The sequence below is a fragment of the Thalassophryne amazonica genome, chromosome 12 (genome assembly GCF_902500255.1).
Source record: "Thalassophryne amazonica chromosome 12, fThaAma1.1, whole genome shotgun sequence".
In the NCBI taxonomy this organism is placed as follows: Eukaryota; Metazoa; Chordata; class Actinopteri; order Batrachoidiformes; family Batrachoididae; genus Thalassophryne; species Thalassophryne amazonica.
In genome coordinates, this window is record NC_047114.1 from 29,328,009 (window position 1) to 29,472,187 (window position 144,179).

General features: G+C 41.1%; 2 protein-coding genes across 2 annotated transcripts in view; both read right to left on the bottom strand.

Moving 5' to 3' along the window:
* Window positions 1-5,351: 5,351 nt before the first annotated feature.
* ccdc18 (coiled-coil domain containing 18) lies at window positions 5,352-84,042 on the bottom strand. The gene is given in 27 exon segments (XM_034182538.1): window positions 5,352-6,029; window positions 6,106-6,513; window positions 11,028-11,165; window positions 13,798-13,938; window positions 15,504-15,617; window positions 15,726-15,825; window positions 30,571-30,784; window positions 36,933-37,096; window positions 41,606-41,748; window positions 46,620-46,787; window positions 47,784-47,900; window positions 48,059-48,136; window positions 55,889-55,989; window positions 55,992-56,022; window positions 56,212-56,267; window positions 56,270-56,342; window positions 58,312-58,461; window positions 62,044-62,258; window positions 65,897-65,972; window positions 69,536-69,824; window positions 71,657-71,778; window positions 73,210-73,306; window positions 73,404-73,532; window positions 78,150-78,256; window positions 80,842-80,979; window positions 83,837-83,896; window positions 84,004-84,042. Coding segments are annotated over 27 exon segments (4,113 nt in total). The 3' UTR covers window positions 5,352-5,384.
* Window positions 84,043-102,238: 18,196 nt separating this feature from the next.
* The window catches only part of mtf2 (metal response element binding transcription factor 2), a 63,793-nt gene continuing 21,852 nt past the window's right edge, over window positions 102,239-144,179 (bottom strand). Inside the window, 15 exon segments of the mRNA XM_034183643.1 lie at window positions 102,239-102,815; window positions 102,908-103,009; window positions 104,551-104,597; window positions 104,786-104,897; window positions 108,565-108,735; window positions 108,881-108,951; window position 109,601; window positions 109,648-109,769; window positions 110,791-110,863; window positions 113,461-113,540; window positions 113,542-113,557; window positions 113,682-113,854; window positions 125,377-125,477; window positions 134,731-134,844; window positions 143,669-143,750. Of these exon segments, the coding sequence (XP_034039534.1) occupies window positions 102,440-102,815; window positions 102,908-103,009; window positions 104,551-104,597; window positions 104,786-104,897; window positions 108,565-108,735; window positions 108,881-108,951; window position 109,601; window positions 109,648-109,769; window positions 110,791-110,863; window positions 113,461-113,540; window positions 113,542-113,557; window positions 113,682-113,854; window positions 125,377-125,477; window positions 134,731-134,844; window positions 143,669-143,750 (1,641 nt within the window). The 3' untranslated portion in view covers window positions 102,239-102,439.

Consider the following 144,179-nt stretch of genomic DNA (forward strand, 5'->3'; position numbering starts at 1 on the left):
GTTCTACTCGACAGACGGCTGAGCTTCCAGCTGTCAATTCAAAGTGTTACAGAACAATAATAAATAAAACGGATTTACTATGCAAGTTTCTTACGTCAGAGTGTAATGTTACGATATTACAGTGTAGCACAGAAATCAAAGCAGATGGATACTGTGATTCTGGGACTCTATTATAATTATTAAATCTGTAAGAGTTATGTAGTATTACAGATGGATGGAACAAAACCTGTTTGCAGATCACTATGGCTATTTTAGAAGAAGAGGTTTTATGATTAATTGTTGGCAGCTGTCAGATTATTTTTTTTGTTTGTTTGTTTTTGTTTTTTTTGGCCCTCAAACATTATGTGTCAACGTGGCAATGCTTTTGTTGCCATCTGTTACCGTGTGAGTCACTGCACTCATGAGTCAAAATGAAATATGTTGGAGAGGCAGACCGTCGGGTCAAGAAGAGACAGTTAATGTAGGTGCGGATCCATATCAAGGTGTAGATCCTGGCTGTGGCTCATTGATTGATACTTCATTAATCCCAAAGTGAAAACATGGACTTTGCACAAACATTTTTTTACATAGATATTACTCTGTTAATTCAGCTATTGGGAAATACAGACTCGATGTAGACCCCCTTTGAACATTTTGTCAGCTCTCGGGGGAATCATTGTTCAACTTTTCTTTGATTGCACTTTTTGTTATATCTTTTGGAATGATATTTTTCTTTTTTTAAACAGGAATCTGGACATTCATCTTCAATTTCAAATGGAATTTGTGTTATTCAGATACTTTAATGAAACATCTGCTACAAAAACATATCTGATCAACCTTGTCATTATTTTAGCCAAATTTCAAATACACACCAGCAAATGTATTAATCAAAAAGCCAATTTTGTTGTTTTTCTTACTTATTTTAAATCTTATTTGGAGACCTTAAAACGTTGCACAAAAAAGCTGTAAAAACCAAAAGATTATTAAGAGAATTTAACTACCTAAGTGTCGTTATGTATCCCTGTTATGTAAGATCTTTATTTTAATGCCTCTCTTTGTTATGTATGTACAGTAGTGGTCAGAATAATAATAGTGCTATGTGACTAAAAAGATTAATCCAGGTTTTGAGTATATTTCTTATTGTTACATGGGAAACAAGGTATCAGTAGATTCAGTAGATTTTCACAAATCCAACAAGACCAAGCATTCATGATATGCACACTCTTAAGGCTATGAAATTGGGCTATTATTAAAAAAAGTAGAAAAGGGGGTGTTCACAATAATAGTAGCATCTGCTGTTGACGATACAAACTCAAAACTATTATGTTCAAACTGCATTTTTAGCAATCCTGTGAATTACTAAACTAGTATTTAGTTGTATAACCACAGTCTTTCATCATTTCTTCACATCTACGAGGCATTCATTTTGTCAGTTTGGGACAAAGATTTTGCTCATTACTAGTGTGCTTGGGGTCATTGTCTTGTTGAAACACCCATTTCAAGGGCATGTCCTCTTCAGCATAAGGCAACATGACCTCTTCAAGTATTTTGACATATCCAAACTGATCCATGATACCTGGTATGTGATATATAGGCCCAACACCATAGTAGGAGAAACATGTCCATATCATGATGCTTGCACCACCATGTTTCACTGTCTTCACTGTGAACTGTGGCTTGAATTCAGAATTTGGTGGTCGTCTCACAAACTGTCTGCAGCCCTTGGACCCAAAAATATCAATTTTACTCTCATCCTCCATTTCTCTTTAGGCCAGTTGATGTGTTCTTTGGCAAATTGTAACCTCTTCTGCACGTCTTTTATTTAACAGAGGGACTTTGCGGGGGATTCTTGCAAATAAATTAGCTTCACACAGGCGTCTTCTGTCACAGCACTTACAGGTAACTCCAGACTGTCTTTGATCATCATGGAGCTGATCACTGGGTGAGCCTTTGCCATTCTGGTTATTCTTCTATCCATTTTGATGGTTGTTTTCCATTTTCTTCCACGCGTCTCTGGTTTTTTTGTCCATTTTAAAGCACTGGCGATCATTGTAGATGAACAGCCTATAATTTTTTGCACCTGCGTATAAGTTTTCCCCTCTCCAATCAACTTTTTAATCAAACTACTCTGTTCTTCTGAACAATGTCTTGAACGTCCAATTTTCCTCAGGCTTTCAAAGAGAAAAGTATGTTCAACAGGTGCTGGCTTCATCCTTAAATAGGGGACACCTGATTCACACCTGTTTGTTCCACAAAATTGACAAACTCACTGACTGTATGCCACACTACTATTATTGTGAACACCCCCTTTTCTACTTTTTTTTTTACTAATAGCCCAATTTCATAGCCTTAAGAGTGTGCATATCATGAATGCTTGGTCTTGTTGGTTTGTGAGAATCTACTGGTACCTTGTTTCCCATGTAACAATAAGAAATATACTCAAAACCTGGATTAATATTTTTATTCACATAGCACTACTATTATTCTGAACACTACTGTACACTTCAAGCTATTGTTCTGTTTAACCTGTATTGTTCATATTTCTGTAAATAAGTAAATAATAATAATAATAATAAACTAATAATCCCAAAGTGAAATTACTGTGTTGTAGCAGCAAAGTATGAGAATCAGCATATGTTCATCACAAACAGAATAATAATAAAAATAGAATATGTGACTGGATGTGCAAATTAAAGTAAAAGTAGAATGTAGATTGTATTGCACACTGCCGCCGAGTCTTCCCTCACTAGTCTCCTTGTTGTACAATCAGTTTTTGAGAACTGCGTATTGCACAAAGATCTACATACTGTATTTGGCCAAGGATAGGGAAGTGTGGGATGAGCTACTAGGTCTAATGCCACTGTGACCCATGCCCGGATAAGTGGCAGAAAATGAATGAATGAATGAATGAAGATCATACTGTTTCTAATTCTTAATGATTTACATAAACTAAGTCTGAGACATATTCAGTGAAGTGGAAAATTCATGTATCCAACACCTGACTTGTTCAAATGAAATGGGCTGTAAAAGTGATCATTTGTATTCAAAATAATCCTTATATTTAGTATGAAATGGACCCTGACAATGGAGGGGCTTTCTGTAAAAATGGCTGTAGTTCAGTCCAGCTAACAATTAGCATTTTGTTTGTTTTTATCAAATATTGCTGTAACATAATCTCTTATAATGATTAACAAGCTCTCCCTCTTCTCCTGCCCAAATGTACCGTGTCGTGTATTTTACATTGCCATGTGATGCTTTCTGTACATCATGTGACCTGTAATAACGGAGTGTTTCCAGTCCACTTTTTGTAAAGTTTATGTTAATTATGTTTTTTCAAATTTACTGAAATACCTCAGTGTTAAAAACTCTTTTGCAATGTTTTTTTTATTTTTTCAAAATACACGTTTACATTAAGCATATTTTCAATTTGCTACTTCAGTTTGTGCAATTTGGAAGTTAATGGAAACCTACTTGATGTCCAAATTCATATTTCACATATTCACAACACTCCATAATGACACATGAAAAAAGTTTTGAAATTTTTGCAAATTGATTAAAAATAAAAAACTAAAAAATCACATGTAATCACATGTTCCGTCTGTCCACTCTACCATACAGGCCTGATTGGTGGATTGCTGCAGAGATGATTGTCCTTCTGGAAGGTTCTCCTCTTTCCACAGAGGAATGCTGAGCTCTGACAGAGTGACCATCAAGTTCTTGCTCATCTCCCTGACTAAGGCCCTTCTCCCCGATTGCTCAGTTTAGATGGGCAGCTCTAGGAAGAGTCCTGGTGGATCAGAACTTTTCCATTTCCAGATGATGGAGGCCACTGTGCCTATTGGTACCTTCCAAGCAGCAGAAATGTTTCTGTACCCTTCCCCAGGTTTGTGCGTCGAGACAAACCTGTCTCAGAGGTCTACAGACAATTTCTTTGGCTTCATGCTTGGTTTGTGCTCTGACAGGTGTGTGTCTTTCCAAATCATGTCCAATCAACTGAATTTACCCCAGGTGGACTCCAATTAAGCTGTAGAAACATCTCAAGGATGATCAACAGAGCTTCATGGCAAAGACTGTGGATACTTATGTATATAAATTTGCAAAAATCTCAAAAGAAAAATTAATTTCATCCATTTTGGGATACTTTCCTGATGCACTTTACATATTGGTAGCCCAAACTCAAAACACCACTGAGGCACCTCTAGTGTATACACACAATGGGGGGAGAGGGAACATCCCTTTTTGAGTGTAACATTTTTTTTTAGCATGAAATGTCATCAAACCATGAGAAAAATACATTTTATGATTCACTGAATCTTTGCTGCAGAATCATCAATGTTGGATTGGAGCAGCACGCTGAATGGAAAGTGGGTCAAAATAAAAGTGGGGAGTGCCAATATTTTATAAAAAACATCAGATGTGGTACACTGGACCAGCACAGCTCATCAGCACGCGATGCTGCACCACACAAACCACATCCTTGAAACACATCCTATGTCAACATAACAGCTCACTATAAAAATACAGAAAATCAAGAAGTGAAAAGTAGAGATGGTTCGATACTCTGTGGGTATGACGTGCATTAGAACGTGTGGTCACCTCGTGCAGTTTTTATTTTGGACCCATCTGACGTTAGCGGTGATGCGTCTCTGTGTCAACATTCACCATCAGTCATAACCGTTCTGTGGCACAAACAGAGCATGGTATCACCATGGAAACCTACAGCGAGAAGTCAGCCTGCTGAGGGCGTGCACGCTAACCCAAACAAACGAGCAAAGAGTTCCTACACAGACACACAAGGTTATCAGGGTTAACAGCCTGAAACTATCCATAAAACATTCAAAACTTTACCAAATCTGAACCTGTATCGGCACGAACTAAACCAAAGAAGCCTGGTCCCAGAGGCAAAGACTTCGAGCCTGCATGGGAAACTATGAGTTGTCATGGTAACAGCAAACCACATCCCAACAGTTGTTGTGAAAGCAGGCGTCAGACTTCACTGCACGGACACACAAGTCTAAATACTTCTGTAAACCACTTTTTATTGATTGGAGTTTTTAAATAAAGTAGAAATACATAAGTACGGGGTCAGAGATCCTGGAACATACAAATACTACAGTGACATGAAACACCACAGTCTCATTAGAGACTGGAAAACAGTGCATGTCTGACCTAAAGTCTACTTTTTCCTGACGACAATATTAGTGCAGCTTTGTGGGCTTTTACAACACACACACACACAAAACCATGCAAACAGCCTCTATTCTCCACAGCGTCATGGCAACACAGCTGCGTCCTCAACTTCCCTCTAGAAGAGAAACAGGAACAAAGGAGACTTTTTTAAGGATCACAATCTGAAGTCTGACATTTAGGACGGCTGTTCTGGACTTTTTGTGGTCATTACCCAGTCATGTTGTGGTGCTGTGCGTGGACTCTGAACAGCTCCATAATGAAGGATCATCCTGCATGGCTAACGTCTGCTTAACGAACCTCAGCATTCCTGTCAGGGAACCCATATCTACCTCCCCCTCGTGTTTCTCCTGCCTCGAGGTGGCCTCCATGCCAGGGTGTGCATGTTCGTGTCCTTCCTGACTGTCTAGTTTCTCTGCCATGTAGGTGAGGGGGTTGAAGGACATGTCAGAGGCTGTTGTGGACTCCATCACGCTCAGGCCCTGCCAGTCATGGTCTCCTTCTGGGAAGGAGGACATCATGGGGATGGCCAGCTCCCGCGGCTGCTGCTGCAGCGCTTCCCTCAGTGTGGCCTTCAGGCTCGGTGGAAGGTCCAGAGAGGAGTCCGTGCTGCTGTTCTGCAGCCAGTCACTGGGTTTTTGGTTCTCACTTTGAACAGACGAATGAGAGACCGAGCAGCAATGAAAGGATGTAGGAGTTGGAGGTGATAATGGAGTGACGCCGCGCGTTGGAGAGCAGAGGTGAGACGTGTCAGTGCCTGAAGGGGAGAGGACAGTTGTTTCAGGGGACCGAGTGTGAACCCAGAACTCAGCAGCTGGATCCAGACTGGAGACCCTGGATTGGCCAGGAGCTGATCCAACATCCTGCAGGAAGACAAGAAGAGAAGCTGAGTAAGACTCAATAAAGTTAGTGGTGAGCCGGAGTCAGACTAAGACTTACACAGAGGGCTGGTTTAAGGAGCAGGCTGTCACTGAAGCTCTGCTCCTCAGAGGCATGCAGCAGAGTCTGCAGCGGCGCGTTCTGACTGGCAGCCCGTTTCAGCTGGTCGCTGAGCTGCTCCAGCTGGACGTGAAGGCGACTGTTCTGGATCCTGGCCTGCTCATACAGAACCCTGCTCTGCTGCAGCTGGGCTTCAGATTGCAGGAGCTGAGTCTGACTTTGGTCAAACTGTATCTGAAGGTGACCGGCTTGGCTTCTGGCCTGATCCAGTTCAGTCTTGGTTTGGTCCAGCTGGGCCTGGCTCTGCTTGAGTTTTGTACTAAGCTGCTCCTGTGAGGAGCGCATTGTAGAGGAGATCTGCTCTGAGACTTTGAGGAGCTGACCGCGCGTTTTCTGCAGAGACTCCAGCTGTGGAGGGGAAAAAAAAGACAGCTGCTGTTCACTGCGTTCAGATGGTGGGCTGCTGGTTCTGGATCTGATCTTCAATATCATTTTTTTATTGCAGCCTGGTAAATTTTACAGCAGCATAAGGACCAAAGGATGTATGTGATACATCCATCATGTATGTCATCACACCATGAGGATGCTAGACTACCAAATTGCAGACTCTGGTTCAATTCCCCGTACATGCTTCAACTGCATTGTCCCTGTTGGATAATCTGAGGTTTTTCTCAGAATATTACTCCCTCCCCCACCACCATTTTTAACCTACTAATATGGACCGAAAGCACTGTTATACAAAACACAAAACCAAACACACACAAACAAACAGACAAAAGCCTCCACAAACATGCAAAGGCTTGTCACTGCTTTTGAACACATTTTCAAAAAGTCTTGAGCCTCAAACGGAAAGCGCAAGATATTTGGATTCATAATGTTTTATTTTTCAACATAGTCCCCTTCCAACTCCATACACTTGTTCCATCTAGTTTGCCAGTCATTGATACCCGATCGGTAGAACTCAACAGTTTCCTCCGCAGGGTGGCTGGGCGCTCCCTTAGAGATAGGGTGAGGAGCTCGGTCACTCGGGAGGAGCTCGGAGTCGAGCCGCTGCTCCTCCACGTCGAAAGGAATCAGTTGAGGTGGCTCGGGCATCTTTTCCGGATGCCCCCTGGACGCCTTGCTGGAGAGGTGTTCCGGGCACGTCCCACTGGGAGGAGGCCCCGGGGAAGACCCAGGACACGCTGGAGGGACTACATCTCTCGGCTGGCTTGGGAACGCCTTGGGGTTCCCCTGGAGGAGCTGGGGGAGGTGTGGACTGGTGCGTTGTCCTAGTGAAGCAGAATGCCATGACTGAATTGAAGGGTATGTCTCTTCCACACAGTGTTATGACACAACAACTGAAGTGAGCAATATGATCCTACATGAAATAAGTAGCTAAGTCGCTGATGTAGATCAGGTGTGATGTACTGTAATATCCGACTGGGAAAAATGTGCGAGGCTCAAAACTTTTTAACACCCCCTTGTATGCTTTCCACAGGTGTAAGTCTAGTTCAATAAAAAAAAAAAACTGCTGATACAGAATGGTGACAAATTAAACAAGAGCAATCAGAGATTTCTGACGTCCACCAATCCAGATCCGGATCACCTCCAAAAATTCAGTGGAGTCTTCTGTGCCCTAATATCTATCAGTGGTGCAAAAGCCGGTGTCCTGACGAGATGTCATTCCTGTCGAGAGGCCAGCAACTGCGCATGTCTCTCTGCCTAGACTTTCACACCACCCCCCGTTGGGTTGATGTGCCTCTCTTTACCGCGCAACTGTGCATGCGAATTTTGTTCTGTGACAGACTTAAAGACTGATTTTTGCAGCTGCACAGCTATAAATCTGTGTCATGCAATGACGTGCGTGACAGTTTTAAAGTTCTCCGTCGCTGCAAAATTGCGGACTTTTCTGATCCATTTGTAATCAGCATGCGCACTGCAAAAACTATTACAATATGATGGCAGCCAAAGGAGTGAAAGCAGAATATGGGCCAATATCAAATGAACTTTAATTATAATAATTGCTCTGTCCAATAAAGTCCAAAAGACATTGAGGCGCAAATAAGTGAGGATTATTGTGATAAACGATTATCGTAATAATGAAAAAAAAAATAGTCTCCAGGTTAAGAATACTTGTCTTTTACTAGCGAGTATGTTTTACACATTACTGTGTTCGGATGAGCAATTTACACATTTATTTGCCCGTCAATAAAAGCTAACATGGTCAAGAATCATTCAGTGAATGAAAGTGAAAGTGAAGCGCGACAGGGCGCACAACTCGGCGGGGTTAGGTCATCCCGACCCAGGGAACTGTCGCTTTATGTTACGAGACACAAAATTCAACAAGACCGCACGTCAGCGGTACCATCAGTAAAGTGAGTGATCACAGACAGGGACTACGTCTATGACGGGCCACTAAGGTGAGGGACATATGCAACAGACTGAAACAATGCTGTGCACTTGCCCCTAATCTGTTAGAATGTTTTTCCTACTGTTTTCCTCAAACAGGCATTTGAATAATCAAATGAAGGATAAAGGCAAAAACAGACATATCAAAAGTCAGACTTTCCATTCAAACGCCAACACTACAGTTTACGCACATGATGAATACAGCCTAAAAAAAAAAAAAAAAGATGGAAGCCAGAGTGCCTGCACGCCCTGGAAATCCAGGGCGTGCAGGCACTCTGGCTTCATCATCAGCATCACATAGACAAATATCATGGACCAAACAGTCCTGCTGGCATTAGAATAGACTCTTATGAACTTGAGAACACGAGGAAGTCCCTTCAGCTTCTCCCTTGTTTTCACTAGAGGTTGCCACAGATTTGTCTCAGGTTTTATGCTGGATGCCCTTCCCGACACAACTGGAGAATGGCCAGGGACAGGGTTTGAACCAGGAACCTTCTGCACTGGAAACAAGTGCACTTGACCACTTGGCCATCACCCCTGTCCACGAACTTGAGACCACTGAATATCCTTATCTCAGCTTCGTGTTTTCTGATTCAAAGTCTCTACAGACAGAACTCAACAGTAGGATAGCGACATACAACAAATCATAAACTGACAGTGCAAAGCATAGTGCTGGTAATAGAACTTGTTTGTGTTGATGTATCATTTAGCCGGTTCTGTATTTGGGGACAAGTCAGTCTCTGTGCCTATTATCACAGAACCCATCTCCTTCAAAGTAAATATTCCTCCTGTCTGACAGTAAGATTTAATGATAAGCTGCATGCTACATTTAACAACCTACAAAATTCTAAAAATCTCATTAGGTGCTACAGAGCTCCTCTGGCCAAAGGTTCTTTTAAAAAAATCTTTTATACCAAATGCCGTCACCATGATGAACTCAAAAAAGTGACCACTCCACAAATAAAACCTGAACTGCTTTACTTCTGTTTTATTTGATTTTATTAGATCTTATTTTACATTTTATTTATTTTACTAGGTCTTATTCTACTTCTTCCTTTACTTCTATGTATTTTATGTATCTTATCTGTTTTATTTGTGTGTTTGTATGACTATGTTTGTATTTTAGTGTTGTCTTTTTTGTGCTGGTGAGCCGAAGACAATTTGCCACATCGGTGGACAATAAAGAATTATTCTATTCTATTCTATTAGCATTTTGTATACCTTTGTACACCTTTGTTCTATGAGCATACCAATTTGTTCTTCAACTACACTGTAAGGGCTAGGGAATAGTTATTGCCCCAGGTGGAGGAGTTTAAGTTTCTCCGGTTCTTGTTCACATGTGAGGTAAGTTGCACTGTGATACATATGTAGGTGGGAATAGCTGGCCGTCCTGTTAGCTCTGTGAGGAACTGTTGATATGCACTATATCCTCACTGCACACCGCCTCTGCCAGATGTATTCTGTAATTGGTTCCAGGGCCTCCAACAACCTCTAAGGGGGGGAGGCAGGGATGGATGGATGGATGGATGGATGGATGGATGGATGGATGGACGGACAGACAGACGATGTGTTAGACATAAGGATGGGTACTGATAAAATCTGATCAATATCGATGCCATTATTGATTCCTTATCTTTCTGTCTGTCTATGTCAACAACATTTTATTGAGTCTTAAAGTAAATAAATATGAAATTGGTCACTGGATCCTAGATGTACATGGTGGATCCTTGATCTCTGGACATAAACAGAAATAAACTAAATCTGTAGGTTTTGTCAAAAGCATTTCCTTTCAGATATTAATGAGACAAATTTAACTCTGTGGCTTCTGAGCTGAGCTCAGCCAGCTGCACGTCAACATCAATGCAATTCATAAACAACAGAGGACGCCTCATTTTGGGAGAAAAAAAAACACGGTTTTGGTCAGCTGTAGTTTGTTGTCTGTATTACTATGTTTGGAAAGAGGTGTCATTTGATTTAAAACGGCGATTCGCTTTGAAGTTATTAATTCTGACCGAAATCGTTTGGAGCTGTGCACTTAGTCTCACAAAACAGGAATGGAGGACAATTCTTGTTTCTTGCCCGCAACAAAACAAGAGTCCCAGTTCGTGACTTTAATCCACATAAAGGTGACTCACAATTGACATGTTTAAATGGCTTTGAGAGGGGTCAATGAAGAAATTGCACACCTGCCGCTTTTGAAAAGCAGCAAAGCAGAGAACCAACGAAGCAGCGGGTTGCAGCGCTGCTTTGTTGGTTCAGGCTTCAAGCAGAGCCACTGCAGAAGCAGCAGGTCTCCAATCAATGTAGAGAAACATCATTTTCCCGATAAACACCCTCAAAAACAACGGCCTCTCCAGCGGAATGTAAACTGAAGGACCGATAAGGGAACTGTCCAAAAAAAAAAAAAAAAGGCTATTGATGTTGGTGGATTGAAAAATATATTATTGATTCTTAAAAGGAACCGGTATTCGATACCCATCCCTAGTTAGACAGCACAGTGAAGCTAGTCGTATCCTCAGTAGTGGCTGTACCTCACTGCCGTGCTGCTCCCTTTCCAGGTCCAGCTGCCTCTGTAAAGTTGCAACTGAATTCTGCAGCTGGGTCTTAGTCTGCTGCCAGTCCGATTCCTTCAGGGCCAGGTCCTTCTCCACACAACACAGCTGAACCTCCTGCAAACACAACCAAACTAAATCAGAACAAACATCACCCCAAGTCATTTTACACAGCAAGGACTAAATCCTACCCACCACACGAGTTAGCAAATTGGTGACAACCATATAGGAAGAAAGCTCAAGCAGACCAGACTCGCTGGGACAGTGGACAGTTTTTTAGTTAATATGGCCACATCACCAAAATACAACAAAACAAAAACAATGATAGAAATGCTGCAGCTGAGCAACCATATACTGTATAGCCCAGAGTTCACAAAGACAGATAGCCTGAAAGGACAAGCTGGAGATAAAGACCAAAGTCCCAGCTACACCAGTCGATTCGTACATATGAACAGAAAATATAAAACAGAATACAATGCTGGAGGGACACAAACACAATGAAGCAGGGTTCACCAACCTCCTGCTCACAGCATCTTCACTGATGAAAATAAACAAATTAAAGCACAAGCCCCACAACACAGACAGACACTTGGCTGACTGTGAGCCTGCAACTCTGACTCCAATTACAGAGAATTTCCTGACACAATGCAAGCACAAATCCATCACTGTGGAAGAATGATTTCATATCAAATATTGTGCATAGTTTTCCATTCAAAGTCCCTTTTGGCTTCTCCCTTTTTTCCCCATCGGTGTCCCCACAGCAGTTCCAAGATTTACCTGCATCTCGATTTGGCACACGTTTTACATCAGATGCCCTTCCTGATGAAACTCTACATTATATGAAGAATGGGCAGGGGTGGTTTTGAACCAGGAACCTTCTGCTCTGGTAACAAGCGCACTAATCTCTCGTCTACTACTAGTGGTGGGCACAGTTCCGCTAATGTGCTAATTGCTAATTAGTGAAGCTAACTTTTTTGTTAGTGAATCAGCTTTTCAGCTAACTTCAAAAACCTTCAGCGGACCAATTAGCTTCTGCTAAATTCAGTTCTGCTAACTTTTAGTCTGCTAACATCTTTTGCTGGCATAGTTAGAAAGGTAAACGGTCAAAAATGTTTGTAAACCCTAAAATCATACATGTTAGTTCCTGTCTGTTACGTGTTTTACAGCAGTCAGGCAGCTGTGAGGAGCTGAGCTCAACCCTACCTGAGCAGAAAGGGCCTGGCTGCCAGGCTGTTACAAAAAATATATATATATTTTAATTTACATTCAACATACAGTGCCCCAGATGTGTGGACGAAGACATAAATAGCAAAACAGTTTTGACTTATGGTTTGATTTACAAGCCAAACTAATTCCGGACAGTTTATCGACATTAACGTCAACGCTGTCATTTTTACAAAGTGCAAATATCACACATATCTTTTACTTTTAAAGTAATGCACTAATTCTGAAGGTTTGAGCATTAACACACACAGACGCCAAAAGGCATTATGGGAAAATGAGCCTCCTAGAACACTGATTAAAAATGCATGATTTTTTGTAAAGCATCTCACTGATATTTGCACATACAGTACTTTTCTAAAGGGAAAGGTTTACAGACCTTGACTTGACGGATGATGCTGTAATCTTTGCGGAGTCAATGGATGCTCTAATATCAGCACTTGAGAAGCTGAGTGAGGAATCGATGTCTGAGTTTGCGATTCTCCTGGATCAAGATTAAGATCAGAGCCCTGCTAGCTGGCATTGGTAGTTGTTGTGGCTGGACCATGTCTGTCCTTCCTGTGCATTTTATTACAAATATCTGTTAAAAAAAAAGAAAGAATCTGACTTGCTGCACAGTTAACTGTCCTAGTCTATCATCTAACATATCTGTGCTCCAGCACTTCCACAGAGCATAATTTTTGCCTTATTTCATTCATATGTTAGTCAGATTAGCACTAATTGCAGCCAGTCTGCTCTGTGTAAGCCTGAACCCATCACATCTCACAAGCGAAGCAGAGTGGGCTCTGGTTAGTACTTGGATGGGAGACCTCTTTAGAAGACCAGGGTCTGTGTGTGTTTCTCCAGGTGAAACTGGAGACGTGTTGTTAAGAGCGGCCAGTGTAAAACTTGTGCCAAATCCCAATATGGATCTGTGCTGGATCCACTGTGGCAGCCCTGAATAAAAAGGAAGCAGCCAAACGGAAACTACAACACTGAGATTAGCACTGGTTAGCACTTTTAGCAGCTATCGGTAGCTTGATGACTTTACATCCAGTTAATCCACAATTACTGAGGAAATGAGATGGTTATAACTTTTTAATATCTACACCCAAGCACAGTTATGAAAACCACTACACAGTTCTAAAAAATATGCTTTAATAAAAACACTTGAACCAAGAGATTAGTCCATGAGCAGTAAGTTCTGTAATGGTAAGTCTAAGACAGGGGTGCGTTCTGGCTTCACCCAGGCCATGCAGGGTATCACCAACACTCTTCTTTACCCAATTGTTCGTTACTCTGGACATGGTGGGCATTCCACTGAATGTAATATTGACCATCGACTTGTGCATCTGTTGAGTCCAACATTGTGCAACATGCAAGCAACTGACAAAACATAACTAAACAAGGATCAGAACCAAGCACCAAAAACATAACCATCCATCCAGGGTCAACTCCAATATGTCATAAAAAACATCTCAAATCAAGAAAACCCCCCTTAATGTTCAAATACGAGACGTGTACCGTGAAGAGAAGAGTTTGACTTCACCTTCTCCTTTGTGTGGGTCTTGCAGTCGTCCAGCTCTCGGCTCAGATCCCCACAGCAAGAACGAGTTTGTTCAAGCTCCTCCAGCACACTCTGAAATTTTTCCTGACACAAACACAACTGCTGGCTGAGCTGTTGGACCTCCTAAAACACACACGCGCACACACAGTGATGGTCTTGAGCACAGCATGTTATTTCAAGTAAGCATTTTAATAGCAACATGATATACGGTAGATGTGACTGTAAAACAGCAAACACACTGTGCCCCAAAAGCTTAGATAGATAGGATAGATAGATAGATAGGATAGATAAGATAGATAAGATAGATAAGATAGATAAGATAGATAAGATAGATAAGATAGATAAGATAGATAAGATAGATAAGATAGATAAGATAGATAAGATAGATTAGATAGATTAGATAGATAGATAGATAGATAGATAGATAGATAGATAGATAGATAGATAGATAGATAGATAGATAGATAGATAGATAGATAGATAGATAGATAGATAGATAGATAGATAGATAGATAGATAGATAGATAGATAGATAGATAGATAGATAGATAGATAGATAGATAGATAGATAGATAGATAGATAGATAGATAGATAGATAGATAGATAGATAGATAGATAGATAGATAGATAGATAGATAGATAGATAGATAGATAGATAGATAGATAGATAGATAGATAGATAGATAGATAGATAGATAGATAGATAGATAGATAGATAGATAGATAGATAGATAGATAGATAGATAGATAGATAGATAGATAGATAGATAGATAGATAGATAGATAGATAGATAGATAGATAGATAGATAGATAGATAGATAGATAGATAGATAGATAGATAGATAGATAGATAGATAGATAGATAGATAGATAGATAGATAGATAGATAGATAGATAGATAGATAGATAGATAGATAGATAGATAGATAGATAGATAGATAGATAGATAGATAGATAGATAGATAGATAGATAGATAGATAGATAGATAGATAGATAGATAGATAGATAGATAGATAGATAGATAGATAGATAGATAGATAGATAGATAGATAGATAGATAGATAGATAGATAGATAGATAGATAGATAGATAGATAGATAGATAGATAGATAGATAGATAGATAGATAGATAGATAGATAGATAGATAGATAGATAGATAGATAGATAGATAGATAGATAGATAGATAGATAGATAGATAGATAGATAGATAGATAGATAGATAGATAGATAGATAGATAGATAGATAGATAGATAGATAGATAGATAGATAGATAGATAGATAGATAGATAGATAGATAGATAGATAGATAGATAGATAGATAGATAGATAGATAGATAGATAGATAGATAGATATGGCCGAGGGTATTTTAGTAATGTGTTATATTTATGATGAGTGAACCTCCCTGTCCTGTAGGTGGAGCAGCAGCTTTCTGAAAAAAATCACTACAGTCACACATTCACGGCAACTCTGGAGCGTAAGAATTTCAAACTGTTTAAATCCAGCATTCATGTTGTCGTGTGTCAGTGCATCTCTTTTGCTTCACACGCTTCCCTCTTCTCCAAATCATCTCTCACATGTGGCTGTGGTTTTTGCTCTCAACTCTCAGTCAGAAGATGGACCTGAGAAGAACAAAGTGGGTTCCAGCTTGAGGATAGTTCCCCTGACATTCCTGCTCCTTCACCTTCTTTGTCTCTCTCAGCTCAGTCTCCTTGGCTTCCAGACTCTCCTGCAGAGAGCCCACCTTCCTCCCCATCTCCTGCTTGTGCTCCCTGATGGCCACCTCCAGCTGGCCCAGCTGAGGAAGAGGAGGGAGAAGATGAAAACAAGCAGAATGCCTCAGTCCTCAAGGGGGAAATGCATTCAGGACAATCAGTAATTATATGTTCAGTGTTTGTTGTTGTACCAGGTTTGTTCTCTGCTGGAGCTCCCCCTGTCTGTCCTTCAGTGCACTGTCCATGTTGATGACCTCCTGATTTCTCTCCTCAACCTGCCTCTGGCTCTCACTACAAAAGCACAAACACACGACAGGATATTGAAACTCTGATCAGATGTTTGAATTATATGTAAGAGGCAAAGATAATGAGTTATGTATTTAAAGCCTTCAAAGTTTTAGTAGGAGCTCATTTTTGTAAATTTATGATTGATCCCCAAGTCAATATGGACATGAATTAATTTCAGCTCCTCTGCTGTGGGTAAAGGGGATTGTACTGTCATGACAGCAGTTTTTAGAGCAGTTCTGAGACCATGTCTTCACAACATTCCACTGTAATCTATCCAACATTTTTTTTTTCAGTTATAGTCTGTAGGTCACACAATTTAAGGTCAGCTTATTTAAATGATCAACTTATTTAAATTAATACATTATTTAAAAGTCACATTCATTATGTTGATTCAACATTCCCAATCAACTGAATGGGAAAGTCTGTTCAATAAGTTTGATTGGTAGTGCATGTAATAATTAATGTTGAGGGTACAAGTAACTGTGATTATTACAGAAAAACTGACTTCCAATTTCAGCTTATATTTGGCCACAGCAGCTCGACCTGCAGATGGTCGTTGAGTCTGGGATCTGATTGTATGAATACATACACACGTGTTCATCAGAACTCGCAGCATTCCAGTCTCATATTCATATTCCATATGCTGGCTTATGGATTTTTTTAACTAATAGATCTCAACGGGTTAGAGTCAATGACGTTTTATCTGATGCTCTGATTTCTTCCACTGGTTCACCACAGGGTTGTGTCCTTTCACCTCTTTTATTTGTTCTATATACTAACAGGTGTCAAAGTCAACATCAAGGATGACTTATTGTTAAATTTGCTGATGATTCTGCCATTGTGTCTCTTTTAAATTCAGATGATCAAGACCATGGCCCTGTGGTGTCAGATTTTATCAGCTGGTGTAAATCGTCCTTTTTAGATATCAACGTGAACAAAACTAAAGTGATGTTAATTGACTTTAGGAAAAAGCAGGATGACATTTCTCCTGTAGTTATTAATAGACTGGCTGTGGAAGTTGTACAGAACTATAAATACCTTGGAACCTTTATTGACAGTTAACCTCTGAGCACCAGATTGACCAGGTATGTAACAAAGCTCACCAGCGCATGCATTTTTACCATAAACTCAGGCATTTTAATGTGGACAGTACTTTTATGAAGATGTTTTATTCCTGTTTTATTGAATCTGTTCTTACTTTTTCTTTTATCCGCTGGTATGTTTTTTTAAATTTGAAAAACAAAAACCATCTGGATCATATTGTAAATGATTGCAACAAGATTGCTGGCGTTTCCTTAAACGACCTGCCATCTATATATAAAAACAGATTAATTAAGAAGGCGAGGTTGATCTTGGACGATTCCAGTCACCCCCTGTACTCTGAGTTCACAATGCTTCCATCTGGTCGTAGATTTATGTCTAAGAAATGTAAGACCAGTAGGTACAAGAACTCTTTTATTCCCACTGTTATTAGATTTTTAAACACTAGCACATGAGTGGTTTTTAACTAGGTTTTCTTATTATTGAGTTATTATGTTTACTGTGAGGTGAGTTTTCATGGTGAGTTTTTATGCCATATTTAAGATCATGTTATGTTTATGTATGTCCGAATGTGTTCTACTGCTGGCTGCACAACAAATTGCCCCTGGGGGGCTAATAAAGTCTACTTGATGCATATTCATCGTCAGGATATCTAGTGATGAAGATGGCTTAACCCTGACCTGAACGTTTTTATCACTCCTAACCCAAACCAAAGCCTTTGATGCCTCCTGTTACCTTTTCATGTTTGGAGTCAACACACTTTGCACACACCCCTCAACTTCACACTGTACCTCTGAATATAAGAGGAGAACTTACTAGTATGTTGAGTCTGCAAATTGGGGGGCGGGGGGGGGGGGGTGGCACTTTATGCTGAGTTGATTTATCACAACCTTTTCCTCATGGACTAACTGCAGGCTAAAAAATAAAAACGTCCTACGTGGAACAAGTCATTTCTTTGCTAGTTTTATGGTTTTGCCCGACTGACACAATTTATGTGGGTCACACCTTTTGGTGGATTACTAAATGTTAGAAAGATTATTCCACAGGAAATCCTGTGCACCACTATGTACTTTTGTAAAAATGCCATAAAATTTGTCACTTAGTCTTTTCTGAACCTACATAACCTGCAAACTTCATTAAACATAAAATCCCAAATCAGAAGAAGTTGGGACAATATGGAAAATACAAACAAAAAAATGATTTGTCTTCTATTTCACTGCAGACAGTGAGCCCGTTTACATGCACACTAAAAACCTGACCACTATCTGATTACTGGATTTATCGGATTATTCATGTGGTCATGTAAACAGCAAAAAGCAATATGCTTTATCGGTTAACAACTGTTTATGGATTATGAGAAATCAGATTAACACACCTGGATTTCTCCCCAATAGTCTGATTTCTTGAGTACATGTATACCATTAATCTGATTTATTTCATTCTTTTACATCTGTGCATGTGTAAAAGCAATTGCCACTTGCATTTCCAGAAGTACAGCGGATGCACTGTTTTGCCAGGGCTCATAACATCCTTCATCAGATCACAAAGTTCCAAGAGTCCGTTGTGCATCGATAGCATTTGCCAGGATGCACAAGGGTGCTTCAGTGTTCTTTTGTGTTGTTTCAGAGTTGTAAAGAGTAAATTTCTTGGTGAGCTATGCAGTTTGTAGACATATATGCTGGATCTGCGCAGAGTTTGCTTTGGTCTAAAAGCAGAACATCATATTTCCTCACTGTTCATGTGCCAGGACCTCCTCACAGAGAGAGAATGAGAGAGATGTGTTTTTCTTCAAGATGTTGCTCCATCGGTCTTTTCTCCACTTTGAAAGAAAACCGACTAGTAAGTCCCTTTGGCTGCTCCCTTGTTTTGCACCCTGGATCGCCACAGCAAATCCAGGGTGGATCTGTACGTTGATTTGGCACAAGTTTTACGCCGGATGCCCTTCCTGACGCAACTCCAAATTACATGGAGAAATGTGTTGTATGGCTGGGGGGCCTGGCTGCCTTTTTGTTTCTGTCTTTTGTTTTTCCTTCCAGGTGGCTTGCATTTGGGACTGAGTGGCTGTGTTGCTGAGGTTATCAGGACCTCACCCTGATCACCTGCGGCTCGTCAGGACTCACAGCTGAGGTGCATCTATATGGATTGGAACATGGTGGCATTTAAGACTGGAGTATACAGTGTGTATTTGCCAGAGACTCGACCTTGTGACCAGACGGGTGAGATCGTCGTCTCGGGAGCCATCTCATCATCAGTGGATGCAGAGAACGTCCAGGGTTTGATGCACGGTCTGTGAAAGAGGAGGGGGTGAGGTCTCACGCTCGTCAGCACACTTCCTGAGGTACGTTAGATTTTGTGACTAACATTTATACAGTCAGTAAATGTGGTGTCCCTCACACCTTTTTATATTGAGCTGTATGTTAGTCATGTATCGGCTTCCACTGCAGTGGAGTTTTGTGAACTGGATGTTCCATGCTTGCAGGTTGGGAAGCTGATTAGTAATCAAGCCAGGAAGTGTTTGCTGTTTGTACACCTTTAAGTGTTCTCTCTGTGTGTAGAGTGTGGACTCACATAATGGTTCCTTCTTTCACAGACTCGGTTTGTTGCGGCCACCTGGGGGGTGTCGGTGGGGTCCTTGGGTCCGAACAGCTTCTGGCTCCGGACCGTTAGCGCTGCTGGGAGCGCACCACGCCAGACCGCACTTTCTTTTGTATTTTTTGTATCACTGTTATGTATTAAATTCAGTTAGCCTTTGTACCGTGCTCTGCTTATTTCATACTGGGTCCTTCAAACGCTGGTCGGTTCTCCGAGCTGCGTCCGACACATAACAGTAGTCTCTGGCCAAACATCACGGACCCAGCGGTAGCAGAGACGGTAACGCGCCGGGAAGGCGGCAGCAGACGTTCAGTAGTTATCCGGATCAGTTGCGGGTGCTCTCCGCCCGGATGGTGCGTGTTTGAGACCCATTGCTGAATACTGATTTGTGCTCTCTTGCAGCCGTGTTCCTGTGTTTGTGCCTTATCCGTGGGTCGTGGTGGAGTGTGACTGGCGACGGCTTCGCGTCACGCTCCGACCGGATAAGAGGTTTAAACGGGAGCTGCAAGAGTGTGTCTGTAATGGGTGCACGCGCACGGCGGAGCTCTGTGGCACGGGTCGCTGAGCTTCCGGTGTTACAGTTGTAGCCCCATTTCCCCGGATAAAGATAACTACTGCGTCTGTTGTATCAGCTCCGGCGTTATTTAGTTGAGCACATTTTGGTTGTGTGTTGCACACAGCTGCGCACGGAAAGGCAGCATGAGTTTTTCTCAGTTACCAAAGGGGGTTTTTCATTTCTAGCACTTTGGCTCCCTCTTTTGGTGACTGAGTCACATTACCGTCAAGCTCCTAAGTTGGAACAGGTGTGTTCCATTTGTTGGAGCTTGACGGTATAAATCACTTATTTGTTTTGTGTTAGTTCATTTTGTGTGGGTGTTTTTTGAGTTGGTTTTTGTGTGGGATTTTATTTTTTGTTTTTCACTATTTAGTGTCTGGGGTCGTGACCCTGCAGTTCTGCCAAAAAAAAAAAAAAAAAAAAAAAACAGGACCCGAGCAACCTTATGTCAGTCTGTTAGTCTTTCTTTTTATTTATTTATTTTTTTTCAGTTTCACCTCCCAGGGTTTGATGGGACAGTCCCCTGGGGGGTCATGGGGGGGTATTTGGTTTTTTTTGCACCAATACCTGACATGCAGGTACTAATGCATATTAACAAATGAGATGAAGTTGAGCACACAAAATGTGAAATATCTTGGGTTCACACTGTCTATAATGAAACAGAAGTCAAAGTAAATATTAGAATCACTGCAAGAATAATAATAATAAAAAATAAAAAAATCAGTATTTTACTAATGTTTTATGGTTTTGGGTTGTATCAATTAATCCTACAGTTCCTTCAATTTTGGAGACCATAAGTAATTGGACAAGCCATCGCAAAATATAATGACTACTGTTAACACTTGGATAAAAATCCTTTGCCGTCACTGACTGCTTAAGACGGGAACCCACAGACATCTGCAAATACTGACTTTCCACTGAGTTTCCTCCCTTGAGATGCTTTGTCAGATCTTTACTGCGGCCTCCTTCAGTTGCTGCTTGTTTGTGGGTCTTGCTGCCTTCAGTATGTGGAAAAACATGTCCCACTGCATTGAGGTCAGGGTTGTTTTTGCAATATGTTTTAAGTCAATATCCATCTGCAGTGTGGAGCTCCAGCCTGTCAGTTTGGCAGCATTTCACTGAATCTAATCAAACTGTATCACTCTATGCACATCAGAATTAATATACTACTTCCACCAGCAGTGACATCATCAGTAATCACCAGTTCTACTGGCAGCCACACTTGCCTGCTGTGGTATACTTTGAATCCTAAGCTGTTTCTTTCCTTTTCCATACGCTTGTCTTTCCTTCATTATGGTACAAGTTAGTGCTGATTTCATCTACCCAAAGAATCCTGTCCCAGAAGTGGACAGGCTTATCTTCTTTCAGACCTTTCTAGCAAACCCCTGGTTATACTGAATGAGTCGAAGGCTCTGGTGAAATCACTGCAGTCTGCCTCCTCTGTGTGCAACTGTTTTATGTGAGCAAATTCTAATGTTGTTAAGTTTATTATTTTTAATGTAACCATGCTGCTGCCCTCTTGCCCAGGTCTTCCTTGTAAAAGAGATCTTAATCTCAATGGGACTAACCTGGTTAAATAAAGGTTAAATAAAAATGAATACAGTATAATCTGGCCTTCTTGTTAATGAGTGTTAGTGGTGGTTTAGGACTTCTCATAAAAACTCTATTTACATTCATGAAGGCATGTCTTGACTATAGACTTTGATAATGATATATTCACCTCCTCCAGAATGTTCTGGAGTTAGCTAGATGTCGTGAAGGAATTTTTCCTTCATGAAAGAAATCATCCACTTCAGCTGTCCTCTGTAGTCTTTCAAGCCTTATGGTGTTGCTCAGCCCAGCAGTGCATTCCTTCTTTTTAAGGATGATATGGCCACTCTTAAACTTTCTACCATTTTCAATTCAATTCAGTTTCAATTTTCATTTATATAGCATGAAATCACAACAAGGTTTCCTCAAAGCACTTCACACAAGTAAGGTCTAACCTTACCAACCCCCAGAGCAAGCACACAGGCGACAGTGGTAAGGAAAAACTCCCTGTGATGATTTGAGGTAGAAACCTTAAGCAGACCAGACTCAAAGGGGTGACCCTCTGCTTGGGCCATACTACCGTCACAATTTACAAAACAATTCACAAAATGAATATACAGGAAATTTTTCCGGTGCACAGGACGGGAGGGTTTCAGAGACAGACACCATACCCATCTCTGGATGGAGCCACACCTCAAACAGAGAGACAAAAGACAGAATCGGGCATCAGAAAGACAACAAATACAGTATAATTTGTCAGCATTAAGCAACAAGAAAAACAGATTCCTTAGTGATCACCGGCCACTAGCCCTAAGCTCCACTAAAAAACCCAGAATTTAGATAAAGTTGAGGCTGCGGCCCGCTCCGTTTACAAAGAAAATGAATTTAAAAGGGTAGAAAGCATAGTAACATACTATGCCAGTATGCTCACCATACGAAAGGTAAAATAAGTGCGTCTTAAGTCTGAACTTGAAAGTCTGTACAGAATCTGACTGTTTTATTGATGCAGGGAGATCATTCCACAGAACAGGGTCACGATAACAGAAAGCTCTGCGACCAACAGACTTTTTAATTCACCCTAGGGGCACAAAGTAGTCCTGCACCCTGACAACGCAGAGCCGGGGCCGGTAAGTAGGGTTTAATTAGGTCAGCTAAGTAGGGAGGTACCAGTCTGTGAACAGTTTTACAGGCTAGTAGCAGAACCTTAAAATCTGATCTCACACGGACAGGAAGCCAGTGAAGAGATGCCAAAATGGGTGTAATGTGGTCAAATACCATCTGTCTGATAGGTGTGTGTTTATTTGTTTGTTTGTTTTCTACCCCAATTTTGCCCTCCTTCAGTTGCAAGATACTTTGAGCCTCATACTGAGACTTCCAATGAACAGTTCTCCAATGCAAATTCTATTCTCAGAATCAACTCCGCACCTTATCTGCTGAATTTTCCACTTAATAATGAGAGAACAGGCCACGCCTGGCCATGAAACTGCTTGTCAATCAGCTGTCCAATTACTTATGGCCTTTTAAAATGTTAGGCCGTGTATAAAAATGGCTGTAATTCACAAATGGTTTATGTGAACTGGTTGCTAAACACCTTGAATTAAAAGTGAAAATCTACATGACCAACACATCTTGATTGTTTTATTTCATGTCGACTGTGGTGTGCAGAGGCCAACTTACTAAAACTGTCACTGTGCAAAAACATGTATATTTTCAGGGACAAGGATATCATTCGGGAGATATTTAAACTTATAATATTAACATTTCATTAATGTTTGTGTCTTGCAAGTTGTCAATGATAAAAAAAATCAGCTTTGCTCACACTTGGTCATGGTTCCTGTCTATTTTCAGTGACTGACCCAGTATGAGTAAAGACCCTGTAGCCAGGAAATTGTGTTTGCACAAGGAAAAAGAATCTGTTCTTTAAAAACTGTGTGTCCTATGCCAGGAGACAAACTAAGAGATCAAAATTCCAGGATGGATTCTTACCCAAAACCACTTGATGTTGTGGAACAAAAGAGAGCCTTCACAACAGAGAATATGTTACCACCCAGAAGCGCCTCAATGAACATGCAAAGAATGAATATTTTAAGGCAGCCATTTTGAAAACCTAAAATGGATGTATAAGCACAGAGAGTACATCCCTTTGGCTGCTCCCTTGTTTTCACTCGGGGTTACCACAGCAAATCCAGGGTGGACCTGCATGTTATTTGCCACAAGTTTTACAACAGAATGCCCGTCCTGAGGCAACTCCACATTACATGGAGACATGTGGCAAGGGTGGGGTTAGACCCTTCAACACTGAAACCAACTGCACTAACTGGAGAGCATATCTCACCCATATTGGCCTCTCTTCATTGGCTTCCTGTTAATTCTAGAATAGAATTTAAAATTCTTCTTCTTACTTATAAGGTTTTGATTAATCAGGTCCCATCTTATCTTAGGGACCTCGTAGTACCATATCACCCCAGTGGAGCGCTTCGCTCTCAGACTGCAGGCTTACTTGTAGTTCCTAGGGTTTGTAAGAGTAGAATGGGAGGCAGAGCCTTCAGCTTTCAGGCTCCTCTCCTGTGGAACCAGCTCCCAATTCAGATCAGGGAGACAGACACCCTCTCTACTTTTAAGATTAGGCTTAAATCTTTCCTTTTTGCTAAAGCTTATAGTTAGGGCTGGATCAGGTGACCCTGAACCATCCCTTAGTTATGCTGCTATAGACGTAGACTGCTGGGGGGTTCCCATGATGCACTGTTTCTTTCTCTTTTTGCTCTGTATGCACCACTCTGCATTTAATCATTAGTGATCGATCTCTGCTCCCCTCCACAGCATGTCTTTTTCCTGGTTCTCTCCCTCAGCCCCAACCAGTCCCAGCAGAAGACTGCCCCTCCCTGAGCCTGGTTCTGCTGGAGGTTTCTTCCTGTTAAAAGGGAGTTTTTCCTTCCCACTGTAGCCAAGTGCTTGCTCACAGGGGGTCGTTTTGACCGTTGGGGTTTTACATAATTATTGTATGGCCTTGCCTTACAATATAAAGCGCCTTGGGGCAACTGTTTGTTGTGATTTGGCGCTATATAAAAAAATTGATTGATTGATTGATTGACTAACCACTTGTCCACCACAAAGCAGCAAAGCAGAGATTCACAGTCACATGACCTCCCACAAGCAGCATCCCACAATGAAGCGGTAATCTTTGAGGGGCTCAGATGAAGCCCAGTTGGAAAAAGAATAAGTTGCAGTTCCTTGACTGACTGTTTGAGGCTGGCTCCAAGAGCAAGCAGGTTCCAGTTCAAGTCCATGTTAAATTATTCAATTTTAGACCAGAAATAAACATGTTTACAGCCTGGAACAAACAATGGTTTTGGTCTCTCAAGATAGTGTCCCCCTCCCCAACAACTGTATGAGGGGTGAATATTTTTCTAGCGTCTTTAAGGGTTTTAAACCATAAAAGGTGCCAAATTTGTTTATAACTATCTCACTTCTGAAGCACTTATAATTCATACTGATATTTATTTACTGCGGTAATTTTATTTATTTATTTATTTGTTGTTGCATGTAATATTGCTGCTCTAGGCGTCTGAATTGCCTCTTGGGGACAAATAAAGTTTTTTGAATTTGAATAAAATGCATAATTAGGGCGTGGTCATTCTGAGTGACAGCTGCTGAGCCAAGTGCCTCGGACTCTCAAAGCGTCATTCACTCAGAGGCCGCTCGATGTGGCCGCTAGCTGTTACGGAGAGCTGTTTTGATGACAATTACATAAAATTTCAGCTGAATAAAACAGCTGAGAAAATATATCCAAAAATATAGTCCTGTAGTTTGCTTGGAGCTCAGGTGTGCAGGTTAGGAATGTGTGGATGGGCAGCAGGTAATAGCATGAGAATGCATAAGTAGTTTAACGTTCTCTCCAGCCTACACAGCTCTTGGTCTACTTGTAGGCTCTAAGGTACATTGGTGCCGGTGTTTATGTCCAGACTCCATAGCGTCAAACGGATGAGAATCTATGACTCCGCTGGACAGGTCACCAGTCTGACACAGGTTACTTCCCCAGCCGAGCCTGGTACCCATTTACAGCTGGGTGGACAAAGACAGTGTAGATTAAATGTCTTATCCAAGGGCACATACAGATAGCACAAGTGCAATTCAAACCCAGTGCTACATATTGGCAGGCCAGCTCCTTGTTACAACCATACCCAGGACTACAACATTTTCTTCAAGTTAGATGATTCCTCAAGGCATAGCATTTGCCTTGGTGGCTTGAATTACTCAGGTAAAATGATGAATAATTTTATCCCTCTACAATATGGTGCAATTTATCAATTCAATCAATCAATTTTTTTTTTTATATAGCGCCAAATCACAACAAACAGTTGCCCCAAGGCGCTTTATATTGTAAGGCAAGGCCATACAATAATGATGTAAAACCCCAACGGTCAAAACGACCCCCTGTGAGCAAGCACTTGGCTACAGTGGGAAGGAAAAACTCCCTTTTAACAGGAAGAAACCTCCAGCAGAACCAGGCTCAGGGAGGGGCAGTCTTCTGCTGGGACTGGTTGGGGCTGAGGGAGAGAACCAGGAAAAAGACATGCTGTGGAGGGGAGCAGAGATCGATCACTAATGATTAAATGCAGAGTGGTGCATACAGAGCAAAAAGAGAAAGAAACAGTGCATCATGGGAACCCCCCAGCAGTCTACGTCTATAGCAGCATAACTAAGGGATGGTTCAGGGTCACCTGATCCAGCCCTAACTATAAGCTTTAGCAAAAAGGAAAGTTTTAAGCCTAATCTTAAAGTAGAGAGGGTGTCTGTCTCCCTGATCTGAATTGGGAGCTGGTTCCACAGGAGAGGAGCCTGAAAGCTGAAGGCTCTGCCTCCCATTCTACTCTTACAAACCCTAGGAACTACAAGTAAGCCTGCAGTCTGAGAGCGAAGCGCTCTATTGGGGGTGATATGGTACTACGAGGTCCCTAAGATAAGATGGGACCTGATTATTCAAAACCTTATAAGTAAGAAGAAGAATTTTAAATTCTATTCTAGAATTAACAGGAAGCCAATGAAGAGAGGCCAATATGGGTGAGATATGCTCTCTCCTTCTAGTCCCCGTCAGCACTCTAGCTGCAGCATTTTGAATTAACTGAAGGCTTTTTAGGGAACTTTTAGGACAACCTGATAATAATGAATTACAATAGTCCAGCCTAGAGGAAATAAATGCATGAATTAGTTTTTCAGCATCACTCTGAGACAAGACCTTTCTGATTTTAGAGATATTGCGTAAATGCAAAAAAGCAGTCCTACATATTTGTTTAATATGCGCTTTGAATGACATATCCTGATCAAAAATGACTCCAAGATTTCTCACAGTATTACTAGAGGTCAGGGTAATGCCATCCAGAGTAAGGATCTGGTTAGACACCATGTTTCTAAGATTTGTGGGGCCAAGTACAATAACTTCAGTTTTATCTGAGTTTAAAAGCAGGAAATTAGAGGTCATCCATGTCTTTATGTCTGTAAGACAATCCTGCAGTTTAGCTAATTGGTGTGTGTCCTCTGGCTTCATGGATAGATAAAGCTGGGTATCATCTGCGTAACAATGAAAATTTAAGCAATACCGTCTAATAATACTGCCTAAGGGAAGCATATATAAAGTGAATAAAATTGGTCCTAGCACAGAACCTTGTGGAACTCCATAATTAACTTTAGTCTGTGAAGAAGATTCCCCATTTACATGAACAAATTGTAATCTATTAGACAAATATGATTCAAACCACCACAGCGCAGTGCCTTTAATACCTATGGCATGCTCTAATCTCTGTAATAAAATTTTATGGTCAACAGTATCAAAAGCAGCACTGAGGTCTAACAGAACAAGCACAGAGATGAGTCCACTGTCCGAGGCCATAAGAAGATCATTTGTAACCTTCACTAATGCTGTTTCTGTACTATGATGAATTCTAAAACCTGACTGAAACTCTTCAAATAGACCATTCCTCTGCAGATGATCAGTTAGCTGTTTTACAACTACCCTTTCAAGAATTTTTGAGAGAAAAGGAAGGTTGGAGATTGGCCTATAATTAGCTAAGATAGCTGGGTCAAGTGATGGCTTTTTAAGTAATGGTTTAATTACTGCCACCTTAAAAGCCTGTGGTACATAGCCAACTAACAAAGATAGATTGATCATATTTAAGATCGAAGCATTAAATAATGGTAGGGCTTCCTTGAGCAGCCTGGTAGGAATGGGGTCTAATAAACATGTTGATGGTTTGGATGAAGTAACTAATGAAAATAACTCAGACAGAACAATCGGAGAGAAAGAGTCTAACCAAATACCGGCATCACTGAAAGCAGCCAAAGATAACGATACGTCTTTGGATGGTTATGAGTAATTTTTCTCTAATAGTTAAAATTTTGTTAGCAAAGAAAGTCATGAACTCATTACTAGTTAAAGATAATGGAATACTCAGCTCAATAGAGCTCTGACTCTTTGTCAGCCTGGCTACAGTGCTGAAAAGAAACCTGGGGTTGTTCTTATTTTCTTCAATTAGTGATGAGTAGAAAGATGTCCTAGCTTTACGGAGGGCTTTTTTATAGAGCAACAGACTCTTTTTCCAGGCTAAGTGAAGATCTTCTAAATTAGTGAGACGCCATTTCCTCTCCAACTTACGGGTTATCTGCTTTAAGCTACGAGTTTGAGAGTTATACCATGGAGTCAGACACTTCTGATTTAAAGCTCTCTTTTTCAGAGGAGCTACAGCATCCAAAGTTGTCTTCAATGAGGATGTAAAACTATTGACGAGATACTCTATCTCCCTTACAGAGTTTAGGTAGCTACTCTGCACTGTGTTGTTATATGGCATTAGAGAACATAAAGAAGGAATCATATCCTTAAACCTAGTTACAGCGCTTTCTGAAAGACTTCTAGTGTAATGAAACTTATTCCCTACTGCTGGGTAGTCCATCAGAGTAAATGTAAATATTATTAAAAAATGATCAGACAGAAGGGAGTTTTCAGGGAATACTGTTAAGTCTTCTATTTCCATACCATAAGTCAGAACAAGATCTAAGATATGATTAAAGTGGTGGGTGGACTCATTTACTTTTTGAGCAAAGCCAATAGAGTCTAATAATAGATTAAATGCAGTGTTGAGGCTGTCATTCTCAGCATCTGTGTGGATGTTAAAATCGCCCACTATAATTATCTTATCTGAGCTAAGCACTAAGTCAGACAAAAGGTCTGAAAATTCACAGAGAAACTCACAGTAACGACCAGGTGGACGATAGATAATAACAAAATAAAACTGGTTTTTGGGACTTCCAATTTGGATGGACAAGACTAAGAGACAAGCTTTCAAATGAATTAAAGCTCTGTCTGGGTTTTTGATTAATTAATAAGCTGGAATGGAAGATTGCTGCTAATCCACCGCCCCGGCCCGTGCTACGAGCATTCTGACAGTTGGTGTGACTCGGGGGTGTTGACTCATTTAAACTAACATATTCATCCTGCTGTAACCAGGTTTCTGTTAGGCAGAATAAATCAATATGTTGATCAATTATTATATCATTTACCAACAGGGACTTAGAAGAGAGAGACCTAATGTTTAATAGACCACATTTAACTGTTTTAGTCTGTGGTGCAGTTGAAGGTGCTATATTATTTTTTCTTTTTGAATTTTTATGCTTAAATAGATTTTTGCTGGTTATTGGTAGTCTGGGAGCAGGCACCGTCTCTACGGGGATGGGGGTAATGAGGGGATGGCAGGGGGAGAGAAGCTGCAGAGAGGTGTGTAAGACTACAACTCTGCTTCCTGGTCCCAACCCTGGATAGTCACGGTTTGGAGGATTTAAGAAAATTAGCCAGATTTCTAGAAATGAGAGCTGCTCCATCCAAAGTGGGATGGATGCCGTCTCTCCTAACAAGACCAGGTTTTCCCCAGAAGCTTTGCCAATTATCTATGAAGCCCACCTCATTTTTTGGACACCACTCAGACAGCCAGCAATTCAAGGAGAACATGCGGCTAAACATGTCACTCCCGGTCTGATTGGGGAGGGGCCCAGAGAAAACTACAGAGTCCGACATTGTTTTTGCAAAGTTACACACCGATTTAATGTTAATTTTAGTGACCTCCGATTGGCGTAACCGGGTGTCATTACTGCCGACGTGAATTACAATCTTACCAAATTTACGCTTAGCCTTAACCAGCAGTTTCAAATTTCCTTCAATGTCGCCTGCTCTGGCCCCCGGAAGACAATTGACTATGGTTGCTGGTGTCGCTAACTTCACATTTCTCAAAACAGAGTCGCCAATAACCAGAGTTTGATCCTCGGCGGGTGTGTCGTCGAGTGGGGAAAAACGGTTAGAAATGTGAACGGGTTGGCGGTGTACACGGGGCTTCTGTTTAGGGCTACGCTTCCTCCTCACAGTCACCCAGTCGGCCTGCTTTCCCGGCTGCTCGGGATCTGCCAGGGGGTAACTAACGGCGGCTAAGCTACCTTGGTCCGCACCGACTACAGGGGCCTGGCTAGCTGTAGAATTTTCCACGGTGCGGAGCCGAGTCTCCAATTCGCCCAGCCTGGCCTCCAAAGCTACGAATAAGCTACACTTATTACAAGTACCATTACTGCTAAAGGAGGCCGAGGAATAACTAAACATTTCACACCCAGAGCAGAAAAGTGCGGGAGAGACAGGAGAAGCCGCCATGCTAAATCGGCTAAGAGCTAGTAGCTACGCTAAGCTAGCGGATTCCTAAAAACACGCAAAGTGAATAATGTGTAAATAATTTAGAGGTGATTCAGCAGAATGAGTGCTTTAGTTAAGGCACGTAAAGATTACACTGGGAAACAATTCGTAATCTAGATAACTAGATCAATCTAACTGCGCAGATTAAACAGCTAACAGATACAGAAAAACACCGCTGTGCTCCGGAACAGGAAGTGATACAATACCGCAGTGAGAGCCAACCACCAGTAGAGGCCATGTGTTTATGTGTTTATGTGTTACCATTTCCAGCCTGCCCATTGGTCTTTGTGTTTTCATGTATTCTCACCTAAGCTGAATGGTCAGTTTTTCCACAGAGGCTTGGCGCTCATTGGCAATGGCTAGGGTTTTCTGCAGAACATCCTTTACTTTCTGCAACTGCTCCACAGTGCTGGCCAGTTCTGTCTGTGTAGCCTGAATCTGCCCTTCCAGGAGATGCACTTGCCGGACACAGTTCAGCTTTTCTGCCTCATTACGATAGAGTTTCTCCTCCAGCTCCACCACTGGGGGAAGCGAGAGGAACAAGAAAATTTATTAGAAAAAGGAAACAACAACCAGAGTACAGAGTCAGCCTTCAAGAATTTTAAAACATATCTGTGGAAAGTTTTCCTCTGCATGACATTTTAATTCTGTACACCGATGTGAGACACCCGTGGCTTCAACTGTCTCTTCTCTAATACAAAGTAGACTGCACTCAAACCAGTGCAAAGCCCGCTGCCATAGAGACGACTAATCTGATTCACTGCATAAATTGAAGTAACTATGGAGGAGACTGCCCAAGTTAGATGCTTGCAAGATGTTTGACCCGAGCTTGAGAAAATGCATTTGCATTGGAAAAGACTTTCCAAATGTCCCCAAAAAAATGCGATCACTGATGGGCAGAAGGCAACTCGCTGTCAGGCTTGGACCCAGCTCGGGGTTTAGGTCTGGACTCTCAGCTTAATTTCCTCTATGGTTTTTTTGGTTTTTGTTTTCATACAACCCCTGACAAAAATTATGGAATCACCGGCCTCGGAGGATGTTCATTCAGTTGTTTAATTTTGTAGAAAAAAAGCAGATCACAGACATGACACAAAACTAAAGTCATTTCAAATGGCAACTTTCTGGCTTTAAGAAACACTATAAGAAATCAGAAAAAAAATTGTGGCAGTCAGTAATGGTTACTTTTTTAGACTAAGCAGAGGGAAAAAAATATGGACTCACTCAATTCTGAGGAATAAATTATGGAATCACCCTGTAAATTTTCATCCCCAAAACTAACACCTGCATCATATCAGATCTGCTCGTTAGTCTGCATCTAAAAAGGAGTGAACACACCTTGGAGAGCTGTTGCACCAAGTGGACTGACATGAATCATGGCTCCAACACGAGAGATGTCAATTGAAACAAAGGAGAGGATTATCAAACTCTTAAAAGAGAGTAAATCATCACGCAATGTTGCAAAAGATGTTGGTTGTTCACAGTCAGCTGTGTCTAAACTCTGGACCAAATACAAACAACATGGGAAGGTTGTTAAAGGCAAACATACTGGTAGACCAAGGAAGACATCAAAGCGTCAAGACAGAAAACTTAAAGCAATATGTCTCAAAAATCGAAAAATGTACAACAAAACAAATGAGGAACGAATGGGAGGAAACTGGAGTCAACGTCTGTGACCGAACTGTAAGAAACCGCCTGAAGGAAATGGGATTTACATATAGAAAAACTAAACGAAAGGCATCATTAACACCTAAACAGAAAAAAACAAGGTTACAATGGGCGAAGGAAAAGCAATTGTGGACTGTGGATGACTGGATGAAAGTCATATTCAGTGATGAATCTCGAATCTGCATTGGGCAAGGTCATGATGCTGGAACTTTTGTTTGGTGCCTTTCCAATGAGATTTATAAAGATGACTGCCTGAAGAGAACATGTAAATTTCCACAGTCATTGATGATATGGGGCTGCATGTCAGGTAAAGGCACTGGGGAGATGGCTGTCATTACATCATCAATAAATGCACAAGTTTATGTTGATATTTTGGACAACTGAAAGGATGTTTGGGGATGATGAAATCATTTTTCAAGATGATAATGCATCTTGCCATAGAGCAAAAACTGCAAAAACATTCCTTGCAAAAAGACACATAGGGTCAATGTCATGGCATAGGGTCAATGTCAATGAGCAGATCTGATTTGATGCAGGTGTTAATTTGGGGGATGAAAATTTACAGGGTGATTCCATAATTTTTTCCTCAGAATTGAGTGATTCCATATTTTTTTCCTCTGCTTGGTCTACAAAAGTAACCGTTACTCACTGCCACAATCTTTTTTTCTTGATTTCTTATAGTGTTTCTTAAAGCCAGAAAGTTGCCATTTGAAATGACTTTAGTTTTGTGTCATGTCTGTGATCTGCTTTTTTTCTACAAAATTAAACAACTGAATGAACATCCTCTGAGGCCGGTGATTCCATAATTTTTGCCAGGGGTTGTATGTATATACTTTATCATGTTAGTCTCAGTTTGGTTCTGTTTATTGCTTTGCTTTTTTACCATTTAGTCACTGGTTTCATTCTTTATCTTATCATTTTTGTTTCGCATTTATTTATTCTATAGTTGGTTATTGTATTTGTTCACTCATGGTCCTTTAAGTTACATTAGTCTTAGTTTTGTTCGGTTAATCGCATTTGTTGTATTATGCTTAGTCACAGGTTTTTGTTATTATTAATCTTCAGTGTTGCTCATCAGATTATGTTCCATTTGTCATTTATTGCATTATTCAGTAGTCACCGGCTTTGTTTTCTGTTTGTCACTTATTCTCTGTTTAACCAGTAGTTTGTTTTGCCATTTTTACTGTATTCACTTTTCTGTTCCAGTCAGTTACAGTTCCATTCTAGTTTTAGTTATCATTAGTTTTCTTGTTTTCCCCTTTTTGACTTGTCACATTACTTCTTAGGTTTGCCCCTTTTGTTTTGCTCACATTCATTATTTGAACACGTTTCTCAGTTAGTTTTTCTGTCAGTCACTTCTCTTGCTTTGCACTGCTTTGTTTTGTCCTCCCGCACTCTCTTGCCTTTCTTCCCTCTTCAATGTTCACCAAACCACACCTCTTTCCAGAACCTTCCACACACCTGCTTCACATCACCCTGATTAGTTTGCTCCTTATTAATACCCTTAAGGTTCCACAGCTCACTGCCTGATTGTTGACTCTGTTCACTTTCTCGCCTCTTGTTCTCATCCTGTTTGCTCTTGTGTATTTTTGACCTTGCTTGTGTACTCCGACCTCCGCCTCGCCGTTACCCTGAACTCAGCCTGTTTTTGACTCTGCCTCTGTTTCGCCTGTATTACTCCTCGACGCCGCTTGTATGAACTTTGCCCGTTTATGGACTACGACTCAGTCTGCACCATGACTGATACCTCTGCCTGTATACCTGATTACTTGTGTACCAAATCTACTTCCTGGAGAGTCTGAGTTGGTCTCCTACCGATTCCTATGTCAAGCCACCACCAAGAGTCCTGACACTCATACCACAACCAACGACATGATAAAACAGGTATAAACAAGATGTTGTTAATGCAAAACTGTGTGATTTAAAAAAAATGTGGCAACATTTGAAATTGATTGATTATGAGCAAAGCTGGCTATTAATATATACAATATTTGACAGGTAACATAACACTGTAACATGCTTTCCAATAATAAGCCATTTATTGGTATTTTTTACTTCAGAAAAACCCAGTTTTGTTACATTCTAGTCACTGATGACAGAAGGCACCTGCCAATCATGACAATGAAATGAAATAACTAAGCCATCAAATTGTGCTTGACCTTGATTTAAGCCTCCAAGGTCAAATGCAATGCTGAGTTTTGAAAGCAAGCATGATTTCATGTTCAGTAATAAGAATGTATCTATCTGGCACCATTTATCCACTGAAACTAATCAAAATTTTAGAGACTTTGATTTTGATCTTCAAGGGCAGTCAAGTTCAACCTAATATTAAAACTCCACATATGGCTACCTACTTCTGTCTGACAGCGACACTGGGTTTATCACCTCTGATTCAAGAATCCCTGTGTAAGCCTTTTCTCCCTGACCTATGTGCATCTGTTGGTGATCTTAAAGCTGTACGACCTTTCAAACTTCACAAAACTGACAAAATTTAGTTAGTACCAAAATCCAAGCATTATAATGTAGGTTTATTTTTGTAACATGTTGCAAAATTACAGCTCATTTTAATGAATAGAATATATCTGTGCATGCGTGAGGTTTTGAGATTATTTGTGAAATGACCCACTTCCGTGATGTGTGTTCCTGGGGAGTGTGCTAACATCCATTAGATGTCTTGTAAGTCACTTTAGTGGTGTTATCTGGTTTCAAAAACAGCATTTTTAGATTTATGTGTTTATTTCTCTAACTTTTGCAAAATATATGCGAGACATACTAGATTGATTTACACAGAAATAAGCTGTTTCAGGGTGTTTTCCGTCATCTTAGTTAATTTTGTTCGAGCGAGCAGCCAGATGACATCACACTGTCTTTCTTTACTCCAACTGGCAGTCATGGTGTTCTTCCCAGCATCCCTCGCACAGATCAGGGGAAGCCCCACATGATGTATTATGGCACTACCAAATGTAGGACGTAATGTTTGATCACTTCAAATTCTCGTCTTCAAAGGTAGAACTTCTAAATTGTTTCCAGACCATGCGAATTTTGATCATATTCGCAATATCATTATGAATCCCTTATTTAAATGCTAAAATATAAAATTATAGCAGTGCCAAAGAAAATTATTTTTATAGCTTAAATCTTAAAAAAAAACCTACAGGCTGTACAGCTTTAATAATTACTAATTACTACAATAACTTATTTATACAGACCATGCAACATGCAACATGTTGCTGACTTAGAAGGGTGTGCAACCGATCATGAGCCTCACGTCACGGACATTGCGAGCTGAGAAAAATAAACAAAACCAAAAAGCACACGCTAACTGACCTTGAAAACTGATCCAGATGCACAAACATCAAAATCACAGGTTTACTGTAAAAGGGTTGGGAAATGCAACCTGATGCAGTTTGTGCCAGAGTTCCTACAGCAACTTTTTGGGGCAAACACAGATATTTCTAAATGTTCACTTTGATGAATCACACAGTCATCCACAGACAGTGTTAACAGATCACAAAGTTGTCTCAAACTTGCAGGGCCGACTGTAATCATCATCTCAGTCTTCCCTGTATTCAAAAAGCAGAAAATTAGAAGCTATCCAATTATTTAAAATTAACAAGGCAAGGCTCCAGCTTTGGAAACTGATGAGAGACATTACCTACAGAGATATACATCTGTAGACCAACAGCATAACAATGAAGGTTGATTCCACCTCCAAATCTGAGACAATGGTCTTGTCCTACCAGCTGCCCCCTTGTTGTCTACCTAAGGAGGTCTTCCAGGTATGTCCAACTGGGAGCAGGCCCCAAGGAAGATCCAGGACACACTGGAGGTATTTTATTTCCCAGCTGGCTTAGGAACACCTCGAGATCCCCTGGGAAGAGTTACAGGTCTTGGCCAAGGATAGGGAAGTGTGGAGTGAACTGCTTGGCCTGCTGCCACTGTGACCTGGACCCGGATAAGTGGTAGAAAATGAATGGATGAATGAATGACCCATCTGGGTCAGGGGAGATTTACTACACCAAGTGGAAGACTTCAAGTATCTTACGGTCTTGTTCATAAGTAGGGGTAAGATGGCACATGAAAGCAATAAACAGATCAGGGCTGTGTCTGAGGTCCTTTCATGGTGAAGAAAGAGGTAAGACAAAATGTGAGGCTCTCAATTTACGCTCATATCCTCATTTATCATCCTGAACTTTGGGTAATGACGGCAAGAACAAGTTCGCAGATACAAGCAGCAGAAATTAGACTACTCTGTTGGGTAACTGGGCTTACACTCTGATACAGGGTGAAAGGTTTGGATATCTGGAAGGGACTCGGGGATACAGCAACTGCTTCTTTGCATTGAAAGGACCCAGCTGAGGTGGTCTGGGCATCTGGCATGCATTCCTCTGGTCAGGAGATCTTCCAGGCATGGTCAAAAGGGAGGAGGCTCCAGGAAAAATCCCGGACATGTTGGAGAGATTATATTTCGCAGCTGGTTTGGGAACATTTTAGGATCCCCAGGAAGAGGTAGAAGACTTGGCCAAGGATAACAAAGTGTGAGATGAGCTGGATGGCCTACTGCTACTGCAACCCTGATGCAGAAAAACAGCAGACAATGAATAAATGAATGATGATCAATTTCTTGGCAACATATAATCTGACCAAGAGGTGTTACATAAAGTAAGTAACAATAGTGGTCCAAAGACAGAACACTGAGGTACTCTACATATTTCATATTTGAAAATGCAGGTGTTGTGCTAGCATAATGAACATATACTGCAGTCCTCTTGACAAATAAGTTCTCAGCCATGCAAACACCCATCCAGAAATAACAAAACAGATCTTCCACAACTATCAGCAAGAGTCCAACAATCACACTGCAAACAGAGAAAGAGAGAGCAGATTCAGTCAGCCAGAACTAACAACTCTCAGAACACCATTTCTCAGCAGTAACAACAACAAATTGTTCAACTCTTTAATGAGTGCAGAATAGCTAAAACTGAAACTGCACTACACTCATACCCCTGTCACACTTGCTGTCGAGGAGGCTCTTTGTGTGATGCAGATTCTTCTCCAGGTGGCTGATCTGAGATACTTTGATGCTGACGTCCCTCTTCAGACTCTGCAGCTCTGATCGTCCAGACAACAGTTCTTCATGACAGTTTGTCATCTCCGATGTCAAATGACTGCAGAACACAGACAAAAATTGCTTGATTAAAAAACAAAACAAAAGTGAAAACAATGAGCTGTAATAAAAGCCAAGCTGCAGCAAACAGCATGTTTCATCAAGATTTACAATAACTTCTTCATATGATTGGACACACTTTCCATTCTCCACAGCTGCCATCATCAAGCTTCCATCTAAGGTATGTGATCCTGCTTGGATGTCACATCACCAAACATGCTTTTTAATATGTTTAAAAAAATATGAAGAGAAATGGAATGAGCAGCCTTGCAGAGGTGTTACTCTAAACACAAGCTGATATCGTCCACTCCCAAACACAAAACAGCAGGGAATAAAAGCTGACATTCTAACCTGTCTTCTCATATTCATGGTTCCAGTGCTTCCTCTTAATAATATGTCAGTTTAATAGCTTCAAATCATGTATCGTACAAATATATTTTAAATGTGGACAAAGGAAAGCTGTTGTTTGGTCTGAGATGCTGGTGCAACATTTAGTGGCACTAAAATTGTTTGTAGCACCTTTAACTGACAGATGAAAATCTGATTTGCTTATTTTATGTTGTGTCCAAAGTAGGGATACACCGATACCACTTTTTTCCAGGCTGAGTACAAGTACGAATACATACATTTTGGTACTCGGCAATACAGAGTTCCGATAAGAATATTTAATGATACCATTACAGTTTTATGATGCCTTTGAAAACATGTTTTATTCATCAGTTGTTCCTTACTTTTTGACTGTAACTGCTACCAATATCATTAGCTTTGTTTTTACTTACAAACATCTCACTTAAATCATGTAACTTCTATCTTTGACTACAAGAAATTGTCCTTTAACATTAATTGTGTGTTTCTTAGCAAACATGACACTGCCAGACATCTCATTTAAATGTAACCTGTGGACTTCAGCACTACAAATATACAACTGTCAAATATAAAACTGTCCAACAATAACTTTATGTATATTGGGACTAAAAGCCTTTTTTGAAAATGTGAGGGACAGATTCATTTTGATGAAAAGAAGCTTCTCTGTGTTATCAGCTGTGAGACTGTTTCTGTTTTTATCCACATTGTGTGACACTGAGCTAAACAGCCTTTCACTCTCCACACTAATTTTTTTTTTAACTTTTAATTAAATACGTACTGGTAACATACACAAATACAAATCATAAATGTTTTTTCCCCTCAAAGGTGGAACATGTAAATATTGACAAGCACAGCGTGTGCGCACATGCACACATGGAGTCTGCTAAATTGGCAGAAAAAGACATTGGATAATTAACACTTCACACTGGACTTTCTATGGCTGGAAAACAAATGACACCCGTGAAAAATAAAAACTGATTTTTTAATAACCATTGCAGTGACTGAAAAAAAAGTCATGTGACTATTGTCTGGTTCAGAAAACTCACTTTGTCCTCTTCTGACCAGAGTGCCACATGGAACTCTGATCTCTGGATTATACAATTCATGGAAAATGACAAAGCTGATGGTGAGTCCACATGAACTTAATGTACCTCTTTATGGTATATTAAAATGTTCCATGCAAGGTTTTTTATGCAGGTGCTGTCAGGTGCATGACAGTGAAAGACAAACACACACACACACACACACACACACATGTACACACACACACACACACACACACATGTACACACACACACACACACACACACACACACACACACACACACACACACACACGTACACACACACAAACTGAATGCGCACTGGACAGAAATATGGAAAAAAGATTCATTTAATATTTAGCTAATTTTCTCTGCCATGGTGACAGCTTGTTAGTTAATGCTACAGATTGTCATCATAACAGTAGTTGGGGTGCAAATTACTTTAGCAGCTGCAAGTCCAACTCATCTGATGTGACATATGCTTTCAGTGACAGCTGAGCTGCGCTGCATGTCCGCTGGTGCTGAATTGACACCTGAGCTTTCAGAAGCTCAGAATGAACCACTGGACAGGCGCAGGACAAGTGTAACACAAGCTCTCCGCCTGATCGCTGCTCAAAATTTTGAACACGCACAAAACTTGCTGTCAAACTCACCAGACATCAACTGACAAGGAATTCATTTTGTGCTCTATAATGACAAGGAACTAATTTTGCACTTTATAAAATTAACATTATTGCATAAAATTAATATTATTGAAAAAAATCACGGCACACAGTGTCGATCATTCAGAGCCCGGTGGGCGGTCATGGCATGGCCTGTACAATATTTGAGCATCTGCCAGCTTTGGAGACTCTTCTGCATTTATTAAGTGCAGCTCCATACTTCATGGCGTCCATGGAGACAATGGCATATAATGTGCAACTATGGAGCATGCCTTGTAAGGTCCTGCCGTGCACTGTGCATTTCCATGGCATCATATACTGTTCTCAGCGATTTCCGGCTCGCACAAGGTTCAGGGAAGGGACTCTATCCCTGTGTAATGAGGGTACTCTAACTGGATGTCTTTTGTACAAAATCTCTTCAGCAGATCCTTGGTACCCAAGTTATTTATGCCTCAGTCACATTGGAGTAAAAATAAGATGGCAACCTCCATGCGAGTAGGAACCAAAAAAAAAGGTGGTCACTTGGTAGTCACCAAGTGACTGCAAGAGTGAACTGGATGTGGGTGCATGTGATCAAGAGAATGATAAGATAGTGGGAATACTAATACATTTTACTTCCCCATGATTTATTTCACCCACCCAATCAATCAGAAAGTTTGTTTTTGTTTTTTTTAATTTATTACTTGGCCCACTCTACACATATTTTTCTCCTCTTGGAGAGCCATGATGTGATATGGTTCTGCCACCTCCACAACAGCAAGGGGACTGGCAGAGTGATCCAGAGTCTGCCGAAGAAATGCCCTCACACTGACTGTTGCATGTAGACGGCAACAGATTTGTGCTGTTTCCCTATCTGTCCCAGTCATTCAGCGTGTTATTACACACAGATTGCATGTAATTAATAACTTGGCCCCTTTTGACTCACACACCGATCGCTGTTTTATCGCCATCTGACTGCACAATTGAATGCGAGCGGTGCAGCACTGGTCAGCATCTCTGACCATCTCTAACCCCATTTCACGGATTTGTGGTTGCAGTGTGATTCCGCTAATTTGGGTCACGCTGCGGTCTCCAACCACTTTTCTTCCTGGTGTGACTGAGGTATTACACAGATACAGATGATACCACTTGAACTGTGAAGGAATGTCAGGTACAATGTTTTGGCTTCATCAAGCATTTTTCTCAGCAAGAGCAACATGCAGGTAGTTCAGTGAGTTAGACTTCAGCAAATGAGCAACTGGAAAAGGACACATTCATACGCCACCTGGTGGGTATGGACCAGTGCCTGGGTGATAGTTGCATCTGTAGTGGGACCCCTGAATCAGCAGTCATTTAATATTAATGCAAAAGTTTACTTTTTGGTACCAAACAGAAGCTTAGGATCTCATGAACAATTTGAATCCAAATGGATAATAATCAAATATAATATTCATGGAAGTTTCAAAATAGATACCCATAAGTCATTTAAGAAAGTCCCAAACAAAATTTGTCCTAATTACAGTTATACACAATCCAACCACTAGGAGCAGTGGGCAGCCACAGTCTAGTGCTCGGGGACCAATGATAGATGTAGAGACGCTGCCTTGATCAGGTGCAGAGAAAGGAGCAGACCCTAAATAAGCATTTTCATTGTGGGAGGAAAATGGAGTGCGCGGAGGAAGCCCACACAGACACTTGTGCACACAAACTCCACACAGAAAAGTGGGAAGCAATCCCACAATCTTCTAGCTGTGAGGCATCAGTGCTAACCACCAAGCCACCATGCTGCCAACTTTAAATATACCTGCATGCAGATGATGAAATAAAATATGTAATTTTTCCTGTGAAAGTGTCAAAGCATTTAAAGACATTAAGTTGAAAGACCATTCCATAGATTATAGAATAATTTAAACACTTGCACATGCCAGTGCTGTTAATGTTATATTCTTTAAAAGGCCATTAATTGTGTAGATCAGTGTCACAGAAATAAATGTTAAATTTTTCTTAAAACCATGCTTGTGTGTAATGCCTTGGAATGAGTTATGTCATGATTTGGTGAGGCATAAATACATATAATTGAATGGACTGTCAAGATAGGACCCACTGAATTAAAAAAAAAAATCCAGAGCTGCCTTTGGCTGCAGACTTGTGTTGCTAATCTCTTTTCCAAGAGTGACCTGCCCAAGATTTAAACCTATCACAGTATCAACTGAAAAACCTGTTTGTCCATTTACTGAAACAGTTTCTTCATGACATGCACTACTGTGACTGAAAGAAGCAATGGGACTGACTGAGGATAATGAATACTCACAGCAGAGAAATTAACATTCTACTTCAGATATGACAATAATCTGTGTTACTGAGTGTGGAAACACCCACTAGGCCAATACACTTGTGACCTAATGCAGTGTGCTGCCTGTTATATTTGCAGCATTAAAAACAGGATACCAGGTGTTTTACCTGACAGACTGTGAGAGTTTTGCATTCTGTTGGTGCATCTCCTGCAGGTCTCTGTCTTTCCTCCTGGCCTCCCACTCGCTATTACTCACTTCATCCTGCAGAGCGTTCCGAGTCTGTTCCAGCTGCTGCTCTAGACTGGACACCTACAGATACACGCCACAATATCCATCTGCATTTATGTCACACCAAAATATATATTAGCCATGTCAAATATTTCTGTTCAACCATATGAAGCTGAAGAGAATGAAGCAACAAAATGCAAAAATAAAAATAAAAATTAATTCATTCTCTGCCACTTCCACATCAAGTCATGTGGCAGGAATAAAAATATAAAACAAAATAAAAGCAGGATATTTACTGATGACTGTTTTTTAAAATAAGAATAAATCTAAGATGCAACATTTTCAAGAGTGACATTTCATTCTAATTTTGTTCTGGTGAATACAGCGCCCCAGAGTGGCCACCAAGGAAAAATAAATTTAATAATAACAACTGTTATTATTAGAATTGTCATTATTATTAGTATCATCATTACTATATACATATATACCCACGTTAAAAAAAATCCCTTTCTCAACATCTTTTAATGAGTATGTATGTATGTATGTATGAATGAGTGTCCGTGTCCATGTCCATGTCCTTCAAGCTGGAGTCATCTACCATAGTTTGTGGGTCCTTCATAGTATCTAAGGGCCCGGTCCCACTGGCGTTTAGGAGGATTTGCATATGGATTGCGCACAAAATTGGTTCATATTCACATCCGCAATATGCGTGAAACATGCTTGCATGAGTCGGCCGACATACGCACACGTCCGTAATTATCCGCAAAGGCACGTTTTTCCGTTGCCAGGATTTTTGAGCTGCACAAAATTTTGGCTGCGGATGACATCCGCCTTACATACTCCATACATACACAAACATACTCAATCTATGCGCTGTATATTCACCGTAATCTGCTGATATCCGCATCTGACAGGGATTTGTGACTTGGCAGCAGACTGGGACAGTGTGTGAAACGGATATTTTGCGTGCCCATCATGTCCACATCACAAACTAAAATAAGTTGTAGCGACTGCATACAGATTGGCCACGAATAAAGCATTTTTATTACGTCTGCTTTGCATCTGATTTGTGGTGGATGCAAATCAGGTGCGCTGTGTTCACAGCTGGATGCCGCTCTTTGTTCTATCGGCTGCCACGCACTCTGCGCTGCACGCTGCGTATATAAAATAATTATTTCATGGTGGATTAATCATTTTATTCTGCAAATTGCCTGTTTCATCACCTTCTGAATCACAGAGGAAGCTGCAGCTGGGCCGACGGCTAACAAGCTGCAGAAAGCATTTTGAGCTGTTTAAAAAGGTAATTATTTGACTTGTTTACATTGTCAAGGCTTGATAAAACAGTTGCGTGTTTTTTCTTCTTGTCTGCAGTTGTTACAGTATTTATTCCTATGTTTATAACAGATTTAACTTCTTGTTATAATCGTTCAGATGAGCTGCGCTCTGATGCGATCCGCTGACGTCATCACTCGCCCTGTTCACTGCTTGTTTGCTCCAATCAACTTGTCCAAGTCCAGCTATTGCTCCAGAGGCTGTATTGTTGGTGTGAATAGTGATGCCGATGGCCCGAGTGCGCTTCTTTTATGACCGCAATGCAGATGCCGTGCACGCGCAACACATGCTCGATGCATTCATAATACACCCGTAATACTGCCATGATAATTGCAATGCGTCGGATCCGTTTCCTCACTACGTGTTATACAACCGTGATTGTTCATCATATATTCGCTATACATTATTAATATATCCGTAATTCATACTGGGACATTTGTCATTTTGGCCATTTTTGTTGCGGATGATAACAAACGCCCGTAATATGTGTACTCAATTCATGTGTAATTAATCCTCTCCCCAGTGGGACCAGGCCCTTAGTTACTGCTAGGACTTCACAGAGACCTCAGATGCTGCACTTGGAACTTGTTTGGGATTTGATGATTCATCTCCCTCACGGTTCATTAGGAATCAAGGTTTCAAGGTCACAGTATGGTTCAAATCACAGTACGATGTCTGTCCAACCCACCATTTGCTCAAGACCAGGCACCTAAGTAGCTCTACTCTTCTATTTTACTGTTCCTTTTTAGATATTTAGATATAGCTTAGTATACTAGCATAATTCAACCTTAGAATTGGAATATAATATATAAGATATACCTTACTGAATTTTCATGGAACACAAGGTCACCTTACAACACATACATTACATCAGAGGTCATACATTAAAATAACAGCAATAAAATCAAAACATTACAAAGTATAAAAACTATACAGTGGATCAAACAAAATATGCAACACCAGATATGAACAGGGGAAGTGACCGAGTATTGCAGAGGTCAGGAGGGCGTGAGTTCCAAAGCTGGGAAGCAGAGCAACTGAATGCTCTGCTCCCCATGGTAACAAGGCAAACAGATGGAACAGTCAGATGGATGGAAGAGGAAGATCGGAGTGAGTGGGCAGGTGTAGCGAGGTGAATTCAATCAGAAAAATAAGGAGGGGCAAGGTTGTGAATGGCTTTAAATGTAAAAAGCAGTATTTAATAGTGTATGCAGTATGTGATGGGAAGCCAGTGAAGCTGCTTGAGTACAGGTGTGATGTGGTCAGTAAACAGAGTTATGGTGATGATGCGTGCTGCAGAATTTTGAACTAACTGAAATTTACGAAGAGATTTTTGGGGAACGTCAAATAAAGGGGAATTGCAGTAGTCAAGTCGTGAAGTGACAAGACTGTGAACCAGAATAGCAGCAGCATGAGGCGTGAGAGAGGGACAAAGGCGGTTACTATTACGAAGGTGGAAATAATAGGCTGAATGGGTTATGCAACCCGTTAACATGCAAAATATTAGGGCCCCTTCACACATAGTGTGAAGTTTGGACGGCGTTTGGACAAAAACGGCGAAACAGCGAGAAACAGTTCGAAATTAGTGCACGAAACATCGCGCCGACAGGCAGGCATGCACGAACCCAGTGCGAGAGTTCGTGCACGCGTCCGTGTCCGCTGAGCAGGAACAGTGCCAGGTGCACCACATTGCGCCGCTTATGTGGAATAAATAATAAAAGAAAAAACTAGCCCGTACCTGTGGGACCACATCGCACCGCTGATGTGGAATAAAAGAAAAAAAAACACCACCTGGGACGCAAACTCACGCCTTTCAAAACCTCTGATCCACAGTCAGAGACTTTACCACTGAGATACAGGGCTATTCTGTGATAGCTGTGGGAAGCTGCTTCATATCAGGAATGACATGGAAGTATTACAAAAAAATTTAAAATCCCACACCAATAAAAACACTGAATTTATCAAGCGAACAATACAAATATGATCCGTCTGTTCCTCTGGTGATGACCCATAGTCACAGACATACAGTCATGAAATATCATGAATGAGAAGCAGTGTGCTTTGATCATGTCCAGATCTACTGGTCAGGTCCGTCCAGTCGGCCGCGCGTGTTCTGCCCGACATGCGTGTCTTGTGGACGGTGCACTGCAGCACAGAGCACAGACACCGCCTCATGTGGAACAGAGCTCCACGTGACGGTCAGATCGCCCGCTGCGTGTTCTGATCTGACGGTCCGTTTCAACCTGGGGAGCTGTCAGTGTCCACTCCATGCACACGCTTGCTTGCTGCAGCTTGTTGCCAGCACAGCGATATATGTTTTTATTTATGTCCACGTAAATACAGCAGTCACACACAAGCGCCTCACAGTGGACAGTTGTTTGTCCATCACAGTCCAAACACAGTAGGTGTTGTCCAGCTGGAATGTCCAGAATGACAGATCACCACAGCTGCTTCTGTCGGAAGCCACGCCTCCCATGAGTGGAGCGCACACCCCCGTGTCAGTGTGTGTGTTTGCAAAGTCACACTCGTGGGGAACGTAGACAAATTTCACAGCAGTATGACAGTGATTGTTTGCAGTCTCTTGTCGTGCCAAAAGTGCAACTGGCCACACATTTTTTAAGTGCCACGCAAGCAGTGTTCGCGGGTGTCACCTGGAATTTGGCCAGCACCTGCTGCAAGAGGGTGTGATGGGTTCGCACATCGCACACTTTGTCTTTCAGGCGCTTGTGTGCACAAATAGTTGTAGCAACAGGTGTACGAGGTGTTGGCGACAGGGACGACATTACACGGTTTGCAGAGGATTCCTGCGTCATGTGCACTAAGTGTGTACTTCGTCCATACTTCCCACTATGTGTGAAGGGGCCCTTACAGTTAATAAACTGCTAACATCAGGGTGCCACTCTGACTGGTAAACAAAGGGCAGGAGAATCCTGACAATAAAGGATCTGCAAAAGGGCACGACACCGCTGAACTACCATCAAATGAGTTACAGTAATTCAATCGAGTTGGAAAATGGAAAAAGAAGTAGAAGTAACAAAGTCCAAGTGTGGTACACCGCCGCTTCCGGCCCCCTCTTAGTCCGCTATCACTATTGCTCCTTGGGGATAAATAAAGATTTGACTTTTTTTTGTTGTTATTGTTGTTTTTTTTTTTTTTTTCATTTTACATTGAGTGAGACAATGCAAAATGTCAAGTCTTAACCAACTGAACTATAGAAAAGGTTCATGCTGCAGCGATGAACCTCCGGAAGCATTAGTGAAAGACTCTTAAAAGAAATTCATCATCTTTTGGTCCTGACCCCCACCCTCACCCCCTAAAACGAACACACAACACAAATTACTTTTCCAAGAACAAAAACAAAAGAAAATGCAAAACAAAAACCAAACTGGAAACTGAAAATATGTGAAATAAATATAAATTATGGCACTGGATGTTATATAAACTACAGAAAAATATAAAAAGATCAATTTTGAGGCTGACCTAGATGACCACCAAAATTTAATCAACTCTTGCAGACAAAATCATCCACTAACTTTGGAGATAACTTGTACACAAACACAGGGACAGATAGAGGCAATCCTGCCTCCACTGTCGGTAACAAAATATGTTACCCTTGCTACCTGTTGATGCAGTTGGCTTTGGCTTTCCTCCAGCTCAGCAATGCAGGCAGCACGATCAGTAAGCATAATCTGCTGTTGCTGCAGAGAAGACTGAAGCTGCAGATTCTGCTCGCTGGAAGTCTGATGAGCCAGGTTGGTACTGTGGAGCTTTTCCTGCAGAGAGGACAGCTAATGGGCGGAAGGACAGGAAAGATTACTCTCAGATGTCCACAACATACATCAACAATCCACAAAATAGAATATATTGCTCTAAATAATTCTACTGATGTCTCCGTAGTCACTTTGTTGATCATTTTTCACACAGTCAATTCTGCTGCAGGAAACTGCAGTTAAAAACATAGGAATCCTCGATGCAGGTTTTTCAGTAATAGTGCAGCAGATAACAGAATACTTACAACGGTATCTTTCAAATGGTGAAACAATCCCAAATCTGGCACAAATACTCCTTAGACATTACTCTTGAAAAAACCAATTGGCCACTTGAATTTTCAATAGGCAGCCAGGTAGGGGTCAACTGAATAAACTGCACACAGGAGTCTAAATTAAAAGATGCTCCAACCATATTGAAAACTATACCACATTATTTGTCTGATCATAAATACACCAAAAAAGTATAGTTTGGACTATCTGTGACTAAATGTTATGGAGTTATAGGGTAAAAACAGCATGAATGGTGACAAAGGTCAATTTCAGTTTGTGCAGGGATCAAAAGTTAAAGATGCTCCAATTTTGGTGAAAGTCAACAACTTTTTACAACTTTTTAGGGTAGGTGATGGTCTAGTGGTTAAGCGTTGAGCTTGAGACCAGAGGATATTTGGTTCAAATCCCAGCCTGACTGGAAAATCATGAAGGGCCCTTAGGCAAGCCCCTAGTTGCTCTGGGTGTGTAGTAAGCACCTTGTATGGCAGCATCCTAACATTGGGGTGAATGTGAGGCATTATTGTAAAGCGCATTGAGCATCTGATGCAGATGGAAAAGCGCTATATAAACGAAGTCCATTTGTACAGCTTGCATGCTTCAGTTGTTCCCATGGGGTAAAATAAGTTCTGATACTTTTTGAATGCACCTCGTAGAAGCTGCACTGTACGAGTATGTGTTGTGATTTATGGGTCAGACAATACTTCAAAACCATTTTTCATTTAGCTCCCAGTGATATCACAGTACCTGATCACTGGTCTTCTGCAGCTCTGTGCTGTAGTTCTTCTTGACTTCCTCCATCTGGCACAGGTATGAACCAAGTTCTTCTCTACATGCTGACAGAGACGACTGTAACTCAAACACCTGATGCACAGACGTTACAGTATGAAGGATACATGCTGTATACGCTCTGAAACTAATGATCACTGCAGTAGAAATCATCCTTTTCACTACAACATGCTCTTGTTTGAACTACAGAAGGATTTTTACTTTGTCCATGGAAGCTATCTATTTGTACTAACCTTGGCAGCAGACTTTTCTGACTGCTCTTTCAAGCTCTGCAGCAGGTCCTCGCTGCGTCTCCTTTCAATCTGCCTCTCCTGAAAATAAATCAGATTTTTTTTCCAGGAGATCACAGATTTGACAGAAGTCTTTAATTACATGTGGCCCACAATCCACCTGGTGTGACCCAGGGTATTGGCACAGCATGATCTTTAGTGTTAAGTCACTCATATCTTATGATGACTGTGAACATGTGGGTAAAACACAGTACATCCAAAGTTTGATTAATATTTGGCTGTCACAGCCTAGTTGTGCCAACAGATAATGTGCACTCATCCAACACATCTGGTGGAGCAAAACATGCCCCATCACGTTGATGCCCGAGTCACATGGATTTGAGAGGTTTTCAAAGCAGTAAGTGAAGTTTCCCACATCAAGACTGTCACATATGATATATCACGTGTTGTCAACTTTCAGGATTAATAGAGCTTAGCTTGTTTATTTGCCGCAACACCAGATTTGAGAAAAGGCAACTGCCAAGTTCCCATTCTGACAAAGTCAAAAATAGAAGTCAGTACTCTGCACCATCAAGTCAGGTCACAGGGTTTTCCTCAAGTACCAAATGTTGCCTCATCCACCACACTCTGGAACTATCCTGGGTCCTAGTTGACAACTAGATGCCCCCCCCCCCCCCAAAGTCATCTACATGCTGCAGTCATGTGATACGTGGGTGTCTCCTTTGCCTTTTACATTTGCTGGGTACTTAGGAGTAATGCACTTCCACGCTGGATCATGCACAAAGGAACATATTGGTCATGGTGTCAAAGCTAATGCTTCATCACAACGCAAGTAGTACACCTCCTCAGAGTCTCCTGAAGTAATTGTTTTGACACAAAGTAATTTCAGTGGTACCCAATGATCCTCCAGGTCGCCCAAGTACCACAGACATCCAGTCATTGCTTTAGGTCACTGATCTAGGGCCCCCATTTTTCAAACTGTGCATAGAAAAGGTTCTAAATTCTGTCGTATAAGCAAAATTTAGTGTTTGTCAGTATAAACACACACATACACACAAAAAAAATCTGCATTTTTAACACAGATATTTTAAGTATGTAAAGTATGTATGTAAGTTATTGTAAGTTGACATAATTACTAATTGTGCACTTATTCAAGTGCTTAAAGAATGTGGATGAGGTTGCATGCTGTAATGGCAGCTTCCCTATTCAACCAGTTGATGCTGTGTGTACACATGGTCAGAGTTGTGTACATATTTACACACATTTCTAATTTCAGGTTGAAAAATTCCACACTTTGTGTTGAAGTGTTGGTTGGAAGACGAGGGCCCTGTTCTCATAAGGGTACAGAAAGAATAAAAGCACAATGTCATGCAAGTACAAAACCCGACCTAGAAAATGTGCACGACAATATTAACACATGCAGTGGCAGTTTTTTAGTACGGGCCATACAGGCCGCTGCCCGGGGCACCATTTTTGGCAGGGTGGCACCGTGGGCACGATCACTGAACAAAAAAATTAATCTCCACCGCAAAGTAATTTTCTTGTCAGTGTGTGGAATTAGCAAATTGGCGCCCCCTACAGGCAGCTGCAGGCGCCCTGCTTGCTGTCAGAGTTCACAGCAGCAGTGAGAAGATGAAAGAAACGGGGAGGGGTGTGTGGTGGACAGTTCACCTCTTTGTAAAGCCCCTTTCACACCGGGGGTGCTCCCGGTTGCTCCCAGTTGCACCGTGCGTCATTATGACGCCGCCGTGTAGAAGCAACTCAGTGCCAAGATGATGCAGCTCGGCACCACAACAGCGCGAGGGCGCAAAGGAGGAAGCAAATCGGGCGCCGAAAAATCAAACCTGTTTAATTTTTTTGGCGTCCTGTGCTCGACGCAGAAAGGAAGTGGTTCCAGCGCAAGTCGGGGCAAAGAGGCGTTACCCGACGTGACTCGAAGCCAATTTATGATTCCTGCTGTGTTCCATTGTTCCCGCAGTATAAATCACACAGGATTGTTTTTATACACGTGTACTTAATGCAGTAAAAACTACACACTAAAAAAAAAAGACCACAGAAAAAAAAATGCAGACTGATTGCCAGAAATATCCAGTAAAAAGTCCGGACAGCTCTAGTCCACTCATGGACGTTCGTTCACGCGTGCACATGTGAGCAATTAAAAGAAAAAAAGTCTAGTTGCAGGCATTAGTTCCTTGTTCTCTGCTCAAACTCTCACATCACAGCTAAAAAAGGACAAAAAGGACATAAGTCCTGAGACAGGACATGTCAACATCAAGTAGAACTCCAGACATCTCCACATTTGCTTGACGGTTCCTTCGCGCGCGCATCTCGCGGTCAAAGGAGGAAAGAAAAGCCAAAAAAAAGTGTCTGCAGGCAGTTAGTTCCTTTCTCTCCTCAGACTCTCTCATCACAGTTAAAAAAGGACATATGTCCAGGACATGTCAACATCAAGTAGAACTCCAGACATCTCCACATTTGCTCAAGGACGGTTTGTGCGCGCACGCAGATCTCGCGGTCAAGGGAGGAAAGATAAACTATAACAGAACTCAGAGCGCAGCCCTGCAGCTCAGCACAACAACAAGTAGAAGAGAAGTCAGACTGCACAGTCTGTCTGCAGCCAAACTGTGCACTCTGACTTCTCTGTGCAGAGAACCTGCAGGCTGCATTCTCACCTTCTCTCTGCCCCCTGCTGCGCGCACCTGACAGAAATTCCTGCGCCGTCATGACACCACAGGAAGCAACTGGGAGCAGCCCCGGTGTGAAAGGGGCTTAATGGAAGGGAAAAGGCGGGGGTGTTTTGTGGGCTAAAGTCAGTTACAACCTCGACTTTCTTCCAATAATGCACATCTCATTCATAATATTATAAATACAGGTCTATAATTCCTGCACATTTTTCTGAACTGTGTGAAATGTCCTGCCACACAAGGAGAGGATTTGGCTGCATCCCGAACTGGGTGCAGCCAAATGCTCTCTGTGTGCGACAGGAACCCGGGGACAGGCGCTCTCCTGCCTCGTGGTCCGCAGATTATCGAGCAAAAAACGAGGCAGGCAGCCTTTGAAAGCAGACAGACAAGGTGTAAGAACATGTTTGAATGTCACAGGAGAGAACAAACTGCCCACTTGTGGAAAAAAAAGGACAGAAAGGACAACCTGCCTATTTGTAAAGATGGCTTAGAACTTGTGCTGTGTTCACATTACTAGCTGAAGTGACTGAATCTGACCCTTTTTTGTGTGCCTGCAAGAGTATGTGCTTTTACAAAAAATTTCCAGCAGCTGGCAACTCTTTTTAATGTCATGTACACTGACAAAATAACAACAACATTTAAAATGAAGCTTATCTTCATAATTGACTGGTTTATTTAAGGAAGAAAAAGAATCACATTTGATTTCATTGGCATGGGAATGCTAGTAACATTTCAGTTAAGAATTTCTTTTGACCCACAGATGAAGAGCAAAAATTAGGGAGAAAAAAGGCAAAAACTACATTATCAAATTTCTGTCAAACTAAAACTTTAGCAGATTAGTTATGCTAAGTATTTACACAATATGCCTGATATTTACAAACATCAAGCTAAATATTTAGCTATATGTTGAGACGAATATGCACCTTAACAAAAGAGCTAATTGTTCCTCTCTGAAAGACAGATTTAAATAAAGCGTCTAATGACAGACATTTAACATGTAAGGGCGTGTTTATTCAAATTTGCATCTCATGGATGTTTTGAGCTATTTTGTAGCCTGTAGTCTTTTGATATCAATTTCAATTGAAGGGGCACTTGTAAAATATTAATAATAAAATAATAATTTTTAAAAATGACTGTTTATACAAAATTTTGTGGCGGGGGGGGGGGGGGGTGCTCAGTTTATAAACACATGCTCTGTGTTTATAAACACAAATTGGATAGCAAAATGTTTGCATATATACATAAGCTGTGCCCCATGCATAAGAGCATTTCAAGAGGGTTAAAATATCAGTGGCATTAATACACATATAATGATGCCGCGTGAGAATGAGTCATAAGTCATACATTTAATTCCACTTTATAACAGAGTTACACATACATACATACTTTATCATTAAAAAAATTAAAATTAGCATTGTTAGATGTAACCGTGCGCACCCATATTTCAGACTATTCAATTGGTAAATATATAAGCAGACTCAGATCTGATATCAAACCACATATAATTAATGTAATAACAATAGTAATAGTAACATATTAATTTATCAGTTTCTGCAAAGTAAATATATTAAAGGTGGATATGACTGGATTATCGCCATCATCTGAACCAGGTGTGAAGTCTATACTGGCATGAAACAGTGTCCCTCCTGCAATTTTAACATAAAAATGGACTCACATCTTTTTTGTTGCTGGAAATTTATTTGGAGGGATTTTATCTTAATAAAGACAGCAGCGTGTGACTTCACAGCAACTTAGGGGTTTTTGGAAAACTGGTAACAATAATAATTGGTTCTTGTGGTGAGATTTTTAATACCTCTTAACATTTGTTAAAGTTATGTCTATAAGTGACTGATGAGACAAAATATGCAGCAGCATAAGTGAACAGTCATTACAAATTGTTTGGTTCAAAAGTACTTGTGGGTGCCTTCACGAATAATGGTACCGCTTGCGGGGTTTTTTTTTGTTTGTTTGTTTGGGGAGGGTTTTTTGGTCATCGTGCTGTTGCAACCACACACAAGCACCTCAATTTCTGTTTCAGAATTATTATTTTTTTCTTCCTGCTTTTGCTCGAGGTTGGCCAAGCAGTTAGTACACTAGGTTTCAGTATGGAAGGTTCCCGGTTCAAACCCCACCCCTGCACATTCTCCATATAATGTGGAGTTGCGTCAGGAAGGGCAGCCGGTGAAAAACATGCCAACTGAACTTGCAAATCCACCTCAGATTTGCTGTGGCGACCCTGAGTGAAAAACAAGGGAGAAGCCGAAAAGACTTTCTAATCTGTAGGCAGGCTCCCCAGGAATCAAAATTAAAAGAAAAAGTTACTGAACAGTTTTTTGGCAATGAAATGAAAAATGGCACTTCTGGCCCTTCTGGGGCTGGAGAGTTGGAGCCCAGAGAAGGATTGTTTTTTTTTTTTTTGGTCTCTAGGCAGTCTCCCAAGGAATCTTTATGCAAAATTCTCTGGTCCACCTCAATCCATTATACGTATGCGAGTTTTACTGTATTTACTTTTGTGATATCCATGAGTTTATATCCTGCTTCTGAAAGCTCCAGTGTGGGGTGTGAATTCGACACAAGCAGACAGAGGATACATCCTGACTCAGCAACATGCAACATGGCTGTTCCAGGTCAGACTAATGAAAAAAAAATACAGCACTCTGTGTTTTTAAATGTTTTTTATCTGGACCTCAGTGCAACCAGCAGATTTTGTTGACAACGAGGTGCCACAGAGTTGTTTGATGTCCTCATTGTGAGGACATCAAACAGGACAGTGAGGACAGTGCATGAACAGCAGGGGAAGGTGACATCACGTTTTTCGACCACGGCAAACCCTGCTTAAATCCAGCTTCCCCCAGCATGCATACGAGTATATGTCTTGAAACCAGGAAAATCATTCTTCTAAATGGAGTTCTCTGTGTTGCAGGTGGAAATGTGACGTCATGTGACCATCAAAGCCCCAAATCCACAAGAGACTGATGGAATATGTGATTTTGCCAACAAGCAAAATCAAACACCCCACAACACCCTAGATTAATGGTCTACTTTTGCAGACAAATTTTTCATACTACTACTAACACTATAATCCATCCATCCATTTTCTTCCGCTTTATCCGGAGTTGGGTCGCAGGGGCAGCAACTCAAGCAAAGCCGCCCAGACCTCCCAATCCACACACACCTCCCCCAGCTCCTCCGGGGAACCCCAAGGCATTCCCAAGCCAGCCGAGAGACGTAGTCCCTCCAGCGTGTCCTGGGTCTTCCTCGGGCCTCCTCCAGATGGGACGTGCCCGGAACACCTCTCCAGCGAGGCGTCCAGGGGGCATCCGGAAAAGATGCCCGAGCCACCTCAACTGGCTCCTTTCGATGTGGAGGAGCAGCGGCTCGACTCCGAGCTCCTCCCGAGTGACTGAGCTCCTCACCCTATCTCTAAGGGAGTCCCCAGCCACCCTGCTGAGGAAACTCATCTCGGCCGCTTGTACTCGCGATCTCGTTCTTTCGGTCATGAGCCAAATCTCATGACCGTAGGTGAGGATCGGAACGTAGATCGATCGGTAAATCGAGAGCTGTGCCCCCCTACTCAGCTCTCTCTTCACTATGACTGCCCGATACAGCGACTGCATCACTGCAGATGCGCACCGATCTGTCTGTCGATCTCACGCTCCATCCGTCCTTCACCGTGAACAAGACTCCAAGATACTTAAACTCCTCCGCTTGATGCAAGGACTCCACCGACCTGAAGAGGGCAAAGCACCTTTTTCCGGTCGAGAGCCATGGCCTCGGATTTGGAGGTGCTGATTTCATCCCGGACGCTTCACACTCGGCTTGCAAACCACCCCAGTACACGCTGAAGGTCCTGATTTGACGAAGCCAACAGAACCACATCGTCCGCAAACAGCAGAGACGAGATTCTGTGGTTCCCAAATCAGACCCCCTCTAAGTCCGTGTTGGAAGTCTCACGGGATATGTTGACATGCCCAGCTCTCCACAATTTCTCAGATACTCACTCACTAAAAAGCCACCGAAAGCCGTCTGAATCTTCTGAATGGTGAAAGACATGTCCCGTGAGACTTCCAACACGGACTTGCTTTTGTTCTCTGCCATTGCGGCTTCGTCCCGACGCGCGGAATTCCGCCACACATCTTTCATTACAAAATCTCCTTTAACAGTGGATGTGCCTAAAAATGGCTATGCCCACTTCTTCCCACAATTTCTCTGGGTCACACGATGTCCCGGATCAACACAGCCTTCACTTTGGAAATGATCTGGTCATTTCAGCCTGTTGATGGCCGCTCGGAGCGCGGCGCGCCCTCAGCCGCTGTGGGCCGTCTTTAATTCCGGTTGTAATGCTCCTTAATCCTTGTGACAACCATAGAATCTTCACCAAAAGCCATCTGAATTTTCCGAATGGTTTCCACCTGGCTGTCTCTTACTGTTTCTGAAAAAATTTGATGCAGCGCTGCTCCAATCGTTCAGACATTTTCCTGACAATGAAAATCTGACGAGGGGGGAGGACCAGTGGTCACTCAAAGCCTGCCACAGGTGAATCACGCAAACGACAGGCGTGGAAAAAACTTACGCATGCGCACGAAAGTTTCAAGCTTGGCTGATGCAAGTGCACATGATTCAATCCTATAGTTTTTGCAAAAAATAAAAAGGTTCTGTTACTTTTCTAACAGACTTCGTATTTTATTTTTTATAAAAACAAGTATTTATGTTCATTGAAGTCAGGAAAGGGTGACGATAAAGTGAGTATTGGCTAAGCTGGTTATCATTTTCATGTTGAGGTGGCAGAGGGGTTGTTGTCAGCAGCTGCTGAAAGTAACTATTAATCTAATTTAGTTACTTTTAAAATTGAGTATCAGTAAGTATCAGTTACTGAGTATCAGTTACTTTTTCAAGGAATAATCAGTAATCAGTAACTGGATTACTTTTTCATAGTAACTGTGACAACACTGTTTAAGGGGCATGGTTGTTGGAAACTACCAATGACACCTGACCTAGGCTGTTTGCGGTGTTGCACCAGGTGGAAGACAGAGCCCTCAAAAAAAAAAAAATGCCTCTTATACTGTCCATCGTAACAGCTTGCTGAATTGTAACCACTTGGCCTCGCAAAACAGGAGAAAAGATGGACTGGTGAACTGGTGTTCCAAACCTGCGTGAGTTTGTCCAAAGAGGTCTGTAGCAGAAGAGCTCCTTTTTGGGCATCATCTCGCTCTTCTTGAAGTGATTTCAACTCTTGCTGCATCTCCACATCTGAGACTGAGACTTCTCTACAGACAGCTGCAGCTGCAGAAGAGAGAAACAGACTGTTCATTTACAAGCCATTCAGTGTTATGAAAAAATGTTGCTATTTAAGAATGTGGTGAGGGCCAGTGACGTTTTTGAACTCAGACTCAGACCTCAATCAAGCCCTTTGAACTCAGGTCCCTCAACACATCCATAGGAGATGGATAAGGGATGGAACAAATGAATCACCATTTCTATTCTATGCTGCTGCTCCATGCATTTTTGGGTCTGTGAAGATCGACATTGTCCAGAGACTGCTGGTATTCTCTTTGCTTTTTGGTCATCAGTGACTGGTAATGCTGGAGAGTGCTTTTCTTCTCCTGAAATTAAGAAAAAAGGAAACATCAAACAAATACTGCCATGATGGATAGTTAAGAAACCAGAAGCACGTTTACAGCTGAGGTCAGAGAGCAATGTCCACACTTACTCATTCACAGCTGTACTCAAGACAAAAGCTTTAAAAACAACTTTCCTGATTTAGATTTTGGGGGGAAAAAAAATGAAGATGACTATGGTACCTGTTGGTGTGAAAATAATCATATTACTAACAATAAAGAAACAACAACAAAAAAACTTTGACAAATTATCAAATATCAAAAATAATCTCTATAAACATGTGACTTTTATTTTTCTTTCAAAGACAATCTTAATTTTAATAAAAGATTCTTATCAATCAAGTGCCTGGATGCATGCGAAGGTTCCCCACCCAACAGAGAGAGAGGATGACCACACACCACACACATTTTTTCAATCTAACAAAACTGTTTCAACTGTTTTGCTGGAACACATCATTTGTGCTACTATACTTTAAGAAACTAATAAAAGCTAAATAAGGGCTTGATTGATGGAATAATGTAACTGTTATTTTAATATAAAATATTCATATTAAATTCCCATTTTAAACTGAAATTGTCTCCATTTTAAAAAAAATGGATTTCACATATAGATACATAAGTAATAAAACAATATGTGACAAAAACGTGTGTGTGCGTCTGTGTTATGGGTTAAACCACTGGAACTGGGTTGGACCCCATGATGCAAGTAGCCAAGAAACAAGAGGTAAGTGCAAAAGCAAGGAAATTTAATGGCCAAGGGTGGCAGTGATAACAACAGTGACTCCAAAATCCCAGATCAAAAATACAACCAGCGTCTTTAGTGAAAGTGACAAAATCCAAAAACTGACTGACGGGGTGAAAACCACAAAGAAAAACAACTGTTCAAAAGAGGCAGCAAGATTACACTTACTGAACAAGGATGACAGGAGATGACAGACAAAATGCATGACTGGCTTGAAGAACACTGACAGGGCAGGAAATAATCAACCGGCAACTGGCTAACACAAAGGTGTGTCATAAATAACAAACTGAATTAACTGGTGACAGGTAGGAGCAATTGGGGGAGGATGAACACAAGCATGTGGAGGACAGAAAGAGCACACAGTGACATCACAGAAAATAAAACCATGATTGCAAACTTCACAAAGGTAGAACAGATGATCAAAGTGAAACATAACCTAATCGTGGAACATGAAATCAATACAATGACAGTGGAGAACAGCAGAAATACAATGAATGCTACGAGAGACATAAAAGACATGAGGCACAAAGGTGAGACACAAATATGTCCGCAGAGAGCGGAACCCTCGCAGCGACAGATGTCAAATCACCGCGCTCAGCTGTCAGGCATTATGACAACTGAGCACGGCCGCGGACCAGGAACTCAAACAAAACTACCGCAGACTATAATAAAACAGAAAAAGGAAAGAACAGGTAAGAAAAGAAAAAGCACAATAACCTAAAACAGAGAAAAATAACCAAAAACACAAAGAGGACATAACAATAGGGAGGGGTGGAGCCCTTGGAACACAACAGACAGATTGGTGCCGTACGCAGCTACCAGGCTTAACCTTGACCACTGCCTGTGGCAGGGGAACAGCAGGCCGGGCCTAATACACAACCCCATGCAGGACATGGAAGGAGGAGACAGGAAACTAACACCTTCTCAAGTACACACAGGACACGGGAGAGAGAGGCCTATTTGTTAGGGGCTGGGCCCTCAGACCCGGAGGATAAGATGGTTGCCACCCATGGACCTCACGCTCCATCGTCCCCTCACTCGTGAACAAGACCCCGAGGTACTTGAACTCCTTCACTTGGGGCAAGGCCGTATTCCCATGGCAACCCACACATACACAGAGGGCAACTGCGCACGCACGCACGCTCACACACAGGACCCAAATATGACACAGGACTAAAAGAACATGACAAAAAAAAGCATAAAACCCCTGACCAGAACCGAACCCCAACATGTATGTGTGTTTGTATTGTACCAGCAGCTCTTCTCTAGGTCAGTGTTGTTCAGTGCTGCCTGGCTGTACGCTGACGTTTTCTCCTGTAACTGTTTCTCCAAGGCAGCCACACGTGCACTTTTTCTCTTTAACTAAAATGAAACAGAAAAAAAAGAAAAAAAATGGTTAAGTGTTTGCACAGGGCCACATATAGACAGACAAATGCTTTCACACTCACGCACACAACTATGGTCAATTTAAAGTTTTCAATTCACCTAACCTGCATGTGTTCAGATGTGGGAGGAAGCCGGAGCACCAGGAGGGAACCCACACAAACACAGGGAAAAACATGTGAACTTCACACAGAAAGGACCAGGCAGAAAGCAATTCCATGACCTTTTTGCTATGAGGCAACAGTGCTAACTATTATTCCACCGTGCTAACCACCAGTCACTTGTAACAGTTTAATATCAAAACTACCCCTCACACCACTTGAAGGACTCAGATCATATATCTGTTATGCTATATCCAGTATACAGGTCCTCGCTATGATGTAGTAAAGCTGTACAAAAGCAGCTGAGAGTCTGGCCAGTGGGAACAACATCAGCATAATTATGCCTTGCCTTTTTTTTACTTCAGGACTTGACTGCACTTTATGAGCACATGCACGTTTCTCCTCTTACTGTATTTTAACTGTAATTTAATTGCATTTTAACTGTTTGAGTGATTAGATTAGACAGAACTTTATTAATCCCTTGAGAAGACTCCCTCAGGGAAATTGAAGTTCCAGCAGTATTATATGAGTATAGCAGCACAGAGGGTAAGAAGCACACAGAGCATCAAAAGTGAAAGTAAAACAACAACAACAACAAAAAAAACAAAACAATTTGCAAATATATTTATAAATACACAAACATAAATAGCAGAAATACTGCTCGCTACTGGCTACTGCTGTTCCTCTTCTTCCCATCCTCTTTCTTTCTGTTACTCCTCCGCCTGAGTGAGAATTTGTACACTCTGATGGCTTGAGGGGACAAAGGAGTTTTTCAGTCTGTTGGTGCTGCACTTGGGAAGGAGCAGTCGGTGGCTGAAGAGGCTCCCCTGGTTGCTGATGACGGTGTACAGAGGGTGACTGGTATCATCCATAATGTCCAGCAGTTTGTCCAGTGTTCTCTTCTCTGCCACCATCACCAGAAAGTCCAGCTTCATGCCAACCACAGAGCCACTCGGGTGGGCACACCCCAAATTGCATATTTATGAAGGCAACATTAGATGGAAAATACACACCGTTTGTTTTCTTTGCGGGAGCAATAGTGTTTCCACAACATTTTTACCCATGCAAACCTTTAACAATCAGGTCCAGAATATGATGTCCTCTTTTAAACACTGATCATCATTTATGGTAAATGTTTCTGAGAAAATGAAGTCATATCAAAACAAATTACTATCAGATTTCAGAAGAAAAATTAATTATTTGTCTTCTGAAAAATAATAATTATTGATAATAATTAATAATAATATTTACTCATCACTCATCTTCAATCTCTTTTCAGGTCTTGGGGCAACAGCTCCAGCAGGGGACCCCAGACTTGCCTTTCCTGTGCCACATTGACCACCTCTGATCGGGGGATCCTGAGGCATTCCCAGGCCAGTGTGGAGATATAATCTCTACACCTAGTCCTGGGTCTCCTCTCAGATGGATGTGCCTGGAACACCTCCGCCCAGGAGGCATCCTTACCAGATGCCCGAACCACTTCAGCTGGCTCCTTTCAACGGGAAGGAGCAGCGACGGAGCCCAGTTGGGCACAGCCAACGTGGACCTTCCATCTCTACCCTGTGGGCTCACCACCCACAGGGAAACCGCTGGTGTCGGGTGCGGTGTCCTTTGGGTGGCAGTGAAAGTCGAGGGCCTCGGCGGACCAGACCTGGGTGGCAGGGGCTAGCTCTGGGGTGTGGAATATCACCTCGCTGTGGGGGAAGGAACCGGAGTTTGTGCAGGAGGTAGATCCGGTGGGCCTCGCCTCCACGCATAGCCTTGGCTCCGGAACCACTCTCCTTGATAGGGGTAATAACATTTTAATTTTTTCTATTATTATTGTTCTTCTTCATCTTATTATTATTATTATTACATGGCTGCGACTCTACACGCACTCTGATTGGCTGATTACCGGTTAGACATTTTCCCATATGGGATCGGTTACCATGACAATTGGTCTGGAATGCATATTTTCGTTACAAACAGGAAGCGAGAAACCAAGTCGGACATGAACGTACCCCATAAATATTTAAAACCGCATCGGAAAAAGCACAGATTGAAAGCTTACCAGCTAACGACTGGACCATCTGTTAAGCTAGTGGAGGTGAAGAAACGGGTCTGACTATGAGTCCAACGCCGTCAGCAGCATATTTGGGCGATAGTGTAAGTTTGTGTGTTTATATATATATATATATATATATATATATTATATATATATATATATATATATATATATATATATATATAACAGCCATATAATAAACTAATTATTAACCTCACTTGCTTGGTTAATAATCCTTTATTATTCATTGTCTTCTGTATTGATAACTGGCTGTTTCCTTTAACCACTTATTTTAATGATGAGAGAATCTGATTTTTAAGAGGTTTGCATTACGTAAATGCACACAAAGACTGCTAAATATATTGCTTATATTTAAGCAGAAAAAGTATAAACTTTAGTTAGAATCTTGACAGTACAATCAAACTCTACAGAGAGAATAAAATAAAGGGTTCAGCCTCTGAAATATATTTTGTTTTTAGACAGGTCTGATGGATTTATCAGGTAGCTTTACTCCAAACTACTGTATTTCACTGTCGTTTGCACAAGAACACAAAAAAATAATTATTTACACAGCTTCTCTCTTGAAGAGAGAGACATCATCAGAATATTTATTTTTTTTATGATTCACTGATCTGTGGGGCTTTTATTTAATACTAAAACAAATAAAAATTTCCCTCACCTTGCTGCAGCTTTCACCTTTTGACAAGTTGGAATGAATTAATCAAGAATCCATTCACTTGCACCTGCTTCTTCAGTACTGGAGCCCTGTGTATTTTAAAGAGGACAGGTGCTACCTTAATGTGATGCTGTCACATTTGGAACACAAAACGGTTAATGCTAACATGAAAAAGTCAGCCCTAATGTGTACAGCGCTGGCTTCACGACAGTATTTCCCACTACATAAGGAATAACGTGCATGGGGACATGCCCAAAATGACCAAGTGCCTTCTGTGCAAGGAGAGTGCTTGGGAAGACCAGAGACTGTATGCAGGGATTAAAGCAAAAAATAAATAAATCAATCTTCTGAATGAAATATTTTTCACAGCCAAATCGTAAACTGTTCACCCATCTAGCTGTTTTACACCGGATGCAGCTCACATTATATGGAGAAATGTGTCAGGGGTGGGGTTTGAACCGGAAACTTTCCGCACTGAAGCCAAGTGCACCAACCACCTCGTCACCACCCCTGCTATTTATACATTTGTATAAATGACTGAAATCCCGAGGAAGGGGACAAGGTGAGGTTTGTTCCTTATACTGTATAACAGCACACGCTTGAATCACTTACGATGATGAAGTACATACGGTTAAGGACGTTAGACTGCCGCAGCACAGCCACATCCTCGCACCGTACAGCAGATAAGCAGGACGTCACATAGCCCGACAGCTCGGTGAACGTGAACTACACTGAGATACCTCTCTCTCTGTGTCCGTGGCTTGGCTAACTTTATTGAGCAGCTCCGTGTGGAGACTCTGGTAGTGGGAGGCTCTGGCCATGGAGCTCTGTATGAGGAGATCTCTGCTTGTGCTCTCCTGAGGCGCTTCCTGAAGCTGCTCAGCCATGGTGCTCTGCTTGGTCCGGTCAGCCTGCATCGACTGCAGTGCTCGGAGCAGCAACTCGTAGGGTTCATCTGCAAGGGAGAGAAGGAAAGCCGGTTCAAATAAATACATAAAATTCTATTCTACAGAACACACAATATGTTATTAGAATGTATAACCACAACCATATGTTTCTGAAAACCTGAGTTACTGGAAAACAAAACCAATGTTTAGTTGTTTTCTAAATGCTTCTGCCTGCATCTTGCCCTTTCCAAATGGTGGCTCTTTCAGGACAAAATGCTGCAAGATCTTGCTTGTAAGTAAGCTAGGTTGAATCAAATGCAAATGTTCGGGCCTCTTCACACATACATAGAAGCAGAAACTGGAAGAAGAAAATCCGCAAACCAAAACTAAATTGGGGAACCGCGAAAACATTCCACTGCTGTTGGGAGGGGGCGCAACGGTCGGACAGGAATGTACGTACTGCGGTGACGGTTTCGTGCATGCTCAGGTGCAAGTGCACGAACACAGTGCAACCGACGTGCGAAAGTCACACACACAGCAGCGGAGCAAAAAAATAATAAAACATCACCATTTATAATACTTAATTCCTGTTTCTAAAGAGCAAGATTTAGCATCCGCCTAGATGTACACCAGGAAGTAATGAAATGACGTCTGTCCTCCCTTTTATGTGTTACAATGAATTACCTAATGCGCTCGTCTCATGAAGAGCCGGGCTGATTAACTGATTCCATCTGCTCAAAGTTATATTAATAAGTGAAATCATCTGGTGGAGTCAGTGGCTGCAAAGAAAACCTGCACCCTCTGGCCCTTTCTGGAACAAGTTGCCCACCCTTGGGCCTAGACGTACATGAGGAAGTAATGAAATGACGTGGATCACTGTTCTCCCTTTTATGTGCTACATGAATTATCCAATGCTCCTGTCTCATGAAGAGCTGAGCTCTCGCGTCGTGAACACATCAGCAGTGATCCACTGCAAATGTGATAGGAATGTTGGATTCATGGTGTGGGTGTGTGTGTGGTGGCACCACACTCGTGGGGCACTTAGACACCCTTTGACAGACAGGTCAAATGTGGTCGCCTGTTGTCTACTCTCGTACCGGAAGTGGAATAGCCACACCTTTTCTAAGTGTCCAGCGAGGGGTATTAGATGTTCATGTGTGGCACCTGGAATCTGGCCAACCTGCTGAGAAGACGATCGAATGGCACCCGCAGAGCATTCCGCTCTTTCGGCCGCTTGTGTGCGCGAATGGTTGTGGCGCCAGGTGTACGACGCATTTGATTTTTCACAAATGGCATGCAATTCACCTTCGTGGGCTTCAATCGTGTTATGTGTGAAGGGGCCCTTAATAATGCAGTGGGTACACTATAAGACATGTCTATCGGACGAATCAGGTACATTAAAAAAGGGAATGTGCTTTTTCTCTGTAGCTTTACAAGAGCCAGACAATGGTGCATTTAATGCTAATACTGAGCATCATCACAAGTTTTTAAATTGTGCCACAGAGGTCGAGATCTGTGCACAGTAAGTGTTGTCTGACCTGCAAGAATGGAGATGTGCAGTCTTGCACTGCCTGCAGTGGTATGTCTGTGTAACATGTAAATATAAACAGAATACAATGATTTTCAAATCCTCTTCAACCTATTTTCAATTGAATACGCCACAAAGACAAGATATTTAATGTTCAAACTGATAAACTTAATTGTTTTTGTGCAAATATTTACTCATTTTAAAATGGATGCCTGCAATGTTTCAGAAAAGCTGGGACACTGGTATGTTTACCACTGTGTTACATCACCTTTCCTTCTAACAACACTCAATAAGCATTTGGGAACTGAGGACACTAATTGTTGAAGCTTTGTAGGTAGAATTCTTTCCCATTCTTGCTTGATGTATGACTTCAGTTGTTCAACAGTCCGGGTCTCCGTTGTCGTATTTTGTACTTCATAATGCGCCACACATTTTCAATGGGCGACAGGTCTGGACTGCAGGCCGGCCAGTCCAGTACCTGCACTCTTTTACTATGAAGCCACGCTGTTGTAACATGTGCAGAATGTGGCTTGGCATTGTCTTGCTGAAATAAGCAGGGACGTCCCTGAAAAAAGACTGCTGACTGGCAGCATGTGTTGTTCCAAAACCTGGATGTACCTTTCAGCATTAATGGTGCCATCACAGATGTGTAAGCTTGCCCATGCCATGGGCACTAACACACCCCCATACCATCACAGATGCTGGCTTTTGAACTCTGCGCTGGTAACAATCTGGATGGTCTTTTTCCTCTTTTGTCTGGAGGACATGACATCCATGATTTCCAAAACAATTTGAAATGTGGACTCATCAGACCACAGCACACTTTTCCACTTTGTGTCTGTCCATTTCAAATGAGCTTGGACCCAGAGAAGGCGGCAGCGTTTCTGGATGTTGTTGATGTATGGCTTTCACTTTGCATGGTAGAGGTTTTAACTTGCACTTGTATATGTAGCGACGAACTGTGTTAACTGACACTGGTTTTCTGAAGTGTTCCTGAGCCCACGCGGTAAGATCCTTTACACAGTGATGTTAGTTTATAATGCAGTGCCGCCTGAGGGATCGAAGGTCACACACATTCAATGTTGGTTTTCGGCCTTGCTGCTTAAGTGTAGAAACTTCTCCAGATTCTCTGAATCTTCTGATCATATTATGGACTGTAGATGATGGAATCCCTAAATTCCTTGCAATTGAACATTGAGAAACATTGTTCTTAAACTGTTGGACTATTTTTCACGCAGTTGTTCACAAAGTGGTGATCCTCACCCATCTTTGTGTTCACAAAGTGGTGATCCTCACCCCATCTTTGCTTGTGAATGGTTGAGCCTTTTGGGGATGCTCCTTTTATACCCAATCATGATACTCACCTGTTTCCAATTAACCTGTGGAATGTTCCAAAAAGGTGTTCTTTGAGCATTCATCAACTTTCCCAGTCTTTTGTTGCTCCTGTCCCAGCTTTTTTGAAACGTGTTGCAGGCATCCATTCAAAATGAGCAACATTTGCACAAAAACAATAAAGTTTATCAATTTTAACATTAAATATCTTGTCTTGTGGCGTATTTAATTGAATATACATTGAAGAGGATTTGCAAAACATTGTATTCTGTTTTTATTTACATTTCGCACAATGTCCCAACTTCATTGGAATTGGGGTTGTAATAAAAGACAGCGGACTGATCAGAGGGCAGCAGCAGCATGGCAGATGTTTGATGTGCAGCTGCACCTACGTCATTTCAGTCCATCAGTAGCGAAACAATATTCGACCTACTGAAGCCATATGCTCCATAAAGGACGCTAACGTCTGTGGATCAGCTACCCTTAGTCAACCCTAAAACACAACTAAAAAGGAGGGGTGGCTGAGCTTTCTCAGTTGTAGCTCCCAGATTTGGGAATGACCCTCCCTCTATATGTTAGGTTGGTTCTCACATTGCCTGTTTTTGAAACTCATTAAAAAAGCATTTCTATTCCTTGGCTTTTACCTTAGAATGACAGTGGTGTGTTCTTACACACCGTGTCTCTTTCTTGTCTTTTGTTTGGATTTATTGCTTTATGTATCTGCTGTACAGCACTTTGTTAAACACTGTTGTTTAAAAAAAAAAACTGCTTGATGAATAAAGCTGGACTGAACTGGATCAGAATCATCAGTGACACCAGCTTTGAAATGTGGATGAAAGGCTTTACCTGGCTTTGGCTTCTGTGGAGCTCCATCTAGAGGAGGCAGAACGCAGGGCCTGACACAGAGTGGCCCTCCAGTACTCTGCAGCACAAAGAATCAATAAATATACACAACAGTTGTCTGAAACATCAAACATCTTGGATTCATACTGTCTGCAATGAAACAGAAGTCAAAGTAAATGTAGAATAAATGTGCTTTGGGTGTGTGTGTGTGTGGGGGGGGGGGGGGGGGGGGGGGGGGGGGGCATTTTCCATATGTCCCAACTTTTCCTGATTTGGAAGTAGTTGTTGCGGCTTTCCTCAGGGTGATCTCTTGGTATCCTTCTGTGGGAGTTTGTGTGAAGTTCATAAAATCTGTCTTGGGCATATGAAAGATGCAGACGGACATATAGGGTGACCCCTATTATACTTCCAACCTATGTCGGGGAAGGGTTATATGATGGGTAGATCTGTTCAAAATGTCAAATGTTACAAATCTTTTGGGCAACATGTTGTTATAATAAAATAAAAGATCTATGCCAAATTTATTGTAATCGGACATTGCTTAGGGGTCCCCACAAAGCAACAACTTTCCCCAAATAAGCAATGCAGTAATTCCAGTAATGTTCTCCTCTGGGTGACCAATCAACCACCACTTTTTGCAATTAGAAGCCATCACATGTACCTGTAAAAGAAAAATAACGGCATCAGAGTATTCTCCCGTTAGGGTGACATTGCCTTGCCAGCGAAGGGAGAGGAAAATGTGTCACTCTGGGGGACCTCTAAATCTTATCTGATTGAGTTCAAATTTGGTCTGCACCTATAAAACCCCAAGTGGAATAATAACAACAGTCAAGTCTCTCACAACTTTTATTTTTGCATTATATAACATGAACAGCCATAACAATGGGTGATTGAAAAGTTTTGAGCTAGATCCAGAAAAAGTAGGACGTGGTTCTCCATCTTTGTGTGAAATTTTGACTCACTGGTGTGCAATGTTGCAGACAATATTTCAATGACCTGAGTAGGGGTGTGTCAGATTGGTAAAACAAGCCAAGCTGGAGGGCAGTCTGTGATTCAGTAACATGGATCCACGTGGACATGGTAATGACATACAGTAAAACACTTGTCAGCCAAATTGAAGAGGGGCAAAACACACATTTAAGACAGAGCAAGACCAGGAAGATCCAGAACTGCCACCTCGACCGATATGATCCAGAAGATGATATGATGACATGATCCTCGCTGACGTACGTAAGTATCACATAGCCAGTACTGTAGACATTTCCCAGAAGAGAGTTCATTCAGTTCTGATGGAAGAACTAAGAATGAAGAAACTTTCAGCATGATGGATCTCAAGACTTCTCACGGCTGATCGGAAAGATGTGGGTTCCTCCCCACACCACCCAGAGAAAACCAAGCTACCTCAACTGCTGAAAAATCATGGCCTCTGTCTTCTGTGATGCTGAGGTTATTCATAATGGTGGATTGTCTCCAGAAGGGACCGACCATCAATGGGGTGTATTATGCTTCCCATTTGCAACAACTGCAGGAGGAGAAAACAAAGCAGAAGTGGCGTGGAATGCTCCAACAAGGTGTTCTCTTTCACCAGGACAATGCACCGGTCCACATATCGGTACTAACGCAATGGCTACCATTCATGAATGTGGCTTCAAACCTGTTCTGCCAACCACATTATTTCCCCTAATTTGGCTCCTTTGGACTTCCATCTGTTTTTAAAGATGAAAAGGCATCTTGCTGGAACTCGTGATGTTGAAAATGATGTCATATCTGCAGTGGATGACTTCCTTAAGCTCCAGGATAAGTATTGAACCGTCACCAGTTTTCTCAGTAAATATATTTCTAAAGGTGCGACTGACATGAAGTTTTCACCAGATGTTGGTAAAACCCAAGTAGTCCATACATGCTAAGAAACCAAAACAAATAAGTACAGAAATTAAGTATGTGTAATAAAATGGAATGAAATGTTTTTCCTTACCACGCGCATGTGTGCTTGCTGTATGGGTTGGTAAGCTGCCTCAAGGTGTGTGAAGCACCTTGAGGCAGCTTTGTTGTGATTTGGCACTATATAATTTAAATAAATTGAAGTGAATGACACATGCTTAATGACATTTAATACTCCGTACAAAAGCCTTTGTTGGTCATGTCAGCTTCAAGAAGCCTCCTGTGTGGAGAAACTAGTTGTATGCATTGCTCAGGTGTGTGATACACAGTCTTCAAATGTTGAAGGTTCCGTGGACCTCTTCTATGAACTCAGAGCTTTAGTTCTGTCCATAGATTTTCTATTGGAATCAAGGCAGGTGACTGACTGGACTGTAGCAGCTTTGTTTTCATACTCTGAAACCAACAGAGTTTCCTCGGCTGTGTGTTTAGGATCTTTGTCTTGCTATAAAGTCCACCCTCATTTCATCTTCATCATCGTGATAGATGGCAGCAGATTTTTATCAGGAATGTCTCTGTACATTTTTCCATTCATCCTTTGTTCCATTATATGAGGTTTGCCAGTGTCAGATGCTGAAAAACAGCCCCAGCCCCATATTTTTTAGGAAGCTGCAGAGTTTTAATGTTAACAGTTCTTTTATGCAAATGTTTTATTCTTGTTTTATTGAGTCTTTTTTTAACCTTTTCTTTTATTTGCTGGTTCGGCTCCCTCACTCTTAAAAATAAGAACAGACTACAAGGCATTGTTAGACTGTGTGGGAAAATTGCAGGGACTAACTTGAATAACTTGGTGTTTTGGGGGTGATGTGCAATGCCATTTATGATGTGTATTATGGCATCCAAAGAATTCAATTTTGGTCTCATCTGACCAGACTATATCCTCCCAGTATTTCACAGACTTGTCTAAATGTTGCACAGGAAAATTTAAATGAGCTTCAACATGCTTTTTCTTCAGCAATGAAATCTTGCTTGGTGAGCGTGCATACAGGCTATGGTGGTTGAGTGCATTACTTATTGTTTTCCTTGAATCAATTTTACGTGCTAATTCCAGGTCTTTCTGAAGTTCTCCACAAGTGGTCCTTGGCTCTTGGACAACTCTTCTGATAATTCTTTTCACTCCTCTGTCAGAAATCTTGTGAGGACCACCTGGTCATGGCCGGTTTATGGTAAAATGATGTTCATTCCACTTTCAGATTATGGCCCAAACAGTGCTCACTGGAACATTCACAAGTTCAGAGGTTCTTCTATCACCAATGCCATCAGTATGTTTTGTAACAATACCACTGTGAAGATCTTGGCAGAGTTCTTTGCTTTAACCTATTATGAGATGTTTCTTGTGCCCCCATGGTAATGAGACACCTTTTTATAGGTCATTAGTTGTGACTGAAGCAGCTGATAAAGGGCAAAGATTACTTTCTAATTGCTGATAGATAGCAGCTGGTGTCTTGGCTTTCCATGCCTTTTTGCACCATTTTTCTTCAAGTGTTCAATATTTTTTCCCTGTGTCATTTCATATTATACATAATTTATGGACATCTGTGGTTTGATTTCTTTGTATGTGTGAATTATTTGCGTTGTTACTGACATCTGGTGAAAATTTCTTGTAAATACCTTTAGAAATATATTACTGAGAAAATGGTGACGTGTTCAATACTTATTTTACCCACTGTATGTACCATTTGCATGTGTGTGAGACGTGTTTACCTCTCGCAGATGCAGCAGGGACAGTATGGCCTCTAGGCTAGCTAACTCTGCCTGACTCTGCTGAGTCCGTTTCTGGCTCTGAGCCAACTTCTGCTCCTGGTTCTGGGTTACAGCGCACAGGTCTTCCAGTTCCCTTTGTACGGAGGTCAGTTTCCTACACTCTGCAGACCGATCCAGCAGGTCTCTTTCCAGGTTCAAGGCCCGGCGTCCAGCCTCTTCCAGTTGGTAACGTAGGTCTGAACAGTTGGCAGCTGCTGAGTTTGCCTGCCTTAACTCCTCCTTCAGCTGGCTGTGAGGTAGAAGAGGGAGACAGTTGTACAACACCACCAAATCAAAAGCAATTCCTTAATATAACATGAATACTGAAATCTGTTAATTTACACATAAACTTTGCCAACAATAACATTACAAAAACAATGAGGCCTATCTTCCACCCAATGCAAAGCACCACAGAGTAAGTGTAGTATACAACCAACCTGAGGTGGAAAACCCCAGTTTCAGTGAGTAAAAGTCCTAACACATATTTGTTCCATCCACCCACTAAACCAGCTGATTCCAATTCATTCTGCTGTCAGGCAGATAGATAAGGTGATCAGTTAAATCAACTGTTTTGGGTGCACAGGTAGAAGCAATACATGGTAGGACATTCAGTGACTGCAGCTGGGATTTTCCACCTTTGCAAAAAACACAGTTGTAGATTTAATGGTCAGCACCAGTGTTGTGCAATATAATGAGTGAGTTGCATTATGCTCATCTGTACAATATATTGTCTATTGTCATAGATTGTCTTGTCTAAACACAAGATGTGGGAAAGGGGCAGTGTTTGTGGACTGTTATACAGTAGCAACAGAAAGAGATTGTGCCACAAATAAGCAAAAAACCTGGTCTAAATTTGAGCACCGACTTGTTGTTGAGGGTGCAACGGATCGCAAAACTGACAGTTCAGATTGTATCCCAGTTTTAATCATGGAACGGATCATTTTTCCAATCAAGAAAAAAAAGGAGACAAATATAACTTTACTTTCAGAGTGGGGAGCCACTCAGAAAAAGTTGACAGCAGTCATTTTTTTCCCAAAGCTCGCAGAAGTCCCAGGCACCTGGACTCCACCCACCCTCAATTCACTAAGCTAAGGACAGCGTAGGAAAAATGTCACTCTGTCCTCAACTCCTCATATTCTGGAGTGATTCTTTCACTGCTTGGATCTCAATGTACATGGAGACTGCACCAGGATAACATAAGCCGAACCAATCTCAAGGTGGTCAAGGCTGTCTGTTTTTAACACACTCTGTTCACGTGAATGCACATCTGCTTTGATTCACTGCAAGTATGCCTTGAGATTTACTCAATTATTACTTTAAAAACATGCCACTTTGACACTAATTCTGTATTTCATACTATGATGTAAACTTTTAAATTAATATATGGGTCATATGCATGCTGAACTGTGAGGGGTTGTACGACTCATAGATCAAGTATGGTCTGTTACACCACTACTTGTATGCCACAATGTTCAGATGCATCTTACAGTAGTGGATTCACAATACATGTACTCTCTGCTTTGATACACAAACTGATTTGAAGGCAACCATAAAATTAAATAAAAGTAAACATTAATGTCAACAATACAAAACTTCACCTTACTGCTCCACCTTAGGCAGCCTTGGTGGCAGATCTCCAGTGGTGTATTGTGATGTGTTGGCACAGAAACATTAACTCACCAAAAAAACCTCTCGCTTGAGTCTGCTTTCTAAAAAGCAATGTGCCAGGTTTCTTGTATACTCTGGCTCTTAAAAGAAATGGCAGATGACAAAACTGATTGATTTATTTTATGTTATGCCCAAAACACACCCATAACTGATGAAGTGCATAAATCCAGCCCCCTTGCACCCCGCACCTTAATTTGTGCTCAGATTATGCACCCTCTAAATTGTAAAGTTTAGCTGAATACACCGCAAAAGCACTTTCACTGTGCACCATAGACCACCAACATAAAAGCACTTTCACTGTGCACCATAGACCACCAACATAGGACCCAATGACTGCAAATGAATCTTGTCAAGTGACATGAATATGCTAAACGCCTTGTGGTTGGGTCTATGTGAGAATCAACACATGCATACTTAATGGTTTGGTTCTGTTCTGCCTTCTCATGTTCCAGCACAGCAGTCTTCACTTCCAACTCTTTTTTTCCTCTGTCACACTCAATAAGGCTCTCTTTGAGATTTCTTTCACTCTCTGTTACCTGCAAAACACAAAAACAAAGCCTTGATTGCAATCAGTACAAAGCAACATAAAGTTATGGCAATCCCTCGGTGGCAAGGAAGATTGTCTCTTGATCGATTCCCAGGTGGGACGGTGGATGCGGAGATGCCAGAACAAGCCGAGTCTTGATGCACACCGTTTCTGACACACACTGAATGTTGTTGCTGTGGGAAGCTTCTGCTGGTCAGGATCTTGCTCTGTCTCCTTCTTCTTTGTCCTCGGTGTTGTTCATCCACATTTTTTGAATACGTCCACTCCCTTGTGGATCATTGTTCACCAGTTGACTTGGTCCCTTGCTTGTTCTTTCCAGGTCTTTCAGTTGATGGGTCAGCTCTTGAGGTTGTGCTTCAGGAGGTCCTTGGAGCATTTCTTCTGCCCTGCTCTGGACCATTTTCCTTCGCTCAGGTGAGAGTAGAAGATCTGCTTGGGAAGTCAGCTGTCATCTGTCCTCATGACGTGACCCACCTACTGAACACCCCTACTCCACAGGATGCCGTTCTATTATGATCGTCCACAATCCAAAAAAAGCACAAAAAATGGGATGACACAGCCTACTCTAGCTTGCCTCCTAACAGGCTGGCTTATAAAGTGCAGACCTGGCAACCCACTCAAAAGCAAAAGGAGCTGCGCCCAGCTGTGCCCTTAGCCAGAACCACAACAAACGCTGCTTCTGCTTCAAATTTTTACAGTGATAGAGGATGATCAAACAAGTTATATGCTGTACTCACAAGTAATACGTATGAACATGACTGAAGTTGTTAAAACTACAAACACATGGACATTACCAGGCACTAACGACAATTTTGCGAATAGAGATGAAATTTTTGAACAGTTCGAAAATTTGATCCCGATTTCAAAACTGGTGCCAATGATGGCCATAACTAGTACATATACCAGTTTGTTCAAGACTGACAAAGATGGATCAAGAAACTGCTGTGATGCTTCAAAAGATGCCCCGATTTGCCATTACGGATTTAATGGGAATGAACGGCGGTCTGTGGAATAGCCCCAGAAGCTGGTTCTTGATGATGACACATTCTGTACTTCGGAGCTTGGCCGAGGCTTTCCACCTGATGTGCATGATACTCCTCTGGCAGTGTTGGTGGAATCGCTCAAAGGTCTTCGGGTAGCAGTGGTAGGTAGTCCAGGTCTCACATATGAATAGCAGGGTTGGCATGACAACAGTTTTGTGGACAAGGATTTTCCATTTCATGTCGAAGGTCTCTGTTGTTGAAAAGATGGGTGCAAAGCTGGCTGAAGGCAGTTCCTCACACTTGAGTTGGTGTTGGATCTCATCATCCGTGTCAGTGTTTGATGGCATGTGTCTGCCCGGGCATGAAAAGTGGGTCATGTTCTCCAGGACCTGTCTGTGCAGTTCATACAAAGTAAGTAAATATCTGAATTGATATACCTTCTTAAGTTTAAGAGAAGTAGTGGCTTTGTAATCTTTGAATGCTTCTTTGAGCTTCTCAGCATTAAGAAGTGCTTGGTTTCTTTGTTGCTCAGCCCTGGAGGACATGAAAAAATTGGGAAACTAAATTAAGAAGTGTAAACTATAACAACATGAAAGTGTGGCATAAGTTAAACTGAAATAAAAAACGTCACCGCTTGCACAATGTGGCCTTGCCGTCCAGCTCTGCTCTGAGCTCGCTCAGCTCCTCCGTCAGCCTGCTCAGCAGTATGTCACTGTGGACCGCGGCGTCCAGGCCCTGTTCCACCCTCTGCTCTGCTACCCTGAAAAAAAAAAAAAAACATGTTTGCCAAGTGGGGGATTCATACTCTGTTTGCATGGAGGTTTTATTCAGGGAAGGTTAAATTAAAATCATTTGTACAGTAAAATTCAAAACTGGGACTGGATTCAAAGTTTGACAATTTCATCAGTTTCACTGTTTTCCATCAGTATCTCCACCAAACAAAAGAACAGGGTAGAGGAAATCTGGTCATCCTGTTTGTCTGTGCACTTGGTCAAGAAACTTGCCCACTGACTAAAACTTGCTCACTATCAAGATCTTTCATAGACTTTATCCTGATATTCACCTTTTTTTAAACTATGAAAGAACGTGTTTTATCAAAGAACATGGGAGTTGATGGTCTAGTGATTAAGCAGTGAGCTTGAGACCAGAAGATCCTCAGTTCAAACCCCCGTCTGGCAGAAAAAAAAAAAAAAAAAAAACTAAGGGCCCTTGGCCTTTAATCCCCAAGTTGCTCCCGGAGTGTAGTGAGCGCCTTTGCATGGCAGCACCCTGACATCAGTGTATGTGTGTGTGTGTGTGTGTGTGTGTGTGAGTGAATGAGCAGCATAACTGAAAAGCGCTTTGAGTTTCTGATTCAGATGGAAAAGCGCTATATAAATGCAGTCCATTTACCATGAAGGTATAAATAACCACTATACACATAGACTGGATGTTATCACCTCCATGTAACTCAAAGAGAGACCTGTAGTCCAGGACATGCCACCAGCTACTGGAATGTAAATTATTGCCATTATGTTGTGACTTGGCATTTGCAGTAATCCGCACTATAGGCAGTGGGCCATGTGGAAATGTTGTGTATTGCATGACCTACAAAAGGGTGGGTATGATTTTTGCCATGATTTTATCAAAAATGTTACAGCAAATGTTCAATGTCTTTTCACATGCAATATCTTTGTACGTTATTTAGTAATTTGGATTTTTAAATCATATTTTGAAGAACTACATATCCGCTCAGCCTCAAACAAAAACATCCAATCGGAAGATGTGATCAATAGATCACTTCCAATTGACCCAATAACAATCGCCATAGTTGAGTGGTTCGGTCAAGCGTTGAGACAACATGGCGACTTCCAATGCGGAAGACAAGTTATCTCCAAGTGAGCACCAAAATGTGTGTTATGTGCATCTTTCCATCAAAAAAGAGCAAAATCGTACCATTTTCAAGAACAACATGGGACAGTTTTTTTTTTTTTTTTTTTAGAGCATCTCAGTAATTGGAAGGATTTAGAAGGTGCACAAGCAAAAATCACAAGACATTTCATTGCTAGTCATGCTAATGTCAGTTGTCACAGTACAGTACATGGAGACAGTGGATTCCACCAGACATGCTACGCACGATTTACAGATTCACAACATGTTGAGAGAGTTGCAAAGGACATGAAAAAGAAAGCAGAAGCTGCAGCTTCTGAAGGTAAGCTTAAATATTTATTTGATGGAAGCTTATAAAAAATTTTCACGATATGTCAATCATGACACGATGAACATGAGTCATGACTCATGTTCATCGTGTCATGATTGACATATTGTGAAAAACATGTATCACAGTTCACGTGTATCATGTAAACGTTGTTGCATTGTTGCAGTGTCTATGTAGGTTTGTGACAATTATTTTGGTGATCATATCAATGTGAAACTGAAGATCATAATCATGGCAGTCTATATATTGCTGTATTTATAACACCTGAAACACAGTCTGTGTGATTGTGAATGTATTGCTGATAAAATCATATCCAATTCATGTGTTTGAATTTGCCTACAGGTAATGATGTAAATAAGAAGACTATAGTAAAAAATTATTGGTGCATCAATAATCGATTCATCAAAAATTGATGCATGTAAATGTCAACAATAATCATCCGTAGCTGGATCTCTTTTGTTGCCCCACATTTAAATGTGGGTTGAATGAAAAATCAACCTGATTTGTTGTTGAATTTTAGTTGCTTTTATTTTCCTTATGAACTTGTATTTCATTTTTTTATAGACTTTTATATGATACTATTTTATTCTTATTCTGTGTTTTCTTTTATATTATTTCTAATTATATTATTATATGATTAATAATAACATTTATATATTTTGAACTACACTGTATTTACAATGTACTCCAACAGTAGATTGCTGTAAAATGTATTGACTATACATGTACTATCTGTACAATACTGTTCGCCAAAGTTATTTCTGTTAGTCACTTCATTAACCACATTCAGAAATAGTGATTATTTTAATACTCATAATCAGCATTTGCCTTTGCCTTGATAATAGGAATAATAGATAGTTGAAGATCATGTTATATGCATTTAAATGACTTCTTCCAAATGTCACTGCATCACAATGTGGCTAATGGCATTTAGATGAGGAAATGGTTGTAAACTTGAACAGTAGTCCTATCTTCTAGCTTGCAACTACTTGGGTCTTGATAAATGTCTCTCCGGCCCTACTCTAATAACACACATATCTGTAAGGGTAGAGGGGAACACAGAGGAGATACATGTGTTAGTTGCATGAACAGAATATGATTTCATGGTGTCACAAAAATAACTGTTAACTTCACTTGCCGTAAGTTGGGGGAAATTTGGACAGTGGGGTGACTTTGGACACTATCGAAAAATTTGTCTTTTATGTATCTTCTTTTACCAAACCATGTTTTTCAAATTGTTTTTCAGAATATTACTATTAATATTCTTAAAAACACAATTTGGTAAAGAATATACATGAAAGAATCAGGTTTCCGCAGTATCCAAAGTCACCCACTGTCCAAAGTCACCCCAAATTATGGTACATGAATATGCATTTAGTCAAATAAGGTAAAGGGGGCATTAGGGATTGATTGATGATTGTTTGATGATATTTTGGGACAGTGGTTCTCAGTAATGCTCAAAATTTACATTTGTGAAAAACAGTATGTTGTTCGTTGTACTATTGGCTTCCACTTACCAACATTTCACACCCACCCCAGAAGTAGGTCATGGAATAAAAAATCTAGAGGGATATTGGTTGTACAGCCCACTGCCTACTAAGGTTGCCACATATACTCAACAAAAATATAAATGCAACACTTTTGGTTTTGCTCCCATTTTGTATGAGATGAACTCAAAGATCTAAAACTTTTTCCACATACACAATATCACCATTTCCCTCAAATATTGTTCACAAACCAGTCTAAATCTGTGATAGTGAGCACTTCTCCTTTGCTGAGATAATCCATCCCACCTCACAGGTGTGCCATATCAAGATGCTGATTAGACACCATGATTAGTGCACAGGTGTGCCTTAGACTGTCCACAATAAAAGGCCACTCTGAAAGGTGCAGTTTTGTTTTATTGGGGGGGGGGGGGGATACCAGTCAGTATCTGGTGTGACCACCATTTGCCTCATGCAGTGCAACACATCTCCTTCGCATCATCCGTGAAGAGAACACCTCTCCAATGTGCCAAACGCCAGCGAATGTGAGCATTTGCCCACTCAAGTCGGTTACGACGACGAACTGGAGTCAGGTCGAGACCCCGATGAGGACGGCGAGCATGCAGATGAGCTTCCCTGAGACGGTTTTTGACAGTTTGTACAGACATTCTTTGGTTATGCAAACCGATTGTTTCAGCAGCTGTCCGAGTGGCTGGTCTCAGACGATCTTGGAGGTGAACATGCTGGATGTGGAGGTCCTGGGCTGGTGTGGTTACACGTGGTCTGCGGTTGTGAGGCTGGTTGGATGTACTGCCAAATTCTCTGAAACGACTTTGGAGACGGCTTATGGTAGAGACATGAACATTCAATACACGAGCAACAGCTCTGGTTGACATTCCTGCTGTCAGCATGCCAACTGCACGCTCCCTCAAATCTGTGGCATTGTGCTGTGTGATAAAACTGCACCTTTCAGAGTGGCCTTTTATTGTGGGCAGTCTAAGGCACACCTGTGCACTAATCATGGTGTCTAATCAGCATCTTGGTATGGCACACCTGTGAGGTGGGATGGATTATCTCAGCAAAGAAGAAGTGCTCATTATCACAAATTTAGACTGGTTTGTGAACAATATTTGAGAGAAATAGTGATATTGTGTATGTGGAAAAAGTTTTAGATCTTTGAGTTCATCTCATACAAAATGGGAGCAAAACCAAAAGTGTTGCGTTTATATTTTTGTTGAGTGTAATTACATAAAGCTAGAGGGGATAAACTGCAGTTGAAATCTGGGCAGGAAGTTTGGTGAGGAACATGGAGGATGACGACCTAAAGTATGTGAGGAAGTATGAAGGTGCAAGGTTATGGAGAGATTTGAAAGTGAGAAGAACAATCTTATAATCAATGTGGTATTTGACAAGTAGCCAGAAGCGTTCCTGAAGGACAGGGCCAACATGTTCGGAGGAGAGGCTTCTGTTTATGATGCGGGCAGCATTATAACCATTTTCCAAACTGCTGTGTTGGTGGTCCAAGCTGAAATGGTTCATATGGAGGAGATCGGTCATACGACAGAGGTACAAATATGTTATATGTGTGATACTCTGTGATTTTAGTATATCTTTAACATGAACTTTGCATCTGTGTCACATCATCAAGCATGCAGCTTTCACATTAAATGATCAAGGTTTACAATAAATTAAATACCTTAGTTCTTCAGCCTGAATCTCCAGCTGGGTTTCAAGATGACGAATCTGCTCATGCAAAACAGTGACACCATTTTTATCTCCAATGTTGGCTCCTTGGAAGATATCCTGAAGAAGAAACCACATTTGTCCATATTATGAACTTCTTTAGTGTCAGTCATGCCGTCAGTTCTTCAATGTTTCCCACCTTACCAACTCAGATTTGCTTGGGGAAAAAAAACAAAATCCTGGTGGAAGATGTAATTCTGCAAATTTTCACATTTCTGCTATCATTGGTTTTCTCAGTAAACAAATAAAAATTCAAGGATGAAGGCTTGGGTGTTTATAAACCTTTTTCTAAGATTGTTTTTTGAAGAGGTCATTTCAAAATGGCTATATCAAGAAAACTACTTAAAAAAAAATCCTTCAAAATTCCAGGAACCTAGTATCTGATATGATTCCATAGGGGCAGCACACAACACTTCGTCCCAGTAAAAACATCCATGTTTGTTGGCTGCCCATGCCCCATTGTTCTTCTACATCTAGTGATACTTTGGGAAAGTCATCTGTTATAAAACCTGTGCCAAATATATAGTTTATAGTGGAGCAGGTAACTGAATGGATAAGGAGCTGGCCTGCCAATATGCGGACCTGGGTTCAAATCCCGCTCATGTCCACTTCACAATCCTGCTCTTTTTAGTTCATCTAGCTGTAAATGGGCACCGGCCTCGGTTTTGGAAGTAACCTGCATCCTGTCCAGAGGGAATCATGGCCTATCATCCACTAGATGCTACAGAATCCAGAAATAAGAACTGGCACCAACAGGCCTCAAGCCTATATAGGACTTACTTCTACTATTATCATTATCATAACAATCAACTCTAGGCTCTGAGTCTCCCGTCCATCTTCTGGCAAAGTGTAATTCACCTGGTCTTAAACTGTATAACTGATGATGCAGCAAATAAATGTTGCACTGTGCAGTTTCTCCAGCCACAGAAGCCAAAAAATGCCCTCAGAAGTGCACAACACATATCATGATACACCTATCACAGCTATCACAACAAGATGTATAATTACATCACTGTTCACACTAATTATAGAAAGTAATCTGTGGTGAATATTTAACTTTAAAGAAACAAATTATTCTGAAGTATAAACTGGCATCATTGATGCTATCTGTTTCCTGTTTTCATATTATCACCATACTCATTTAAAAAAATGATCCAATTTGATACAGGCCCCAACAAATGATAATCATGATGATGAACAATGTATGTTCCACCCCTAGTGGGTTCCCTCACTAGTCTCCTTCGTGTATGGTCACTCAGTTTTTGAAAACTGTCTACCCCGCAGAAATGTTTATCATACGGTACCATACTCTTTTTACTTCTTAATGATTGATGTAAATGAGGTCCAAGACATATTCAGTGACTTGGAAATGTTCATTCAATGTATCCATCCTCTGACCTATGGACCTGACTGCAAACGTGCAGCAAGAACGTGTTGGTCCACAGTTTCAATGCTGCTGGGATTGGGTGGGTATTGAGTGTTGGGTCAGCATAATATGGCAAATCAAGATGAAGATTCATACTTGATCTGCTGCAGTGACTCCATGTGAACAGATGTATCCAAAAGAAAGAAAACATTTTGATAAAATGTAGTATTTTATTTTTTTCCCCCTTCTTCATCATTAAGTCAATGTAAATCTTATTTGAAATGTTCATAAACTCAAATGTAGGTGTTTTTCTATTTCATTAAATTGTAGAATCAATTATCAAGTTATATCTTCAAGAATCTAAAAACAAAAACAACAACAACAAAAAAAAAAAAACAGCTGCCCCAGTACATGGCATCACAGACATCTGGCAGATGGTCCCTAATAATACACTGCAGAAGACAACCTCAAAGAAATAAAGGTGCCACTTCAGCTGAGCTGAAGTACAATTCAATTCAATTTATTTATATAGCATCAAGACCCCCCAAGCAAGCACATTGGCAACATTGGTAAGGAAAAACTCCAATTCGGCTTTTTTTTCTTTTTTTTTTTTGTAGGAAGAAACCTCAAGCAGACCAGACATCTGCTTTGGCCATCCAACCAATACCAAAAAGTCAAATAACAAACATGCAAAGACATGCAGGCATCCAGGTCAATGTCCAGTCTTGAGGTCATAAAGACCACAAATCAGCCAAGTGGTACAGATAATGGACCATGTCCATCATGGTTAACAGTCTCTCTACAACAGGTGGCATCCTGGAGGTTGGAGAGGTAGACTTTTGATCAAAGGATACTTGGCTCAATTTCCAATCAGTAAAATCACTAAGGTGCCCCTGAGCAAGGTCTGCAATCTCCAAGTTGCTCCAAATGTGCAGATGAGTGGTTTGTGTTTGTGTGTAAATGTGTCACATATTGTTAAAACACTTTGGAGTATCTGCATCAGATGGAAAAGTGCTAAAGAAATTATGTTAATTCACCATTTATATATAAGTGATGCTGAAGAGGAGAACTTAATAAAATAGAGTTCAGTCTTAGACGCAGCCTCAGAGTCAACCTTACATTACCACTCAAATTTTACTTAACAATTATGGTATTTCCAACTTGGTGGAAACAGAATAAGTTTCAAAAGGCTGCAGCTGAGACTGGCCCCTGGAACCCTGCTAGAACGGTGGCCAACATCCACAGTTCCTGTAGTACAAAACACCTGTAAGGATCCTACCTGGTTCTTGGAGGCACTCAATTCATACTGGATGACATCAAGATCACTAAAGAACTCTTCGTCCTGCAGGGTCACACATGCATTCTCTTGACGCACACAGCCCACCTTCCTCCTGGTGCGAGCAGAATCCATCTGAAGCTGAAAGGAGAGTACATCTGGATGAGAGGCAGACAGAGATTTGTTTAGTTATGATATTACAGTATCCCTTTGTACTAGCATACCACATGTTTACATCAGATTACAGCTTAAAGGGACAGAACACCATTTTTTATTAAATATATATATCAATAACAAGCAATAGCTTTTGTGCTTGTCAAGCAAAAATATATGTTAACATTAACATAAGAGATGTGCGTAAAGTCATTTCCATAACTATTTAACGAGTGAGACCATTTTTATAATATTGCTTCTGTTCATCACTACAGCAGAGTTGGAATTAAACAATCAAGATGACGTTGTAGTGTACTTTATAATTGATGATTTCTATTAACAATAATACTTACTTTTAGTTTGTCCAGTTACTTATGGGCTCTGAAAATGGAGAAACTATAAAAACAACTGTCATTCCTAAATTGTTAATGCTGTATTTTTGTTAAACCCCTTGAACTAAAACTGAAAGTCGACAAGAACATCTTTTGTTTCAACTTCCTTTTCATGGCGTACAGATGCAAAATTACAAAAGTGTTGTCAGTGTCCAAATACTTATGGACTTTGACTGTACTTTCATCATCGTGGACATGAATGTGATGGTATTATTGGTCTGTTATTTATTAGATTTTTACATCACCTTTCCTTCTAACAACACTCAATAAGCGCTTGGGAACTGAGGACACTAACTGTTGAAGCTTTGTAGGTGGAATTCTTTCCCATTCTTGCTTGATGTATGAATTTAGTTGTTCAAAAGTCCGAGGTCTCCATTGTCGTATTTTGTGCTTCATAATGCGCCACACATTTTCAATGGGCGACAGGTCCAGACTGCAGGCAGGCCAGTCTAGTACCTGCACTCTTTTACTACAAAGCCACGCTGTTGTAACACGTGCAGAATGTGGTTTGGCATTGTCTACTGAAATAAGCAGGGACGTCCCTGAAAAAGACGTTGCTTGGATGGCAGCATGTGTTGCTCCAAACCTGGATGTACCTTTCAGCATTGATGGTGCCATCACATATGTGCCCATGCTATGGGCACTAACACACCCCCATACCATCACAGATGCTGGCTTTTGAACTTTGTGCTGGTAACAATCTGGATAGTATTTTTCCTCTTTTGTCTGGAGGACACGGCGTCCATGATTTCCAAAAAACAATTTGAAACGTGGACTCATCAGACTACAGCACACCTTTCCACTTTGCATCTGTCCATTTCACATGATCTCGGGCCCAGAGAAGCCGGTGGCGTTTCTGGATGTTGTTGATGTATGGCTTTCACTTTGCATGGCAGAGTTTTAACTTGCACTTGCAGATGTAGCGATGAACTGTGTTAACTGACAATGGTTTCCTGAAGTGTTCCTGAGCCCACGCGGTAACATCCGTTACACAATGATGTCAGTTTTTAATGCAGTGCCGCCTGATGGATCGAAGGTCACGGACATTCGATGTTGGTTTTCGGCCTTGCCGCTACGTGTAGAAAGTTCTCCAGATTCTCTGAATCTTCTGATTATATTATGGACTGTGGATGATGGAATCCCTACATTCCTTGCAATTGAACATTGAGAAACATTGTTCTTAAACTATTGGACTATTTTTTCATGCAGTTGTTCAGAAAGTGGTGATCCTCGCCTCATCTTTGCTTGTGAACGCCTGAGCCTTTTGGGGATGCTCCTTTTATACCCAATCATGACAATCACAATGAGTGTCCTCAGTTCCCAAACACTTATTGAGTGTTGTTAGAAGGAAAGGTGATGTAACACAGCGGTAAACATACCACTGTCCCAGCTTTCTTGAAATGTGTTGCAGGCATCCATTTCAAAATGAGCAAATATTTGCACAAAAACAATAAAGTTTATGTTTGAACATTAAATATCTGGTCTTTGTGGTGTGTTCAAATGAATATAGGTTGAAGAGGATTTGCAAATCATTGTATTCTGTTTTTATTTACATTTTACACAACATCCCAACTTCACTGGAATTGGGGTTGTAAAGTCTGCAGCTTACCACAGAGCCAGAGATAAAGCAATAAATCTTCTGCTGTAAGGATTTATGGTCAGATGAGAAAATCGGCCCAAACGCCCAGGGGTATGTTTAGAGGAGTAAAGATGAGGTATTCAACCTCAAGAACACCAACAGTTAAACATGGTGGTGGTAGAATCGTGCTGTGGGACTGTTTAGCTGCCAGCGGAAGTGGTGCTTCACACAGTTTGGAATAATGAAGAAGGATAACCGCAGAAATATTCAGAAAAATCTCAAACCACTAACTCAAAACCTGGACACAATTTGGTGTTCCAATAGGACAATGACCTCCCAACACCCATCAAAGCTGGCTGTGAAACATATAAAGCAGACTAACACTAAGCTTTGAAACAGCTTTGCCAAAGTCCTGACCTCAACCCTACCAAAAATATCTGAACTATGAAGAATTGAAGTCTCTGCTGAGAAATCAACAAATTTAACTGAAGTCTATCAATTCTGCCAAGAAGAGCGATTAAAATATCAAACAAAATTCTGCCAGAAGATGGTTAATGTCTACCACAAATATCTGGTCAAAATGCAATTACAAAGAAACAGCTAACCAATAACAGATGTGGAGTATATAATTTTGTCCCTGTGCGGATTTCAGAAAAACAAAGGCAACAACAACAAAAATACTCGTGGATCAACTTCTTGGATGTTTTCTAATGCAGATCACTTCTTTAAAAAAGAAAATAAGTAACAACTTTTGACAGTGATACATTAAAATAATCTGTTAAAGTCTGCATGCTACTTTTAATTCGACTGTATAAATAGGATATTAATTCATTCTAAGAATTACAGTGCGCGCCTGGCCTTTACACTTTCTTACCTTTAAACTACCCGTAGCACTTTGCCTGACATACACAGAACCGTCGGCTACCTGAATTCTCTGAAAGCCAGTTCTGAAATATTCATAAATGAAATGAACTCATTTGTGGCGATGACAAAAGTTTGAATGACAGTAAACAAACACACCGCCAAACAACTGTCGCGAACCTGCTTCTTCTTCTTGTCGTCTTTTACGCCGCTTAGCATCCACCGAGGAGGATTACTGCCACCATCAGGAGATCACCGCCCGCCCGTCTTTTAAGTAAAAATAAATAAATGCCCATGGCGTCCCCACTAATCAGTGGGGTTCGCTTGAACCTTGTCTCCATATTCTGTTGTGCTTCTGTCCTCGCGTTATATTTCTTTTTTCTGCCTTGAGTCATCGCAAAGAGCAGTGTTTGTGTGCAAAACTTTGAACTCGTTACCGCCCCCTCCTGGATTGGCGTGTAGCTCAGTTGCTGACAGATGCTGGATTATGTTGTAGCATGTCGTTTAATTCTACTTTCCGTTGGTTTTCCTGTGGTCTGGATTCCAGCGGCTCATAACTGGGCCTGAAATTGGAATGTCTCAAATAACTTTGCACACCTATTTCAGTTATTTATTTATTTTTTACATTTGAGGCTTTTTACAGTTTGAGCAATAATTCTTAATGTCTCAACTGGAGATTCTTTTTGTGGAAATTAACTATTTGGTGACACAATGTCGAATTTTAAAGTATTTCTATAACATGAAATAAATGCAGTATCCTTTTCGTTGTATGTCAAGTGCTTTGAATGTCAGGTCAGGGGGCATGGTGCCACCCATTGCCACATCTGCCAATACCATGGACGCACCATGGGTTCAGATTTATTTACATATTCTGTATATAAATGACTGTGTTCATATTTGAGCAAATTGATTTTAACATCTTGCCTTTTTTTTTTAACAGCCCAATTTAAAGCAAAAGGTTGGTACTTCAGTTTCAGGTTCAGTTAACATTCAATCTATACTACTTTCCAGACCCAAATTTTTCCAGCATTGACATGTTTATTATGATAATATTGTGTGTTCACAGAACAAATCAGGTCTGTCTTCAGCATACCGAGGGGTGAAGACAAGACACCTGTGTCTCATCCACCAGAGGCAGGTGTGGTTCCAGTTTAGTGGAGGGCTGATGTTGTTACACATCTGCTTATGGGCCAAGCAGGTTTTCAGTATCACTTAAGGGGACAAAATGACACAAGCCAGGCTTGTACCTTGATGGACTACACAAAAATGTATGATAGCATCTCAGGGTGGTAGCTGGAGCCAGGAAGGGATCAGTGAAGAATTACACAGAGGTCAAAAATTCAAAATGCTCCAATCATATTGAAAAGTATACATTACTTGTCTGATTATATCTCAATTCCAAAAAGGTGTAGTTTGGACTTTTTACTTAGACTACTGTAATACATGCAGTTTTACTTCAGTAAACTATAAACACAGTACATAATAGTAATGGGTATGTTGGATGTGAATAACTCCGGGGCTGTGATAAGACAGAAATGTTATTTTGTGCAGTCAGAGCTGCAGTTGGATGCTGCAGTCAGCAGTGATGGTCCAGTGTTTGTGTTCAGACCAGCGCTGGAGCGCCCACCATCTGTCCACACGCTGAGACACAGCAGACACACAGGTGGAATCTGAGAAAGAGGAGCCCACCAAGATGATGGACTCTGGTTCAGCCAGATCTCCAGCAGCCCTTCATGTTCTTTTGTGAGCAGACACCACGTCCTCGTCCTCATTAGAGGAAAATAGCAGCAGAGGTCATCTCGGGTCAAACACACGGTGAGGCTCATTTTAGCTTCTGTTTCCTAAAACCTACCTGAAGGATTAGACCTTTTCTGCTGTTGTCCAAGTTCACACATGCATTCATATGCTGACCTGTAAAGTGGCGATCGTCACGCTGTGGTCTCCCTCTGTACGCCCGCTCACCGTATGCTAACTCAGTATGCTGAACATTCTTCACGTCTCTGTACAAACACTGACGCATTAGTGACGAAGTGACCAAATTGTTGCCTCGGAAACCTATTGAGTTTGGGCTGGATTGGTGTCAAGATATTTTTAATGAGAACTAGACATAATATTAATGATATTGAAAAGAATAATTACCAACAATCGGAGGCAGGCACGCTGCTCTGACTTTCAGATATGAACAAGTTTGTGTGCAAAATTGCACAAAGTGGCAAACTGAAAATGTGCTTTATGGAAATGTATTTCTAGAAGGGAAAAAAATGCAGACATTTTGTAATATTAACATTAATAAATGGAATAGTTTTGTCTGTGTTGAATGTTTGGTCTCCAAAGTAAAGGTCAAACAAGGTTGATGTCCACTGGATTCTATGACATGTGACATATGTTACCCTGTAATATGATAACTAAGTATGACAGATGGTGCAAAGTATTCCTTTTAAAAACCCTATTAACCAATAATTTGAATCACATTTTACCAAAATTGGAACAACTTTATCTTTGACTCCTGTACAAACTGAAACTGACATCATTTTTGCTGTTTTTACCCTGTAACTCCACAACATTTACCGGTAGTCAAGGATGGTCTAAACTATACCTTTTTTTAATTGTTATGATCAGACAAATAATATACCTTTCAATATGATTAGAACATTTTAAAATTTTGACCCCTTTGTATTTCTTAATTGACCCCTGTAGGTCATGAGAGGTCAGCTCCAGAACATCTGAAAAAAAGTATTAGTTCATTTAGAATGTGTGCCAAATTTGGTGCTTTAGTCACAAAATGAACTGTTATGGAAATTTCAGCTTTCTTCAATTAATATGGCGAAACCATCCCCTCCCCCTTCTTGTAGTAATAAAATATGAAGTTTATGTATAAAACATTTAAAAAAAAAATCATCTTTTATTCATCTTTTAACAAAGGTTCAGGAGTGACATGTTAACATATAACCATGTTTAAAACTGTAATAACACAAACATGAATGAGCTTTGGCTGCAGACGGCTGCTGGAAGTCAGCAAAATTTAACAGAGAGATGCAGTTTTGATGACCATACATCTGTAAAATTAAGAGGTATCAATGTCAAAGAGTCTGGTTTCCTTCAGAAATCCACATTTTCTGAGTGTAACAAAACACAAGGTTCTGTCCAAAAACATGAGATGCTCATCCCGACTAAATACTTATGTTATCTCTTTAAAAAAAAAAAACACACACACACACACACACACACAACAGGTCAGTTTTCCAGTGATTTTCCTCAGACAACATAAATGAGGGTAAATGATGATGATAGTAATAATAATAATAATAATGATAAACATTAGGGCCAAAGTAAAAAAAACACCTTTCACACAAACGGTCCTAACCAAACAAGAACTATGTATAAAAATACTGACCACAGACACACACCAAAACCTGTGAACACATTTTAAATGCTGAAATATATTGTAAAGTTTCTGGGCATTTAATCAGCACAAAAGCCTACAGCATGAGCCTAGCTGGTAAAAAAACAAACAAACAAACAAACAAAAAAAAACCCTATGATCTGCTCACACGTCTGAGCTAGACATTTATTCCTTGAGTAACCCACATTTATACAATTCCAGCCTAAATATTCCACTTTCAGGAATAAGAAGGGACACTGGATCAGTACAGATCTCTGCCAGGTTAAAGGTCAACCACCAGCAGAGGGCAGTCACACTTATCACAACCAGTACGGAGGAAAGGCCTAGCTATGTATGGCGTCAGATCGGTGCCAAAACCACTCTTGCGGAAAAAGGAAAAAAAAAAAAATGTGTTTGGGCATATTATATTATTTCACACGCATAGACAATAACTGTGCGTGCAAATTATCTCTGCGCGCGCACACACTCAGAGGAAACTGCTCCTCGTGTGAGGATAAAGGTGCTGCGTGCCCCTGCCCCGTCAAAGTGTATTTCTGTTCTCTTGCTTGAAACTTGGGGGAAGGTTTTGGCACTATCAGGGAGGGAACAAGGGATTGGGACTAGCTCTGCTGCTGTGATTGGTCGTTTCTGAAACACGTGGTTTGATTGACAGCCCTCCTCTCTGACACGGACGTCAGTGTGCTAAAACGAAAGACAACGGTGTAACCGATTATCGTCTCATTTCTGCTTAAAACGTCACTCCAGTTATCATCTATCTGAGCGACAGATCTCTGAAGCTTCTGTACAACAATCATTTCCACATAAATTCAGCATCATTTAATAATAAATTACAGAAAGTCCTAAAAATCAGCTGATGTTAAGAAACCCAGTGCCTCTGAGTATGACACTCTACAACCAAAACCAATCAAAGTAAGTATTGTGAATATTAACCATCAGATGACAAAGTAAAACCTCTTAAACCATTACGCCACCACTTCCCTGGTGGAGACGACGGCGTCTCCTTCGTTTTAGCAGATTGACTTCCGTGTCAGAGGGCTGTCAATCAAACCTCGCTCTTCAGAAACAACCAAACACAGCAGAGCTAGTACTAATCCCTTGTTCCCTCCCCCATAGCGCCAAAACCCTCCCCAAGCTTCGAGTAGCCCGACAACCAGCCCTGAATTGGGCCAGATACTGGCCTCCATTTTGGAGTGGGAATTCCCACTCCTAAACGACCAATAGGAGAGCAGCTATGGAATTCCCGCTCCTAAAGGACAATAGGAGAGCAGCGCACCACATCAAAGTGAGGCTGACGTCAGTGTCCTGGCCGCCAACCAATCACAGGCTAGGAGAGAGAGGCCAGTATCTGGCCCAATTCAGGGCCAGTTTTCAGGCTAAGCTTCAAGCAGAAATCCACTGTGCAGGAGCAGAAATCAACTTTGAGAGGGCGGGACACGCTGGTTCTCACTCGCAGCGCCTTTTTCCTTGCTTGAGCAGCTTCCTGAGTGTGCGCATGCAGTTAATATCTATGCAAGTGAAATAACACAATACACTTGAAGGCATTTTTTACACAAGAGTGGTTTTGGCACCGATCTGACGCCACAAAATGCAGTAATAGCCCAGTCACACGGCACTTAACAAAAGGCAACAAAGTCCTGACAAAACAAGAAATGTGGACTTTCGTTGGCATCGTTTAACCTTCGCGCAGTTTCGTTCCTGCAGCTGGCGCTTTGTCGGGATTTTTGAACTGTTGGAAAATTTGAACGAAGGACAATAAAAACCTCAATTCGTCTGTGTTTCATTTTGCTGTCGTTCTTGATGTTTTTTAATCCTTTTAGTTTTTGTAACGTTATTAATTTGACTTCGTTGGAGCAGCGGAACGTTTTCACACCGTGCAGAAGCGGGTTTCTGAGCGGGAGGCTGCTGATGTGTTCATGTACCGTTGGAAATTCCAGGGCAAACTCAGGCTGCTTGCTTGGATTTTTTTTTTTTTTTTATCTGTGTGGGGAGTCAGCTTCAATGGGCTCAGGCACCTTATATAGGCCAGAATTAATCTTCTGTGTGGATACAATTAATTATTTTGTCACAAGCAACTGCTGAATTTGAAACAACAAAAAAGTTGTCTAATTACTGACGGTACATGAATGCAGCATTAACAGCAGCAGCAGCTGCTGCGTGCGCTTATTATTTTGTATTAAATATAACAATATGAGTGTAGGAATGATAATCCAGTCCTTCTGTAAATGTGGCAACAGGTAGATGAATCAAAATGATTATATAAAGAGCTGTTCTGGAAGACAGAATTCACGTTGTGGATCAGTGATCAGCTGGTGGAATAACCGCACATATGAGTCAATGCGCGTTCACACACACTGATTAATTTACTGCACTGATATATTCAATCATCTTTACACTTATATTTATTCCCTCTTGTGAGTTTTCTGTTATAAATAGATATATATGGCTTAGTAACGTGATACAGTGATAGTGACCACAGCACACTTTTTTTTTTTTAATTGGAGCAAGACAGCACGCAGCGTGTCAACAGACAGTGAGGGTTCTGATGATGAATGATCCCTCTTTTGTTCTGGACGAGGAACCAAAGCAGGTGGTCCACCAACGTGCACACAGATCTCCACAGATTATGTTTGCAGTTTCTCCAGGACTCAGGCACTCTGAGCTCCGTCCCACCGCCGAGTCCTGGAACTCAGAGATGCAGACACACACTGATCCAGCTGTGGCTCCAGGCGCATTTCATTTAAAGCGTCGAGATCGTTAGCTTCGGTTTTGTTAATTTCCTCTTTCGTCCCTTTTGCGCTCTTGCTTTGCAGGCTGTTCTGTGATAAAGCTCTTTCGTCCACCTTTTCTCAATGAATTGTGACTTTTTTTTTTTTACTTTTTCCCCTCATTCAGGAATCGTCGTGTGCCGTGTGACTGTCCCATAAGACAATGAACAAATCTATCCCTTCATTTTACAACATAATAAAAAACAACACTAAATGCTATACGTAACTCTCCAAATTAAAACTGCATATCATGAGCAATAACTGATGAGAAAAGGTAACCAGATAAATCTAATCAGTAAATTTTATCTCATGCAATACACTGGAGACCTGTCTGCCACCTGCTGGACATGTCTGGGGTTGCTGCAAGGAATGATCTTATCATAGGCACGATGGAAATTCTAGCAGGGCAGTGAACTGGCAATTTTTAGCAGTAGTTATTGGGGTACTCTTCAAAATTAGCCGATAAACTAAAAAATCCAAAACTGCTCCCATTTTTCAAGATGACTGTCTACAGCAATCGAAAATCAAAATCTGACAAATGTCATGAATGACACCACATATTTGAATGATTTCAATTTCTATTTGGGGTTTTTTTTGTAATCTGAAACAGATGTTACCCTTTAAAATATTTGCTTATTTTAAAAAAGTGAAAGATGAACAAATCCATTTTTAAGTACGTAACTAGACACTGGAACTGTCCAAATGTCGTAAGCTGAAAGGTATATCTTAAGTTTCTGTTCACTAAATGTATTGTCATAGTGTAACAATGAATTAAGACAAAATCTTATCACGTTAAAATAAATCCTTTGCATTTTTGTCCACATTTAATAACAACTATTAATAGTTTACTACAGCACAAAATGTATTTTCTACCTGTCCTGCTACAGAAAATTGATTTTTGCTGAAAAAGTGCTGTATGAACAATTACATATTATAGTCATTTTATGCACAAAAGAAGAGAAGAAGAAATAAATTATAAAAATTTCAATGAGTGGTCATTAATGTTAAATACGGGTTTAGGATTTTAAGAGACCCAATGTTCATTGAACCCCAACAATAATCTTCAGGGATACAGGAAAATTGATTATATGGCTACAATGCTACGCACAGTACAACTGGCTGATTTCCAGTCTAATATATTCCCATATGAGACCATTACTGATAGAGTTTTCTATATATTGTCAATATTATTATCAAATATTAATGTCTTTGTCTTTACTTTGATGCCTTTACTTTGATGAACTGCCTTTCATCTTGTTTTGATTCTGTTCTGTTTTTCATATATACATATATGCTTGTGTAAGAGTTCATGCACCATTATTCTTCTAAATAATCACTCATTGTTAAAACAGTAATACAAACTGAACTGTTGAAGTAACATTTGTTCTTTTGTTTAATGAATGCTCAGACTGTTTTGCTAAAGCTATGTTTTTGTCCAGCACAGATTAATATTTCAGCCTTGAGCAGAGAATAACACAGCCTATACACTAGTTCGAGGCTGGCGCTGTAATGTTTCAATTTGAAGAACAATTACTATCTGTCTGAGCAAGACTGCAGGGTGCCTTCCAGGTGCGAAGTGATACAAAATGAATTGACTGAAGAAACGCAGCTGTGCCTTGTATATTGTTTTGTAATATGTTTGTGTGTTAATAAATTCGGGAGCAAAGTGGGTGCGACCTTCAGAGCTGACTGACGGACAGTGATGAGGGGTCATGCTGCTCTCCCTGATCAGGAAATGAAATTCAGTCTCTGGCGTGATCATTCTCTGTGTTTAGTTAACTGAGTTGCTTTTTACAGATTTCAACTCTGACCATGACAGAATTACCATGACAATCGGTTCAGATTGCGCCTCACATTCGTTATACGTAAACCAGAAAGCTAAAAACGTGATTAGAAAAACCAAGTTGGACATGAACACACACAATCATCTTCAACCGCTTACTCCAACAAAGTCAATATTAACCCTCAGTCAATAATCCTTTCATATTTGATTATTAATTTGGTGGCCATCTTGAAAAATGGCAGCCATCCTGGATTTTCTCTTGGTTCATCAGAAAAATTTGAAGAGTATCACAATGTTAAGCTTTGTGCCAAGCTTCACTCTTGTATCATCATTTTAATTTTTTCTGTTGTTTCCTCAAATATTAAGAGCAGGTGTGGTTGAAATTAGATGTAGTTTTAAATGAGACTGTCAGTTTTTAATTTACAAAAACTGGAAAGATACAGGGCCTCATGCACAAAGCGTGCGTCTGCACAAAAATGTGGCGTACATCCACTTCCACGCTCACATCCATATGTATCAAACGTGAAATGACAGCGGAAATGTGCAGTGCGCCATGCAAAAATCATGGCTGCCGTACACACGTTGTACAGCTATTGTTCCTCTGCCGATACATAGAGATGATGCTGGGAACCGTTAATAGTGTGCAAACATGAAGTCAGAGACACACTTATGAACAATTAATACACCCACGTGTCTGCAATTATATGGGTGGACATAAAAGCATGCGTGCAAATGATGCGTAAAATGGCATTAACATGGCTGCATAAGCGTCCTTAGAAGACCTGCAAATGGTGCAATCCGAGGTGAGTGTGTATTTAGGGAATGCGAGGATTTACTTGCATTAACAAGAATTGGTTCATAAGCTGATTATGATTACCGAGGACACTGTTACTGGAATTGCGCATGGAACTCTGGCTGGTCCAGAGCACAATACGGCAAGAAGCCAGGAGCTGTCTGTGCCCACACAGGTGCTGACCACAATGGACTTCCTGGCAACAGAGGCATTCTAGCGTGAGCTGGCCGATCAGTCAGGAGTGTGCCAGTCAGCCTTGAGCCGAGCCATGCCAGTTGTCTGAAACGCAATCATGCGAATGTCATCCAGGTGCATCACATTCTAACATTAAAGCACAATTTGCAGTGAAAGCAGGTTTCCCTAATTGACCCTCTTGACTGCCCGCATATTGGTATAAAGGTGCCATCACATGATGAATTTGTTTTGTTAATAGGAAGCAATTTCATTCCATCAATGTTCAAATCATATGTGATGCGCAAATGCATTGGGTTTGGAACAGTCAGGCTGGCACCGCGTGCGATAGATGGCTGTGTGGTTAAATGGTTTATTTGTGTAATATTTCTGTTCGAAAACCAGCACAGGCACATTTGGGCATGTGCGCATTCAAATGTTTTTTTTTTCATTATATTACTGTTTGTTTTTTATCTTGATTGTGAAACTAGAGCTGCGGAGATTCTTAACAGGCCCCCAATCGTCTCCCTGTGTTCAGTATTTGTCAAACGCGTGTGTAAAGTTGTGAATGTCACACACTGTCAGCGGCACACCGAATTTCTTTTAACCTCCATGTGTCTGCATTGCTCTGAGCTCACAGCAGCCTCACACAAACGCTCCCACTAACATTTTCCCGTTTCATGTTTATTCCATTTACAAGGGCAACAAATAAACTATCCCTGCATGCCCCCACGTCATGTCTAGTCATCTGGAGCTCAGACTTGGTATAAATGCTTTTCTGTGTTCATGTTGACTGATCTGACGGAGTGGGGAATCCCTGCTCCAGAACCTATTGTAAATAGGTCCTGGAGCAGAAATATGTAAATATGGGCGTGGAAAGAGAGGAGCTTGGTGCGTGTGCATGTACGCTCAATTCTACGTTGATTGGGATGTACAAATGGAACGTGGCTGGATCCATATAGAGTGCCTTTATTAGACAGTGGCGACATGACGAGTCAAAAAAAAGAAAAGAAAAAAAAGGTCACATGACTCATGTTGCCATCTTGGGGCAAAAATAGCATCAGCTGTTAATGTGTCTGCATGTAAATCCAGCTATTTTATTTATTTATTCACTGAAAATGCCAGGTTGCTGTGCATTTGGAGGCACAAATAGTCACTAAGGGCTTTAACATGCACAGATTCCCTTCAGATTCGAACAAAAGAAAAATTTGGGAAAATAAAGTCAGCAGTGTGGGATGGAAGCTGACATCACCATCAAAGCTAGTCAAGGTAGGTAAATTTATTGTTCAGTCCCATATACAGTAAAACTCAACTAAACCGTCGTCATATAAACCAGATATTTGCAGTCACCAGACAAAAAAAGTCCCAAAGTTTTTGTATTGTTTTCCATGTAATAAACACCGTATATAACGGATTTTGTATAACGGATTTTTCGCTCACATCAGATAAAATGTCCTGTCCAATCACAATGTATATCCATTAAAAAGTCCGAGCACTCTGGATGTGCAGAGGTACAAATTAAAGTTCAGCTCTGACACTCGCCGATTTGTGGAAAGTGAGAGGAATCATTTCTGTGATTAAAAGTCCAACCGTTTAGTTTTTTCAAACGGTGTTCAGACTCGGACCCGCAGCCTGACGTGCACCTGTTAAATCAAATGCAAAAGGCTGTGATTTGACACTTTTCTGCTTTGAATCCTTTGTCTGCATCATATTATAAAAGTTTTTATAGCGCGCACGCTGAAAAATGTATCAGTCCGCATCACATTTTCAGCACAACGACTGTAAAAGAGGAAAATGTACAGCTTACCTTTGATTTGGAGATGACTGTAGAAAGAAAAGCTTGTTGAGGATCAAACTAGTCCAGAATAAAGCATAATCCGGAGACGGAGAACTTTAAAACTGTCATGCATGTCACTGCATGACATGGAGTTAAAGAGCAGCAGCTACATAAATCAAGCTTTAAATTAATTAAATAAATCATCATAAAGTGTAAGTTTATGTAAATTTGATAGCTTAGCTATTTTTATATTTATTTTGATAGCACCTGTACCTGGATGTGTTACTGTATGTGGTTAATTGATGAAAAGAAAAAAAAAAAATGTCCATTCAGTAGTTCAGCGCAGTTCGACACAAAATGATGCCATGTTCTGAGTTGGTACCACTCTCCAATCAAGGCAGTCTAGATCCATATGTACGCACACTTTGATACATCTGAATTTTTTTTGTGCTTACGCCAGTTTCTGGGTTTTGGCGTACACAGTGTTTCAGTAGGAAATCAACGCAAGTCTTTGTACATGAGGCCCCTGCTGGCCACTCAAAGAGTGTCACTCAAACAGTAAAAGAAAAAAAAAAAAAAAAAAAAAACTTCTGAAGGTAGTCTGAGTACCACCAAAATTTCCATTCATAACAAACATATCACAGGAATGCCTCTCAGGTGGAGGCGAAAACATCCATTACATGCTTTCAGACACACAGACATCAACAGGCCCTTTCAGCATTAAAATATCAATAAAAATCGTTTATATATATATTTAGACCAACAAATAGTAGCTACCTCTGGGTTGGAAAACATGCAGCAAAACGAGAGTTATGTATTTAACTACAGTTCTATGAATTCCAGCTGACCGCCAGAAGGCAGCGCTTAGCACCTAGATTATCCCACACGCACACGCAGAGGTCGAGATCTTATACCAACAATGTCACATTAGTGAATGTGACCTGGGTGACGCCGGTAACAATATATATGACTGTCACCCAGCATTCTGTTCTTTTGGATTCTATCAACTAGACTCCAAGTGACAACCAATTCTAGCGGCCATCTGGAATTCATAGAACCATAGTTACTTACGTAACTCTCCTTCCATTTCATTCCAACTGCCAGAAGGTGGTGTTTAGCATCTGGACGACCTCATACCAACAAGGCTATGAGGAATTTGCACTTATTGAACCTCAGTTAAAGTATAAAGAGGCCGATAATACAGCTGTTGTTACAGGGTGAGGAGCAGCCACAATAACTCTGTAGAAGCGGGTGAAAGTACAAGAGGAAGCCCACGTTGCTGCAGCACAGATGTCACTCAGTGGAAAACCTCTCAGGGCAGCCCAGGAAGTGGATATAGCTCACTGGAGAAGGGTGGTGGTTGCCGGTTCTATAAGCCCACAATATAGCATCAACAATCCAGCGTGACAGTCTTTGTTTGGACAAGGCACAGCCCTTTTGGTGCCCCCCCAAAGCAGACAAACAGAGAACAACCTCCCGGCAGGAGGGCAGAGGGCCCAGAGGAACCCCACGTGTCATGAACTCTCCATCTGCCTAGGGCCGAAGATGTTGACGGCACCGGGTGGGAAGATGCACAGACCTGTTTTGGTGCAGTTTGGGAACAAGACCCAGGTTGTTGAGCCAAATTTGTATGGGGAGCAAAAACAAGAGTCCCAGAGGTACGACTGCTGACACTGCAGTCAACTGTCCCATCAACTAGATGCAGACCATAAGTCACTGTTGTATTCCTGTGAATACGGGAGTCCAGAGTGAGAATATTGTCCACTCTCTGTGGGGGCGGGCAAGCTCTCATCACCGGCCAGTCGAATGCAATGCCAATAAAAACCACCTGTTGACTGGGAATCAAGGAGGTCTTTGCAAAATTAATAGGTAGCCCTAACTGTGACATGTGGTTCAGTAGGGTCAAAGTGTTGTTGAGTGCTTGCTCCTGAGACAAGACAATCGTCTAGGTACGTCAGAATCCATATTCCACGAGCTTGCGAGGGAGGGAGTGCTGCTGCTATGCACCTGGTGAACATACGGGGAGCGAGCCTGTGGCGAGTTGCCACCGGGATGTGGAAATAGGCACCCTTCGGGTCCACACTGGTAAAGCGGTTCTCCTGCCAAATTGCCTGGAGAATGTCTGTCGTGTGGAGCAAGTGAAAACGCAGTACCTTTGCATATTGATTTAAATTTCTGAGGTTAAGAATAGGACAAAAACCACCATCCATTTTTGGAACTAGAAAATAAATTGACTAAAACGCTCTTAACTGATCTGGACTGTGAACCTGTACTGTGGGCAGTTTTTAAGCAAGTCTGCGCAACACTGTACTACTGTATGCAAATCTAGACAACACTGCGCAACTGTACACATCCAAAAACTGAGTGCATACATCCACAGTGAATCAGCTGTATGTGTGTGTGTGTGTGTGTGTGTGTGTGTGTGTGTGTGTGTGCGTGCATGATCCACGCAACGCCTGTGTGTGCTTACAACAGGTGATTGAACTGGTGGACATGTGCGTGCTCAGAACAGGTAATTGAACCGGCGCACGTACGTAAGAATGGATGATCCACACAACCCACATAGCCCGTGCCTGCTTAGAACAGGTGATCAAACTGGCGGATGTGTGTGTGTGCTCAGAACATGTAATCTAACCTGTGCGCGAGTGTGTGGTGAAATGATCTGTGTCCACCGCGCGCTTCAACAGATGATCGAATGGGCACGCAAGTGTGTAGTAAAACTCCGCCCGTAGTGCCTGTCCGTGCTTAAAACTGTTGATCAAACTGGCTGAACAAGCCATTGCATATGGATGCACGGCAGGGATGCATGCGTATACACTTTGGTAATCCGATAATCAGAAAAACTGGATACATTTTTTCAATTCATAAACTGGATTTCTTTCAAAATCCAGGGAACAGAAGCAGCAGGACCTGAAAAAAAGAGCAGAGTGAGACAGTGAGCTCTCTGTCTCTGTCTAAAACAAGAAGCAGGATGTTTAAGTATGTTTGTGAGTTTAAATGGCAAAATTTTCTACTTTTTAGGGGGGGAACACAACGGACTCTGAACTTCGCAATCTGATGTTCCGAGCCCTGACGAGACAGCAGTGTGTCCCGTTCTACAGTAGTGTTCAGAATAATAGTAGTGCTATGTGACTAAAAAGATTAATCCAGGTTTTGAGTATATTTCTTATTGTTACATGTGAAACAAGGTACCAGTAGATTCAGTAGATTCTCACAAATCCAACAAGACCAAGCATTCATGATATGCACACTCTTAAGGCTATGAAATTGGGCTATTAGTAAAAAAAAAAAAAAAAGTAGAAAAGGGGGTGTTCACAATAATAGTAGCATCTGCTGTTGACGCTACAAACTCAGAACTATTATGTTCAAACTGCTTTCTTAGCAATCCTGTGAATCACTAAACTAGTATTTAGTTGTATAACCACAGTTTTTCATGATTTCTTCACATCTGCGAGGCATGGAGTCAACCAACTTGTAGCACCTTTCAGCTGTTATTCCACTCTAAGATTCTATAACAACATTCCACAATTCATTCACAGTTCTTGGTTTTGTTTCAGAAACAGCTTTTTTGATGTCACCCCACAAGTTCTCAATTGGATTTAGGTCCGGAGATTGGGCAGGCCACTCCAAAACATTAATTTTGTTGGTTTGGAACCAAGATTTTGCTTGTTCACTAGTGTGCTTGGGGTCATTGTCTTGTTGAAACACCCATTTCAAGGGCATGTCCTCTTCAGCATAAGGCAACATGACCTCTTCAAGTATTTTGACATATCCAAACTGATCCATGATACCTGGTATGCGATATATAGGCCCAACACCATAGTAGGAGAAACATGCCCATATCATGATGCTTGCACCACCATGCTTCACTGTCTTCACTGTGAACGGTCGCTTGAAAATATTCCTCCATTTCTCTTTAGGCCAGTTGATGCATTCTTTGGCTAATTGTAACCTCTTCTGCACGTCTTTTATTTAACAGAGGGACTTTGCGGGGGATTCTTGCAAATAAATTAGCTTCACACAGGCATCTTCTAACTGTCACAGCACTTACAGGTAACTCCAAACTGTCTTTGATCATCCTGGAGCTGATCAATGGGTGAGCCTTTGCCATTCTGGTTATTCTTCTATCCATTTTGATGGTTGTTTTCTGTTTTTCTTCCACGTGTCTTTGGTTTTTTGTCCACTTTAAAGCATTGGAGATCATGAACAGCCTATAATTTTTTGCATCTGCGTATAAGTTTTCTCCTCTCCTATCAACTTTTTAATCAAACTACGCTGTTCTTCTGAACAATGTCTTGAACGTCCCATTTTCCTCAGGCTTTCAAAGAGAAAAGCATGTTCAACAGGTGCTGGCTTCATCCTTAAATCGGGGACACCTGATTCACACCTGTTTGTTCCACAAAATTGACGAACTCACTGACTGAATGCCACACTACTATTATTGTGAACACCCCTTTTTCTACTTTTTTTTTTTTTTTTTTTTTTTTTTTTTTTTTTTTTTACTAATAGACCAATTTTATAGTCTTAAGAGTGTGCATATCATGAATGCTTGGTCTTGTTGGATTTGTGAGAATCTACTGAATCTACTGGTACCTTGTTTCCCATGTAACAATAAGAAATATAATCAAAACCTGGATTAATCTTTTTAGTCACATAGCACTACTATTATTCTGAACACTACTGTACATCTGAAAATCTGAGTGCCATTTGCTTTTCATGAACCACTTTGAGAACGGAGCGTATTTCCACAATGCCAAAAAAAAAAAAAAAAAAGTAGGCAGAGGTGGACCATAAGAGGCAGAAAAATAGCGGCAAGGACTACATACGTGGCAGTAAGCAACCATATGCAAGTGTAAGCAAGACTAGGAATGCAACCATGTGCCATCACCTAACAGCCGACACAGGGAGTACTCCAAATGTGTGCAATTTTCCAGCGTATAAAGCCCCTTTCTTCACACTGGCGTATTTGTAGAGCTGCATATTGCAGTGTTGTGTTTCATTTAAATACGCCTGAAATGCGCGCATACTCAACTTTCTTCCATGTTCGTCGATCTGCTTGCAGCTGTGTGTCTTTGCTTTTTAATGTGTGCACAGTCGCGTGTACCTTGAGGCTATTTAAATCCAGTTCACTCCTGTCGGCTGTACAGAACACATCATTATGCTTGGAAAATAGTGGACTGTATCATGAGGGTTTTACAGTTTCATTACTGCCACGTATGTAGCCAAAGCTGATTATTTTCTGTCTCTGTGGAAGTGCGCTCTGTTCTCTCTTGCACGGTGTGGTGCGGCTCAGAAGCAGAGTCATTTAGCATTATTATTATTTCTGTCTTGGTGGGTCATTTTCATTGTGTCCAGATGCTGCTGAGTCTGGCTGTGGTAAAGGCTGCTGTGAATGAAGCGCTGTGACTCGTTAAACTTTTAAAGCTCTGGCTGCTCCGATCAGGTCCGCTGATTTGATCAGACCTCATCAATCAGGGCGTCTGATGATCACACCGACATGCAGCAAGTGCACTTTTATTAGAAAGTCACAGGTTTGATCGCACACGCACACAGAGACAGAGAGTGAGTGTTGATTGATCTGAATTCACACACTCAGTTTTTGTTTGGGTACAGGAGCGCCGTGTTGCACAGACTTGCATGCAGCAGTAACACTGTGCAGACCTGTTTAAAACTGTGTCCAGCGCTCTACGCCGAAGAAAATTAAACATGTTTAATTTCTTCCGTCCAACGCGCGTAGCCCTCAACATACTGCTGCGTAAGGAGAAAAAAAAAACTTGACGTAGAGATGCTAAAAGTGGGCGGAGAACTGCTCAACTTGGTGTAGATGATACGCCACAATAAGCAGCTCTACGAATACGCCAATGTGAAAGGGGCTGTACTCCATACGCATCACAAAGCAACTGTATGCAAGCCCGGTGTGAAAGGGTTTTAAGGAGCAATGACTTAATCTGAGCAAATGCAGAAGCTAGCGTGTCGACCTCAGCAGACAAGACCAGGTCATGGCTACTTTTCTTTGCTGTAGTAGCAAGGGCCTCAGCATGTGGGTGCTTACGTGAATTGGAGGCCACTGTTGCAGAGGGCATCTGGCCAATCTCTTAGCCAATGGTATGGAAGCACAACTGAAGCAAGTGTCATCTGTGAGTGCTTGTCTCAAGTGTCCAACCCCAAGACATGATCGGCATGAATTATGGATGTCCTCCAGGCTCAGAGGGGCCAAGCAGCTACTGCAAGCGTGCATCAGCGCGGTCGACATTTTTCTGTGTGCATAGTAATAAAGGAAACACACTCAAGACACTATGCAGTCCCGTGACGAAATATGATAAAAATGGGAAGCACTCTCCAGCCACCACCTACTTCACTATGTGCTATGGGATACTCGTGGCAGGGAGCGGAAAGCACTCACAGCGCCTCAGACTCACAGCCAGTTGTCACAATGTTAGAGCCCCAAGTGGCGGTGTAGCAGGGAGCGGGGAACACTCACACTATAGCGGCCAAAGTCAGTGCGGTATGTCTCAGCTATAGCTGCTCTATAAACACAGCGGGAAACACTCGCAACATGCAGTGTAGTTTAAAAATGTGCCAGTGGACTGTGGACTAACACAAACAACGGTAACGAGTTAAGCCACCAACGTTTACTCGTAGTAAGCCGATTTACTTGCTGCGAGTGGTATTCCTAGCTGAGAAAAACAAAGGAAGTAGTCGTCTTGCAGCTTCTGGAGGGTGTGTATGCATAGCTCCAACCAAAATGGTTGCGAGACTCCAACAACACAAGTGATCCGAAATATTCTGACCTTCTGCTCTATGCGAGAGATATAGAAAGAACAGAAAGTCAGGTGACATAGTCTTTACTGTTGCTGACATCACCCAGTTCACATTCACCAACATGACTTTGTTGGTATAAATTCTCGACCTCCAAGCACACGGGATAATCCAGGTGCTAAGTACCGCCCCTCTGGTGGTCAGCAGGAATGAAATATAACTTAAGTGTTGAACACTGACAACTCTTTTTGATCACATGACTTTTGAGCATTTCTATATCAAATAGTATTTGGGAATATTTGTTAGTATACTTGAGCTTAGCTGCCACAAATGTGATCTTAAAAATGATATAAAGAATTTCACATGAGCTTTAAAGTTGATCTGTTCCAACTTAACTGACTGACAGAGATTTGACTGAATTGATGCTATTAAACAGTTTTGCAATAAAATAAAATAAAGAAATATGTCCTGTTAAACACAAGGAACCGTAGGAGGGAAAAAAAAAAAAAGTTAATGTTTATACTTTTATAATAATATAACTCCACATCAAAGCAAATTTTGCAGCAGTGACTTTGTTAGGAAAAGGAGGATATATTTTCCAACCAAATGTGAACTCACAGCTGCAGAGAAAGAGATTCTGATGTAAATAAACACTTAACCTCGTTTTTTTTTAAAGAAAAAAGTTAATACTAAAATATTGAATTTTCACTGGACATCTGAATAGCTAAAAATATTTGAGCTCTGCATACTGTTGTGAAAATTAAAGTACAGCACAGTAGCATTTGACACAAAGAGCCTAACGAACAGCGCACAGCTAAACCAATCCTGTAAACATTAAAGTATACACACACACACACACACACACACACACACACACACACACACACACACCACACACACACACACACACACACAAATAAAAATCAGAATGTGTAACGACAATGGATGATGATGTGAAAACACATTCTCCACGGTTACTGTGGTATGTTAAGCTTCTCTCACCAGTAATCAGCTCAGGCTGCATCGGGCCAACAGGCTCTATAAAAATAAGCACAACAAGCTTCCTCCTTTCTAAACTACAGGCAAATGTTTATTAATGCTTTGATCAGAGGGTCGACCGAAGCCTCCTGTGAGTGCTGGCTTACTCAGAAATGCTTCGGACAGTTTAGGAAGCAGTGACTCCTTCCCACTCCACCAGGTACTGGATCTTGCCATCAAGGGTGACTCGTCTTGCCAGGATCTTGTACTTTTCCCCACAAGCCAGTCGCCCTGCCGCTCCAAAATAGCTGCTAATGGAGTTCTTGAGATGTGAAAGCTGGCTGCTGGGATCCATGCCGTGAACCACGTCCACGGAGTGAAGGCCAGGGAGCGGGGTCAGCAACTCCGTAGTGGAGGAGTTTGGATCTGCATGGCTGGGAGGACGGACGTCAAGGTTAGGGGGCTGCACTGCCCGTCGAGGTCGCCCACGTTTCCTTTTTAAGGGTGGAGAGGTAACTGGCATGGTGCTGGTTGTTGTGTGTGTCTTGCTGGAGCTACAAAGGCTAAGGAGTTTTAAATAGAAAACAAGTTCAAACTGTTTTAATAAATATTAATGTGAGCGTAATGAAATGTGGACATGGCACAGCGAACATACCTGGACTGTCGAGAAATGCTAGTTGAGGTAGTTTCTGTGGTGCTCAGGGCTCCAATAGATTCCACATCAGAAGTTTGAAAAGACACCAAGGACCTCTCACTCCTCAAGAACAAAGAAAAAAAAAAAGATGCAGAAAAGAGAAAGATGAAGAAAAAAAATACAAACAAAGCAAAAGTGTTGCAGAAACCTGAAGAAACAGTTTGAGCTGAAGCACACGACAAGCGTCATAGCTGCGTTGCATATTGACTCCATTTACACATCAATAACAGACGGACACACTTGCAGATCGCCATCCCAGAAAAGTGTTGCATCTCATGTTCCGCGACACACTGGAGACCAGAACCAGTGCCTATTTTTAAACATGTGCCACACGCAGCTAAACAGAAACATGATCTGTAGGTAATTATTTATTGTTGCTAGTAGGATATCAAAATGATTATCACTTTTTACTGGACTGTCTATGACGGAAAGAACTCTCAACCACAAAGGGGAGGTGATGGTCTCGTGGTTAAGTGTTGGGCTTGAGACCAGAGGATCCTCGGTTCAAATCCCTGCGTGACTGGAAAATCACTAAGGGCCCTTGGGCAAGGTCCTTAATCCCTTAGTTACTCTCAGTGTGTAGTGGTGGGTACCTTGTATGGGAGCAACCTGACAGAGTGGTGAATGTGAGGCGTTACTGTAAAGTGCTTTGAGCGTCTGATGCAGATGGAAAAGCGCTATATATAGTGAGGAAAATAAGTATTTGAACACCCTGCTGCAGTGTGTGCAAACCTGGTGAAAAACTACAGGAAACGTTTGACCTCTGTAATTGCAAACAAAGGTTACTGTACCAAACATTAACATTGATTTTCACAAGTGTTGAAATACTTATTTGCAGCAGTAACATACAAATACAAATTATATATATATATATCTATATATATATATATATATATAAATCCTATGTTGTGATTTCCGGTTTTTTCTTTTTAGATTATGTCTCTCACAGTGGACATGCACCTAAGATGAAAATTTTCAGACACCTCCAAGATTTCTAAGTGGGAGAACCTGCAAAATCGCAGGGTGTTCAAATACTTATTTTCCTCACTATACGAGTAAATGTAGTCCATTCACTAAAAATATAAACAGAACTTTAACATAATTCAGTGACGGGGGTGGGGGGTGTCACTGAACTGCTGTCTGGTTAGAAATCGCTTTCTGGTCTTCACCTATTCCCTGAACATTCCACAACTAAACCCATACTGAGCAGTGACCCACAGCATCTGGATTATAAAAAAAAAAACATTCTTACAAAATACATACTGATGGTGAGTTCATATGTATTTTTATATATTATAAAATAACACATTCAACATGAGGTGTGTTTTCAAATCAGAGCTGTCAGCTGGATGGCTGTGTCAGCTTAACAAGCCAGTAAAACTTGCATGTGCACACATGAAAACTCAAACAGAATGCACTGTAAACCGGTCACAGAAGAAACAGAGTGCTGAAAAAACACAGCTAAAATACCGGTATAAATACAAATATACTTGACTCCTGTGTGTGAAGCTCTTGTCCGACATGACTCGGCCGTGCCACTTGCAGTGTGATCTAGGGTTAAGTGTACAACAGCAGCAAAGAAAGCTCAACATTCCTTAACTTACTTTAAGTGATCCAATAACCGGGGCTCTAATGGTAGAGGCTTTGTTTCCTGTTAAATAAATGACAAACACACACACATAAATATATATTTTTTAAATAAGTAATTTCTGTGAACTGAATTTGATGCATTTCTGAATATCCCCAGCAGAAAATTACCATTTTAAAGTGTTCTCAAAACAGAAAACTACTTGTATCACATATTGCAAGAACATCCAAGACAGACACACACACACACACCAAGGATAAGAGTTCACTGGAGCGTCGTGGTTTAGCTAAAGTCTCCAGAAAGCGTGTTTGTTGTTTCTTCTTTTTCTTCTTGTCTTTACCATTGGTTACAGAACTGCAGGCTCTAAACAACAAAAAACAACAACAAACTTAAAAAGCAGTTTCAAAAACATTACTGACAGTTGTTCCTTATCATTTGACTTGCACAGCAGCCGCACATTCAGAATTTGTCTCAGTGTCGCATTTTCAAACATGAAACTGGACCTGCTGACTTAATTGGCACCTCTGAATTTCAAGGATATTGTTCAGAATGTCATCAGATAAATGCACACATCATCATTTTGTAAAACCAGAGTATCTCATAAAATGTCACGTACTTAACAAAAGAAAAGAAAAAAGTACTTAGGGGTTGTGTGGATTTGTGACTGTGATATTTTAGTGTTGAAGAGTAACTTCTGTTAAATATAACTAGATAAGAAAATAACAGCTCCTTGGTTATCATTTTTTTGCAATTCCAGTGCTAAGGCAACACTTTTAAAATGGTGACCGTGCTAAGTGGCACAATTTTTGTTTTTAGTTAGTTTGTTTTTATTACAATATGTAGGCTGACTATATTAAATGATGGCTTTTATTGCCGAGGCAAATTTGAATTACAAGTTAAACATCTTAAGTTAAGTTCGTCTGTTGCGAGACATTGGCTGCACAAGGGCAGGGAGCCGCAGAGCCATCAAGGAGCTAGCAGAGGAGGTGGAGAAGGGCAGCTTCTGGCTATGCTAAGGAGGAGAGATAGGGGGTGGGGGCAGAACACCTAGGGCATCAGCAGGAGGTGGCAGGTGAAAGACACCTGCCATCGCTCCGCCACCAAGAGATGTACTGGGATTAAGGAGCAAAAACATCAGTGACTGGTGGTCCCCAGCTGATGACCAGTTCCTGCCCGTAGGTGTATGGGGTGAGCACACTTGCATATAGTGCCTGGGGAGGTGCGTCAGCAGCAATGCCAGCAGGTATTCCAACGCCTGTACTTCAAATTTCAACCTGGAGGCATCCAGTGACTACTGTGAAAGGCAGTTGGCATCCAGGAAGGACTGGCGGACAGCCAGGAAAGACTGGATGACCGCAGGAAAGTCTGCATCTGGGGGTGGCAGGTTAGGTACCTACCCACCAGTCTCAAGGACACCCTAAATAACTACGAAGATGAATAAAGGAAAACAACCCGAAGGCTCTCCGAGAGGCGGGGTGGAAGAAGGGCCAAACCAGACAGACTCTTTGGTAATGACCGGAATGGACACAGGCAATGAGTGTAGGATCATGAGAAGATGCAGGTGCGGATGGGAAAAGGTGACCACCTTCAGGGGGCTAAGGACTCACCAGGGAAGGAGGAAGTGTGAGGAGGGAGCCTGAAAGCAACATTGCTCTGCAGCTGCAGGTCAGACAAAAGGAACCCAGAGCCAGGTCGCAAACCACAGAGCTGAGGGATCCAACGTTGCGGAGGGAAGGCAGGTGGTAGAGGTATGGAGGGACCGTGGTGGACCCTGATTTGTCTGAAGGTGGCGCTGATAACATCCCCAGAACACCAGTACATCTAGACACCCAAGAACCAGGACTGAGGGATGGAAAGAAAGATCCAGGGCGAAGGCAACCAATCAAATGGCCTAAAGCGAATGAGACACGCAGTTTGGCAGCAGCTGGACAAGGACCTCAGCGTCATCCTGGAACACTCATTATGTGGACAGGTGGAGACCAAGCTGAACCGGATTGGGGATATACTGTATGAGGACTGCAGGAGGCAGGTTCGGGCTACTGGCAGCGAAGCAGAGCGCTGGCCCAAAGCAGAAGGGGAGGAGGGAGAGGGAGATCGAGGCACTGGTGAAGAGGAGGCTGTCACCTTCGAAAGCAGTGGAGGAAGGCGAACCCAGAGGAGAAGGAGGGCCTGAAGCCACTGTGGGAGGAGGTGAAAGAGAGCATCGCCAGCCTACGGAGGGCAGAGCGCATCGCAGGCGTAGAAGGTGGAAGGAGAAGGAGAGAAGCAAGCTTCTTTAGGACCCCCTACCAGCATGCAAGACAGCTGCTTGAGGATAAGAGGAGCGGGAAGCTGGAGATCAGTCAGTCAGAGCTGGAGAATTACCTCAAGGAGCTCTACAGCAACCCAGCGAGACAAACCCGCTTGGAACCACCAGTGTATGTTCCTCGCCCAGCTCTGCCATCTCACTTCTATGACTTGCTCTGCCCAAGCTCAGTGATGCAGTAGAGGTTGTTCAGAAAGCAAGAGCAGCCTCAGCTCCAGGCCCCAACGGGATACCCTATAGGTTGTATAAGCACTGCCCAGGGGTCCTGAAACACTTATGGAAGCTCCTGAGAGTGGCCTGGAAGAACCAAGTCATCCCGTCAGAGTGGCAAAAGCAGCCACTGTCTTCATCCCGAAGGAGGCGAATTCCACCACCATTGGCCAGTTCAGAAGTATTGCACTCCTGAACGTCGAAGGCAAGATCTTCTTTGTCATCCTTGCCAAGAGGTTGATCAGCTACCTCACAAACAACGGGTACATTGACACCAGCTGCCAGAAGCCGGGGTGCCAGGCTTCCCGGGGTGCGTGGAACACTCGGCTGTAATATGGGAGCAGATCCCGTGAGCAAAAAGAGAGAAAAGTGACCTGCAGGGTTTGGCTAGATCTTGCCAATGCATACGGGTCAGTCCCCCACCAGCTCATCGAATTGCCCTGGAATTCTCTATATCCCCGTATGCATTCGCGCCCTGGTGTCAAGCTACTTCGCAGACCTTCAGATGTGCTGTACCCATCAAGATTTCATCACAAGCTGGCAACGACAGGAAGTTGGTATTGCCATGGGATGTTCAATCTCCCCCATCCTGTTCGTTACAGCCTTTGAGATCATCCTCACAGGGGCAAGGAAGATGGTGGGAGGGGTGAAATTACCTTCTGGACAAAGGCTACCACCAGTGAGAGGCTATATGGATGATGTCACCACCATCCTCCAGACAGCAGCATGCACGGCAAGACTGCTGAAGCGGATCGACGAGCTTGTGGGCTGGGCAAGAATGAAAATCAAGCCTGCGAAGTCACGTAGCCTGTCCCTAAGGAAAGGGGTCAGGAGTGACCATACCATCTTTGTCGCAGGTGGCAAGGAGATCCCGTTGCTGGCTAGCCAACCCGTCCGTAGCCTCGGGCGGACCTATATGGCAGACCTCTCCGACAAGCAGATGGGGGATGCAGTGAAGAAGCAGGTGGAGAAGGGCAGCTTCTGGCTATGGCTAAGGAGGAGCGATAGGGGGTGGGGGCAGAACACCTGCCATCGCTCCGCCACCAAGAGATGTACTGGGGTTAAAGGAGCGAAACATCAGTGACTGGTGGTCCCCAGCTGATGACCCGGTTCCTGCCCATAGGTGTATGGGGGAGCACACTTGCATAGAGTGCACTGGTGGAGGTGCGTCAGGCAGCAATGCCCAGCAGGTATTCCAACAGCCTGTATCTTCAAATTTAAACATAAAGCTTGAAGTAAATACATAAATTTAAACAACATAAATAAAATGTACACCAAATCATTTTTTAATGAACATATTGTTGGGGGGGTTCACACCTGAACAGTGATCTGACCACTTACACTTTAACATTTGAGGATAAATAATGCTGTTATGTGTGAGTGTGCCCCCCATAAAAGATCATAAGCCAGTTAGTACAAATCAGATTTTAGTAAATATTCTGATTACGTAGATTTATTTATTTTAATTTATTGCTGAAGATATTCCGACTCATACTTGCAATTGCCCCATTTTACCTCATAGCAGAAAATGTTTTGCTGGGCTTGCATCCCTTGATGGTGATGCCATAAGAAGCTCTCTCCATCTCATTGCCAGCAGAATCCTCAGAATTTGGGGGTAAAGGAGGGAAACGTATCCTAAGGCCCAAACAGGTGCTTCTTTTTCTTACCTCTTTACCCGACATAAACCTGGCAGAGATGTAATGATAGGGGTGGAATCAGTCCAACTGCAGAGTAAGAAGGTATTATAAGGGTGAAAGAGGTAAAGACAAAATAAATCTTGTAAAGCGTTTAAGAGCAGCACCAATCTCATAAATGAGGACTAATGAATAACTCACATGCTGCTGTACTGTTTAAAGCCTCCAGAACATTTTCATAGCGCACTGATCTTGGGGTTTTGGTAACCTGCAGAGACAAAGAGGTTACTAAACATGGAAAAACACCTCAAGAAAATATAATATGGCTTCAAAAATCTATTTCATAATTTAAAGCAAACCATTAACAGTAAAACAGGTCAACTATGGTCATTTTTGGCCCTCCAAGTGAATGAGTTTTCAGCACATGCACCACACCCTGTCTTGGAGAATGCAACAGGTTTACGCAATGCCAAATTGTAGACCAAGGGACAAATCCAAACTCCAGAAAATACAACCCCAAAAACAATGAAAAGAAAAGAATTCATTCTGGAAAGAAAAAAAATACAGAAATATTTTAAAAGTATAAAATGTGTATGCTGCAAGGTGAATTGAACATTAACTGTGTAGGTCTATGAACTTTGCAAACGGGTGGATCAAGAACACAGTGAGAATGATTGATTGTTGCACTATAAATTGTATTTTCAAATATTTTATCACCTCAATTAAGGTACAAAGTGTCTGTCTAACACTCAAAACACCACAAAAACAGATTAAAGTGCGTTGATTTACATTTTAAGAAACTGATGGATTACAGGTGCTGTGATTACTTAATCTAAATAAAGTGTTATTTTTGACAGCCATAGTTTAAGATATAGTATCTAGTTAGACAGAGATGATAACATAAACCGCCACCCTACTCTGCTAGTTGCGAAAGTTAATTAAATTTGCTCTCTGGTCTTCTTACTCCCCCAGCTGCAGCAGCTCCCAGTTATCCTTAATGTAAGTCATCAAGTCCATCTCAAAATCAAAATACTTCTTCTTGTGGATCACACTTAGGTTGTACAAGCACAAGTGTGCAAATCATCCCTGTAACATATAGTTAAAAAATATTAAACTATTCTGAAAGAATAATCACATCCAAAAAAACAAAAACAAAAAAAAAAACAAACAAAAAAAAAAAAAACAAACATATGCAACATATTAAAAAGTATGACATATGTGAAGGGCACAGCGGCAATAATACTGAACAACCAAATATTTCAGAATAATTTTTATAACTTTCACTGTCTATTCAAATGACATTTTAGATTAATTCATTATTAAGTTTTATATAATGCCTGAGTGGATCCTTGTCATTTGACTGGTGCTTTGTATGTCACGTGACATGGATTAATCATCCCATTTGTGATGCGCTGCATTTAGAGTGCAATTTGGTTCTATTTAGTATGCAAATTTGGTTCCATATGTTTGGTACCATTGCACTCGGGGCACACACACCACACACACACACACACACACCACACACACACACACACCACACACACACACACACACACACACACACACACACACACACACACACACACACACACACACACACACACACACACACACCAAATCCACTGCACAGTAAACCGTCTGGAGACATGAAGAGCTGTTAGGAGGAAGTTAGAACAAAAAAATGGCTAATTTCTGATGTGATTTTTTTTTTCGCTACAACTGAGGAAGTACACACCTTTTTTTTTTTTTTGGAAGTACACACGCGTACAAGCGCCGTCCCAGAATCACATCACAATTTTGACTCCTATTTAAAGTTCGTGTTGGACTTTAGCAGCAGTGGAACACCAAATGTAGGTCCCTTTTCTGTTGTTTAAAAATTATAAAATATCAAATGACAAGGATCTATTTTAGCTGTTATATAAAACAAATATGTTTTTACATTTTTTCAATGGAATGAATATTTAATTTGGTGAAAGCTGGAACATACCATTCAACTCGGCTTCGCCTCTTTGAATGGTATGTTCTAGCTTTCACCTCATGAAATATTCATACCACTGAACTCATAAACATTCATTATTTGTATACTAACATACATCTCGTCATTAACATACCACCGAAGAGGCAGTCGACTGAGGTCCTCAGGTCCACTGTTGCACACAGAACATGTAAAGAGGTAAAACCTAAAATAAAAGAAACAAAAGTACCATCTTAAATACACTGTGCAGCATTATTTTTGTGAGCCTACCATAGAGAACATTCCAACTGTCTGCAATACTCTGCTCAGGCCCACACCAAGCATTTTTAAGAGGGGTGGGTTTTTACATTAAAAGTGGATTTTCCTCAAAGTAAATGAATCAATTTTTGATACTAGCATATATAGGGATCACCTACAGTACCAGTTAAAAGTTTGGACACACTTTCCCATTCAATTCAAAACAGAGGGACTGTGTATTTAAAAAAGTCTCTAATTGCTTTCTGGTTAATGCCATATTTTGTTAATTCAATTTCAATTTATTACATTTACAACCCCTGGCAAAAATTATGGAATCACCAGCCTCGGAGGATGTTCATTCAGTTGTTTAATTTGTAGAAAAAAGCAGATCACAGACATGACACAAAACTAAAGTCATTTTAAATGGCAACTTTCTGGCTTTAAGAAACACTATAAGAAATCAGGGAAAAAAATTGTGGCAGTCAGTAACGGTTACTTTTTTAGACCAAGCAGAGGGAAAAAATATGGAATCACTCAATTCTGAGGAAAAAATTATGGAATCATGAAAAACAAAAGAACGTTCCAACACATCACTAGTATTTTTGTTGCACCACCTCTGGCTTTTATAACAGCTTGCAGTCTCTGAGGCATGGACTTAATGAGTGACAAACAGTACTCTTTCATCAATCTGGCTCCAACTTTCTCTGATTGCTGTTTGCCAGATCAGCTTTGCAGGTTGGAGCCTTGTCATGGACCATTTCTTCAACTTCCACCAAAGATTTTCAACTGGATTAAGATCCCGACTATTTGCAGGCCATGACATTGACCCTATGTGTCTTTTTGCAAGGAATGTTTTCACAGTTTTACTCTATGACAAGATGCATTATCATCTTGAAAAATGATTTCATCATCCCCAAACATCCTTTCAAATTGATGGGATAAGAAGAGTGTCCAAAATATCAACGTAAACTTGTGCATTATTGATGATGTAATGACAGCCATCTCCCCAGTGCCTTTACCTGACATGCAGCCCCATATCATCAATGACTGTGGAAATTTACATGTTCTCTTCAGGCAGTCATCTTTATAAATCTCACTGGAACGGCACCCAAACAAAGTTCCAGCATCCATCACCTTGCCCAATGCAGATTCGAGATTCATCACTGAATATGACTTTCATCCAGTCATCCACAGTCCACGATTGCTTTTCCTTAGCCCATTGTAACCTTGTTTTTTTTGTTTAGGTGTTAATGATGGCTTTCGTTTAGCTTTTCTGTATGTAAATCCCATTTCCTTTAGGCGGTTTCTTACAGTTCGGTCACAGACGTTGACTCCAGTTTCCTCCCATTCGTTCCTCATTTGTTTTGTTGTGCATTTTCGATTTTTGAGACATATTGCTTTAAGTTTTCTGTCTTGACGCTTTGATGTCTTCCTTGGTCTACCAGTATGTTTGCCTTTAACAACCTTCCCATGTTGTTGTATTTGGTCCAGAGTTTAGACACAGTTGACTGTGAACAACCAACATCTTTTACAACACTGCGTGATGATTTACCCTCTTAAGAGTTTGATAATCCTCTCCTTTGTTTCAATTGACATCTCTCGTGTTGGAGCCATGATTCATGTCAGTCCACTTGGTGCAACAGCTCTCCAAGGTGTGATCACTCCTTTTTAGATGCAGACTAACGAGCAGATCTGATTTGATGCAGGTGTTAGTTTTGGGGATGAAAATTAACAGGGTGATTCCATAATTTATTCCTCAGAATTGAGTGAGTCCATATTTTTTTTTCCCTCTGCTTAGTCTAAAAAAGTAACCGTTACTGACTGCCACAATTTTTTTTTCTGATTTCTTATAGTGTTTCTTAAAGCCAGAAAGTTGCCATTTGAATGACTTTAGTTTTGTGTCATGTCTGTGATCTGCTTTTTTTTCTACAAATTAAACAACTGAATGAACATCCTCCGAGGCTGGTGATTCCATAATTATTACCAGGGGTTGTATATAGCACCAAATCACAACAAAAACTGCTTCACGGCACTTCACACGAATAACGTCTAACCTTACCAACTCCTAGAGAACAGAAAAGCAAAGTAATTACAAAAATAAACTGCATTATTGAGATGACCATGCAAGCACCCAGGGTGCTGGATGACCCCCTGCAGAATGTTCTCATACATCCATCACACTGTCAGTGGACCTGTCACCATGGCAGAATTTATTCCAAAAGCAGACTGCAGTGTGCTGCATCAGCTTCGGCCATGGCATCTCATTAAACCCTTTCAATTAAAGCTTGATCATGTCATTTTTAGATGCATTTCAGTGCTGTACTGAGGCTTTTTTTTTAAGGTCAGTCCTCAAATACTTACACACATCTGACTACGTCTGATTTCAGCACAATACTTTTACCAGAGTTACACTGTCTGCAGTCAAACACCAAGATGTGGGAGTCAAAAAGCCTCAGTCCATCTATACTGGTTGGCTAAGACCAGTGTGCAGCTCACAACAAAAGCCATTTGAAGTGCACTAGCAAATTTGCTTAAATATATTACTTTTAAAAGTGGAATATGCACCTGTCTCCATACTGCATGGGCATCTGCAAACAACTGAGGCACGCTTCATGAAACCACTGTTGACACCTGTTACACTGCAAGCATCTTCAGGTACCAGCTAGAAGAGAGAGAGCAGTCAGCTGCATCTGTGACTGTGACATTAAGATAAAAAAAGACCAGGTAGATATGAAAGTCAGTATTCATATTTCTGACATACTCCTTCAGATGTGCAAGTTACTCACTCTCCTGGACCACCACAGTAGCAGTAACACTGCTGGATGTTAGTCTTGTGGCCTTGGTCCCACACCAGTTCCTCCAGTGGGTACGGGAAGGACAAGTGTATCTCCATGCGGTGGTGCTGCTGCCGCCGCTGAAACCCTTTATCAATGGCTGCTCTTCTATGTGCATTCCCCCTCTGTAAAGCACACACAGAGATAAGAGCTACGGTAAGTTCACATGGCTTCTCCCTTTTAAGGATCTGCATGTTCATTTAGCACAACAGCAGATGTCCTTCCTAACAACTCCACATTACCTGGACAATCGGCATGAGTGGTCTTGAACCAGGAACCTTCTGTTCTGAAAGCAAGTGCACTCTCACCACTGTGGGCTGTGGTGGCTAGATAATGCCTAAATAAAATTATTTGCTGGTACGGAATGTACTGCATAGACCCTTCTTCACAATCTCCTCAATCTACAGGCAGATCTTTATTATGTTGTGAGTTAACACATAAAGCAGGATGTGTGAAGTGAACCTCCACTCGTTTCAGTCGTGTCCTGCTTACAGTCAGGTCGATGCGGATTTGGGTGACAATTTAGCACACCACTGAATCAGAAACAGTTGGGACAGCATGGAAAATGTATATTAAAAAAATGTAATTTAAAAGAAAACAGTGATTCTTAAAATACTTGACTATTATTTCACTGCACACAATATGAACCCAAGATAGTTCATGTTTTTTATGGTCAACTTCAGTTCATTTGTTAATGAACCTCACATTTCAGACCTCTAACACATTCCAAAAAAAATGTTGGCTAAAGCATTTACCATTTTGTAATGTTGCCATTCATTCTGAACAGTGGTGGGCACAGTTCCGATAATTATCAAAGATAATGTTTTCATTATCGGATTATCTTTTTAAATAACTTTAAAAACCATTATCGGACTAATTATCTTGCGATAAATTTTTGTCCGATAATTTTTAGACCAATATGTGGTAAACAAAGCTTACGTAAGCTCGTAACAGCTACAAATATTTATAAAATTTAAAATCAGTTGAGCAACTACCTGTTAAATGTTTCGTAGCAGATGTGTAGTTCTACCCTCTGCAACCAGAGAAGAGCTGCTTCTAGAAGAAACCGCTCTATCCTCTGCAGTCAAAGGAGAACTGGTCATAAAAAAATAAATAATAGTGTGAGCATAGAGCGACTCTGCACCATAGCTTTGTGGGGCTGCGTTTCAGATACGAGTTTTATTCCACACTCACATATATACATACATATACACACACATATACATACACATACATACATATATATACATACGAGGTCTGTCCATAAAGTAACGGTCCTTTTAATTTTTTTCAAAAACTATATGGATTTGATTCATATGATTTTACATCAGCCAAGTTTGAACCTTCGTGCGCATGCGTGAGTTTTTTCACGCCTGTCGGTTGCGTCATTCGCCTGTGAGCACGCCTTGTGGGAGGAGTGGTCCAGCCCCCTCGTCGGATTTCCATTGTCAGGAAATGGCGGAATGAATTTTTCAGAAACTGTTAGAGACATGCAGCTGGAAACCATTCGAAAAATTTATCTGGCTTTCGGTGAAAATTTTACGGGCTTCACAGAGATTAAGGAGTGTTACTACAGCTTTAAGGATGGCCCATTATGGCGCTCGGCGCGCAGCGCTCTGAGCTGCGACGACGAGGCAGAAACCACCACATAATTTCTAAACGGATGGCTCTGTGGAGCCGGGACCATCGTGTGCAATTTCTCTGGTTATCACAAGAGCTGGACATCAGCCATTTTCCGGCAGATTTCACTTTTAACAAGAGATTTTGTCATGGAAAGCTGCACGGAGGGCTTCGCGCAGTCACAACGGAGCGCGATGGAGCGAGACAAAGGAACACCTCCGTTTCGGAGTGCCAGACGACAAGTTGGGACATGCCTATCTCGGCTTTCAGTGCTTACCAGTAGAGTGAGTATAAGAGAAATTGTGGAGAGCTGGACATGTCTCAACTTGTCGCGTGAGCCCGCAGACACAGTAAGCACATCGGAGGCAAATGTCTTGAGACTGTATAAAATAGTTCCAAATACTTACGTATTTTATCAAGTACTGTTAACTTAAAGAAATATTTGTGTGTTAGCTCACTGTGTGGGACCATGGTATAAGCGGATTAAACAACTCGAAGCCATGCATTATATGGTTTGAATGTACTTGGCAGAGTAACACCACGACGCGACGCTGTGTATACAAACCATATAATGCACGGCTTCTCCTTGTTTAATCCTTACATATATATATATATATATATATATAGTGGGGCCAAAAAGTATTTCAACATAGGTACACTTCAACTGTGAGAGACAAAATGAGAAAAATAAATCCAGGAAATCATATTGTAGGATTTTTAAAGAATTTATTTGTAAATTGTGGTGGAAAATAAGCATTTGGTCACCCACAAACAAGCAAGATTTCTGGCTCTCACAGACCTATAACTTCTTTAAGAAGCTCTTCTGTCATCCACCTGTTACCTGTATTAATGGCATCTGTTGGAATGCATTATCTGTAAAAAAGACACCTGTCCACAGCCTCAAACAGTCAGACTCAAAACTCAACCATGGCCAAGACCAAAGAGCTGTCGAAGGACACCAGAAAAAAATTGTAGATGTGCACCATGCTGGGAAGAGTGAATCTACAATAGTCAAGCAGGTTGGTGTGAATAAATCAACTGTGGAAGCAATTGTAAGAAAATGGAAGAAATACAAGACCATTGATAATCTCCCTCGATCTGGAGCTCCACGCAAGATGTCATCCTGTGTGGTCAAAATGATCATGAGAACGGTGAACAAAAATCCCAGAACTACACGGGGGGACTTGATGACCTGCAGAGAGCTGGGACCAAAGTAACAAAGGCTACACACTACAGAGAGCTCAAATCCTGCAGTGCCAGGCATATCCCCTTGCTTAAGCCAATACATGTCCAGGCCCGTCTGAAGGTTGCCAGAGAGCATATGGATGATCCAGAAGAGGACTGGGAGAATATCATGTGGTCAGATGAAATCAAAATAGAACATTTTAGTAAAAACTCAACTAGTCGTGTTTGGAGGAAGAAGAATGCTGAGTTGCATTGCAAGAACACCATATCTACTGTGAAGCATAGGGGTGGAAACATTATGCTTTGGCGCTGTTTTTCTGCAAAGGGGACAGGACGACTGATCTGTGTTAAGGGAAGAATGAACGTGGTCATGTATCGTGAGATTTTAAGCCAAAACCTCCTTCCTTCAGTGAGAGCACTGAAGAGGCAACGTGGCTGGGTCTTCCAGTATGACAATGATCCCAAACACACCACTCAGGCAACGAAGGAGTGGCTCCATAAAAAGCATTTCAAGGTCCTAGAGTGGCTTAGCCAGTCTCCAGACCTCAACCCTATAGAAAATCTGTGGAGGGAGTTGAAAGTCCGTGTTGCCCAGCAACAGCCACAAAACATCACTGCTCTAGAGGAGATCTGCATGGAGGAATGGGCCAAAATACCAGCTACAGTGTGTGCAAACCTGGTGAAGACCAGTGTTGCCAGTTACTTTGAAAAAGTAATCCAATTACTGATTACTCCTTGAAAAAGTAACTTAGTTACTTTACTGATTACTCAATTGTAAAAGTAACTAAGTTAGATTACTAGTTACTTTTTTAGTTACTTTCCTCAGCTGCCGACAACAACCCTCTGCCACCTCAACATGACAATGATACCTGTTTTGCCAAAACTCACTTTATAGTCACCCTTTCTTGACTTCAATGAAAATAAATACTTGTTTTATAAAAAGTAAAATAATCTTTCTTGACCTCATATTTAACTGTTGACAGCACTGTAACAGTAAAACTTGCAATTTCTATCCTACATTGTTTAGAAATGTAACTATTAAATTCTAACATTTTTCTAACATTTAAATTCTCTATAAACATTTTACTTGTCAAAATTATTATTATTTTAAGTAGTATTAGTAGTTGTAGTTAAAAAACAGCTTCAAAACTGGACCTTTAATCTAGGGGTGTTGTGGGGGAGGGGGGCACATCCCTGCCCCACGCCCCCATTCCATCTGGATTCGCCCCTGCTTTGGCGTTTGAGCACAAAGAATGGATAACATTTATTTATGCAGAAAACATGACCAGATTTACAGGTAAGAAAGTTTTATTGTGTTTTCACATCATGTGGTCCTCAGAAAGAGAGTTTAGGTGCATTTGAGTGGAAAATAGTGTTAGTTGTTGACACGTCGCGGAGGATCAGCTGTGTTTAACGAGACGATACGGAGCGGCTCAGCTCAGAATTCTAAATAAAGGAGAAAAATAAAGCAAAAAATGACTTTGTAAAGCTCAGTGCAGGTGTGCTGTTTTCACCGCGCTTTAAGAGGTGAGGACGAGTCGTAGCTGATGAAAAGCTCACAGCTCACTTAAAGTGGGCAGTGCAGTCGAACTCTGACCTCCTGCCCACGGACCAAGTTTAATGCTGCTGTCGACCCACAATGCAAAAATAATAGTAACGCATAGTGACTTGGAGAAGTAACTTAATCTGATTACTCATTTGGAAAGATTAACGCGTTAGATTACTCGTTACAAAAAAAGTGGTTAGATTAGAGTAACGCGTTACTTAGTAACGCGTTACCTGCATCACTGGTGAAGACTTACAGGAAACGCTTGACCTCTGTCATTGCCAACAAAGATTATGTTACAAAGTATTGAGTTGAACTTTTGTTATTGATCAAATACTTATTTTCCACCATAAATTACAAATAAATTCTTAAAAATCCTACAAAGTGATTTCTTGGATTTTTTTTTTTCATTTTGTCTCCCATACAACCCCTGCAAAAATTATGAATCACCAGCCTCGGAGGATGTTCATTCAGTTGTTTAATTTTGTAGAAAAAAGCAGATCACAGACATGACACAAAACTAAAGTCATTTCAAATGGCAACTTTCTGGCTTTAAGAAATCAGGAAAAACAATTCTGGCAGTCAGCAACGATTACTTTTTTAGACCAAGCAGAGGGAAAAAGATATGGAATCACTCAATTCTGAGGAAAAAATTATGGAATCATGAAAAACAAAAGAACGCTCCAACACATTACTAGTATTTTTTTTGCACCACCTCTGGCTTTTATAACAGCTTGCAGTCTCTAAGGCATGGACTTAATGAGTGACAAACAATACTCTTCAATCTGGCTCCAACTTTCTCTGATTGCTGTTGCCAGATCAGCTTTGCAGGTTGGAGCCTTGTCATGGAACATTTTCTTCAACTTCCAAAGATTTTCAATTGGATTAAGATCCGGACTATTTGCAGGCCATGACATTGACCCTATGTGTCTTTTTGCAAGGAATGTTTTCACAGTTTTTACTACGATTTTATTGATGATGTAATGACAGCCATCTCCCCAGTGCCTTTACCTGACATGCAGCCCCATATCATCAATGACTGTGGAAATTTACATGTTCTCTTCAGGCAGTCATCTTTATAAATCTCACTGGAACGGCACCAAACAAAGTTCCAGCATCATCACCTTGCCCAATGCAGATTCGAGATTCATCACTGAATATGACTTTCATCCAGTCATCCACAGTCCACGATTGCTTTCCTTAGCCCATTGTAACCTTGTTTTTTTCTGTTTAGGTGTTAATGATGGCTTTCGTTTAGCTTTTCTGTATGTAAATCCCATTTCCTTTAGGCGGTTTCTTACAGTTCGGGTCACAGACGTTGACTCCAGTTTCCTCCCATTCGTTCCTCATTTGTTTTGTTGTGCATTTTCAATTTTTGAGACATATTGCTTTAAGTTTTCTGTCTTGACGCTTTGATGTCTTCCTTGATCTACCAGTATGTTTGCCTTTAACAACCTTCCCATGTTGTTTGTATTTGGTCCAGAGTTTAGACACAGCTGACTGTGAACAACCAACATCTTTTGCAACATTGCAACATTGCGTGATGATTTATCCTCTTTTAATCCTCTCCTTTGTTTCAATTGACATCTCTCATGTTGGAGCCATGATTCATGTCAGTCCACTTGGTGCAACAGCTCTCCAAGGTGTGGATCACTCCTTTTTAGATGCAGACTAACGAGCAGATCTGATTTGATGCAGGTGTTAGTTTTGGGGATGAAAATTTACAGGGTGATTCCATAATTTATTCCTCAGAATTGAGTGATTCCATATTTTTTTCCCTCTGCGTGGTCTAAAAAAGTAACCGTTACTGACTGCCGCAATTATTTTCCTGATTTCTTATAGTGTTTCTTAAAGCCAGAAGTTGCCATTTGAAATGACTTTAGTTTTGTGTCATGTCTGTGATCTGATTTTTTTTCTACAAAATTAAACAACTGAATGAACATCCTCCGAGGCCGGTGATTCCATAATTATTGCCAGGGGTTGTAGTTGAAGTGTACCCATGTTGAAAATTACAGACCCCTCTCATCTTTCTAAGTAGGAGAACTTGCACAATCAGGGCCTGACTAAATACTTTTTTACCCCACTGTATACACACACTATATTATATATATATATATATATACATATATATATATATATATATACATATATATATATATATATACATACACACACACACACACACACACACACACACACACACACACACACACACACACACACACACACACACACACACACACACACACACACTGAGGAAAATAAGCATTTGAACACCATGTGATTTTGCAAGTTCTCCCACTTAGAAATCATGGAGGGTCTGACAATTTTCATCTTAGGTGCATGCCACTGTGAGAGACTAATCTTTAAAAAAAAACAAAAAAAAAAAAAAAAAAAAAAAAATCCGGAATCACATGTATGAGTTTGTTAAATAATTTATTTGTATGTTACTGCGCAATAAGTATTTGACCCCTACCAACCAGCAAGAATTCTGGCTCTCACAGATCTGTTAACTTTTCTTTAAGAAGCCCTCTTATTCTGCACTCTTTACCTGTATTAATTGCACCTGTTTGAACTTGTTACCTGTATAAAAGACACCTGTTCACACAATCAATCACACTCCAACCTGTCCACCATAGCCAAGACCAAAGAGCTGTCTAAGGACACCAGGGGCAAAACTGTAGACCTGCACAAGGCTGGGATGGACTACAGGACAACAGGCAAGCAGCTTGGTAGAAGACAACAACTGTTATGATTATTTATTAGAAAGTGGAAGAAACACAAGATGACTGTCGATCTCCCTCGGCCTGGGATTCCATGCAAGATCTCCCTTTGTGGGGTAAGGATGATTCTGAGAAAGCTCAGAATTACACAGGAGGACCTGGTCAATGACCTGAAGACAGCTGGAACGACAGTCACAAAGATTACATTAGTAACACATGATACTGTCATGGTTTAAAATCCTGCAGGGCAGCAAGGTCCCCCTGCTCAAGCCAGCCCATGTCCAGGCCCATTTGAAGTTCATCAGTGACCATCTGGATGATCCAGAGGAGGCATGGGAGAAGGTCATGTGGTCAGATGAGACCAGAATAGAGCTTTTTGGGATCTACTCCACTTACCATGTTTAGAGGATGAGAACAACCCCAAGAAAACCATCCCAACCGTGAAGCATGGGGGTGGAAACATCATACTCTGGGGGTGCTCTTCTGCAAAGAGGACAGGACGATGGACCCGTATTGAAGGGAGGATGGAAGGGGTCATGTACTGCAAGATTTTGGCAAACAACATCCTTCCCTTAGTAAGAGCATTGAAGATGGGTCATGGCTGGGTCTTCCAGCATGACAATGACCCCAAACAGACAACCAGGGCAACTAAGGAGGGGCTCCGTAAGAAGCATTTCAAGGTCCTGGAGTGGCCTGGCCAGTCTCCAGACCTGAACTCAATAGAAAATCTTTGGAGGGAGCTGAAACTCCAAACCTGAAAGATTTGGAGAAGATCTGTATAGAGGAGTGGACCAAAATCCCTGCTGCAGTGTATGAAAACCTGGTGAAAAACTACAGGAAACGTTTGACCTCTGTAATTGCAAACAAAGGCTACTGTACCAAATATTAACATTGATTTTCACAGGTGTTGAAATACTTATTTGCAGCAGTAACATACAAATAAATTATTTTAAAAAAAAAAATCATACATTGTGATTTCCGGATTTTTTTTTTTAGATTATGTCTCTCACAGTGGACATGCACCTAAGATGAAAATTTCAGACCCCTCCATGATTTCTAAATGGAGAACTTGCAAAATCGCAGGGTGTTCAAATGCTTATTTTCCTCAGTGTATATATATGTGTGTGTGTGTGTGTGTGTAATAAAACATGTCTCTGAAACGCAGCCCCATAAAGCAAAAGGCTATTGATGTCAGTGGATCAAATTATTTCTTAACGATTCTCAAAAAGAACTGATTCTCGATACCCATTCCTTGCGCTCCCCCTGAAGAACTCTGGCGCCCCCCAGTTTGAAAACCAATGAATCAAACCATGCTGAAGTGATCACAGTAAGAAAGTAATAACTTGTAATCAATGGATGCTCTACTAGTAGAATCTCCGATCGGAGTGTCTACTGAGATTCTGCCAGTAGATTCTCAGATTGGAGACTCTGCTAGTCTCTACTGGTAGAATTTCTGATTCTACACACAAACACACATTATATGTATATGAATGCACATTTTTTTTATTTTCCTTTTTACCTGATACAGCTGTAAACTAGCCCTGAGTGAATGTACTGTATAATATACTGTTGAAGGTTTTACACTATAGAAATTTAAGATGACCATCAGCTTTCACTTTGATATAATCCAGGTCTTGTGTGTCACAGAGCTTCTTCTTCAGTCACTGAAATGGATTTTAAAAATTGTTTTCATATTTTCCATAAGTGATTTCTTTCCCCAGTCACAGAAAGTCCAGTAACAGGTGTTAATTATTTAATGCTGTTGTTATGATGTGAAAATTACTACAGATTATTTCTCTGTCCATTTGGCTGCACATGTGAATGCGTCTAGAGCTGCACACATATTTGGTTGCTCAGCTATTTTGATGCTGCTCCAGTGTAATGGAGATTGTTCTTTTTTGGAAATTCTCCAGAGTCGGTCAGATAATCAGCAGAGCAGTGTGCCATGGTTGTGGGCAGGGCAGAGTCATTTCTGTGCTCGATTAATGACTGCTGCACTTGGGTCAACTGGTACATGGCCGAGATCGATAAATTGCTCGAGCTTTGGCTCAGTCATTCCATCCCAAGTGCTTGGAAAAGGTTTCCTAAAGTAGACCTTTCCCTTTGTAATTACATCAGCTGTTCACAGATGGTGGTGCAGTGCCGCCTGAGGAATTTAGAGATCACAAGTGTTCAACTAAGGCTTGCACCCTTGTAATTAATCATTTAATGATATTACACACTGACTGCAGAGGGAGAAATTTGCTTAATTCTTTCCCATCTTTCTTTGAGGAAAATAGTTTTTTAATAATTTCAATAATGTCAATTGACAAACTGAAGATCCTCTTCCCATCTTTGCTCCTCAAAAACTCAGCCTTTCGTGGATACTGCTTTTGTACTAAATCATGATTACAATCACCTATTGATATTACCCATTTGAAATAACATCATTTAATTTGTTTTACCTCAACACTAGCCCTAAACTGCCCCTGTCTCAACTCTTTTTTGGAATGTGATGTAGACCTGAAATGCAGGAATAGATATATATTAATAAATAAAATCAAGTTTACAACACAAAACATGAAATATTTTTTATTCATACTGTGTGCAACAGAAAAAGTAAATATATGCATAACTGTGGGTTTTTTATTTGGATTTTCCATCATATCTTAACTACAGAGGAGAGCGAGGAACCACCTGCAGCCAGACAGCTTTTTTTTCTTCTTTCTTTTAACTGTTGACGTGTGCGCGAACAAATCGCCCGTGAGTGGAGTGGAGATGTCCAGACTTTTTACTGGATGTGGAGATGTCCTGTCTCTGGCAATCAGTCTGTGAGCAGGACTTTTATGGACTTTATACAAACACAGTTGTGGGAGAATTTAAGAGCGAGGTTTTTTTTTTTCTGTGCTCTTTGAGCATGTAGTTTTACTGCATTGTGCACGGTATAAAAACAATCCTGCGTGATTTATACTTGAGGAACAATGGAACACAGCAGGAATCATAAACTGGCGTCGGGTAACATATTGTGAGGGTGTGGCTTCCAGTCACATTGAGTACCATTGCTTTGCCCTGACTTGTGGTCGACGCAGAAAAAAAATTAAACATGTTTATTTTTTGCTGTCCGATTTGCTTCATCCTTTGCGTCCGTCACTGTGTTCTGCCATTGAGCTACACTGTCTCGACACTAGGCTGCATCCACGTGGCGTTGCCATGATGCCGCATGATGCAACTTGGAGTGGGCATGGTGTGAAAGGGGCTATAGCTCCCTATACAGAAGATTTCCATCAAGCCGTGGACTGACTCCACTTGATGATGATGAAGAATGGCCTCAGATATGAAACACTTTCTGCTATGGACACTAGTAACCCCAACACAATCCTCAACAACTTTCTGGGACTGGTTGGAGAAGACATCCAAAAACTTCTTTGGATCACCAGTTGTGTCCAGGTCTGCAAGTCCTCCAGTCAAACTGCACGCAAATTCCTGAGGAACAAGAATTTGGACAAGCTACTTTCAACAACAACCACCTGTCCATGTAGCAGGTTGCACTGGGTTACAGTATTACCAGTCCCAGGATCAATGCTAACCCTGACCTGACATGTACTTTTTCCCCATCTGATTTTTTCTGAATAATATTTTAACAAAAAGAAAATTACACTACACATTACAGTACAAATTTTTGTTTTATTTTTCAACTCCATGACAGATGGAATTTTTCAGTACTCAATAGTTACGAAGCATTTCCGGCAATGCCACAAAACAAAATTGCAATTCAGGACCCAGCCTGACTTTTGAAACAGAAGAAACTCCTCAAACCCATCAGTGGACAATTCCACCACCACCAAAATGCAACAAAATTCAACAACATGGTTCTCTGCTGATGCTTTACTTTGAATTCATTTATTTAAACATATTTCTGTAGTTAGCACCATGACACTGCATAATCATTAATGCAAAACAGAAAAAGATGAATCACTCAGTTTTTGATAACTGCTTACTCCAGACAGCTTTACCCTGAAGTGCAATACTGTCAAATCCTAATGGCTGATGTAAGTAATGTCCAAGACATAACATTTCCAATATGTCCAAAAAAATAAAAAAAATAAAAAAATAAAAAATAAAACACTCACTGTAAAAGTGATAGCTTGCATTAACAATACTATCCCATCACTTAGGCCTCTGAACAATGGGTATAGAATTCCTCAATGATTACTTCAGTAATTTTGTTAAACCCACTGAATCAAAGCCGATGGCCCACACTCCAAACACATCTAAACTGTTTCACTTTAATTCCATTGTGGTGGTGTCCACATGCAAAATTACAAAAATTGTAGCACCGCCCAAATTATGTATGGACCTGACTGTACTTGTTTGAGAAAAGGGCACAGTACTACACAAACACTTATCTGGTCACTGCTTTTGTTTTGTTTCTCTTGTTGGTGGGTTTTTGTTTGTTTTTTACATCTGTTAAGCCAAATTTAAAAGTCTATAATGCAGAGGTTGATTACTTCTGATTTTTATCTAAAGTCCAAATGGTTCATGGTACAAAAGCTAATACAGGTGAAAATGGTTTGTATTTGTATCTTAAGTTTACCTTAGATGCAGCAGCAAGCTCACATTCCGAGCAAAGCCATTTTTCATCTGAGTCTATGACAATGGCATCAATAATAGGGGAGTGGCACAGTTGATGGTACCCTAAGAGAAAAGTAGTTCATTTAAAAACAAAAACAACATGAATACGCAGCTGCAGTGTGACACAATAACCAAAGTAAACTGAGAAACTGTCTCCAAAAATAAGATTAAAAAAGAAAATATCACAACATATTTTTTTTGTCCCTGCTTGCAATGGACTGACACCACTACAGTGCTGCTATTGTTAGATCTCCGAGCTGCATTCGACACAGTGGCTCATCATACATTACAAGACAGGCTCAAGAACCACTTCGGGATGTGGTAATGTTCTTGCATCATTGACATCTTACTTAAACTAGCTGCTCTCTGTTTCCTCCACAATGTCACTTCAAATCTTGTTCCTATGACATATGGGGTTCCACAAGGGTCCAATTTAGGCCCCCTGCTATTCTCCCTCTAAAGCACCCTTTGGGCAGATACTGCAACATTTTGGGATTAGCTTTGATTGTTACACCGATGACAGTTGTACATACCAAGAGCGACAGATAATCTGACACACGATAAGACTTTACAGAATACAGTGAAAGATGGATGTCTATCACTTCTTACTTTTAAACATGGACAAGACTGAGATAGCAGTCATTGGTTTGGCGAAACACAGGCATCCGTTTGACCAGCTAACGCTAACCCTAGACTCTTGTTATACATCGCAGTGATGAAGTGAAAAACCTTGGAGTGATCTTCGATCCTACAGTCACACTGTCCTTCAACCTACACATTAGAGAAATCACTAGGTCTGTTTTCTTCCACCTCTGTAATACTGCGAGGATTCATCCTGTCCTGTCTATGGCTGACTCAGAGACACTGATCCATGCCTTTGTCTCTTCTAGATTGGATTCCTGCAATGTCCTATTCCAGTCTCCAACTGGTTCAAAATGTTGCTCCTAGAACTTTGACTAGAAGCAGAAAGTTTGACCATATTACCACGATTTTGGCCTCCCTTCACTGGCTTCATGTCCCTGCTAGGTCAAATTTAGATTTTCTTTTTTTTTTTTTTTTTTTTTTTTTTTACAAAACATACAAAAATCTTTCATTGACTAGCACCTGCCTATCTGGACAACCTAATTAAACCTTATGTACCGGCACAGGACACAGGATTACTACATGTCGCTAAATTTAGGGAGCTTTCTCTTATGTGCCTGTTCTGTGGAACAATCTGCCTGCTGACATAAAAAGAATCTGACGCTTGGGTCCCACCAAATAATGAAGGATGAATAATGAGCCACACAGTATGTTTTCTTTGCTACGAGAGGTTTTCTTCAACTACCATGGGGGAATGGTGGATTTGAGTGGCTGTTAGAGGCTCCTCTCTGAGTGTGGCGCTAATTTCCAGATGTTCAAAATTTAGCAACAGCGTGGGGCAGTTTGTGTACGAGTTACTACGATGACTTAGAGGCATGTGCGTGGTGCTTACGAGGCTGCTAAAAGCCCCTTATTCATGCAAATGGCAGCGACACAGGACCTGAGAGGCTATTTTTGGAGCGGCTGCCCTTTTGCACAAACACAATACCACCTGCTCTGTGCACTGGATGCTGTATATAAAACAATTATTTTGTAGCGGATTAATCATTTTCTGCCTTGCATGCTGAAAACACCTCTAATCGCTTCTGGAATCACAGAGGACTGTTTCATCTGAACGCTTTTTTCCTCCATTTCCTGCTCCATATGGAATGTATTTTGAACAGCTTAAGGTAACTATTTTTAATGTTTTTATAGCTTGATAAAACAGTTCCTAGCTGTAAAAGTATGCCTATGGTTGATTTAATATCTTGTTAATGGATCACATGAGCTCCGCTGTGTGCGCACTGTGGCAGTGACTCATCATGCTCCAAAGGAGGATTTAGGCAGTACGCCAGCTGACAAAAGTGATTTTTCTGTCAATAATGGATGAAAACAAAGTTAAAATTTGGATGACTGTGTGAAAGTGGCTGTGTGTTTAAAGCCGTGGAAGAAATAACTCCAGTGAAGCCGCTAAAAGCAGCGCAGAATCATGCAGCAACACAGAAGGAAAGCGCGCAAAAGACCAATTTTGAAGACATAACACAAAGTTAAAAGTTGTATCACGGTGACTTGTAAGTTGCGGAAGAAATAAAGAAACATTTTTTTTTTTTTTTGAAAGTGATCCCCATGAGTTGTGGCAGCAGGTGTATATAATTAAAGCAGCCACCTCATTGTGTGTGTAGAAAGGCAGCGCACATGTGCAAAAGAGCAATTTTGCAGAAATAAATGGATGAACAAAAAGTTAAAAGTGGGATCACGGTGTGAAAATGACTGTTTAAAGCCAGGGAAAAAATAAAGCCAGCAAGCCATGAATGGAAAGAAAGCCAATGAGAACAAGCACAGAGCTGGCTCTCCAGGAATGTAGAACAGCAGCACGCACGCAAAAGAGCGATTTTGCAGAAATAAATGGACGAACACAAAGCTAAAAGTGGGATCACAATGTGTGTATTTAAAGCCGGAGAAAAAAATAAAGCCAGCGAGCTGCAGAGCCAGTGAGGAGCACAGAGGCGGCTGTCCAGGAACCCTTGGTTTGGTTCTAGCTGGTCTGGTGCATTACAGGTGGACAGCAGCCTGGCGCACAGCGCACAACCGTGGGACTGTACTAGAGCATCTATTTTTGGACTGTATTTAAAAAAATCTGACATCTTTAAATGCTGCTCTGAATTGAAAACTCACATTTTAAAAAGGGACCAGGTGTGGGAGGGCTGGAGGTTTGGACCAAACCCATGCATAAACGTGCACCAACATGGCATTATCATGGCACTACGTGGCTTAGCATTGCTGATACGAGCCATTCAAGGCTCTAATGACAGGTCGGTCGTGGCTCACTAGAGGATGCTATGTGGCACATTCAGGGTACAGAGAGGCATATAGAGGCACCTTAGTAGTGGATATGTGATAGATGAAAACGTGGGTCATTCTTTGAATTATTCATTATTCATGGCTTATTATTCGGTGGGACCCAGGCTTGATTCTCCGGAGTCATTCATGTCTAAAGACTCATCAGTTCAGTTCAGGCGCCTAGCAGCTGACTTAGAACTGGAGAGGACCGGGGGAATCTGACTGTTTAATTAAAACAAAGCATTCCATATGCCTAGCATACTTGCGCTATATCAAACCATTGCTTCTAAATTGTGTCATTAACAATTGTTATCATACACACATTATTTTTAGTCATAATATTATTAATATTATCATTATTATAACGTCTGCCAAGGATGTAATAAAATCACCTGCGTGTATTTATTTATTTGTCTGTCTGACTGTTAGAAGGATTACATCAAAACTACTGCACGGATTTTGATGAAATTTTTAACCACAGATACATATTAGGCCATGGAAGAAGCCATGAAATTTTGGAGGTGATCTGGATCCAGATCTAGATTCTGGATCAAGTTTCACATTATATAGTCTTTGAAGGACTATGTCAAAACTACGTCACAGATTCTCATCAAATACATATTAAGCCAGTGGTGTCCAGAGACATTCCAGAATGGGCTAAGAGGGTACAGGTTTTCTTTGCAGCCACTGACTCAAGCAGGTGATTTCACTGAGTAACATCACTTTGAGCAGATGGGATGAGTTCATCAGTGAAATTGCCTTTTGGTAAAGAAATGGTAAATGGACTGCATTTATATAGCGCTTTTCCAATTTGCATCAGACGCTCAAAGCGCTTTACACATCAATGCCTCACATGCACCCCGATGTCAGGCTGCTGTCATGCAAGGTCCCCACTACACACCAGGAGCAACTAGGGTATTAAGGACCTTACCCAAGGGCCCTTAGTGATTTTCCGGTCAGGATCCTCTGGTCCAAGGATCCTCTGGTCTCAAGCCCAATGCTTAACCACTAGACCAACACCTCCCCCAACTGGCTACAAAGACAACCTGCACCATCTTGGTCCTTTCTGGAATGTCTATGGACACCATTGTATTCAGCCATGGAAGACCATTAAATTTTGGAGGTGATCCGGGGTGGCAGACCAAATGGTCCCCCCTAAAAATTGGTCCGTCCTGCCTTCACTGCGCATGCACGATTTGGGACCACAGCAGCACATCTGAGACTGACTCTCTACAGCAAAAGTGATCAAAGAGAATAATGAGATTATTAACCAACAGATGACAAAGTAAAATCTCTAATTCTAAAGTCAGTTTTAAGCAAAAATGAGGCGATAAATCGCACCGAAATGGCATAGGCGCAGCAGCAGACGTGCTGCTGTGGCGCTCTGATCGGTCCGCCGTCTTTTATTATGAAATAACACTGAATTTATGTGGAAGTGATTGTTGTACAAAAGCTTCAGATATAAGTCGCTGTGATAGATGACTGGAGTGCAGTTTGAAGCAGAAACGAGGTGATAATCAGTGGATCACAGCTGACCCTCTGAAATAACGCCCGCGCAGTGAAGGCAGGGCAGGCTGAGTTTTAGGGGGGGCCTTTTGGTCGGCGACACCGGATCAGGATCCGGATTCTGGATCAAGATTTCCCTTTATATAGGCTTTGAGGGATGACTTTAAAACTACTTCATGAATTCTCACCACATTTGCACCACAGATAGATTTTAGGGCATGGAAGACTCCACTGAATTTGGGAGGTGATTCGGATTGGCAGACGTCAGAAATTTCTGATTGGTATTGTTATTATTAAATTTTATTATCAGTTCTATTTTGTCAATTGATTTTTAAATGGACCACAATGGAAATACGTTTTTACACTTTCCTGTGTCATCCATGCATTGTTAATGTATTTACAATTACAGTTGTATGCAAAAGTTTGGGCACTGCTGATAATTTTCATGAGTTTCCTTTATAAATCATTGGTTGTTTGGATCAAATTCATATCACAGAGCAGACAAACACAGTGATATTTGAGAAGTGAAATGAAGTTTATAGGATTTACAGAGTGTGCAATAATTGTATAAACAAAATTAGGTAGGTGCATAAATTTGGGCACCCAACAGAAAAAAAAAACAAAACATCAATATTTATCCTCCTTTTGCAGAAATAACAGCCTCTAAACACTTCCTATAGCGTCCAATGAGAGTCTGGATTGTGGTTGAAGGTATTTTGGACAATTCTTCTTTACAAAACACCTCCAATTCAGTCAGGTTTGTTTGTTTCTGAGCATGGACAGCCTGCTTAAAAATCACACCACAGATTTTCAATAATATTCAGGTCTGGGGACTGAGATGGCCACTCCAGAAAGTTGTACTTGTTCCTCTGCAAGAATGCCTTAGTAGATTTTGAGCAGTGTTTAGGGTCGTTGTCTTGTTGAAAGATCCAGCCTCGGCGCAACTTCAACTGTGTCATTGATTCATGAACATTGTTCTCAAGAATCTGCTGATATTGACTGGAATCCATGTGACCCTCAACTTTAACAAGATTCCCAGGACCTGCACTGGGCACACAGCCCCAGAGCATGATGGAACTACCCCAAATTTTACTGTAGGTAGCAAGTGTTTTTCTTGGAATGCTGTGCTCTTTTTCAGCCATGCATACCGCCCCTTGTTATGTCGAAATAAATCAAATTTAGTTTCATCAGTCCACAGCACCTTATTTGAAAATGAAGCTGGCTTGTCTAAATATGCTTTAGCATACCTCAAGCGACTCTGTGGTGTACGCAGAAAAAGCTTCCTCTGCATTACAGCATCATACAGCATCTCCTTGTGCAAAGTGCGCTGTATAGTTGAAGGATGCACAGAGACGCTATCTGCAGCAAGATCATGTTGTAGGTCTTTGAAGCAGGTCTGTGGGTTGACTATGACTGTTCTCACCATCCTCATTCAGCTTATCTGAGATATTTCTTGGACTGCCAATTCGGGCCTTAACTAGTACTGTGCCTGCGGTCTTCCATTTCCTCAATATGTTCCTCACAGTAGAAACTGACAGATGAAATCTCTGAGATAGCTTTTAGCATCCTTCCCCTAAACCATGATGCTGAACAATCTTTGTTTTCAGGTAATTTGAGAGTTGTTTAGAGGCTCCCATGTTGCCACTCATTAGAAGAGATGCAAAGGGGAAAACATTTGCAAATGGTCACCTTAAATACCCTTTCTCATGACTGGATTAACCTGTGTCAGGAGGTGAAGGGTCAATGAGCTTACCAAACCAATTTTGTGTTCCAATAATTAGTGCTAAATGTATTAAAATAAAATGACAAGGGTGCCCAAATTTAGGCATCTGCCCAATTTTGTTTAAGTAACTATTGCATACTTTCTGTGAATACTAGAAACTTCATTTCACTTCTCAAATATCGGTGTGTTCGTCTGCTATATGATATATACAGTAGTGTTCAGAATAATAGTAGTGCTATGTGACTAAAAAGATTAATCCAGGTTTTGAGTATATTTCTTATTGTTACATGGGAAACAAGGTACCAGTAGATTCAGTAGATTCTCACAAATTCAACAAGACCAAGCATTCATGATATGCACACTCTTAAGGCTATAAAATTGGGCTATTAGTAAAAAAAAGTAGAAAAGGGGGTGTTCACAATAATAGTAGTGTGGCATTCAGTGAGTGAGTTCGTCAATTTTGTGGAACAAACAGGTGTGAATCAGGTGTTCCCTATTTAAGATTGAAGCTAGCACCTGTTGAACATGCTTTTCTCTTTGAAAGCCTGAGGAAAATGGGACGTTCAAGACATTGTTCAGAAGAACAGCAGTTTGATTAAAAAGTTGATTGGAGAGGGGAAAACGTATACGCAGGTGCAAAAAATTATAGGCTGTTCATCTACAATGATCTACAATGCTTTAAAATGGACAAAAATACCAGAGACACGTGGAAGAAAATGGAAAACAACCATCAAAATGGATAGAAGAATAAGCAGAATGGCAAAGGCTCACCCATTGATCAGCTCCAGGATGATCAAAGACAGTCTGGAGTTACCTGTAAGTGCTGTGACAGTTAGATGATGCCTGTGTGAAGCTAATTTATTTGCAAGAATCCCCCGCAATGTCCCTCTGTTAAATAAAAGACATGTGCAGAAGAGGTTACAATTTGCCAAAGAACACATCAACTGGCCTAAAGAGAAATAGAGGAATATTTTGTGGACTGATGAGAGTAAAATTGTTCTTTTTGGGTCCAAGGGCCGCAGACAGTTTGTGAGACGACCCCCAAAATCTGAATTCAAGCCACAGTTCACAGTGCAGACAATGAAGCATGGTGGTGCAAGCATCATGATATGGGCATGTTTCTCCTACTATGGTGTTGGGCCTATATATCGCATACCAGGTATCGTGGATCAGTTTGGATATGTCAAAATACTTGAAGAGGTCATGTTGCCTTATGCTGAAGAGGACATGCCCTTGAAATGGGTGTTTCAACAAGACAATGACCCCAAGCACACTAGTAAACAAGCAAAATCTTGGTTTCAAACCAACAAAATGAATGTTTTGGAGTGGCCTGCTCAATCTCCGGACCTAAATCCAATTGAGAACTTGTGGGGTGACATCAAAAAAGCTGTTTCTGAAGCAAAACCAAGAAATGTGAATGAATTATGGAATGTTGTTAAAGAATCTTGGAGTGGAATAACAGCTGAAAGGTGCCACAAGTTGATTGACTCCATGCCTCGCAGATGTGAAGAAATCATGAAAAACTGTGGTTATACAATTAAATACTAGTTTAGTGATTCACAGGATTGCTAAAAAAGCAGTTTGAACATAATAGTTTTGAGTTTGTAGCGTCAACAGCAGATGCTACTATTATTGTGAACACCCCCTTTTCTACTTTTTTTTTTTACTAATAGCCCAATTTTATAGCCTTAAGGATGTGCATATCATGAATGCTTGGTCTTGTTGGATTTGTGAGAATCTACTGAATCTACTGGTACCTTGTTGCCCATGTAACAATATGAAATATACTCAAAACCTGGATTAATCTTTTAAGTCACATAGCACTACTATTATTCTGAACACTACTGTATAACTGAAATTTCTGATCCAGACAACCAATGATTTATAGAGGAAAATGGTGAAAATTATCAGGGGTGCCCAAACTTTTGCATACAACTGTATATCACATACTTACATTGAATTTAATAAATAAAATCACACATGCATGCATACACATACACAGACACTACTTGGCTTTTAATATATAGATGATTTACCACCCCCTGCTGGAATGGCGTACAAGTCCAGAATTTAATTATCAACATCCATTGTTCACTGTTGTTAGTTAATATCACAAATTTCTCCAAATTTAGTCCTATCAATTTTCCGTTTTCACGGCATTCATCCCTGACCCAAAACACACAGGCATACCAAAGGACAAATGTCAGCTCTCCCCGGTTTCTCCATGATCGAAGCCATACACACGCGCATACGCATGCATACACGCACACAGAGGCCACTTGGCTATTTAAAGAAAAAATTCTGGTTCTGTTATTGAAGCAAACTGCTAGCTGCCAGCAACCACATTAGTAACCTCTGTGCTACTCTGTTGGTTAAAAAGCTGCGAACTAGCATCTTAGGTGCTGTTAATTCCGGCCGATTAATTCTGCTCTCTTTCTCTGTTTGAGGTTCTGTTGCCACAACTAGAACCTAGAACTTGCTGCCTGCTGGACCTCTGGATGAAGCTGCATACTTACCCATGACAACCTGTCAAAATAGATGCAGATTTACAGCATTTAACAAAGGCCTACAACTGGGACTTCTTAGAAACACATTTGCACTGGATTTTTTGTTTGTTTATTTGAACTCTATTACTGTTAGAATGCTCTAAGCAATGGGTCATCCCTAAGTCTGGTTTACTGGGGTTTCTTTATCAAAAATGGGGAAAAAAACAAACAAACAAACACCAAAGGGAGATTTCCTTACCACTGTCATCTATGTGTTTGTTCATGGGGTTTGGTAAGGTTAGACCACACCCATGTGAAGCTGACTTTGTTATGATTTGGCACAATATAAATAAACTGAATTAACAGGAACAAGTGCATCAGCAACAGTAGGGCTGAATAATTCCGAGAACGTCATCTGAGGTAAAGACATGAAAGAGATTTTCCACAACATAATCTTTTCCAAATTACGGAAGGCATCATACAACAATTTTCCAGAGAGAACATTACTTGTTCCAGTTTACTGTCACATAAACTGTACTTTTACAATTTTCTCTTATACAAGTTACGTATCTCCATATACAATTGTATGAGCTTAATAATTCTAGTGTTATATGCTGCTGAGCTACAGAAATATTTAATATTGTCAATATTCTTCAAGCAGCAGTAATTACATACTTCATCATGTGGCAGTGAACAGTACCTTGTCCACAGCTGTCACAAATGACAATCTCATTGGGCTCCTCTGAGGTTTCGTCTTGACATATGGAGCATACAATGTCATCATCATCTTCATCATCCTCATCTTCCTCATCCCCTTAATGAAAAAACAGAGATTGTCAGGACAAAGAATAACCACTGTGAAGATGACTAGTTGTGAAAGAGTACACAAGTAAAACATGTTTTTCTTAAATACAGAAACCCATATCAACCTACAAGAATCAGAGAGGACAAAGTGACGTGTAACACTGCTGAGCATTTACTATTACGTTTGATTTTTACCCGAGGCCATGAAATAAGGCCATTGGGTAGTGCAAAGACTTTGCGTCCGCATCTGTCTGTGCTCAGCATAGGTCCAGTCCTATTACTGCCAGGACTGGACAGTAATACTGTCCTGAGTCTTCAAATTCACAGGGAATCTTCTTGGGACACAGACCTTGGACAAGTTCAAAGATGGCTAACCTTGACCTATTTTAAGAGGTTAAAAAGTCACATTCTGTTTCAATCTGTTCCGTTTTTTTGTTTTGAGTGGTGGAGGTGACAGCCAATCAGAGTAGTGACGTCAGCGGCAGGTCTCTCTTAAAATGCTTGATGTGTTTATAGATGACCTTTCTGTTTAGGTGCTCCAACGTGCCTCCTGCATCATTTCACCACCAGCTTCCATGGAGACCTGTGTGTCCACTGAGCTGCCTTTGTGCTTCCGCTGTGTCACACTTTGGCGACCAATGGTGTTCTTTGAGCATATATTCAACAGAGCTTCAGCCTCCTAGTAGACCCCTTAACATTTTTTTGGGCAATTAAAAATAGACCTTTAATCAAGGGGTGTTGTGGAGGGCACATTCCACCCCCGCTCCCCACAACACCCTCTTTCCATCTGGATTCACCCCTGATTTGCAGTCTGCGCAGGAATAATTGAGAAGTTGTGTATTTATATGACAATCGCGACCTGATTGAGAGGTAAGAAGGTTTTATGAGTGCATTTTATGTTATGCCATCCTCAGAAAGAGATTTTAGGTGTATTTTGGAGAGGAAAAAATGTTGGTGTTTGTTAATGCCTCATGGGTCTGCAGCACACAGTGAGGACACTCAAAGAGACACTCAGAGCAGACTCTGAAAGAAAAGAAAAGTTTAAAAAATGTTTGCAAAACTCTGCACTCTGCTCAAGACACTGTCCCTCTTCCCTCCTCCTCCTGCAGAGTGCAGAATGGACACAGAGGAACAGACAGGGGCTCAATGGCAGCTCGGAGAAAAAACAAAAACACACCACAGACGTTCTTCTAAAAATGGATTTTTGAACATGCCGCACTTGTGTCCCAGGGATGTGGTAAATTTGATATCTTACATCCAGCCTTGATTTCGCGTCAGGACAGCATTAGACCAACTGATGGAAATCCATCACGACTGAGAACTTTAATCCCTGCTGACAGTCTCTAAAAAAGGTACACACCGTGCATAAGAATGGCTGTTTTTAAACGGTTATCATGGCAGTGACGTTGATATCTCTGGGTACTCGATCTTTGAGGTTGAGAGCCATCTGAAAAGAGCTTATGGAGTCATGAGGTTACTGGACACAAGTGTTTTGGCAACGTGATTACCTTTACAAGAGAATGAAGGCCCAAGTCTTTAGGGTCCTGGAGTTTCTTGTCTCACTGTATACAACCCCAGTTCCAATGAAGATGGGACATTGTGTAAAATGTAAATAAAAACAGAATACAGTGATTTGCATATCCTCTTCAACCTATATTCAATTGAATACACCATAAAGACAAGATATTTAATGTTCAAAACTGATAAACTTTGTTTTTGTGCAAATATTTGCTCATTTTGAAATGGATGCCTGCAACACATTTCAAAAAAGCTGGGACAGTGGTATGCTTACCACTGTGTTACATCACCTTTCCTTCTAACAATGCTCAATAAGCGTTTGGGAACTGAGGACACTAATTGTGAGTGTCATGATTGGGTATAAAAGGAGCATCAAAAGGCTCAGCCGTTCACAAGCATAGATGGGGTGAGGATCACCGCTTTGTGAACAACTGCGTGAAAAAAATAGTCCAATAGTTTAAGAACAATGTTTCTCAATGTTCAATTGCAAGGAATTTAGGGATTCCATCATCTACGGTCCATAATATAATCAGAAGATTCAGATAATCTGGAGAACTTTATACAAGCGGCAAGGCCAAAAACCAACACTGAATGCCCATGACCGTCAATCCCTCAGGCGGCACTGCATTAAAAACAGACGTCATTGTGTAAGGGATCTTGCCGCGTGGGCTCAGGAACACTTCAGAAAACCACTGTCAGTTAACACAGTTCGTCGCTACATCTACAAGTACAAGCTAAAACTCTACCATGCAAAACAAAAACCGTACATCAACAACATCCAGAAACGCTGCCGCCTTCTCTGGGTCCGAGCTCATTTGAAATGAACAGACGCAAAGTGGAAAAGTGTGCTGTAGTCTGAGGAGTCCACATTTCAAATTGTTTTTGGAAATCATGGAGGTCGTGTCCTCCGGACAAAAGAGGAAAAAGACCTTCCAGATTGTTACCAGCACAAAGTTCAAAAGCCAGCATCTGTGATGCTATGGGGGTGTGCTAGTGCCCATGACATGGACAGCTTACACATCTGTAATGGCACCATCAATGCTGAAAGGTACATCCAGGTTTTGGAGCAACACATGCTGCCATTCAAGCAACGTCTTTTTCAGGGACGTCCCTGCTTATTTCAGCAAGACAATGCCAAGCCACATTCTGCACGTGTTACAACAGCGTGGCTTCGTAGTAAAAGAGTGCGGGTACTAGACTGGCCTGCCTGCAGTCCAGACCTGTCGCCCATTGAAAATGTGTGGCACATTATGAAACACAAAATACGACAACGGAGAGCCTGGACTGTTGAACAACTGAAGTCATACATCAAGCAAGAATGGGAAAGAATTCCAAAGCTTCAACAATTAGTGTCCCCAATTCCTCAACGCTTACTGAGTGTTGTTCGAAGGAAAGGTGATGTGGTAAAGATCTATAACACAGTGTCTGAGCTTTTTTGAAACATGTTGCAGGCATCCATTTCAAAATGAGCAAATATTTGCACAAAAACAAAGTTTATCAGTCTGAACATTAAATATCTTGTCTTTGTGGTGTATTTAATTGAATACAGGTTGAGGAGGATTTGCACAGGAATCCAAGTTAAAATTCCAAATTTAGAGCAGAAATAAACATGTTTACAGCTTTGTACAAAAAACAGTTTTGGCTGCTATAGATATTATTAATTTTTTCCATGATGCATGATAGCAGTTGAGCCCAGTGTCTCTGCCTCTCGTAGCATCTGACCGTAACTCAGAGTCCACTGGTTGCAGCTGCTCGCTGTTGCACAGGGCTGCGGCTGCCATTATGGAGTATTTTATTACCTGCGATAATCTGGCTTGTTGTGTGTGGTGAAACGTCATAACGGATCATTCAAGACTTCCCTGCTGCAATATTCGCACAAAGTGAAATTCTCATGGTATCTGATGTTGTGCACACATGGCGTTAGGACTTTTAGCAGCTATCGGTAGCCTGATCAATTAGGTCCTGTTAATGAGTGATTACTCAAAGAATTAGCAAATCATAACTTGTAATGTCCACACCAAAGCAAATCATTATGAGAACTGCTGTGCAGTGCCCAGAAATATAATTTAATAAGACACCTGAACACATGGTAGCCTGTTAGCCTACCCGGTTCAGACTTGAAGAAAGAGCAGTGTTCAGATCTCTTCATCACACACTGAGCCACTCACGCTTCACCCCTTTATGCATTAATGAGTTCATCGTGAATCAGCGTTGCTACTGCTGCCAGCATGGCGATGCCCAGATATGGGCTTCATATCGGCTGTTCCAGGTCGCTATAGAAAGCCTAAGAGTGATGTCACGCAAGCTCTGTCCAGTATATACACACAGCTATGGCATTACTAAATGCGCAATTGATGCAGTAATGTGACAGATAGAATTATGATGCTCATGTTAATGGCTGTAAGTGCAGTATGCACAGTTCTCTGCGTTCCGCCAGCAAAATACATCATAATTATTGACCATTTTGCTAAAATACCATGGATGCAAACAAGAAATAAATGTCTGAAACTGGAGATTGCTTTTATACGTTTGTTTGTTTGTTTACTTGAATAGCCAGCGCAGGAGAGTGCTCAAGTGCTGTGTGATCCTGGTGAGTCTATGTCATGTCTAACATAGACTCTGATATGTGCATCTGTCTTTGATCTACCTGTTATGTATAGAGATATCTATTCTTTTTTTTTTTTTTTTACTTATTTTTTATTGACAAAAAGATAAGCAATAACGAACAAAGAACAAACTGGTACACAATTAGTCAGGCGGGGGGTGTCTCAAAGCGTCTGGATATCTTAGTAAACAGTCACTCATCCATGTTCTTATTATCGGTTCATAGTGGTGGTGTCCTCTTCTTGTCTTCTATAATCAGTCCATTTCCTCCATTTGATCTCGAATTGCACTTCTTGCAATCTCAGTTTGTGTGTAAGTTTCACCATTATAAAAATTTCTTCCACAGTGCACCGCCACTGCTCCTCGGTCAGTGGCTCTGGTTTATGCCATAGTCTTGTAATTGTTTTTTTGCTTGCCGACAGCAATACCTTTACAAGATACTCATCCTTTTTTTGAATTATGTTTTGTGTTAAATTCCCTAAGTAGAGCATCTTGAACGTTTTTGGTATTTTGTAACCTATTACCTTTTGTAGGCATTGCCATATTTTGTCCCAATATCCTTTTATCTTTTGGCAGGCCCAAAATATATGGGTATGGTCTGCATCTATATGCCCACATGCTCTCCAGCACTGTTGTGGTGTAGATACCATTGCGTTTCTGAGCTTTGGAGTTATGAAGAACCTGACCATACTTTTCCAATTGAATACCCTCCAGATCCTAGAGCTAGTGGATGTGCACTGTGTTTTACAAATACTCTGCCATTCCTCCTCGGTTATTTCTTCATTCAGTTCCTTTTCCCACTTGTCCTTAATATACAAAGAGGAGGATTTGTTGCACAACATCAAGTTTCTATATAAAGCTGAGATTACTCTGCATTTTTCTCCTTTGTATGCTTTCCGGAATACCTCAATAATTTCATTGTTGGTGGCCACTTTTATCTCTTTCTCATAGTAATCCCTTATTTGCAGGTATCGATATTGGTCGTTTTGTTCTAGTATGAACCTGTGAGATATTTATTCTTAAATAAACAGCACGCAATAAAGTTGTACGCAATATACATGTTGGACATTTACAATGAATTTTTGGTTTTTATTCTCTGCACAAAGAGATGATCTCTGTACTGCTGGAACAGCAGTGTATCAAGTGCAGTAAGTTAAAGCCAACATTTTAAATGTGCAAAATACAGACATTATCACCACACTCTAAATTTCATTTTGACCTTGATAAGTTGTGTTGAAACCTCATCTATGTTGCCTACTACAATCTGGCACACTTTGGTGTACAAACTCCAAATTACATATTCATGAAGCAAACACATCAAATTGACAACAGGTGTGTTATTTTATTGTTAGTATTTGAGCATGCAGGTGTATTTGCAAGTGCAATGGTGTTTGCGCACATTTTTCCACACACAAACGTTTTATAAATAGGACAGCGCAGTCTCGTTTGAACCCTATGTGATATTGTGGAATCTGACCACTTATGGGGACAGCCATTCCCGTTGCGCAATATATACACAGCATAACTTCACACGGGAAAACGGTGTACTGTTTTGTTTTCGGCTACAATCAACGAAGCAATCGCGAAAGTGCAGGTTTTTTCGGTTTCCAGTGGAGAAGGGAAGACAAGGCAAATGGGAGAGGTCATGTCGCATGTAGCATACACACCTAACCAGCATAGCTACGTTCTCTCGCCTGTAAAACAGCCTCGACACGTTTCAGCTCTGGGTCATAAACAAACAGCAACACGTCCACTTTCCACTGCACTGTCACTTTTTCTTTGTAATTTCAATTTGTTTGCTTGTAATTTGCCCAAAATCTCAGAAAGTGCTGTGTTTCTGTCCCCAGAAGTAGATAAATTAAGTCATATGCATCATATTTTACCCCTTTAGCGCCCGCTCTCAACGAGACTGCGCTGCCCAATTAGGTCGTTTGTATCAAATAAACATTTTCCTTTTTAAAAATCTTAGGATTTTCCATTTTGAAATTTCAGCAACTGCTTTGCACTCTAGAGAGATTTTACTCAAGGTCCAATTTTGATCAATAACAACTCTTCTTTGCCATGCCATTGTAGAAGGTTATTTGGGGGGGGGGGTTGTCTCTTGATTTTTCCATGTTGCCTTACAGATATTAGTGACAGTTTTTGCAGTTTCGAACAGAAGGTTTTTGTACATAGAGGGATTGACAATAACGCTTGTCCACTCAACATCAGTCAGTGCACTGTGCTGTTGGACTAGTGCTCCATGCACCTGTCTTGCCCGTTGTGTAAGTTAATTTTCAGATGGCGCAATCAGAGCACAGTCAGGTCAGGTAGGTAGATAGGTCAGTCAGTCACACTCTCTAACAGGGCTGCAGAGCTCCGTGTCAAATTTCAGTTCAAAGTTGCACAACGAGAAAAAAGCCTGAAGCACAGCAATGAATAAAGCAACAAATCTCCGGCTGCGTTTATAAATGGTGTTATATTCAGAAACTGGCTGTTTATTTTACAGATTAAATGCTTTTTCAGGTAGGTGTGTTGGAGGTGTGACTTTGAACTGACTGCAGGGAGAGGAGAGGGGAGGACAGGAGGGGATTCAGCAGCTGGTGTGGAGCTTTTGAAAATTTGACATCAAAATGGGGTATTCTAATCCAATTACATTTGTTCTGTGAATCTGACTGGTTAATCTTGTGAGATTTCCGACCATAAAATATCGATTTGACAGTGACAAAATATTTGACCGTTTCACATTCGATGTATTTCTCCTCTCCCTGACCAATTTGCTACACAGATGTCAATAATGGCACTGGAGCGACGCCACTGTTGCTACAGTAAGCTTCACCAACCAAATTATTTACAGAAAAATAAACCGTGCAAACACTAGAATTGGATTAGAATAGGAATAACCCCCTTGTGTCTGATGATTTACAGACATTAATGCTGGATTACGGTCGCAAATAGCCATTCGAGGTAAAATTTGATTTGCAACCGTAAAATCCAGCGTTAACGTCCACAAATCAGACACAACAGGGTTTTTCCCTAATTCTAATCCAATTACATTTTTTCCGCAAATCTGATTGGTTAATCGTGTGAGATTTCAGACCATAAAATATCACGTAAACAGTAGCAAAATATTAAAACCATTTCACATTTAATGTGTTACTCCGTGCCCTGTGAGTGCGTTGCTAGGCAGATGTTAATGATGGCGCTGTCACCTGACAGCAAGACGTTGCCAACCACCATTAAACATGAAGAAGAAAAACTGTCGGAGCAACGACACCGAAATGGATTAATTTAAGATAGCATACGAAAGTATTGATGTGGATTCTGCTCACAATATTACCAGTTTGGCTTAAGACACCGCTGCGACAGTAAGTTTTGATGAGCCGACCACACCCTTTGTCTGCGTAACATTTTTACTGAACTATATTATTATGTGGATTAAGATGTTGCCTCCAGTGGTGGACATGGATGCGTGCAAACTTGGAATTGGATAAGAATATGAATAACCCTGTTGTGTCTGATGATTTGCGGACATTAGTGCTGGATTACGGTTGCAAATCGAGTTTTATCAGCGGCGCGTTAGCGGAGCCGGTAAAAGGGCTATTTGCAACCGTAAAATCCAGCATTAACATTTGCAAATCATTAGACACAACAGGGTTATTTCCTAATTCTGAGGCTTCTTGAAGGACCAGTATAGTGACTCAGTAGGTAAGGCCAAGTAACTCAAATGGGCAAGTTTTCAGAGACACAGAACACGGAACTCTGTAACATGCGACACTATGTGTTTCGCAATCAAAATAGCGGTGTGGAATAGCAAGGCTGAGCAGAACAACAACACAGCGTGGGAGCTGTGTGAACTAGGACATGTTTATGCATTCTTACTGTCATTTTGCTATGTTTTTAGTATTTTGTAAAATAAATACATTGTTTACTATAAACGGGCTTGCCATTTCCTGCATCAATGTTAAGTAGTTACCGAAGAATCGATAGGATAATGCTTTAAAAATGGCATTTCGACAAGGTGACGTGCAGCCAAAACAAGGAGGCGTGGCGCCCCCATTTCCCGGTTTAGAAAAACCCCTGGTATTACACTTCAGTGCTAAGTGATAGCCACTGAAGAACAATGCAAAAAACAAAAATTACTGAACTTTTGAAAAATATACAGAAAACTGAAAGGAGTAGCTTTAATTACATTTTATTTTGATACACCGCCCCCCCTTACTGCATGTCAGAGCTGTTAACTTGTCAAGCATGCACAGTGGATAGATTTTTAATGTGCCTGCAAAGTGTTTCTGCGCAAGTGCAATATCTAGGAAAATACAAGCATCAGATTGTGATTCTATACTGGCAGATACTCAAAACGATTTCATATATTTCATCATTTATGGCAGTGCTTTTTGCAACCAGGACATTGCTGTGGTTGAGAACACATCTGATTTATAAGGGCAGAATATATACAGGTGCCTATAACAATAAGTTTGAGAACTTCCAACTTTTTTGGATGAATCAATTTCAACACTTCTGTATGGCACACTGATCAATAAGGGCAACAGGTCCATCCAGCTGGGTGGAAACACAAAGCAGGGTCTAAACCTGGGACTAGTCCCTGTAAGACGAGCAGTATACAACACAGAATTCAGAGTTCACGTGCAGAGGTAAAAAAAAAAAAAGAAAAAAAGCACTTTTTTTTTAACACAATCAACAAAAGAAGACAGTAGGTAGACAGGACATACCTGTCTGAATATCCTTCCAGAGAACCCATGACTTTGACCGGTCTTCAAAAACCACAAAGCATCGCTGCCTGTCCTGATCTATCTGAAATAAAAAAAAAAATAAAATAAAATTAAAAAAAAACAATACACATATAGTTTGATTCAACACTCATATGAAATCACTCAGAGACTGCATCCAATGAAAAACGACTCCTGTGCAGTTTTATCCACCAATTCTCTCCCTGTCCTTTCAGAAATATTTATTGATTTTTTAACATGGCTGGAACAGTTTTTTTGCAGCAGCTTACAGTTTGACTATCAGAAGCTCTAATATTTCCACAATTGGCTAAAAATATGATGAATATCAACCTGATTATTATATCAATATTTTATATATTACATCTTATCGTAAATCATCTGGTTTCATTCTCTTATGCTACAAAGATAAAATTAATGAAAAAGTGAGCGAGTGAGTGCCATGTGCAGTGTGCAGCTGTTTATAGAGCCTTGAATGAAAATAATCAAGTATTAT